This window comes from Candoia aspera, chromosome 8 (assembly GCF_035149785.1).
Source record: "Candoia aspera isolate rCanAsp1 chromosome 8, rCanAsp1.hap2, whole genome shotgun sequence".
Lineage (NCBI taxonomy): Eukaryota > Metazoa > Chordata > Lepidosauria > Squamata > Boidae > Candoia > Candoia aspera.
Genome location: NC_086160.1, coordinates 35553806 through 35669839, shown reverse-complemented (window position 1 = coordinate 35669839; position 116034 = coordinate 35553806). Strand labels below are relative to the sequence as shown.

Here is a 116034-nt window from a genome sequence, read left to right as displayed (position 1 = left end):
TTGTGTCTTTAGTCCCTTGACAGCTAGGATGTTTCCTGTCATTTTCATTTTCCCCAATACTCTAAAAAGCCCACCATAGCATTTCCTCAGAGAACGTAAATTGAAATGATGAGTAGCCTCTTTGTTCCAACAGTAAGAACATAGGAAGTACCTTGCTGGCTATCAGGCCATAATACCATCTAGTCCCAGAATCCCCCCTCCTCAAGAAGCCATTGCTGGACCTCACTATACAGGACAATTTTCGTCCAGTATCCAACCTCCCCTATTTGAGGAAGGTGGTTGAGAAGGTAGTTGCGCAACAGCTTCAGAGGACCTTGGATGAAGTGGATTATCTGGATTCCTTTCAATCAGGGTTCAGACTCAGGTATGGGATGGAAATGTCATTGGTTACGTTTTTGGGTTATCTGTGGTGAGGGCAGGATGTGGATTGTGCATCTATCCTTGCCCTACCTGACGTCTCGGCAGCTTTCAATACCATTGACCATGGTATCCTTCTGGATCAACTCAGAGGATTGGGGGTGGGTGGCAAGGTGTTGTGCTGGTTCGCCTCCTTTCTCTGGAGTCAATTCCAGTTGGTCATTGTGGGGGAGAGATCCCTCCTTCGGCCCCTACTGTGTGGGGTGCTGCAGGAGTAAGTGCTCTCTGCTCCTATTAAACATCTACATGAGGCCACTGGGTGAGGTATCATCAGTATGCTGATACCCAATCATATATCTCTGCCCCTGGTAAATTAAGCATTGCTGTGGACATCTTATCCCAGTGCCTGGAGGTTATGAGAGTCTGGATGGGGAACAACAGATTTCAACTGAACCCTGGCAAGATTGAGTGGCTTTGGGTTTTAGGGCCCACTGGTTCTAGCACTATGCCATCTTTGGTGCTGGATGAGGTTGCACTGCCCCAAACAGACCCTGTGTGCAATCTCGGGGTCCTCCTGGACTCATGACTCCTGCTCAAGGAGTGGGTGGCAGTCATGGATAGTAGGGCCTTTGCACAACTTTGTATTGTGCACTAGATGTGTTCATTCCTAGACTGAGGGGCTCTACTCACGGTCACTCATGTCCTAGACACCTCCCAGTTGGACTACTGTAATGAGCTCTACATGGGGCTGCCCTTGGAGAGTATCCAGAAGCTTCAGCTGATGCAAAATGCAGTGGTTTGGGCAGATATCTGTTTCTAGAACAACATACCTTACACCTTTGCTCTGCAAGTTGCATTGGTTACCAGTCTGTTTCAAGGTCCAATTCAAGGTGCTGGTTTTGACCTTTAAAGCCCTACATGGCATGGGGCAAGATTATTTGAGGGACTGCCTCTCCCTGATTACATCTGCCATCCCACCAGATCTGGCCGAAAGGGCATGCATACAGGGCCCATCGGCTAGGGAGCTACATTTGGCGGGTCCTAGGCAGTGGGCCTTCTCTGCCATGGTGCCTGCTTTATGGAACACCCCCCCTCCCCCGAAGTGAGGCTGGCTCCATCCCCGCTGATTTTCTGGAAGTCCCTCAAAACCTGGTTGTGCCATCAGGCCTGGGGACCCCGTGCTGCCTAGGAAATTCTGCTTGTTGAAGTCCGCTCATCTTAAAGCTGCCAAGGTTGAGAAACACTGTGCTAAACCAAAGACAAACTACACCATACATTAAAGGGACACATAAAATGCAGCCCAGGTGGGCATGGGACAGGGCTGAGTGGATGAACAAGAGGTGGGTGGACACCTCTGAGCAGGAGAATGCAGAAATGTAAACAAGAATCTGTCATTAATGGGCAGTGCTAGGGCTATATATCAGAGGAAATCCAAGTCTCCTGTCCTGAATGGATGGCCCTCTAAGACAACATTAAGTGTTTCAAAGCCAGTTGTGTACAGATTCTGAATCAACATTATGCGCATTCAGAAACCATCAGTTATCTATTATGCCAGCATCTCTTTTGGGGGCCCCAGATTAGATAGGCCAACTATTTTAATCTCTGTTTTGCATTTTTGGCAGTTTTGGGGGAAAGGTTTAATGGACAAAATGGGAACCACAAGGCTTACGCGTACTCAAGGGACACCTTTCAGTCTTTAAAACTTTTGAAGTTTGCTGTCAAAACAACTTTATACCCACTCATTTTAGGGAGCCCTTGAAATGCCATGCAAAATCTGGATTTGGCCTCAAACTGACAGAAATGGTGCACTTATCATGATATGACAACCCAGTTTATGATTGTGCAGTTGGTATTTGAGAGCAAGTAGTTATATATAGATTAGTCTTATTAAGAAGTCTTACAGCATTTGCCCACAGTTGCTGCCATGCAGAAACATTTCTTGACCAAATTTATAGTTGTACTAACTGATTAACGGAACTGTTTAGAAAGTTTTTGGAGTTCAGTCTTCTGCAAATATTAAACAACCTCGTTTTGTAAACTAACCTTTGGGTTTATGGCTTGTCTTTTTCATTTGTACATCACATGCCTGCCCTAATATTTGAAATGAGCTTTAGTATTGACTTTGGATTGGATTCACATATTACAAGGGCCATGGTTTATTTAAACACGATTTGTGAGAAAGCCACAATTGATGGGGATCCCACAATACCCTAAGCCCAAATAAAACGCAGCATAATTTAAGGACATGTGTGAAAATAGCTAATGGCTTGACTGGATGAAACCATTCCTGAAGATGGATGTCTTTGAACCGGAGAGCTAAATGGCAACTTTTCATAACAGCCAAGACTCCACAATATATTTTCATTTGTCCTAGGATTTTGTACTTGGGAGAAATGACCTTGAAAAGTTCATCCCCTCCATACGCCTATTCCTTGTTACTTTGGATTCAATCTGTACTACTGAGAAGGAAAAAGAAAGAAGGGAAGAGAAAAAGCAGAGCCAGAAGACTCCAATAGCAGGGGCTTGTCTTGATGCAGACCTCAACACGGCCTGGTGATTTGTGTTGCCTGTAATCCACCCAGTTCAGCCTGCCTGTATATTAAGGTCAACATCTGAGGCCTCATTCTGAGTCCCTTCTACATTAGATATTAATGGCCCCAAGAGATGGGGTTTCCCTCAGTTCAACCTGGATTCTGAAACACCCTCCAAGGGTTGACTAACTAGTTTTGTTGCTGTTTGTTCTTTATAGGGCAATCAGCCCATTAGTTTAAGTCAGCATTTTGCTGCCGTGTAGAATATCAATTCCTGATGACCACTATCAGTGGCTTTGAGTAGATGTTAAATAGAAGTGGCAAGAAAATAGTAAGCTGTGGTTCACAGCTGTGAGAGTGCAGAGGCATAGTGATCTGATACTATTCCATTTCTGCATATAAGAATAGAATCACAGAAAAACTGTGCCCCCAATCCCTGATTCGGGAAAATGGTAAATAATTCCAAAGCCACAGAGAGATGAAGTAGGATTAACAAAATCACACATTCTCTGTCTGTCTTCCATAGGAGGTGTGGCAGGGTGACTATGGCTGATTCTGTCCCAAATCCAGGCTAAAGGATTAAGATAATTAATCTTTTCCACAAACATCTGCAGCTACACAGAACCCCCATCTTAGAATATTGCCCTCCTAAAGAATGCTTGGGACTGAGCAGTATTGTTGGTGAAGGCTCCAGGAAATTATTTTTCAGGAGAGGGCAGTAGAGTAACAGGATCACTCCATCACCATTCTCCGGACCCATCCAGTCACCCTCTCTTAGCTAGCTCAAATAAGCCAAGGTGGACAAGGGTCAAGAAAGCATGGGATAGACGGAGCATCAATAAGTGGCTATGTTCTCAGGTTTCATAAGCGGGAAATGTTCCCATATAATTAGAGCAGACAGTGGATGATTGCCCACCACAGTAGAACTGCATTAAAAACAATGTTCCAAGTCACTATGAAGATGAGCAAAAAGGGCACATATCTTTCCCAATGGGTCTTTGAGGTCTCCTACATTGTTTCTTCTGGATCAGTGCTTGAACATCCTAAATAGGTCTCTTGAATAGCTATTTAAGAATATAATGGAAGTCATGAAGTTAATTTTTCAGTATTGAGGACTATTATATTGCACAATTCCCTCATTGTAGGTTTAACTATTACAGTTTGAGGTGGGGCAGGTTTCCTATGTGATTGTAAGTTTCCCTATAATATTGTTTCATTACACTGGTGGTAAAAAAATGTTCCAGTGGCACACTTCAAAATGTTGTGTTAATGATAATTCCTTTCTAAGAGGATTTTGCTTCTTTATTTTAGAAATCAGGAACTGACCCCACTTATGTAATAATAAAAGTACAGTTCTATTTCTTTCTTTCTACTTTTCCCCCAGTTTTCTGCCATATATTTAAATATAAGGATCGTTCTTTGCACTGCCAACATTTTTTCCGCTGGAATGATTTAAAAACTGGTTTCAATGTATTGCTTCACACAGTTCAAAATATATAGAGCCCTCCCCTTTTTTTATTTTGCAAAATAAGTTAAATACACCAGAAAAATTGATTAGAGTGAATCTGTTTATTTTGTTTAATAGTTAGGTATCACTCAGTTGCATTCAGAAACTTTGGTAAAAAAAACAAACACACACACATACACACATAATAAGTTTGAGATATATATTGTTTTGGAAGCTGGATTTAGATTTTAGGGCTGGTATCTAGTCTGTTTCTACTGGCCGAATTTTCATTTGCACAACTTTAAGAGAGTAATCTGATGGCCTGAAGGGTAACCAGATCACACCGTTTTCAATCTCATAAGGAACATTGTTCCTTGGATCATATTGGCCACCTGAGTAGTAAATCCCATTGAGATTAGCAGCTTGACAGTTGTTATACCACCAGCCACCTCCATATACCTCAGCACAATTCTCCTCCCACTGATCGCTGTCATGGTCAAAAGTACTAAATTTCATGTTAGTGTGAGCTGTATATTCACTGCCATCTTCCTCTGATCCTTTGATCAGGGCATCCCCTGCTGTCCCTTTATAGTTGGAGACTCTGAGCCTATAACCTTCTGATTCAGAACCTACATGTATATTATATTCCGCATGAGCTTTATTGCCCTCCCAGTCTTCTATTTCGACCCGAAGGACAGAGTCCTTTTGGGTTAGGATATGGAGAATTTCATTGCCCAACCAGAACTCTCCCCTCCCTTTGACATCCAAGCTGCCGAAGCCTTTCTTGTAGTCTTCCCAGGTCCGGTTAAAATTCAGTGACCCATCCGATCTCTGTTGGATCAGAAGCCATCCTCCCAAAGTAGTCTCTTGGTCGCAATAAACTGAAAAAACCTTAGCGGATCCTGCTGGCATGATTCTGAAAATGCCACTTTGGGCACCAGAAGTGTGTTTTTGGTGGATATCCTCACAGTCTAAAAAAACAAAGTTGATCAAGTTGACAGAAGTTTTCAGTTAAGTTTTATTACAAGCTCACAGGAATCCAACAGTAATATTGCTGAAGTCAACTGTCTACACTTAATGTTGTGCTACATGGAAAGACATTTTGTGTCCTCCCCCACCCACAGAGAACACTTAGGTTTAAATGTATTACCACTGGAACTGCCTTGCTAACCAATTACTCATGATAAAAACTCATTGTACCCCACCTTTCTTAAATGGCAACAAACAGACACGTGGCTTTTATTAACTGAACAATGTCATGGATTGCAGTATTTGTGTCAGTTTGGTTGCAAACTTCATTTTTGCTCCCTCCACTATTATTTTCCATGAACTGGATGGATACCTGTCCTGGTGTTGCCTTTCCCCAGCTTCTCTTCTGCATTCAAGCTGTGTTCTTGTAAATCAGGACTATGCTCTGCATTATCATGTTGCATCTCTTCTACATTATGATCTGATTCAATGATTCTTCTTGACTTGGTCTCATAGGTAGAACCCCCTTTGTTGAAGGTGCTACTGCTACTGCTACTGGATATCACTGTCTTGGAATGGGATGAAGTGCTACTTGTCTTAGAATGGTCTCCATGGGAGGAATGGTCAAATCTTGAGAAGTCATCGATTTCTCCCTCCCCTATTTCTGAGAAAGTGTCCCCTTCCTGTATTTTTGATGTGTGGCTGAAGGATATGCTTTCAGAATCTGCCTCTGAAGGTTGGGGGGCAAAGTCATGAGAGCCACTTCCCCCACCTCCACCACTGACATGGTAGGAACTTCCCACTTCTTTAATGAAACCCTGCAAATCAGAACAGTCTGAACCATCAGGAGTTTTAAATTCTTCAGCTATCTCTTCTCGAAAACCATCAGGCCCACGAATGACTTTTTTAGTGATGGTTTTGATACATGTACGGCTGGTATGAACACCAGTAGAAGGTATTATTATTGCCTTGCTTGTAGATGGTTTTCCAGATGTCTCTGCTCCGGGAACAACGTACTTGGTGTCCGATAAGGATCCTTTAGAATCTTCCAATACTACCTTGAACACCTTTATACTGTCAAGTATATTTGCTTCTTGTTCAGTCAGAGAACCAGATTTATAATGTCTGGGAACAGTAGAATCTTTCACTTCTGTTATTTTCAGTGCCTTCAGGGGAAGAACTTCTGCTTCCGATCCCAAGCTAATGGCAGTAACTTGTACAAGCTGCTTCTGTATGTTTCCATAACCCTCGGTGTCCAGATTGTAGTTGAAAAGGCGAGCACAAGATCCTTTGCAGGCACGTATCTTAATATCAGTGTCCACCTAGGCCGTGATGGTTTGGGGAAAAAAAAGTAGAGATTTGTAAGTGAACTTTGATTCCTAAATCTTTCAAACATTTTGCAACCCTAATTGTTACCCATCACTAATAGTAGCTCCATTGTTGCTTGAAGTAGGGCCAAATTCTGCCATAAATGTAGGGGGGCAATCTGCAGCCATAAAATTATATGTGGCCTTTGGCTTCATTTTGTATGACTCTTGATAAATTTGAAAAGGCCTCTGCAAACAAACTGTAGATGTTTAATATCTTTTCCCTGGCATTCTGCTACAGAAATTAAAAAGGGGAAGAGACATTGGGTAGCCCATCCATGTTGATGCTGATTCCACACGGAAATTGCTTCAGTCTTACCTACCAACTGATTATTTCTGGGGAATGGTCCTCAACAAAAGAAAAGGTTGCTGCTGTAAAACAGGAAGGAAGGAAGGGAGGGAGGGAGGGAGGGAGGGAGGGAAGGAGGGAAATCTATCATACAAAATAATATTTCCCTAATTCCACAGTGGTTACTGAAAACACCTCATTGATTGAAAACATATAGTTGAGAAAAAGGAGCATGGGTAGGTACAGTATATGCTCCAGCATTTTTAAAAAGGTATGTCTTAAAAGAAAATGGCACAACTCACTTCTAAACGTTTCAACTCTCCAATTTGATTCTGGATTGAATTCTGCAAGGTTTTAATCCTTTCTACTTTATCAGCAACTCTCTGTTTCAGTGCCACCAGCCTCCTTCTTAGATCATCAGATATTTGTCCATAGTTCTTATCTAATTCTGAAATAAAAGAAGTTAGTGTAGCCACAGCCTTCATACAGTATAAGTGATCTAAAAATATGGATTAACCAAAACTACACAGCCTTCCCAGCTTGGCGTCTTTAAGATTAGCCAGAACCACCTATACAATAGTTCAGTAGTATTGTATATGTGTTTATAAGACTGGATAGAGTCTTAGAGATAGAATACTATAATTGCAATTTCTTCCTAAACCTTTTCTCTCTCCCATCTACTACTTTTTACAAAGTACAGATGTGGATTCAGATCAGAATCTAATCTCTCTACTAGGAAGGAAAGAGTTCATTCCATTCTTTTGTGCTGTTTTTGTTATTCTAAATCATCCCATAGATTTTCTCTCACCCACTGTAGTCCCAATTTATATAGGGCTACATTGCTATTTGTAAGACTTGAGGGGGGAATCTTCTTATTTTTAGTTTTGGTTCTCAGAGAGCCATTCTATTAGGTTAGCATTTGGAACTGAAGGAACCACCTGCATCTCTTTATATATGGAAGATTCCCTCTTGTTTAGTCTTCCAAGCCACAGCTCCTTGTTCTGCATCAATACTCAGCACAGGCATCTCTGTTTCAGGCGCAGCTAACCAAGCAGAGCAGTGGGTGGCTTAGAAACAGCACATATTTGGCATGCATATTTTGGAATATGACTTCCTGCTTTTCTTACTAACCCTAACATTATGACATGAGTACTGATGGTGAGCAGGAGGGGGCCCACATCCAGGGGGAAAAACGCATGTATAGTTTAGAGGCTTTGAACTTTCCTTCGAAGAAACTCAGAGCAGAACTGCCTTGATTTTGGGGTTTATCTGTGAAGGTTTCCCATGGCCTTTCAGTTTGGCAGGATTTTCTGTCTAGTAGAGTAGGACAATAAACACTAGAGACTCAAGCTACTGTCTCAGTGTGGTTCTTCACTGTAAGTTAGGACACACTAAGTCATGTGTTCCAGAGATGGTACTGGAAAAAAATATATGGGTCTGAAACCATAGCAAGTAACTTTTGGAAGGGAAAGTGAAGAAAGAATGTACTGGAAGAAACACTTTTCTAAGATTTTGTTAAGTAATTGGTCAAGAGGACACAATTATTGTGATCTGGAAAGAACCTGAATTAGGCCAGAATTAGATAAGAACACTTATTATCAATTTATTTCAAATAGTTGTGATAACCCTGAGGTAAAAAGGGTTATTTTGAACAAGCATGTTCAAAAACCCAGCTGACAATATTTAAACTCAATTGATTTCACATGCCAGCCTTCCCTAATCTGCCTTCCAGATGCACTGGAAGAATTCAAAGAACTTCAGATACCTTTCAGTTTTATGGGAAATTTTTAACCTACATATAATTGAGATTAAACTCACCTTGTTCACTGGGCAGATATCTTTCCAGATAGTTAAAAATTTCTTGTTTCAAAATATTGGATGACTTATAGCTATTTTGGTTATCCAAGATCACTTTCTTAATTTTTTCTATTCTGTTTTGAAAATCATGATTTGTTTCATCTATGAGTCCCTGAATCCTGCAAGATGAGGGACATTTAGTGCCCTAAAATAACAGAAACAAAACAAAAGGGTACATAAAACAATTGTCAAATAATTGACCAATCTTCAGATGTTATAAAGTAGCTGAGATCAAACACCAGGCCAAGCCATAATCTTTGTTTGTTTTGAGTTAGACTGATAGACTCAATCATTGTGGTTTCCTATGACTAATCATATTGTGTGAACCCAAACCATGGTCAAAAACCTCTATGCTTTGTACAGATTTGCATAATTACCAAAGCACATTTACTCAAAAGTAAATCTTATTGTATTAATTGATCGTATTTGCACAACAGGAACGATTCCGTTATCCACTCTCCAATCCATAAACTCATATTTCTGTGGCAATGCACAGGTTGAGATGACTGTGTCTGTCATATGATGACTATTTTTGTAAGTTCTGCAAGTTCTCTACTTTCTGGCTATTTATTTTTTCCCCCCACTCTGGAGGAGAAAATTAGTTTAAAAAAATCCATGATGGGACAATCAGGAATGGATAGACTTATTAAATTCCATTCATTTCTGCTCTATTCTGATCCCTCTTCGTGTGGTAGCAGAAAACGAAAACTATCAAGGAGGTCTTATAGTTCTTCTGGGATAGTTGAATAGCTCATTTGCTTCTCTGCTAGTTCTTACAATACACTTATCCCCAGTGACCCAGTTGATTGTGTTGCAACAGGCTTTCTCTTAGGAAACTGAACAGAATTGTGGCCTGAACTGTTCTTGATCAAGACATTTCTAATAATTATTTATTTAATGCTTTGTTTTAATTAGTTCAGTAAACTTAGAAAAACATTTTCAAATCAGGAGCTCTCCACAGTAGCTGATAATCATTCCCAAAAGATATAGAAAATCAGTGAACTAGTTATTCAAAGTAATCTTTTTGTGGAAATTACTGAATTGTGAATGTGTTTCTCTACTGCATCTAGACCATGTATATCTAATACATTACAACAGGGGAAATGGTGGTTTTACATGAGAAACAGTGTGATTAGTCTGCTATTGGTGTTCTTATTATTTGTTGGCTTACCCAGTCCTCATCAGCACATACTGGCCAATCCTTATCATATTTGCAGTCAGTCTGAGTTTTATGCTCTACTATTCTGGGGCCACGCACTCCTCCTCCAAGTTCTTGAAAGGAAGATCCATCACTTGTTGCCTGTCATGAAATAAATAAAGGAGGGCAAGGAAGGCTGAATTAAGGCTGAAATTAAAGGCTGAAAACTCACACAGTAATAACTCCTTGAGTCATAAATAACTCATATGTCTTTAGTTGATAATCCTTGACATTTGTTAAAAATAATGTAAACTTCAATCACATTTAGATATTTTCTTGCAATTATTTGACTATTATATTTTTAATAAATAGGTAATAGTCATGCAAAGAACCACAGCCCATAAAGTCTAGAAGAGAGACTCCATCTCTGGCAATATCAATGTTGGTACCTACTTCCTAGTTTTATAAATATGGATTGAATGATTAATATCACTACTCTAATCCTCAAAGCAATCCCCCTTTCCCACAAATGGATGACATCACATTAGAACTGCTTGGTTAGGGCCCATGGAAGTACACATGAAGATGTAGCTGGGATTAATTTAAATCCCACTGATTTCAATAGGATTTCAATGTAGCTTGCTTGTTTAGTTTCAACCAATGGTGTTCTTAGTGCTAAATCAGCATGTTACAAAAAATATTAAACATTATGAATTAGAAAGTGTAATTAGCAATTGCACTACTAACAAGTATGTCAGATAGCCAACCTGACTATTCATCTAATTAGAATTTAGTTTTTGTCATGGGACTTTAAATTGTGAAGAGTATGGATTGACATATAGTAAAAGACTTCCTTAATATTTACCATTATAGTAAAATTAGAAGATTAAATGAATAACAGCATCTTTGTTTTGATGCTCACTATATTAAAATGTATATGAACTAATCAGAATTATTGAAATATTGCAAGTATATAGTTTATTTTAAATACAAAACTATCTCTAAATTCAAACCAAAGTATTTTAAAATAGTATTATAAAAATGGTTTATAATGCAAATCAAGGTGTCACAAATTACTTTGCACTGGGATTATTCCTAGAACTATGTTGTTTCTGATACAAATGAAGACCATGTCCTATGGATTACTCATCAGATTATTCATAACAAATGATTAAAGTCACCTAAAATAAATTATTAAAATGAGCAATACTCTATCAGTCGTGTTCAAAAGTTATCAGGAATTACAAAGTTATCAATGAATCAGTGAATAATGACAATGCTGTATCTCTAGGACTGCCTTTTTATAATCAGAGCTGGGCTTAAACGGCAACCAAGGAAGTAATATGCTGTATTCTTGAGTTCCATTGTCCCAGCTTTTTTGTTTAGAAAATAGCAGAAGACTTTGAAATCAATAGGATTCTAAATAGGCGTGTATAGTTTTACAATACTGTATCAGTTTTATTGTACTGCAGCGGTAATTAACTGCTGCTGTATGAGCCTGAGTCCTGGTGGCTGTATGAACAAATTTCAGCACATCTTAAAAGATTTTTCTTTAATAATATTATAAATATCATAACATGTTCAAACATGTCTTCTAGATTTTGTATGAAGAATATAAAGGAAATATATATGAATGTATTTTTAGTAAAAATTTATAAAGTAGTCACTGGTCCTAGTTAAGTAAGATGATGAATAGGCTTCAACTTAATGAGCCTTTAAAAATGCAAAGGCACAGCACAGTACAGTATGTGCTGCATCATAATGTTCTTTTGGGTACCAGTCAATGGTCCGAAGATTGAATTTTTATATGCAACTCGTTGAACATAAGTAAGAGCTAGATGTGGCACTGAGATTTTTGCACATGTGCAAAGCTAAATACAGATTTCATCAACAAACCTCCAAGTTGGCCCAAGAATTATACCACCCCTAAGAGAATATTTGAAGGGGAAAAGCTTGTTATTCAGGATCATATTACTGTTTATTTGATCGTAAGGGATGAAATATGTTGCTCCTTAAATAGGTAAGCAATAAAAGGAACACAAATCAATACAACCAGTAAAGAAACAAGAGAACTAGATAAAATATATTCATACCAAGGCATTGTTGAAGCACAGCAGTGCACAGAGAACTCTTAGCTGAAACATCTTCAGAAAGGTATGGATGTGGCACAAAGCAATACCCTTCACTTAGATATTTTTGGTTGTATTTCAATCTTTCTTTTGTCAGTCCCCCACCCCTTCCTTCATTAATGATTAGTTTCTTTCTGTTTGCAGAGGCCTATTGCAATCTCTGAGTTTGGTGACCCAGGAACCCTTGCACAAGCTCTTCAGTTTGTTTTCTTGCTGTCTGGTTGCCCAATGCTAGCAAACATGGCAGGCAAGTGAAGGTTGATCCAACCATATTCCAGGAACCGGGCTTGTCTGAAGGTTGAAATGAGTCATTTTGAGGTAAATTATAGAGAAAAAACCAACATGAAGTACAGGGCAAATGTAATGCTAAATAGATAGCATTTCTTGCATTATAAGAGTACATTACAAAAGACAGTTGCTGTCAATCTTTCATAGCTCATTGTAATACCTGAATCTAAGAGGTCTCTGCAAGGGAAAAATATTTGTATAAATTCTGGAGAATTTGCCTACTCCAAACCTTTCAGCTCCCCCCCAACCCCGCATCCCATGTGTCTGTGATGGAGGAGGTGAAAACTACCAAGGAGACAGAGACAGAAGTTTCTAAAGAGACCCAGGTTTTGAGGGGCATCTCTTGAATGCTGTCTCAGAAAAATGAGGGTCAACTACCTTAACAGTAAGTGGTTCGCAAGAAAGAGGATAAGTTAGATATCTGGGGAGGGGGAGTTAATTTATCCTTCCAAAAAGCTGGGTAAGATGGAGCCAAATCTAACTAGATCTGAAAAAGTTAAGTACATTATTTGTAAGAACCAGAAACTTCACATGATATGCTTCTCTATTCCCCATATGACCCAGTTAAGTTTGTTGCATAAATAGGATCATTTTGCATTTCTATTCATATCAATATATCTTCCTACCTGCAACACTTCTGTCTTATCTGGATTAAATTTCATTTGACCCCATCCATCCCAGAATTACTCCCAAACACCTGCTCAAGGTTTCCACAGCTTCCTTTGGATTAAATCATGGAAACAAAGGTAGAGCTGCATGATATCTGCAGACTGATGCCATTTGAGCTCAAACCTCATGTTAATTTCTTTCAGGAATGTTTTGTATGTATGTATATTAAAAGAATGAGAGACAAGATAGAATGTTGACATACTCCAAAGCTTTTGGCTGTGGGGTGAAACATGCAATGTAGTAACAGTGTTTTTAACACCTTCATTCTGAAATACCATAACAATGTCTTCATGTCACTTCCGGATACTATAATGAAAAATGTAAAAATGAGAGGTCCAAAAGAACCAACTCCATAGGATGGAATGAGGAATTCTGAGGGGATTTGAGATGGAACCCCAAGAATAACAACAATAATAATAAACTAGTCAAAAATGAGCTGGTTAAAATATTGTGGGATTTCCAAATACAAAGTGATAAAGTCTTCACGGATAACACACCAGGTTTAATTGTGGTTGAAAAGAAGGAAGTGTGGATAATTGATGTGGCAATATCAGTGGATAGTAGAATAGAAGACAAAGAATTGGAGAAGATCACAAAGTATCAAGATCTGAAAATTGAAATTGAAATATTACAGCATAAGCTGGCAGTGGTGGTCCCAGTGGTTATTGGCATACCCGGTGCTATATCAAAAAGCTTTGGATGGCACTTAGAAAATTTGTGCATTGACAAAATTTCCATCTATCAGTTACAAAGGGCCACACTGCTTGGATCTGCACATATATTATACTGATATATTACAACATCCTAGGTTCTTGGGAAGAACTCGATGTGAATGAAGGCCAATACCAGCTAAAGAACTGGCAGCTGTGATTTCACGTTGTTGTGAATAATAATAATAATAATAATAATAATAATAATAATAATAATAATAATATAAAAATTGAGCCAAAATCTAGAAAGAATTTAGCAGACCTGATTGTGCAGTCAACAAAGTCAGCAAGTGCCACACTTATAGTAACAAGGTGCTAACAAGATGAGCAAGTGTTAACTGTAAGAGGGCAAATCTGCTGCAGAATTTCATTACCAGTCTGAGAACCATAGTGACTAGCGCTGGGAACCAAGGCCTTTTAAATAGCAGTAAAACAAATGTATCAACTTAGGGATAGGCTTAAAGGCTCTTTGTTCTAAGCAAAGCTTCACTGTGTAAGACGAGTGCCATATATTATTATTATATTACTACGTTGAATCAGATCCAGTCGGTAATAGTATGTAGGTTGCTAAAGGGAAATGACCAATTAAATTGATCCTGATTCAATGTAACTATAATGTAACTAATCACATGAAAAGCTTGATTTGTATATGCCAGTAAAGAAGGTTTATAACTCATCCCTCTTTAGGTAACATTCACTGCCTCCAGTTAGTTGAAAGGTCAATAAATCAACTTACGCTTCAATGTAAGTGTGTCCTGGTCTCTGATTCATATAACCCTTTAAGGAATTATTTTATACAACCGGAGAAGAAAGCTAAATATAGAGCAACTGCATGGGACAAAAAGTTAAATTCCTCTTTCACACTTTTAGTACTCGCTACTTTTTCTAGGTTTTTTTTTCCATCTGATACTTTTTACATATTTACCTGTACATGAAATGAAAAGATGCATGGAATATTGTGTTTAATTTGGCCTTTAATTATGATTGTGTCTATAACTTTAAAAAAGTTGTATGTCTTCATCCTATATAAGTTTAAGCAGAAATGAATTCCAGAGTGTTCAAATAATTATACACAAGTACTTGCAACTAACTTATGAGAATGATTACATATGTTTATTTAGTTAATCAGGCAGTCAATTACTGCTTTTCATATCAGAAATTAAGAAGTACTTCAATAACATAGAAAGAAATAGAAATAACAACTGTTAAAGCATGTGAGCATTCTAAATACTCAAAAAACTATTTACTATAAATCCAAATTAAATAACTCACAAGTATTCACCTAGGGAAAGTAAAAATGAGACAAGTGATGCATTGCCTAAAGTAAATTGCAGCAGGCACCTCACAGTTAATGAGTGGAAATATTCCACAGAGTGGTCCCCACCCCTGCCCCAAGAAAAGGCCTGCTTTGATTAACTGTCAGATTACAGTCTGTGGAACTGTTTGGAAAACATTTTAGAAACATTGTCAAAAATTAGGCTAGGCCCATTCCAGTCAAATCTTGGCATTTTATCAGTAATAATGAGACATATTCTTAACTTTCTAGCATATGAATTAGTGGAACCCTAACTTTGGCTGGAGTGTCCTCATATATTTGGCAAGTGATTTAGTTTTAGAACTGTGCTTGTTTATGTTTTAAACCAAGATAAGCATTTCTGCTAAAATGTACAATAGTATACAAATATGGCTAGGTAAATTTCTGAAAGGACTGTTTCAACCCTCATTAAGTTAGTCTATCTGGCCCTGTAGAATCAATGCTGATACTGGCAGTGGCCGTCCAGGTGGTGATGGTATCATCCATGTTTGATGACCTTCTCTTCTGCTCCAAGCAGCTTTTGTTCATTTCTTTGATGGTAAAGATTATTCTGTATCAGAAACTTGATTTCTAAGGGACTTCAGAGTGCCATTGTTTGGATTTAATAAAGAAGATACTATTATCTCATGCCATTAATGATAGATACACAATACTGCTGAAAAGTGAGTCATTTAAAAGCAGGCTTGGAAAGACGGCAGCTCTCCAGATGTTGTTCCTACATACAAGCAATAGCAGTGGTCTAAGCTGATGGGAGCTGAAATCCAGCAGCATTTGGGATCCTGTAGATTAGCATTTGGGATCCTGTAGATTAGCTCTAACCCTGTTTTAAAAAAACGTTTATAATATGTTCCTTTCATTTCATATCAAGGACACTGTGGAGCAATAATTTAACATGTGTTGACTTTTCGATGGCCTATTAGTATAATATTCTTACTATTTCTAATTTTAGGAAACCTGATTCATTGTTCAAAATAATTTTGACGCTGTGGAAGCAAAATTAAATCAGTCTAATCCAGCATACTTCCTTTCCCATCATCACCTGAATGACTTTTGCATTGTGTGAAGAATTCTTTGATTTGTCCCAAATTTAATACATTTCATGTTCTATTAACATGGAACAGAGATGCATCAGTTCCTACCCATGATGATGCTAAAATGATGAAATGTGCAGTGATGTCACAACACAAGTAACACCCTTTCACATTTGCATTGCAATATTCCATGCAAATACATAATGGGTGGAGCATTCATCACAACATGTCAATGAATGTTTTGAAATTTGCCCTCTTTGCCCCTCTCCCACAAAAGCCTTTGAATGGAGTCTGTCCATGTCTGCTTTTATCTCACCATGCATAACTGTACAGCTCTCATGTTCCTTAGCTTAGTTGTTCTTGTGAACAAAGACTCCCAATACTACAGCTTTTCTTTTTAGGATAGATGGCCAGTGTCTATATAGGGCAACCAGAAAATTAGTTTTCAAAATGTATTTTACTTTCCTAACACAAGACCATGATTAGTAGCATTTTTATGTTCACAATCTTTCCTAATGATCTGTAGCCTAATATGGAGTTGCTTAGTGAGCTAACATTTCTATTTTTATGTTATCTATTCACTACAGCTCTGGAATCTATTTTCTGCTTAGACATAATTGATGTAGATGTTATTTCTGTATTGTATGTGAGTATAGCACATTGTGAAGTTAGGTGGTGGTTTATTTTCTTTTGATCTAGAGCACATTATTTTACACTTTCATAAATGGAATCTAATTTGCCATTTTATTTCCCATTCCCCTTGATATTTGTTCTCACTATCCTGAGTAATTTGGAGCCATCTTAATCACATCATTTATGAATAGTGAAATGTAGCATAAGTATGTCAATACTGAACCCCCCTCATTCTTCATTTGGCTGAGAGCATAAATATTAGTTATTAGTTGTTATTATCAACTACAACTACAACAACAACATATCTTTACCAAGATGTGGTTCAATTAAAAACAAAAACACTATAGTTACAAAATCCAGTAAAATTAATTCACAAATTAACATTAAAGATTCAAACCAGTATTTCCAACTAAAATAAATCAAACTCAATAATGTGTATTTAAAGGAATGCAGAATGCCTATGCATTTATAAGTAATATAAAACAAATCTGATCTAAAAACTACAAATCTTATGAGAACAGGGTAAATTACCTAATCACAAACTAACCCACTGGTCAAATTAAAAGGACTTAAACTCCTTTTAAAGGCCTTCAGACTTTCAAAGGATGAAAGAAAGGAGGGAGTTGATTCTAGAGTCACAGGGCCAGGTCCCTGAAAGCTGGAACTGGGAGACCACAGCCTGGAAAAGTGAACATAAAACAGATACTACCCAGAAAAATGTAAAGAATAAGTGAGTCTGTAGTGAGAAATGCAGGTAGACGTATACTGGTGTGAGTGAGTGTAAGACTAGAGAGTTCTAAAAAGCATCTGTAGTTTGAACTGGGCTCTGACTTAAATAGGGGCCCAATGAAGGTCCTATGATGTAACAAAACATGGGAATAACATGGAAAGACCAGAACAAGCCAAACAGAATCAGAGGAGAGAGAGGAGAGTTGTGAATACCTGTCAGGAGACAACTGCATGAAGTAACCCAATAAATCTGCCATCACTTCTGTCAAAGATTGTCAGCCCTTCAAGGAAACATGCTCCACGAGAATGCTTGAATTCTTCTTGATTGATTGATCGATTGATTGGCTATAGTAATAGAACCTTGAAAGGTTTCTGCATTTTCCCTTCCCTCTTTTATATCCCAGGGAATTAAGGTGGAGTCAGTTTGAGTTTCTAATGTTTTCTTTCTCTCCCAAGCTTAAAGCATGTTTTTGTAACTGTCACTGCTTCGCTTCTCTAAGGCTATCTCCGTCGCTCACTGTAAAGATTCCTGGATCCTGGAAATTTGCAACCCTTGCCGTGAAATCAATAAGCAAGCACAAAGACTGGTGATCACCGGTTAAGATCCTGGGAATGCAAGCAGACAAAACAGTTGCAGCCCTTTTTAGATCAGGAAGTCCTTTTGAAAGTGACTCCAAGGTGACTACCACTTCAAAGTTAGACTATTGCAATTTGCTCTACCTGGGGCTGTCTTTGAAGACTACCTGGAAACTACAGCTGGGACAGAATTCAGCTGCCCACTTGCTGGCTGATGGAAGCTGCATTAGCACTATAATCCCTGTTTTGAGGTCACATTGGTTGCCCGTAGGTTTCATTTCAAAGTGCTACTGGTAACCATAAAATCCTACATGGCTTGGCTCCATTTTCCTTTTGAGACTGTCTCCCTGTAATAGCATCTGCCCATTGGTGCAGTCTTTCTTGGAGGAGATATTTTGAGTTCCTTTTCTGCAAGGAGTGAGAATAGCAGAAGACCAAAAGTAGACCTGCTGTGTTGCTGTCCCATAATTATGGATGAGTTTGCCTCAGAAGATCCAATTGGTTCCCACCCTTCTAAGTTTTAGGAAGACAGTTAAAACAGTCTTGTTCTGCTGGCATCTGGAAAGTTAGCAGTTTGGGTTGCTTTATGTTGGCTTTTGATAACATTTTATATCTAATATGAGGATAGTTTTTAATCAGTATATTTTTATTTTTTAAGGGTTTGATTTTCTATATTGTATATTGGTATCAATATTGTATTTTAATATTACATGTTTTATGTGCTATAAATCACTGCAGTCTTGGAATAGAGGAGTACACAAAATTGATAATAAAATAAACCATGTTCATGGGGTCATAGGACATATTCAACCAAATCAAATAAACCACATGATGGCTTAGTACAAACATGTCAATCCAATCTATATTTCTGCAAGCAAATGCATTTTCAGGGAAAGCTTCATTTGTTTTATTTCTGTTAATTGTATCACTGTTCAAAGCCCTAAGCAAGGGAACCACAGCTGAGTATCGTCACTGAATTTTACCTTACATGGGAACAGGTTGGTTGTCTGAAACCGATACCAATGCTTCTGGAACAATGAGCTGCGGGGGTGGGGGGTTGCATGTCTCTGTCTGACATTCAATAAATTATATATGCTCATATGCATATATGCATTCTTTATTTGATTTATAACCTGACCTTAAATACAAAATAGAAGTAAGAATAAAAATAAAAATGAAGCAACAATTAAAAACCGAGTAAAGGGGATGCTAATACCCACTAATAATATAGTAAAATAGTTATTGAATGTAACCGATACTATGGTTTGTCTTTGATGACAATCCTAGCAGAAGTATCTTCTATACATGCATGAGCATGATAGACATGAGGAAGCTCTCAGCTCAGCCACACTGAGAGAGCTGCTTCAAACAGTGGGTTCCAGATGGTTTTGCACAAATTTCACCAGGGAGAAAAGTAGTCAAGAAATAATGTCAGGTTAGAAGCTGCTGTAAAATGTTTGGTGCAACTGTTTTATCTATCTATCTATCTATCTATCTATCTATCTATCTATCTATCTATCTATCTATCTATCTCTCTATCTCTCTATCTCTCTATCTATCTAATTTGTCCCCGCCCATCTCCTCCCATTGGGGGACTCTGGACGGTTTACAACAATCAATTAAAAACAACCACCATAAAATACACAGTATAAAAATACAATAATAAATAATATAAATAAAGGTAAAAATAAAGAATCCAGGTGGCAAAAGAATCTAAAACAGTCCAAGTGTGGGAGGAGTGGTCTATAGCAACCATCCCCATGTAGATCTATTCCCCTCGAGTAATTTTTAAAAATATGGTTCATATAGCAAAGTTTCTGTTCCAATACAAGACGTAGGAAGTATTTTTGAAAAACTAAAAAGGAAAAACTAACCTTATTTTCAGTGTGAATGTATGGGATGGGATATTTCTTGCCATGTAGATATTTTTAGTATGGTAAGAAAGCCAGTAAATGAGTTGATCAGATTAACATATTTGGAGTTGATCAGATTAACATATTTGGAGTTTTTATTCACATATCAGTTTGCATTTTACATTAAGTTGTCCATCTTTCATAAAGCAAATTTAATGAAAGGGCATGCCACAATTGTCAGATTTATGTGAGATATTTTGGGTGACATTCTTTCTTGATGGACAATGTGAGATAGTGTTGCATAAATGAGTATGTGCACACATTTTAAAACTAGTGTTGCCATGTTTTTGTATAGCAGCTGAGAAGCAGTTAGCAACACATTTAATTGATTCATGTAAGACACATTGCAAAGTAACTAGAAGTGATAGCACTATATAGAACAGTTTTGCCTGTGTAGATTTACTCACACATGGAAATTGCAACTTCATTGCATATACTGCAGAGAGACACAATGCAGAAAAAATCAGGATTCAGACTTTTGACATCTCAACTACGCTGAGCTATTCACTTTTCCAAAACCTAATGAAAGTCTGTGTGACTTTACACACACACATTTATGCAATGCATGCAAGAAATGGATGATGAATGTCTTTTATTCCAGTGATAGAGAAAATTACTGCCTGAACTGAGTTTAGTCTCACTACCATTTTATAAAAGTGTTGTGGCTTGTCTAGATAAATAATGGTTTTTTTAAAAAGCATTCTTTTAAACATCTCTAACCTGCAATAAAAGAGAAACAAACAATTGTATTTTTTTCTCCTGAGAAAAATCTGTATTTTTAATGTCTGTAAATAGGATTCCATGAACATTAAAACAGAAGAGCTATGTTCATTTAATCTGAAATCCTCAGTAGACTGTACCCACATTCCTAATTTAATTCTCTTTGTGGTTACTAGAAGTTTCAATTAATGAAGCCAGATAACCAGCAGATTTGATTGTCATTTTCCTCATGATTTGACTGGATTAAAACTGAGTTATTCTTAGAGGTGCAGTTGGCTGGGTGCAAACATTGCTCTTAGTCATAAACTAGTTTATTTGGCTTTGGCCACTGTGCACTTAGCTGTTCTAGTCTGTTATCCATGATGTATAGCCTAACATGATATATACATCCAGCCCATTGCTGCTGTATATGACTAAGTATGTTGTGGCTTAGCATATTGTGGGAACCCAGTCAATGATATCAGTGAGATTTAAATTAGTCATGATACATATATAGGCTGTTGATTTAAATTGATGTACTCTTAATATGACTAAGTTTTAAATCAATCACTATAATTTATAGCATCTGCTTTTAAAGTTAACCAGAGGTTATACTACCAGTTCCATTAATTAATTGTGATATATACATATCACAAAAATTAAGGTGATTTTTTTTAAAGCTCCTTTTGTGATAAAACTGCATTTTATTTTATAAATGAGATGTAAACAATATGCACAAAGTTCAATAGCTCTGACAACATTTTCCATAGGATACAAGAACAAATACTGTTCATGTTCAATGTTGCTTTTACATAGGCAGTTTTTATCTTTCTAAATGTCTCCACGGTTTCTGAGTTCAACATCTTTTATTCCTCCAGTTTGCTGTCCTGTTACAACTGTAAGTCTGCTGAATGGAATGATTTTCATAATTGTTTTCTTCATGGAATACCACCGAGAACGCCAGGTTACCCAGGTAATGCCATTGTCGTAGCCACTTGGACCAGCATCTTTCTCAGTGTAAACACCTCCTAAATGTGAAAAATAATGTAAAATGTAATTGAGCCATGAAATACTTCTGCATAGCTTTGAGATATCTATGTAGTAGTTTTAAGACCATGCTGGATAAGGATTACATGATTCTCATTTACTCTATAATCCAGTATAATGTGATTGGCATGAAACTGCTATAGCCACAGTGTTAACATTTCTGCATAAACTCTAATTCAAAGTTGGAATTTGCTACCATGAGATGTGCTGGCTACCAGCTTGGCTGGCTTCAAAACAGGGTTGAATCAGTTCATGAAAGTCATGGGGATCAAATGGCTATTAACTTTGATGACAGTGTGACTACCTCTGAAGGCCATATACTCAGAGACTAGTGGGCTTCCTTGTACAATTGGCTGGCCATTGTGAGAATAGATTGCTAAACTAGATAGGCCAAGGGTCCAATCCAGCAGACATCTGCTGGATCTTCTGCTTACCTTTTTATGCTTATTTAGAAGTTCTGTGGAATTTAGTAAGGTTGATCTCTTAACAGGAATGTTTAATTTGGATCTGATAACCAAGAAATCTATGTTGCAGACATTTAGCTCTTTTTTCAAAAAGGGAAGGGGGACTTGGAGCAAAGCCTCCTTAAAATACTTGAGATGGAAGCTATCAAAAGACATTGTTCAACTAACCTCATCTTCCTCTTTAATGATATTTTGTGAGTTTTAAAAAAGAAAAAAAATGGTATGATAGAAAGAGTACAAGTTAGTGTTGTCTGGACCTCCTCAGTAAAAACTACTAGGAAAGAGATAAGGCAATTACATGAAAAAATGTTTCATCACGAGGTCTGGGGAAGTTCCAACTATTTATTACCTTGATAATATTTGCCATTCAGATGAGCAGCATGACATTTGTTCATCCACCATCCAGATCCATCTTGTTCAGCACAGTTGCCTTCATATTTATCATTATCATTGTCATGTGTGCTAAATTGCATGCCATTGTGAGAAGTAAAAAATTTGTCACTTGGATCATCTCCAAAATCAAAACCATCAAAGGCATCCCCAGCTTCACCCCCAGCAAAGTAGGCATAGATCAAACGGTACTTATCAGCTTCATTTCCTATTTTGAAATGGGCATAATCTGCATAGCTGTGAAAAGAAAAAGAAATAAAATAGCCATTAACTTGTGGCCTTTCATTCCTTGGACATTCAGTTGGATGACCTAATGGAAGTATTCAAGGGCATGGGTTTGCACTTGTCCCCTGAAAGATTATTAAAGTACTTAATTTCAGGAGTTATACAAATGCACAGGATCTGCGTGGGCAAGCAAATAATAGAGAAAATATGCTCTTTCTTGCTGCAGATACTGCTGAAACAAACAACTGTTTATTTGAAAGAGCTTAAGCAAACTAACCCTAGGTGATATTATAATTCTTCATATTTTGTCCCACTAAAACTAATGGATAAATTGGCTAAAAGCAATTTAGGTTCCAGTGATTTCAATGGGTTTAAAGTGTGTAAGGTATGTTTAGTATGTTTAGTATGTCGCAGTATTACCACCAGCTGCAGTGATCTTACTGTGCCACTTATGTGTATGCACATGTAAAGTGCATGTAGCTAAAATAGCAATTTCTGTCCATCACCATTATGTTAACTATGAACCTCGAACTGTATTGTTAAAGAAATCTATACCTTTTTTTCCAACAACCTAAGAGATGGCTTTATACATGGACTTCACCAGATGGACAACACCAAAATCAGATTGACTACATCCTTTGCAGCCAAAGATGGCGGACATCTATACAGTCAGAAAAAAAAAGACCTGGAGCTGACTGTAGTTCAGATCACGAACTTCTTCTTGCACAATTTAGGATCAGACTAAAGAGATTAGGGAAGACCCACAGATCAGCTGGATATGAGCTCACTAATATTCCTAAGGAATATGCAGTGGAGGCGAAGAATAGATTAAAGGGACTGGACTTAGTAGATAGGGTCCCAGAAGAACTATGGACAGAAGTTGGCAACAAAATACATCTCAAAGAAAGAGAGGCAGCAACAAAATACATCTCAAAGAAAGAGAAAACCAAGAAGGCAAAATGGCTGTCTGCTGACATACTAGAAGTAGCCCAAGAAAGAAGGAAAGCAAAAGGCAACAGTGATAGGGGGAGATATGCCCAATTAAATGCAAAATTCCAGAGCTTAGCCAGAAGAGATAAGGAATTATTTTTAAACAAGCAATGCATGGAAGCGGAAGAAGACAATAGAATAGGAAGGACAAGAGACCTCTTCCAGAAAATTAGAAACATCGGAGGTAAATTCCAGGCAAAAATGGGTATGACCAAAAACAAAGATGGCAAGGACCTAACAGAAGAAGAAGAGATCAAGAAAAGGTGGCAAGAATATACAGAAGACCTGTATAGGAAGGATAACAATATCAGGGATAGCTTTGACAGTGTGGTCAGGGAGCTAGAGCCAGACATCCTGAAGAGTGAGGTTGAATGGGCCTTAAGAAGCATTGCTAATAACAGGGCAGCAGGAGACCACGGCATCCCAGCTGAACTGTTCAAAATCTTGCAAGATGATGCTGTCAAGGTAATGCATGCTATATGCCAGAAAATTTGGAAAACACAAGAATGGCCATCAGATTGGAAAAAATCAACTTATATCCCCATACCAAAAAAGGGAAACACTAACGAATGTTCAAACTATCGAACAGTGGCACTCATTTCACATGCCAGTAAGGTAATGCTCAAGATCCTGCAAGGTAGACTTCAGCAATTCATGGAGCGAGAATTGCTAGATGTACAAGCTGGATTTAGAAAAGGCAGAGGAACTAGGGAACAAATTGCCAATATCCGCTGGATAATGGAAAAAGCCAGGGAGTTTCAGAAAAACATCTCTTTCTGTTTTATTGACTATTCTAAAGCCTTTGACTGTGTGGACCATAAAAAACTGTGGCAAGTTCTTAGTGGTATGGGGATCCCAAGTCATCTTGTATGCCTCCTGAAGAATCTGTATAACGACCAAGTAGCAACAGTAAGAACAGACCACGGAACAACGGACTGGTTTAAGATTGGGAAAGGAGTACGGCAGGGCTGTATACTCTCACCCTACCTATTCAACTTGTACTCAGAACACATCATGCGACATGCTGGGCTTGAGGAACCCAAGGCTGGAGCTAAAATCGCTGGAAGAAACATTAACAATCTCAGATATGCAGATGATACCACTTTGATGGCTGAAAGCGAAGAAGAACTGAGAAGGTGAAAGAAGAAAGTGCAAAAGCTGGCTTGCAGCTAAACCTCAAAAAAACCAAGATTATGGCAACCAGCTTGATTGATAACTGGCAAATAGAGGGAGAAAATGTAGAAGCAGTCAAAGACTTTGTATTTCTAGGTGCGAAGAGTACTGCAGATGCTGACTGCAGTCAGGAAATCAGAAGACGCTTAATCCTTGGGGGAAGAGCAATGACAAATCTCGATAAAATAGTTAAGAGCAGAGACATCACATTGACAACAAAGGTCCGCATAGTTAAAGCAATGGTGTTCCCCATAGTAACATATGGCTGCGAGAGCTGGACCATAAGGAAGGCTGAGCGAAGGAAGATCGATGCTTTTGAACTGTGGTGTTGGAGGAAAATTCTGAGAGTGCCTGGACTGCAAGAAGATCAAACCAGTCCATCCTCCAGGAAATAAAGCCAGACTGCTCACTTGAGGGAATGATATTAAAGGCAAAACTGAAATACTTTGGCCACATAATGAGAAGACAGGACACCCTGGAGAAGATGCTGATGCTAGGGAGAGTGGAGGGCAAAAGGAAGAGGGGCCGACCAAGGGCAAGATGGATAGATGATATTCTAGAGGTGACGGACTCGTCCCTGGGGGAGCTGGGGGTGTTGACAACCGACAGGAAGCTCTGGCGTGGCCTGGTCCATGAAGTCACAAAGAGTCGGAAGTGACTAAATGAATAAACAACAACATACCTTTTTTGGTTATTCCAGTCATCCATCTCCATTCTCAAGGCATATGGAACAGTGGTCTGAGTGGTTATTAAATGAATCTTTTCATTTCCCAACCAGAATTCTGTATTGTCGTTTGGTGACAGATGTCCAAATCCTTCCTTATACTGAATCCAGTTTTTGTTGAAATCTTCACTGCCATCAAGCCTCTGATAATAAAATAGCAGAAGAAGGAGAGAGTTTGTATTTACTGGGACTAGCACTCCTTTGTTGTAATTCACTTTTCTGTGATATGCTTACCCTCTGCAAAACTGTCCACCCATTGCCCAGAGTGTCAATTTCACAGTAGACCAGGAACTGCTCCTTGGCTTTCAAGGGCTTTATGAAGTACAGCCCACTCTGCCGTGCACCTTTATTTGCAATGTCTTGACAATCTATTATTAATACGTAAGAAAGAAATAGTCAGTATTTAACTGCAATCCACTATATTCATTTTTAATTAATCCTAAACAAACTCTTTATCTTAACTGGTTGTTCATTATATTCTCATTCTCCCTTTTGCTGAAAGAACTCACAACAAAATACATTTTTAAAAAATCTCCCTTTAATCTTACAACAATCCTGTGAGGAAGAAGAGACTAGAATTCAAGCATCCCTAGTCCAATGGAAAGTTACTCTATGAGGTATCCTCAAACTACACAGACTAGACTTCACTGAATTGCTTTGGAATAAATGATTTCAAGACCACATAATATAAAACTTACAGGTGCTCATACCCTAACAAAAGCCAAATTGTTGTTATTGGTATTGGATTTTATTTGGTACTGAACATGATTTTTCTGCTGGAAATTGAAACATATAATCAAGCTTCTAAGCATTTGGACTGCGTGGCCACAAAGGTTCACATCAGTTCAAACGAAACTAATGTGACAGCCTAAGACAATGGCTAGGGTTCAACCAATACAGTACATTAGCCTAAAACAAGGTTTGATAGTTTGTGTTTCAGCAAGTTATGGGAACCACTCCTTTGTCTTAGCATATTGAATGAATAAAGAAGCTATAATTTGGTTTATTTCTGCACCGTAGTATGTTATGGAAACATCTACTCTATTTTGCTGAACAGCACATTATGTGAAATATCTAGAGCAATAAGGCCAAGTGGCTAATATGTTTAGCAAATGTCTGCAAATGTTTCCATTATTCCTGTTGGCCTAGATAAGTCTACAGGAAACCCATTCAAGAAGGTGGTCCTGCACAAAAGCAGATATGAGGAATAAGTAAAGGAGCATGAGCAGAGTTATGAAATGCATTTTTTGTTTGAAAGTTTGCTGTTATAAAGTTAGTTTCCTATTATGTTCCAACAGATATGAATGTAGATCTGTTTCTGATCTATGTTTCAGTCTGAAGGTGGCATCTCATTGACTTCCAAATCGAACTTACAAAACTAGAGTTGGAGAAAAGTGTCCTAGCCTAGCCACATAAAACTTAAAAAAAGAAAGGTACTTAAAAAAGCATTAACATATAGTTCCCTATCTTTAGCCTTAAGGGTTACAACTTCTTTTGGCCATACTCAGCCTTTGAGTGGCATGCTGGAAGGCCACACTTCCAGAAATAGGTACTTCCAGGACCAGGAAGTGAGTAATTCAAAGGCAATAACCTGTGCTTTTATTTAATTTACATGTAATTAAAATGAGATTAAATTAACTAAGTACAATTAATATGATTTCTCTTCTTTACAACTTCCTACAACTTAGAGGCAATCTTCCATGGGACATAATGTTGTATGCATGCAGTCATAATAAACCACAATCTGTATAGAATATTTGTGTATTATCCTATACCAACATGCTTTTCACAACATTTGAAGCCACAGTTAAAATGCTTTTAGCATATGTACTTTCTTTTTAGTGGCTTATTTGTGGATTGCTTGCAATAATTTTAAATGGCATTAAGTATAAACATAATGCATCAGACCATAATATCCAAGTTTCTAGTTCTAAGGATACTTGGCTATTAGAACTAATAATGTAACTAATATCAAATGAATTTATCTATAAATAAGTGTGCTTAGAACTGAGGTCAAAATAAAATTACAGCAGTAACATCTACAGATTAAGTCTGTTAATATCCACTGAAATCAACATATTTGTCAGTTTAAAAAGAGCACATTTCAAAATTGTTTTGTTTAGTCTTTGCATCTATGTCTAATTATTATTAATTTAATAATATGTTCTCAAATAATAAGTTTAAGCTAAACAGAGCTAATTATAAATGAACAAATTATTTCATATAGAACTGTTGGTTTATAGTATGTTAAATATAAGAAATGCTTTTTAATCTATTGCAGATTAGATTATAATGTATTTTGGATTTGGTAAACAGTTCTTTAGAGTAGAAATTACAGGATAGAAACTGAGTGTTAGTAAATTAATATAACACCTTGTTACGCTTACCTTTTCCAGTTAATTCTTGTATCTGGACAGAGTCTTTACATGGCTGCTGGCACTGTGCCTCGAGTTGAGCAATTTTCTGCTTTAATAGCTGAATCTTGTTATTGTTTAATATCAGTATGTCTGTCAATTGCCTGGAGTTAAAAAAAAGTACAATATAGATTTATTGTAACAACACCTGAAATGACATGTATGATTCCCTTCCCTTCCACGAAAGGAGGCAGGGAGGAATGGAATATGTGGGAGAATATGATTGTGCATTGCCCTATACAATACCATCTTTCTACTGAATTTACAGATTGGGATGGGACTCTAAAATATCCCTGCCTCTTCATGTATTCAGTGTTTAACAAACAGAATGCCTGAATAGGGCTATCAATTGGCAGATCAACTTCTGTATGTATGTTTATATGGGGCACTCTATTATTATAGTACTCTTTTATTTGTGTACTATTTTTCTTCCCACATTACAGAAGAAAGGCCCAGTAGTTATAACAAAAAAATGCAAATATAAACACATAGTTCAAACCAAGGAAACCAGAAAGGCACTAAAAATGGATAAATTATTATCTCTTAATCTGGTATGGGGAACCTAAAATCTATTAAAAATTGCTAACTATAACTAAGCAGTCCCAGACATTGTAGCCAACAGAGGGGAAACCTGGGAGCTAAAATTCAGCAATATCTGGAGAACACCAAGTCTGTTCCTGCTCTACCCCAAAGGACTGCTATACGGATAAAATGAGCTAGATAAGTAAACCTTATATATGGAGAGATAACAAACAAACAATCATTCTCTGAGCATTTCTGTTATTCCTTATCCTTTGTAGAATTTAAAGGTTCTTTTAAAAATAAATAATTCTGCTTTAGTAAAAATACATGCAATTTATTTAATAGACTACAAAACCTGTGCTTCTTTCAATGAACAAGAACTGTCTGATGCAGTCTGGCTCTATTCATATTTACCTCTCCCATAGACTGCATAGTGTAAACTACATGGTGAACAGTTTAACTTTCCTCTCTTGATGACTGATTTTAAATGAAGCAACTAATTTGACATGGACAACATGAAAGAAAGCAGACTTTGCCTTTTATACATCTGCAGAAATTCTGTTGGAATAAAATAGATGGAAATCCTGCAGTTAAATAAACAAAGTATTTTTGCATTTGAAAAATTAAAGTAATAAACAAAAAAAACCTACTGTATTGTATTTTCATGCCCCACAACCATGTTTTCATATCTGACAATTTCATCAATGATTTGTCTGGACTTCTGTGTATAACCTGGAATCACATCTGTAGAAGAAATGCAGAGGGTGCATAAAACATTAAGGATCCCAAACTAAATAATTGGGATAGTAAAACCATTTATGGTAGACTTTGGTTCTCACTTGACTGAGCTGCTGGCTGTGTGGCATGCAATTGTCGGATCTCACGTATCAAATTGTCAGTTACTCCTGAAGAGTTAGAGATATCCACCAACATTTGTTCAAGGATCTGGAGATCTCGATCAACCTCTGAATGATATTTAGTCATGAAATCTGCAACGCCGCATGTTGTAGGACAAAAGCTGCCCTAAAGGAAAAGAGAATTTTTAATCATATGAACCAAAAAGAAATGTTTAACAGCCTGACAGTAGAGCTTTTTTGCTCTACACGTAGAGATGATGTGGTACATTAAAGTGTTTACAATAGACAGAACTCTAAACAGTAGGAGAAATGAAAACAAGATGACTAATAATCCGATATTGGATTGCCAATAGTCTAAAAAGAAGCATGTACTTTAGCAAGAACGTCATGTTTACAGGTAACAGTTTACAATAATAACCTGATTATAAAGGAATACAAAAATAACACAGATGTTGACTTACGAATCGTTCATCCAAGATACAGCAGTTGTCACGTGTGGCAAAATACTGAATAAAAGAATAAAAACATGGCATTTTCAGTGATTATGATATTTTGGTGACTACATTTTTTAGACAGGTCCATACCCTGCCCAGCTAAACTTACTGCAGCACAAGTTGAAAAGAAGAAAGATAGAAGAGGTAGCCACTTGTTAAAGTTTGGTTGCATTGTGTCTGTCGCTTCCAGAACCACCAACACAGGAGAGGCAGTGCTTAATCAAAGCGGGTTTGTGGACTTCAGAGAACTGATCTTGTTCTCTAAACTGTGCTGGGACAGCTTAAGAGATCATGTGGCAATGAGTGGGTGAAAGTAGGTGGGGTTGACACATCCAGAGGGCAGCCTCTTCCGGGCCAGAGGGGGAATGTTTCCAGAATTTGCTGGCACCCATTCATTGCATTTTTAGCACTAGATGTTTCTCACTCCCATTCACCTCTGCCAGAAAAAGCTGTGGAAGGGTAACTTGCCCTATGAAGCAATCCCTTCCAGTAATCATATGCAGTAAAGCTGATTTGCTTTTCTGAAGGACCTGAATGCAAAAGATAACAAGAATTTCAACAGCAACTGCTCTCACAATTTCTCCCCTGCCCTTAGGGGGAAAAGGCTAAATTTTGGTAAACACGAATCACGTGAAGAAAATCTCCAAGCCATAGCAGCATTAGAAGTGTTTCTGAGAGCAATATGTGACATCATTATTGTTCCATTTCAACTGCGGTTGAAGGGAAGACAAAGCTCCCTTCTTTCTCTACTTTGCTTCTAATTTCTTCTACCTCACCTCCCCCCATCTCGTACTGACTATCAGTTTAAACATATGAGTCATGTTGGGTTAAGCCATGGGACAAACACTGCTTCTGCATCTTTCCAAAAATACCCCCTGGTGATCAGGGTACAAAGAAAGCTCAAATAGGTAGGGTTTTTAAAAAAAAAATTTCATCCAGTCTTTATTATTTTTATAAATAACTCAAGGTAGCAAGAATACCTAATACTCCTTCCTCCTCCTATTTTCTCCACAACAACTCTGTGAGGTGGGTTGGGCTGAGAGTCAGTGACTGGCCCCAAGTCACCCAGCTGGCTGTCATGCCTAAAACGGGACATCCTGGTTTCAAGCTCAGTGCCTTAACCATTACACCAAACTGGCTAACCCAATTTACCCATAATTTTATAATCTCCCAGCAGAATTGTGTTAGTACTTTCCCCTGAAACTTCTCTTGAATGACTTCCAATCAGGGCTAAATCAAGCAGTTCATGAAGGTTATAGAGGCTCTCACATAATCCACATGCAAAAATTAACGGCACTAGAAGATTAATCTTATTTCGGCAATGAAAATGGGAGAGTTTCCTAAATCACATGTGAAGTAGCAGATTAGTTCGAAGTATGTGGCACAGAGAACTCTGTTCTCCAACATCCCATCAATTGTACTTTTCTCCAGGCCCTGCTGCTTGAATAGTTACCCTGGCTTCAAAAATCTGCCTCTGAGCAAATATGGCTACAATGTTTTAAAAACTTGAGAGTAATCTACATTTAAAATAATGAGGCTACTTTTGAGTAAACATGTATAGAATCATACTGCATAAACTATTCTTGGGCAAACAATACAAACCAAGGAGCACTTTTTTCATTAGTATAGATAAGAATTGTTAAATTTATCCCAGGCCAATGAGCAAGACTATGTATTTATTTACATTATTTATAATGTGCACAGAAAATTGCCAAGGAACTTTTGTAGTTGACAGTATATCAACTTAGTAATAAACGAACAAAGAAATGTTGTTTGGACAGATTACCAGCTGGAAGAATAAAAGCACAGTAAAATGATTACTTTTCAATAATAATTAGCACAAGAAAAGAATACCTGTTCATATATATCAGAAAGGTAAAGGAGATAAGATATTCTCCCCTATTTGTTTTTGCTTTTGCTCATGTGTCTTTAGAAATGTTTTTCCAGAAATGAAACAGTAATAATATGCAATTCTTTTTTAGAGGCCAAAGTGAATCCCAGTGTATGCCCAATTGAGCAATTTTGACCTTTCCTGTAGTTTCCTTACTGATTTCTCAAGAAATTCTAAATGATTATACACATGGAGATACAAGGAAGATTAGGTCCAGATTACTGTGTCCCTTTCAAGCTGATAAGAAAGGTGAAATTGGTATTTGGTTTGTTCAAACTTTCTAAATTATATTTGTTATGCAAATACCTGTTTGACTCAATTCTTGTTAATTTTCTTCTTCAAAAGAACATAGTTATCCAAAATGTTCTCAGGGAGGTGAATTTTTGTTGCCTTTAGGTTAACAAGAACAGTGAGATGTTAGCTGTCTGTTTACAACACATATCCAAAGAAACTTGGGTAATAGTTCAGGATATTTGTAGAATATTTAAATACATGTTGACTATCAGTTTTTTTTAGGTCACAGCCATTACGGGATTTGGATTTGGAATGGAATCCAAGGTTGACTTGGGTAGCCAAGGCAGGATGTTGTGAGGAAATGTGCAAATGCACAGAGCTGCAAGCATTTATTATACAAGTTAAATTTATTATTATTATTATTATTATTATTATTATTCCCGTTATCTGTTAGATTTTTTTCTAGTGATGGTGCAAAGCTCTTGAGATTCAGCAAACCTAGGTAAAGGTAAAGTCTTTTCTAGCATTACCTGGAGATGATACACGAATACAAGAACTTTTACATTGAAGTAAAAGTCTTTTCTAGCATTACCTGGAGATGATACACGAATACAAGAACTTTAATATACAATGCATCTCTTCTGTAATTGGGCTAGAATTCTTCATAGTTGCTTTGATCTGGCTTGAGGTTGATAATAATGAAGATGGTGGTATCATATATAGACATATTAATCATTCTGTTAATCAAAGCTGTAACTGCTTCATTTATGTGTCATGATTAAAATAAGCTATACCATTATCCATAGGGATTTCACAAGAAAATAAACAAAAAACCAACCACTGCAGGTTTACTACTTCTTAGGAAAGAAATCTTGAATATCAATGTTCTAGTCTAGCCCGTTCTAGAACTAAATAAAAAAAAATACATAAATTTCAGCAGGGAACACCGAGATGGAAAAACAAAGGAATCGTTTCTGAAAGATGCAGGATATTTGTCAGGGTTTTATTTATATTGATTTGTATAATATATGGGACATGCATGGAGTGAATGAAATGAAATAGTGTATGTAGTATTATATTTAAAGTATTTTTTCAAGCATGATATAAGGATAGAAATTTCAAAGGGAGAACCTGAACTCTCCCTATGCACTATTTCAAAGATATAGAAAAATATTTTTGAAAATTGACATTTTTCCAGTGTATTTTTTAAATTTCAGATATAAATCTGATCTCTTTGCCTATGTACTGTAGTCAGATCATCTTCAGTGGCCCTTTCTTTCTATTGAAATAAGTGCCTAATAGGAAATAGGTCAATTGGGAAATGGTATAGGAAAATATTTAGGAAAGCTTCTTTTAAGGAGAATCATTTGATGCGTACTCTTGTGGCCTTTCAGTACCCTGCTTTGCACATCACTAAACCATGGTTGATTTAACCATGGTTTAATGAACAAATAATTGCTGGCTTTGCACAGTAAGTTACAATTTACAAATCACAGTAGCTGAATCCACATATCACAACATACTAAGGCAAACTGCGTATGTGTGAATCCAACCATCTGCAGAAAAGGTTTTTCCCAAGTTTTAAAAAATCTTTGATGATAACAGTACTGTACTATTTAAGCTGTCCTTTAATCATGTTTTATTGGTTTTGCTTTAGATTACTGGTTTATTGTTTGTTTGCCATTTTCTAAGTCATCCTGGATAGGCTGGACATCATGAATAAAAAAATCTATTTTAGTTATAATGAAAACCTGAGGGTGTGGAGGCAGAAGAAATGTCAAATATCTGAAAGACAGAGGTGATGAGTTTATTTACTCTAGCAGGTGAGTGTGAACTACATCTACTTGGGGTGGGTAATCTGCAGACCGGGAAACCATTTTTGCAATTCCTATTGCCTTTCTACTCTGAAATTAACTTGAGGCCAATGAAATTTACTTCCTGGTAAATTTGTACCACATTGCAGTCATGCAGTTATTGGAGGGACTTTGGTATATTTATAAAAGGTTATTTTTAAAAAGTTTTTTATTCAAAAGAGATTGCAGTGTATACTTTACCTTGAGCAGAAGAACAGTGAACTCCATTTGTTAAACAAAGAGCTGATGTGCTAATGTGCAAGGAGAAGATAAATAATCAGCTCAAATATTTGTAGAATATATTGCAAGTAGGTGAAGATAGGATCTAGAACAAATTCAATTGTTTGTGGATAATTATTGATGCAGTAGAGGCAAACAGGGACAGGCCACATAAATAAATAATACAAAATTTCTTGGATGTGAAATGGGGATAGTAAGAACATTGTATTAAACAAGGACACTGGGAACCAAAAATAGAGGTGAAAAGAATTGCCAAAAATGGCTCATTTCCAAATGTCTCATTTTGCCACAATAATATTCTATTGCTGTTATATGTTCAGTCATAATTGGGGCTAATGCCATCCCCCCCCCCCCACAAACAGCAACACATTATACCACATGCAGCAAGAGAGGCCCATTCCCAAGCTAGATGAATCAAAGCCCTATTTCTATTTACACAAGAATTTATAATTTTTTTCCCCTTCAGATACACAAAATGTTTTTGTGGGTGTGAAGCCCTTGTGGGTCTACAAAGTCAATAGGGAGCAGAGCAGTTTGTACAGTGTGCTTATATTATTCTTGCATTACTGTACCTGTATGCATTAAAGGGGAGCTGCAAGAAAAACCCTCCAAGCAATGCTGTCTTTCTGGCCCATGTTAAGACTAACTTCTGAAGTGGGGAGTTGTATTCATAATTTATATGAAATTTAGAAGTCTAATATTAAGGGAAATACAGATTAAATCCTACAAGGGCCTGTCATTTGTATAGGAAGCCTCCTACTTCAGATGTTATGTGGTACATGTAGTCCTCACAACCTCTTTGACCATATTAAACCTTTTAATACTGTTACAGTGCCCAATTTTGGATAGTCTGCAGGAAATAGGTATGGTAATTTACATTCAGTGAAAAACTTCATTTATTTTTACAGAAGTGTTTGTTAAAAGTATAAGAATAGGCATATACACACTTACAGATGCTCTATAAACTAAAAAATGTCACTATATTTTTGAAGCTTACTAAAAGAAAAAGCAACCCATCTGCACCTCCATAGAAAATGGATCTTGGGATATGTAAAGATTAGTTAATGACACAGCTGATCAGGAACTAGATTTACCCTATGGAAAATTACAAGTTTCACTCCTCAGCTAGTTAACTGTGACAATCAACAACTCTTTAGATTTCCCATGCATAATACTGTCCCCCGCCCCCCCATGTTAGAAGGCAAATTTGTACAGGAAAAAATAAATTTGGAGGAGCAAGAAAAGCGATATTGAACTAGAGAATACTAATGCATTGCTGTAACATAAAGACACAAAAAGTTGAATGCAAAGGTAATGGGTTACTTAAGGTTTATGGTAGAGTAAGAAGATATATGATTAAGAATGAATGAGTGAATGAATGTGGATTCAATGACTGTAACATAAAGACACAAAAAGTTGAATGCAAAGGTAATGGGTTACTTAAGGTTTATGGTAGAGTAAGAAGATATATGATTAAGAATGAATGAGTGAATGAATGTGGATTCAATGACCAGTACCAAAGAAGTAGAGTTGATTTGCTAATAGAGAAAATGAATGAGGACCTAATGACAAAAAATATATATGGAGGAAGAGTGAATGGACTGAGAAAAAGAGGAAGACCAAGTGAGAGGATAGAGCTGAGATCTTTAAAAAGAAAGATGAGAAGTTTAAGCAACAAAAAATAAGGATGTTGTATATGGACATGATGGAAGCAATGATTATTTGTTAGGATGGAAAAGTATGTAGATGTATAGTGAATGGTGTTGGGGTAAACTTGTTTTAACTCTTTCCTTTCCTTATCTTATACCTTTCTTTCTTACTCCTTTTCTGTGCTCTGCACAATGTTTACCTTGAAAGAGAAAAGCATGATGTGTATGTATGTGTTTTAGGAAGTGCAACAGAGCCTCCTGCTGGCCAGATAATCTGTGAGAAATGACACTTCAAGTAGATATGTCTATTATAAAATGCTTGGCAAACAAAACATTTCCCTTCAATTTGCTGATCAGCTTATTTTTAGTTTCAATAATCAAAAGCTAAGCACAGGTGCAGTGATGCTGAGAAGTAATTTTAGGCATTGGATGCAATTATCTTACACAGCCAGAAAGAATGTTTTAAGTACAAGCAACCTGAGTGGTCAATGCTAGGCTCTTGCAAGCCTGTGTGTAGCATTCAGGTCTGTTTGCCATTGCTCATATTTTCAAATCTTTGGATGGTCATTTGGGGCCCTCTTGAAAATGGGCCTAGCTTACTGCTATACAAGTAGAAGCAAAATAAAACTCTTCCTTTGGACAATGGACTTGCACATTTTTTTTTCATTTCTCCCCAAATATTCACCATATATGACATCTCAATCAAGGGACGTTTCCTTCTAATAATGGCCTAAACCTTTTTCAAAGATGACATTACATTCTATTTTATTTAGAAAATATGTAAGGTAACTTTAACTTCCTTTACCAGATGGTAAACATGCAGATGGACTTAATTACAGGGGTGATGGATACACCATTGGAAGATCTGAACAACCAGGCCGGGGGCAAATCATCCTGGAGAGAATCTATCTGTGTGGTCACTAATAGTCAACACCAACTTAATGGCATATTATCAATTAAGGGAAGCAAGAGACAGTAATTTGAATTTGCATTCACCTTCTGTTTTGCTGTGTTTTGGGGCAAGTCCTATGGTAACTGCCTCAAGAAAGAGGATGGTGACCACTGAGCAGAGATATGGATTGAGCAATGACTTAGGCTGCTGGACCAGCTGAATCTACTTAACCAACCTCTGCCCATAGCCCAAAGCAGTATTCTCAACCTTAGCAATTTTAAGATGTGTGGACTTCAACTCCCAGAATTCCCCAGCCAGCCAGCCAGGCAACTGTGGCTGGCATCTTTAGAGGCAGGGAACTGAGCAGGGATTGACTTGGTTCCTGTCAGGAGACCTGGCTATAAAGACAGGAGCCCAGTCAATCTGTGCTCAGTTGCCTGTGGTCTGCATAGCATAGCAGACCACCTTGCCCCTAAAGATGCCAGCAGCTACCAGTGATATGTGATGAGATCTGTTGTCTAGACCAGTCACTAAGCCTTCAAGCCCCACACTGCTCAAAAACTGCTCACTTCCTCTTGTTCTCCAACGGAATAGAGGGGAAAAAGACAATGAAGAAGTTCAGCTTCGATACAGAGACTAGGTTTAGCTTATATATCTTTAACAGCTGCAGTAAGGATTCCTAAGATGCAGGAGTTCCCATTATTACATTTCCATGTTAGGAAAACTCTCTCCCCGGCGTCGAGCGAGAACTCTATATGGATGCCATTTACAGCGATGCAAGAGCAGGCAGAATTCCGAGAAAATGTGGCAGCCTGTTTTTATCATCTGCTTTCGACCTCTCGTCCGTTAAGACAAGCAGGAGCCCTTTCTGAAGATCTGCGCCGAAAAGCAGTAACCATCCAATGGCAAAAGAAAAGGCCGGGAGAGGACTTCTGCGCCAGGACCGGCAGCGGTCGCGGGCGGGCCTTTGCCGCCCAACTTCCCGCGGAGGAGCCCGCCCAGGCCGCGCCTATTGAGAAGACACCATGAACCGTCGCGCGTTCGTACGGCTTCGGGCCGCCACCGCCGCCGCCCCCCGGCTGTGGGGAGGAAGCATCAGTAGCCGCAGCCGCCGTTGCAGCAGCGAGCCGGGCACTCCTCAGCCGCGCTTGGTGCGGATCGGCTGCGCCTCAGGCTTCTGGGGAGACACGGCGGCCGCAGGTACTTCCGAGGAAGCCGCGCTAGGGACAGGCTCGGCCGCAAAGCGCAGGCCCTTTTCTTTACGCCGGTCGGCAGGCAGCTCCTAGGGCTGCCTGTATGGCGAGACCTTCGCAAACTGAGTCTGCTTCGAAAAAGCGGGGGACAGAAAACGCCCGCTACTCCACTCTCACGCACGCAGGCTGGCAAGACAACTCGCCAAGGCTACTGAGTGGCCTGGCTGTCGAATACACACCTACACGCATGCGCCGTAAGATCTTTCGCTTGCGTCCCCTCGACGATTACGCCTCGTGACATAACCGCCTGCAATTATGCCATCATCGATCTGCCTGGTCTTACGGTGCTAGATATCCGTAAGGAAGCACTTTTGTATTCTTCTGTATCACGCGCACTTCCACCATGGGCCCTTCGATTGGTCCCCTCTCCCCAAAATTCCATTGCACTTCATTATGCCACTCTCAAAATGACTCGCACCCTAAGCCGAGCAAAAGAACTGGAGTGTTGAACTTCGGAGAAGTCAGAACCCAAATCTTTCCACAGCCCAGAACTTTCAATCTAACTTTCTTCACAGGCGTGATCTGAAAATAAACTGGAGTAATACCTGCTCCCTTTCATCTCTTGGAGCAGTTTGGGAGAGTCGTTGAAGGATTAATCATTTGCCTTGTATAATTCCTAAGACTGTGAAAGACCGAATGTTCACTTTCAACGGGATGATTTTCAGAGGGTGGAAAACAGTTGGAACCCAGAAAGGGGGGGGGGGGGTCTGCAAGAAGGGAGTGATAAGACACCGTGAGTACACAAGAAGCAAAGTTGAAAGCTCCTTCCTTATCCTCTTTAAATAATATGCTGGTGAATTCAGGAAACAAAGTGGGAGAGGGCAGTACTGTAATGCTGGAACATTACAGTATAAGCAAGTCAAATGACATACACAATATAAGAATGAAAGGTGAAGTTCATAATAATTTCTCAGGTTAGCATGCACAATATCTGTGAAACCTATTGTTATAGGCAAGACTCTTTAAGCCAGTGTTTTTCAAACTTGGCCAACTCTAAGGTGTGTAAACTTCAACTCCCAGAATGGAGCTTTCAATTCAATTCAGTGGGAATTCAGTGAATGAGAATTCAATGGGAATTCTGGGAGTTGAAGTCCACACATCTTAAAGTTGCCAAGTTTGAAAAACACTGCTTTAAGCAATGAGGCTTACACCCAAAGAAGTGGGTAAGATTGCAAGTAAAAGCACCTTTGATGGGGAAGGTATAAGCCTTGTTAAATTCCGTCACATGTACTAATAAAATTCACAGGGCTAGGCTGTAAATTTGAGACAAAAGTACGGGCATGTATCTTAATAAAAAGCCTCATGAATATGTGGGAAATGTATTGCTATTGCTACATTCACCCTGGAATTAAAAGCTAGGGTTTACAAACCAGTCAAGCCTTGAGCTTTGGCATTTGGGTTTTAAATATTAATCCTCTTATGTGGGAAGGGGCATATGTACATTTATCCTGAATTACATTTTTATAATCATCCTATATAACGCAGCGATGAGCAACTTTCGGCCTTTAGGTATTGAGAATTCAACAAGTTCTTATGGATGGTAGAAGTTCTTTTCCATCATGTGGAGGAACACAAGTGATCAACTGTTGTGTAAGGGTAATGTCTAGATCTTTATATGTCCACATTAAGGTCAGTTTTCAGCACAGTGTTCTTATTGTTTGATGAAAGGCTACATTCCTGAATTGTTTTCTATTTGTAACCTTTTTCTCTTGATTTTCTTTTATTAGTTCCTCAGCTACTCTATGGGGGGAAACTGGATTTCCTGGTTTTCGATTACCTTTCTGAAATTACGATGTCTTTACTAGCTAGTGCCAAAGCCAAATCTCCAGTAAGTAAATTTGCAGTTTTTGGAAAATAAAAGCTAAAAAGAATATCCGGTCTATTGAACTATGAACTATCAGAGTTGTTTGTATAACATATCTGTAATTGACCTGCTTTGTTTAGAATTTTGAAATGCCGGAACACTAAAATTTGAAAGAAATATATCAGTTATCTGAACAGTTATTCTGTATCTTAATTACTTCAATCTAAGATGCACTTTCTCTGCAGCTCTAACTAGTATACATTATGGTCTGTATTCGTAAATATCTCTTTACTTCTTTCATTTCTTTGGAACAGCATTTGCATAATTTTCTCCCTCAACTGATCAATTCAGAAATATTATTTGAGGAATCAAAATGCAAAAATCTATGCCCAAGTGGAAAATCTACTTAGGGTTTTAAGAAAGAAGAGTTAGACTGAACTCTAATAATTTCCAGGAAATTATTCCAACATATTTTTATTACAGGAAATGTTATGTTAGAAACCAGATCTCAACTGCAGTTAATTTCACTGAGCAGAAGTAATTAGCTGGCAGAAGTCTTTGGTTTTCTATTCAGAAGTGCCAGCCATAAAATGTTCTCTGAGTTTTGGAATGAATTTCTTTGAGGTGAATTATAGTGTTCCTTGCAAAAAGGGAATACCTAGAAATAGAGCAAGATCTTTGCTGGTGGTTTGGTATGTGACCTTTCCAGTCTAATTTCAACCATTTCACTACTAGTGACTTGCAGCACTTTTTAGAATCATCCAGTCCTTCTGCTGATATAGCAGTAATGAGTCCAGGCTTTATGTTGTCTTAACGATGATGGGTAACATTATAAGAAGCTGTAAGTCACTAAAGGAAAAATGGCTTTAGAAAGTACTAGAACTGCTAAAAAAATGTGTGGAGGTTGCAATGATACTTTAGAATGAGAGTTATCAGCCTAGAATATTGATCTTTAAATGACTTCATGCATGCATAGGCCTGTGGAAATCAATACACAACCATTCATTTAACTCTGTTGGATTATCTACCATTGAAAGAAGTATTTTGCTACATCCTTCAGGTGCAGTAATGGACTTAAGTTTGCAGAACAAGGTTCTGCTTTCTTATGCATCCCCTAAAACCTCCCTGGAGCAAAGATGTTCAAGATGGACTGATTGTAAGGAGGGTGAACTTATTCTGCTGGGAGATGACTTTTTTAATTAATGGAATGATGCGATTTTATGAAATCTGCAGGACACTGGTACTGTTAAGGTTTAATTTCAGCTGTCAATTGCAGAACAAATTTGTGTGAAATACAGTAAAGCTTTTCTTTTTTAAAAATGGAGATTTTGTTTTGGGAAAAAGTGGAAACTATAGCTGCTTCAACTGAGAGGAGTTTTATGGCAATATAATGAACAACATGAAATTATATATTCTCTGATAAAAATGCTTGGATTTTTTTTTTAAGGATTTGGGATACATTCTTGATTTTGTATCAACTGCAATGGCTCCTTTTATAAAGGACATACGCAGGAAAGGTATGATGGGGACATTTTTGTATTTTAAGCAGAAGTCATAATTTTAGATTATATTGATAATGAACTAAGAAATCACAATTACTCTTTTTCTCCCAATTTACAGTTCTGTAATATTGTATTTATCTGGAGTCTTGTTTCATTGGCTGTTAAGTTACAGCTGTTGAAATAGTGATACCTTTTGTTGCTTCTTCAAATGTTAGCTCACTAGGTAGTCCCTGCCTTTTGTGGTCACTTAGCCTGCAGGTTCAGGGTAGTCCAGAATTGTCCAGAATTTCTGCCAAGTTGTTCCAGATTGGCCCCAATTTGGCAGAACCAAAACCTAGAACAAGGCCTATGTGAACATCTCTCCCTCTCTCCTGCTCCACATGGCCAATGTGCCAACCCACTGCTTGATACCCCTTTTCATTTCTTACCTCATATCCAGTCTGTCTGCCCACCCACCAATCTTCCATCAGCTGCCTTACCTCCTTGCTACCAAACACTGGATATTCAAGCCACCATCCTACCCCTCCATCTTTCTTTTCCTACCACCCCAAAACCACCGCTACCCAAGCATGGCACATCTAAGCTTACCCCTCCCCCCATCTTTGCAGGAATTTATTTTCTTACCTCTTTATTGCTGCTCAAGCACAGCATACCCAAACTGCTGATCCGCCATCTCACCTTCCCAGCAGCTTCTTTTTTGTACCTTCCTATACCACCATCACCCAAAGGTGGCATGTCTAAGCCACTTATCCACTTTCTATTCTTCCATTGCCCCACTTCCTCCTGATGTCATCATTGGTTTTTCCCAGAACCAGCTAAACATTTCCTCCTGGAACATGTGTTTTGTGGGTCCATGTCTGGTTGAAACACACATCTCTCAGTTTGGATGCATACCTCCCAAAACTAGATATTCCATGCACAGGACAGCTTGTATATGGGAAATTTTGCATATCTGTGATGTGCCTGGTTGCTACCTTCTTTTTTCATAGAGTAGTCTGATTTATTCTCTGACTTGTTAATTCAGAATTTTCCAGTTCAAATACAAAAAAGGAATTCTAACTTAATATAAGCTGGAATCTTTGTGTCAAATCTAGTTTCTGATGGAAAGAAGGCGGTGTGACCAAAGACCTCAGTCCTAACAATTGTTTCTAAAATTCTCTTCCAATGTATAAAGAAATGTTCTAAGTGCAATCATCAGGTATATAAGTGACTTTTTTTAGTCCAAACAGAACAACCTGTTACAACAATTTATAGTAATTGATAGGTAATTACACATATAACAATCTGAGCAGCTTAACGAGAGAAACCAATTTACAGTAAACCTTTGAGCTGATACATCTCTATCTAGCAGACTCTGAATTTAATAGATAAAATGCACTGGGTACAGAGTTGTTGTCTGGTGAATCAGGTTGGACAATCTTCACTACTTCTCAGAATGGATAATCACTGTTAACAGGAAAATAGGTTTTCTCATGGATAAGAATGTTTTGGGGCTCAAAAAATACAGTTTGCTATTTAATGGCCAATTGGCTTTAACAGACACCTGTTCTCATTAGTCCCTTAAGGGTTTGGCGGGGTGTTTTAGGTATATGTCCGCTGTCATGAAGCTTTAATCTTGTTTAGGTGTTCGTGTTATCAGTAATGCTGGTGGAATGAATCCACTTGGATGTGCTGCTGCTCTTCACCAAGTTGCCAGAAATGCTGATGTTGACTTGAAGATAGCTGTTATTACTGGTGATGATTTGATGGGAGAGGTATTCCAATATATTTGTAAAATGCTGATTGTCTACAGTTGGGAATTTCACTAAGTTTAGTACAATAAAAAACAGTTATAATTGTCATACACGTCTGAATCCTGGTCAGAGTCATAGTATTTTCATTAAACACTCATTCCCCAACTTGCTACCTTTTAGATGAGTTGTTACCACGATCACTGAAATTCCCCAGTACAGTATATCAGAAGATTGGGGAAGCTACATTAAATAATTTTTCATCAGTTATGCACAAGCTCAGTGGATGAAATGGTCCTAAATTCTGTTTATTTTTTTAATAAAGCTAGATATACCATTAAGAAAGGGATTATAACTGATAATGGTAGAGTCTTCTGCATCTGTACTTAGATGAGATTTACTGATAAGTCTGCATATCCCTGCAACTTAGCTTTTTCTTGCAATGAACTTTATTCAGTTGTGGACTCAAGAAATAGCAGCATCTCTGATCTCTTACAGCAGCATTTCTCAATCTTTTGACCCCGGAGGAACCCTTGAAGTATTTTTCAGGCCTTGTGGAACCCCTGCACATTCAGGCTCAAATATAGGCCAGAAGTTACAAAATTAATTATATTTGTTTCATGTATAGACCTGTATAGGGACGTGGTGGCACTGCGGGTTAAACCGCTGAGCTGCCGATCAGAAGGTCGGCGGTTCGAAACCGCGCGGCGGGGTGAGCTCCCCTTGCTAGTCCCAGCTCCTGCTCACCTAGCAGTTCGAAAACATGCAAATATGAGTAGATCAATAGGTACCGCTTCGGCGGGAAGGTAACGGCGTTCCGTGTCGTCATGCTGGCCACATGACCTGGAAAATGTCTACGGACAACGCCGGCTCTAAGGCTTAGAAACGGAGATGAGCACCGCCCCCTAGAGTCGGACACGACTGGACTTTACGTCAAGGGAAACCTTTACCTTTACTATAGACCTGTATATATGCATTAACAGTGTTCTTAAACTAAAAATAAAGAATGAAACTTATCTCTTTAATTAAAGTTGTCTGAATTTGAAATAATTTTTTAAATAAATTGTGATCTCCCAGGGAATCTCTAGTGACCTCTCATGGAACCCTAGGGTTCCACGGTACCCTGGTTGAGAAACCCTGTCTTAAAGCTTGCAGCCAAAATCCTTAATACCTATAGATGAAACCTGCCCTATTCTCTGGCTGCCTTTACAAATACTGTCTGAAACACCACTATACCTTTGGGTCGAACTCCATTCCTTATCATCCTCCACCTTTGTGAATATGAATGCAAGTTACTGGTTTGAAAGGGCCAATTGCAAACAATCTCACATGATTCAATATAATTTCTGCAATTTCTTCCAAAATAAATTCTGTACGTGCTGCAGATGTATTGATATATTTGTCAATAGCAACTGCTCTGCAAGCAAGATCAAATACAGTAGGGTTGTTTCCAGCTACTCACTTGCCTAAATACAGTGTTAAGTTCAGATAAGTGGATAGTTCTCAATAACTCTTTCTGTGTCTCAGTCTGTGGCTTGTTACCATGGTTGAAAAGGATTGCTCAGATTACAGTTTAGCAGCCCTTCAGACTTCATGGCACACTGGGGAAACAGGAAAGAATGTTGTGAAAATATGTGATAGAAAGAAGTTTGTCATTTCTTTGTGATTCTTTAAATTATGTCGTTTCTGTAGTTTGTTAGTTGAATGCTTTTCAAAAAATGTAGAATTGTCCTGGATAGTGTTTCATGACTGAGGAAGTTTTGTTTTTATTAATATTTAAAATGTTTACATAACATGTATTAAGCTCTATAAATCTGGGCAGTATAGAGTTGATATTTTCATATTAAATGCATAGGTTGTTTTGTTTTGTTTTGTTTTACAGTTAAACAACATAAAAGAGACCATCATAAAAGGGGAGAATGGAAAACTGTTTCCAGAAAATGTTCAGAGCATGAATGTATATTTGGGGTAAGATCTTCAAATATTTATTTTGTAAAATGTTATCTGAGAAGGTGCTGTATAGTATCCACTTTTTATCTGCACTGGATAGAGTCTTTTAATTTTTGAGCCAAACTCAAAAATATATTCCATACTGTTTTAATTTGTGAGATGGGTAGCTTAATGAAATGCATGCAGTCTCTAGCGTAAAGGTCAAAGAGCTATGATAAAGCCACTGCAAACTTTGCACAGACACTAAGTAGTGATGCTATAATAATCAAACTGAAAAGAAGGAATACATTCTCTGATTCACATTTTGAGAAAACTAGAGATGCTTGTTTGGGTTATCACCCGTGAAGTCGTTCTTTCTAAAGAATTTTAAAATACTCACTTTAGGTATCTATTCCTGTTGGTGCTGAGATTTGCAATGTCTTTAAACATAACATGTGTCTTCAACTTCAAAGGTACTCTAAAAGCTTCACAGTCAACAGGACAAAAAGAACATAAACATAACACACACTTAGTTAAGCTCAGCAAGCCAACCACATAGTGTCTTTTTTCCCAAAAATCTCTATGCTGGTTTAGTTTAATTGACTGGTTGATCAGTGGCTCTTTCAAACTTCTGAGTGCATTTTTTTAGAAAAAAGGGGTAATTCAGTACTTTATGATGTGCTTGGTCAGCTTGTGAGCTTTGTGTGTTTATTGTAGTCTGGGTTGTCATGTATACTACTGTTTTTGGAGCCATCAGAGTTTGTTTGAAACACAAAGATGCTATGATAGTTGGGCTGATTATTGAACTCTAGTGTGTCTGCCTGCTCCATTCACGGTCGTGAATATTTTTGTTGCAGTCCCTAGTGCCATTTGTTGCAAAGAACAAATCTGAACTTGTTGGTTTGGCTTGTTTTCTTCAGTTCTTCGATCCCTTTGGCATTTCAACTTTAAAAATAAGACATTTTTTCCTGAGAAGGAGTATGTACATGACTCCAATTGTTCCTTTTTTGTCCTGTACAGGGCTGAATGTTTGACACTGTCAATGAAGATAGCCAGGCAGGGAAAGCTTTTGTATTTTCCTGCAGAGCTCTCTCCTGGGGAGGAGCACTTTACTGTCTTTGTTTTGCTAACATTCTCACTTTATAATCTGCCAGGCTTCCTAAGATTTTGATGAGTAATGTATTGTTTCTTCAGTGCAAGACCAATCAGCAGAGCTCTTGATCTAGGAGCAGATGTTGTGGTGATTGGAAGATGTGTTGATAGCAGCCTTGTGTTGGGGCCACTAATTCATTCTGTAAGTGCGGATCAATATTTTTAAAATATTTTTTTTTTACTAGTCATCTTAGTAATTTATTTAAATACCAGTCATCTTTATGAATTTTTACACAATTCCAGCCATTTTCTCTATACTCCTTGAAACCAAACACTATTTGGTTTGAAGAACTAGTATGTTTTCATTATAATGTGGCTTTTGTTCTTCCTTCATTGCCTTCTTGATGCCTCTTGGCTTGTCTCTCCTTCCAGCAAAGTCACACACTTGCATTCACATAGCCATCACCTATCCCAGCAATAACAATCCCCAATAATATCTGCAACAACAAAGCTACAACATCCACCACATAGGATGCAAGTTTCCCTCCCCTCCCCTCTCCTCCCTCTTTCCGGCTCACACTTACCAGCCCCCTCCATATACATACTGACATATTTCTTTCTCTTTCTTCCCATAGCCATCTGGCAACAAACACGTTTGGCTTTTAATTCCTGTCACAAGGCAGAAATGAACATTCTCCTCTTGGTGTGATTTCCTTTTCTTGGTGCAATTTCTTCCCAGCGCAATTCTTAAAGAATTTCAGGGCCAGGCATTTTGATGGGATATATGCTTCTGCGGGTGCTGTATTGCCAGTACCCATATTATTTGCTAACTGCACAACAAGGAATTGTTACCCACATTTCAAGTCATCTTTCCTATATTTAAAAGAGTTGTTCCTAGTATTTGGTAAATGAAACACAACTCAAGTCCCATAGTATTATATACGGTGATATTTGCATACAGTATATAGGTAGCTTTATGTAGTAACTTTACGCTAAATAAACCTCTATTAAGAAATACTTATGCATATGATAAACTTAAATTTGATTAATTTAGGTTCCTTACATGGATGCAAATGTTAATTCAATTTCTGAAATATGCAGAACTTTTAAGTTTGGGATTGGGACATGATTCGTATAGTTTAAAAAAACCCCGATATGCATATTCTTTTTCTTTTTACCAATAAAATCTAGTTAATTTCAAAGAGAGAAATGTGTTTGTGTTAATGCTATTTCCCCATTCTGCATTTTAAAAAATATCTACTGCTTTTCAAAATAATATAATTACTTAGCTTTTCTTTCATTTGGATTACTTTAACTACAACTTGCAAATAATTTAGCTTACCACAAGGTGGCAGAAATGGTCAACTTAAGAAAAAACAACCAAAGAACATTTTTGAATTGAATATTTGGTTAATTAACATCCAGAGCACTGAAGTATTCTTTAAGATGAGACCAGTACTTTGATATAGTTAATTTGCAAAATGAACAGTTCTAAAAAATCTGTTCGTGGAGGGGTGTTTTTTTTGCCTTGGTAACCACAAGTTGTTTATTTTATTTGATATTAACAGTCAGATTTGAAACAGTTTTGCACTGGTCCTGTTTTAAAGATACCTTGGAAGTCCATTGTGTGTGTGTGTGTGTGAAATATTGCATATATGTAATACAGGTAGTCCTTGATTTATGACCATTTGTTCAGTGACCATTTGAAGTTATGACAGTGCTGTATGAAGGGACTTATGACCAATCCCCAAAGTTACAGTCATTGCCGCAGCCCCATGGCCATGTGATCGTGATATGGGTGCTTGGCAACCCGTTTGCACTTACGACTGGTTGCCAAGCACCCCACAATCATGTGACTGCCATTTGCAAACTTCTCTGCTGGCTTCCCCAGAAACACAATGGGGAAGCCGGCAGGGAAGGTCACAAGTTGCTGGAGTAAGTCTCCCCCCCCCCCCATCCCCAGCCCCTCTGTGTTTGTGCTGTGCCGGCCACTTGCGCACCCCTGTGCACCCTTCCCAACCCAACCCACACCACACCCCCTCACTCCCTTCCTGACCTGCACAGCACCTCTTGTGCACCCCTGTGCACCCTTTCCAACCCACATGGCACCTCTTGTGCACCCCCACACCCCCACATGCACCCTCCCTGCACCACCGCACACACCTTCATTCCCTCCCCCACCTGGCAGCAGCCCCTTACCTGCCTGCTGGCCTGGGACTTGCAACTTCCTGCTGGCTTCCCCACTGACTTTGGTTGTGGGAAGCTGGCAGGAAGTTACCTTGCTTAATGATTCTGGGATTCAGTTAATGATGGCAACAGGGACTGCAGGGGTTGCTGTTGCTAGGCGATGCAGTTGAGCTTTACAATCCCATTGCTTAGCGATGGAAATTCTGTTACTTTCCTCTTTTACCTTTCCAGTCTAATTGTGAAATGTACAATCTAAATCACAGACAAGACAATTATGCCCAATGGATTGTGGGTCACTAGACCATTTCCTCTGCTTACTGTATGAAGTCACACAGGCAATTTATACAAACGGGAAAAAGAAAATTGGATGGATTATGAAAGGGGTCCATGGGCAACGTATTCCCATAATGTCTCTTTATGTACTGTCTACAGGTGAGCATGCATGAGAGGGGGAACTGGGAAACACCTGAGCTTTCATGAGCTTTGGGGAATTTGTTGCAGACTCTGCTTTTGTGATTTTCTGTGATTTAACATTCACCTCACTATTTAATTCTTTTTCACTAAATATTTTAAACTATTATTTTTCTAGTTTGGATGGACTGGAGATGAATTCAGCCTATTAGCATCTGGAAGGTAAATGTCATCTTTGTTTCAAAAAATACCAAATACTGTTAAAACAATACAAGGGTCAAAATCCCTGAAACTAATTAATGAATTAATTGATGATATTTCAAGGTCTGTTTCAACAGGATATCGGGTTAGATTGTAGAAAATACTTCTTTGTCTACACATTAAAGATTATACAGTAGAAACTCTCAGTAGATGTTAAGTTTTTAAAACTCAGTTCATTAAGATCATTCAAATGTTAAATGTGATTTTTCAGTCTTGCAGGTCATCTGATTGAATGTGGTGCTCAATGCACAGGTGGAATATTCACTGATTGGCATACTGTGCCAAATTGGTATGTTTATTCTTCTTTACGATATGTGATGGTGAACTGAAATTACATAACAGTAATAGCAGTTTAGGAGATTTAATTTTTTTTTGCTGCTTTGGGTTCCATAACACCAATAACAATAATAATAATTACCCAAGAGTTGGTCTCAGTATATAAATAGTTAAAAGATGCTTTTCATAAATTTTAGTGGAAGAGTTTCTTTGTAATATATTTTAATACTGTAGATTGCTGAGTGATAACGTTATAAAATACACTATTCAGCCTATGGACTTATTAATAGGAATCTCTGCAGTATTTCTATCATGGGATGTGATTTTTCTATTTATCATACTTCTATAATTCTGTGCATACATACAGTTTATGCATACATAGTCATCATGATATGATGGTATCCCTGTGGAGGTAAATATTATTCAGAATCCAGAAAAGAAGTAAAAAACAGAAAGCAAAAGATGTAAAAGCGTAATAAAAGAAACAAGAAAATGAAGCTTAGCTAAAACTAGTTTAAAACTTCTGTTGGTTGGGTAGTAGTGGGTTGAAAAGCAAGGAAAGGGTAAAACTGCCATACATCAGAAACATCTCAGAAACCACCAACGGACTGTTACAACTGCATGGCATCACTGTAGCACATAAACCAACTAAAACTCTTCAAAACATCTTAGGTAACCCAAAAGACCCAGTGGCCCGAGAAGAAAAAACAGGAATTATTTACAACATATGGTGCAAGGACTGTAACAGCCACTATGTAGGACAGACAGGCAGAAGACTAGCAGAGCACATCCACAAACACCAACTAGCAGTCAGAAGACATGATGAATACTCCTTAATCTCACAGCACATGGACAGACTTAACCATAGTTTCAACTGGGAAACTGTGAGCATCCTAAACCAAGCCAAATTGAAAAACGCTAGAGAATTCCTGGAAGCTTGGCACTCAGACCAAGCAGCCATCAACAGACACATAGAGGTAAACAACATTTACATACCATTCAGAAGAGACAATAGAAAAGCCAAAAGACCAGAACACCTCCTCACCAGCAATCAACTAGATATGCACTAGGATTAACACCAGATGAACAATCAAACAGCACAATATACCCTAATCAAAGAACTATTAACTCAGTCAACCAACCAAGCAGCAAACAACAGCCCAATCAAGGAATTCCCAAGGAGAGGACAACATCTCCACCAACACAAGCTGGACAAACCACGGTATATAAACAGAGAGCAAGGCCTACTCCCTGTTCGCACTGAAGATGTTGCCTAGTCTGGCAATGAAATGTCTGCAAGAAAACAAGGCTCAGAGAGCACCAGGGACTCCACAGTTCAACCCTGAGCTACAAATTTTCGCTTTGATTGGTACTAAAATAAAGTTATGTTGTCATGGAGTAAGCTTATTTCAATCTCCTTTTAGAAATTCTGCTAGACTTTCTGTTGGAATGCTTCCTGCTTAAAAATAATCTAGAAAATAAGACCAGTTTAGTCCTTTAAGTAGAATTTTAATTTGACTTCACTTGAAGTATACTACCGTACTCTCATAATAACAGAGTTCCAACATGCCCTAGATAGCTGTTCTGTAGCTATAGACCTAGAATTCAGGCTCTTCATAATGGAAGATATGTTGAAAGTGAGGACTTTTTGTGGAATGAGATTTATTCACCATTTCAAGAGCTGACAGCCACTGAGTGTTTAAAAAATATTCAGTAGTACTGCTCAACTGTGGCATGGCCAAGATAATGGAGAGCTTGTTTAATTATGCCATCTCCAGGGAAACTAATGCTAATAAGATTTTTATGGAACTTTGACTAGAAGTTAAAACTTAAATACTCTGCTAGGTCCTGGGAGAGTGCAGTGGTAGAAGTTATGTTTATTCCCCCTGAGAATTAATGTCTTGTGATGAGGATACCTCTTGCCAATTGGCACTTGTTTATGTGATCCATTTCTCTTGAAGACCTAAATAGAAGTAACTGACAATGCTGAAGAAGCAATTGTGCCATTATAGTAGTCAGCTTGTGAATTGGTGCCGCATCATAATGTGTCAGTGTGCTTCATTAGAGTATAGCATTGTTTTATCTCTGCGTGTTTCATACTTTGACTTTTAATAAGCTGTTCACGTTGAATGGATATCCATGAAGTTGTGGCTGCAGTTTCTTAAAGCTGCTACAGACAGTATGCCTCAACATCCCTCTTTCTGTCCTTTCCTTGTTCTTTTTTTCTGGCAAGAAAAAAGGTGCCAGTGTTTCCCCTATATGAAATGCAGTGTTTTTGCAATCTGTACTGTATTATGGTTGCAACATGACTGACACTGATTGTCTGAATTAGTTGGACAGAATGAAAACTGTGCAACATAATAAGGGTAGGTAATGTGTGCATTTAGCTAGCACTGAACCTCATATAGATTGGCTAGGAAGTGGTCCTGAGGAATAGGCAATTGACTTAAGGGCAAAGAAGGTTAAAGGAAGATGGCAGGGTAGATAACTTGGGGAAATTTTTTTTTTCCCATAATGCATTTGCTTGAACTAAACCTTACCCAACTGCAGTGTAAAAGTGAGATGTAGCAAAAGCAGTATCATATCCAGTCGTTTTGTTTTGATTCTTTTGCTGCAACATGAAATACATTCATTTCTTTTCTTGGACTGTTGCTGCTCACATACTGATAGTTCTTTTTTAAACTTCTTTGATATTTTGTTTGTCTCTTTTCTATATCTAATTGGTTTATTCAGTTGATCATGTGGTGTCTCTCAGAATATTTTAAGAAGCTGAAAGGATTTTTCTTGGATTTTTTAAACCAACTGGTATATATCTTGATAGTTTGTGATATATTGTTTTTTAATCACATAATTGCATATTATTTGCATACCTTTTATATCATTAAATTTTAATATTTTCAACTTTTAGGCATAACATCGGTTTCCCCATAGTAGAATCTTCTTCTGATGGAAGTTTTATTGTATCCAAAGCACCCAACACAGGGGGCCTGGTGACTTTTGGCACTGTGGCAGAACAGTTGGTATATGAAATTGATAATCCTAAGGAATATCTCTTACCAGATGTTACATGTGATTTCTCTCAAGTCTCTCTTACTGAAATTGCAGGTCAGTGTCTGCTGATATTGGATTATTCTTATTCTAGGGAAATAAGGGTGGGGTTTTTTTTGCATAGTTTTATTGTTGTTTGAAAAAAAGGATGCTTTTAAGTGTCTGTGAATGCAATAACGGGAATCAGACTTCCCTGAAAAGCTCATTCAGTCATAGTTTTCCCATTGTCTGGAGCAGTGTTTTTCAACCTTAGCAAATTTAAAATGTGTGGACTACAACTCCCAGAATTCCCCAGCCAGTCGCTAAAGTCGAGAAACACTGGTCTGAGTAACTACTTTCTGCAAGTTTTGATGCAGAAGAAAATGCACAGTGCTGATTGGTGGAGTGAGTGACTGTGACACTCTTGCATCTTGGAGCTTTTTTCTTTTCAACAGAACCATGTAAATGTGTGTGTGTTAAATCAGGTATTATAAATAGGACTTTAAGCAAACAATGTGAAAAGTGGGCCAGAAAAGGAGTGATGGGAAAACTTGTGTTTGCTGTGAGGGATGGTTCATGTAACATTTGAAGAACAAAAGAAGAGAACTTGGGCATGGACATCCATGGGGTGGGAGGTGGACAAAGGAGGTTAAATGATGTTATTTACATAGTTGTGTCAGACATCATGACCTAATTTTGCTATTTGCACACAATGATGTCATGATGCACATATTGTTATTTTGACATCGTTATGACTTGCTAAGGACACTTCGGAAATCAGCCTTAAATCATAGGTACCTTGTTCTCCTTGGCTCCTGGTTTATTTTTTAAACCTTTCCTTGAAATTTTTCTATTTGCATTTTTTATATTATTGGTAAAAGCTAGATCTTGCAAGTATGTATTTAATCTGAATAATGCAATGCAAATGGAAAAGGGAATGGAAGGAGGAGAAAAAACCATGTTAATGTTAAATAAAAACTTAAATAAAGCCCCCCCCCCCCAATTGACCTGAATTCTTGGTGACTATGAACTGTGTTATATTATTTGGGAACAATATAGAAATCGTTTGCTATTCCTTCTTCTGGGACATTTTATCTATTCCCTAGCATAGCCCTGGGATTTCCTGGTCTTCCACCAAAGTGCTTACCAGCTACATTTCTGCTTAGCTTTCTGAAAGCAGCCAAGGTCAGCAAAATGCTGTTACCTTCTGAACATCAAATAAACAGACATGCAATACATTCATAACTATGTATCAGAAATATGCAGCATCTGAATTATACCAATATTGTTTGTGTATTTTAAATGAAGTATCATGACTTCTAATGTACAGTAACTTAATACATGGGAATGGAGAGAGATGATAATGGCTTCTGCAGGATCAGGAGGATAAGATCTAGAAAAAGCAGGTCTCCAGTGCCGGCTGAGCGACACCAAGCAGTATATATTCGAAATGACAGCGGGGATGGAGTTTCATAAAAGGAAATAAACCAGAGCTGTATTACTTCCTGACATAGATAGAAATTGATATAAAAAATCTGTCAACCTAGTAACTATTGCTAATTATTTATTTGCATTCTGTACTGCGTTAGGATTACAAAGTCACTAACTTTTGCCTACATTTCTGAATTAAAAAACCTGACACATAATTTTGCCAAACCTTTAATTATTAATAGATTTAAGTTTTTAATCTTTTGTATGCTGTTTTAAAACTTGTTACCTCCATCATGTGCTCATCAGGGCAGAGAGGCAAGATATACACAGAATAACTGAATAAACTTAAGGTTTTGCTGGGATGTACTCTGCCCTCAGCTGGTAAAGCATCAAGGATGTTAAGTAGGCCAATTTCAATATGCTCCTTGCGAGATACCAGTCCGGTTGGGCAAGGATTCAAAGAACATAAAACTGACCTAAAAGGGTTCTCAGAATGTGCTTTGCTTGCTCAAAATTGCCTCATTAAGTAGTAGCTGAATTTAAACAGTGTATTTTAAAAAATAATTAAAATATTTTAACCTTCAAGTGAACTTCTAGCTTGTAAGTGGCCCAGTATGACACATTTGAACTCCAGATGAACTTTCACATGAACTTTCAGTTAGTTATTCTGCTAGAAATTTAACAGATGGGGAATAGACAGATTTCTGAAATATCTTTAGATATAAGTGTTGTGACATGAACACCAGAAAAAGGACTGCAGGCCTTTCTACTTTAATTGTTTACTTTACTAAATAGTTCATATGGCAGGATTAGATAAAGCATTTGAGTGACTTTAGTGAGGTTCTTTTTAGTATTTCAGGAGCAATTCATTTTATAATATAACTGGAACCAAAATTCTATTAACTTGTTTGTTTTTAAAGGCATATTTGAGCTATATAGAAGGCTAAGAGTACAATTGCACTGCAAATGTATCTACTGTACTTAAAACTAAATTTCAGTAAGTTCATGTGACTAAATGGAAGTGTGAATTTATATTCTATTATATTCTTTATATTCTATTCAGAGTAGATACTGGCATTAAAATGATGCATGCCCAAGTGTAAAATATTTTCAAAATGTTAAATAATTTTAATGACATTAAAAATACTGTTCAAAATAGTGTAAGGACCAACTGGAATACTGTGTTCTCTTAGTTTAGTAAATACAGGTTTACCCGATCTATGATTTGTATTTTATAGTTTTAATCTTATTATAAAGTACTTTGATATTTGTAGTAATGGGAAATGGTATATAAATATATTAAACAATAAATAAATAAGAAGACATGGTGATATCTGTATATAGGAACTCACTTTCTTAGCCATAAGTAATATTGGACTAACTTGCTTCCATCAATCCATTTTTCCTGTAAATGAACCACTTCTTTTTGTTTTTAGTGTTTGAGAAGTGTGTATTTTTATACACTTCCAATTCATATTAACCATACAATTATTCCTAAGTACCTTTCTAAAATGCAGCTGATCCATGTGAACAGAACTGATTTTTTAATCCTGCTCTTTAAAATGAGCACTCCATCTACCAAAACTGTCGGTGATAATAAATGACAGCTCAACTCCACCGTGATAATCAACCAGGATTGTTTTGATATTCAGTACTCAGGATAGTTCTCTCAGACTACTGTCACCAGATGATGTTGAATCATGTAAAATACTATGGTCAGGCTATTATACAGGAAATCTAATGTCAAGTGCTGCTTCAGCACAATTATCATTCCTGCTTTAGTACCTTATTCTTCCATTTCTTTTGCCCGTTTCCATTTAAATCAGAAACCATGAAAAAGAAACATATCTTGGCAATAACTTTAAAGTTCACCTTAAATTTTAATTTTTTCCAGAACTCAGAAAAGTTTTCAAGATAGTATCACTCAAAACCCATCAAATATACATAACATAAATAACACAGCTTACCATGTACCTTCGTAGTTTCTGAAGTAGAGCAAAAATGCTATTATATCAATTAACCAAAGACACAAAAACTCAATTATCAGGGTCTTTGAAAGCAGATATAGGAATAGGTTTGTATTTTTAACAGCTTTGGTTGATACGAAATCTAAGGCATCCCAAACAATCCCTACAAAATCAGCCTCAGGCAATGACAACAATACCAATCAGAAAATAATCATACTAGGACATCTTATCTGGTAAGACTAGCTAGCTTTCAAGTAAGGCATGATAAAAAGTAGGCATCTACAAGAATATGAATCATTTCAGTATATTTATCACCTATTTACATTAACCAGCACTAGGAAAAGAATGGATTGATAAATCTGAAGAAGCAAAACCAACAGTTTATAAGTTTATTTATCATTTTATTTATTTATTTATTTTCTATCCTGACTTTATTATTTTTATAAATAACTCAAGGCAGCGAACATACCTAATGCTCCTTCCTCCTCCTATTTTCCCCACAACAGCAACCCTGTGAGGTGAGTTGGGCTGAGAGAGTGTGACTGGCCCAAGGTCACCCAGCCAGCTTACATGCCTAAGGTGGGACTAGAACTCTCAGTCTCCTGGTTTCTAGCCCATTGTCTTAACCACTAGACCAAACTGGCTCTCAAAGTTATTTTTAAGATTGCTCTACACAGAGCGCATTGTGATAGTCTAGTCTGGAAATAACTAGAACATCAAAAGCTGATGCCAAGTCTGCCTTTTTAAGACTTCAAGATGCCATTGGCCTTGAAAGAGGCAGGAATGCATCCTTTCCTGAGGAAGTCATCTCTGAGTTTGGCCATTTGAGACAATTTCTGCTCTGTCTCCAGCTTTCCCTTTTTGGAGATGGTGGTAGAGAATTGGGTACAACGTATTCTTGATTAAGTGGATTATTTAGGACCCTTTGGTCCTAAATTGGGACCCTTAGGACCCAAATTGGATTCAGGCTTGAGTATAGAATGAAAATAGCACTGATCATTCTGGTGGATAGTCCTCGTTGTTTAGCATTTATATGAAGCAGCTGTGTGAAGTTATCTGCTGATTTGGGGTAAGGTGTCATCAGTAGCCTGATGATACCCAGCTATGCATCAACCCTGGTTATCAGGCTGGTAAAGATTCAAATAATACTTAGGTAAATACCAGCTGTAGACTTTCCTGTTAGTAGTGAAGACTGCTGTTCTCTTCAGGTGCACCATATGGCTGAGAGAAAGGGACCCTGAGTTTCTGCCTTAATGTACACTGATATATATTGGTTCTATATTGAAAGTTCACTTGCTGGTATTGGTGTACTACTACCTCTTTTATCTCAAAAAATCTTGTTAAAAAGGACTGTGTGAATATTGTGTTTGGAAGAGAATCCTTTCTGAGTCCAATCACTATAAGAAGTCAAAGGGACATGGAGCTGAGGCAGTCCTTCTTTATGATGGCCTCCACACTGGAAATCTTGCCATGGAGGTATGCCTGATGCCCTCTTCACTGAACTTCTGCAGGGCCATGAAGACTATTTTGTTTGAATATGTGTTTGGTGTTTGATTTTACAGTTATGTGATTTTATGGTGACTAGACTACTCTTTATCTGAGCTGCTATTTGCTTTGCCTAGGTTTGGATTTGTTTATTTTGGTTGCTGTTTATTTATTCCTTTAATTGTACTATTGTATGCTGCCCAATTGGGTATAGAAGTATATGTACAAGAATAAACAAACTTTGATTTAATGTTGTAATTCCATGGGTGTCTGGTGTTCTTGTGAATGATATTGCTCACAGCTGCTATGTTTATGACCAGTGGCTTATGTGGTGGTCTCAAAAGCTTTCATTCATGATGAAGTGGGCTGCATAAAGGAAAAGATGGAGAACTGTTGGCACATACAGTATCTACAAGAGACCTGACATTTTCAGAAGGATAACTTTAGGGGCTAACATCTGGCACAGCACTTTCTGATAATTTATAGATTGGATCAAAATTCTGGAAGAGTAGAGGTTCGATTCATGACTAAACCCCACATATAGAACTATCCCTCATACATATGTCAAGTCTCATTTGTTCTTATTATCTGTGAATATTATGGATACATAAAACATATTTGTAATTTATTTAATTTCATTATTGTCAGCACCAAGCAGTTAGAGTGCATAACTTGTTCATATTAATTTAATGGTTTGATGTTAGTTGTTGCCTCATTATTGCTGCAACAATAAATTTGGCTACTGTGTAGGTGGTTTCACAGTCTGAGTTAGAAAGTAAAAGGTGGGTATGAAAACCATTCCCCCAGGAGAACTTAGTAAAGAGGTTATGATGTTCTTTCAAAGTTCCTTATAAAAGTTACAATAAGGAAGGACATGTTGAATTGTCTCGATTTCCTCCAAGTCACAAGAGCAAGTGCGCTGATCTAGAGGAATGTTTGCATACCTGCCCGATAATAGTAGGGATGGAAAAATGTTGTGCCTGGCCCTGAGGGTGAATAAATAGCTTGCAAGTTCCTCGAAGCCTATGTCTAGCATACTTCTGGATCTCTAAGAAAGTGAGCTGACTTCAGACTGGTATTTGAAGTCATCCAATCCTCTCTCTTTCCTTCTCTTTTCACTATGTTATTTTATCTGGTTATATCTATTGCTGATCTCTGATTGTAAATAAAGAATTTGATTTGATTTTTTTTTCATTTAATTATAAATAATCCTGAATTCTTAAACATTATTTTTAGGCATTGACGGTGGTACAGTGAAAGTTCAGGGAGCTAAAGGATTGCCTCCTTCACCATTTTACAAGGTTCTTTTTCATTGCTTTACAGTTATATAAAATAGAATTCGTTTGAAGATAATATTATAATGATACGAAACTTTCAAGTGTAATTTTAATCACATAAAAACAATTGTACTTCTCACTTCAAAGTCAAGAAAGATATTGTCATATAGAATATAAAATAACTTTTCATTAACAGAGCAATGCAATCTGTATTGAACTCTTATGAGAATAAATGAAATATTTGTGAAGTAGCAGAATCCTTTGTGAATGTCAGTATATGTGTGGGGCCATTGGCAGAGTGTGTGTTTGCAATCAAAGCCCTGTTCCTAAACATTAAAAATGGGCGGAGCTTCAGTCACATGACCACAGTTACTCCTTTGACCCTCCCCTGTGGTTGCCCCTGCATTTGTGGTTATTGAACATAAAGGGCTTAGCTCTTGAATTCTATGAAGGTTCGTTTTACATGAATAATAAGCTCTTTATTCAGTTCCTTAAATAAGCATAGGTTTTGTTTTTAACCATCTGGAATACTGACAACATAATTTGCAATGATTCTATTAATAATACTTAATTGTTACTACTGTAACAAGGCAGACTATTACTATTTGAATCTGAATTCTATTAACACTATATGTAATATTTCACTATGAAAACTATATCACATTCTAAAATTAGGCTACACATTGGTACTACATTTACTCCTGTCTATATGGAGATTTTAACCTAGATTATTTAATAGTTTAATTTTTTTTCAAGTTCTACCACAGTGACTCTTTTTCTGGATATTATACGCACATTTAAATCTATGCATGTTACATTGTTTTGATAGTTCTTTAACAGAGATACACTGTCCATTTTTACATCATTTTAAGTACTTTTTAATGTCTGCATTGACACATTCTGCTAAACCATGATATGCTTTAGCCAAGGACTGTTGAACAATTTATGCAAAATATTAAGTCCAAACCAAACAAATCATATTATCGCAGTCTTTCATAAGCTTTTTACCCTGGAGAAATCCTTGAAGTAATTTTTCAGGTCTCAGGGAATGCCTGTGTAAAAATGGTTGTATCTATAGATCATGTACTTTAATGTAATCAGTAACTTCTGGATATAATAATCCCAGTAATAATTGTCAGTGCACTTTTGAGTAGAGAGTGATATTCTTTTATGGATCTGTTTATTTTGGCCAACTTAATTAACCTACTCTTTCTGTGGATATCAGCTCTAATGCAAGTCAGTAGTGTAGGTAGAAGAAACCAGTTTTTCCTGTTTTAAAAAAATTCCTACTTGATTGTATTTTCTTACCTTACCAAGTAGGCCTAAAAGTTTCATCACAAAGTTCTACTCTACAAGATGCTAATGAGGTATTTTATGTGCAATAGTGTTTTTTTTCCTTATTTAAAACTAAAAATGACTTTTTAGCCCCCACTTGTTGAAAAAAAAGGTGGTTGTGCTTGGCTTCACTTTCTTGAAATTAATTTCTTTAAGTTTTTAAAATTTAACTTACAAGGCAAACATAATAGATTGCTGTTAAATAACTAACTTAGACCAAAATGGCATTTTAATTTTTCTAAAGGTAGGCCTTGTGATTTTTAAAGAAAAGTTTGTAAATTTATTTTAATTAATGCTCTTTATACCAAGAAAATGTATTGACATATTGAATAATAAAGTTATTAAAAACTATAAGCCTAAGCAATATGAGTAAAAATATAGCCTATGACCCAACTTTATTCAAGACTTTGAAAAAACGTTATTTATTTATTTATCTATCTATCTATCTATCTATCTATCAAATTTATGACCACCCATCTACCCCCGAGTGACATGATTCGGTTCAAATATAGACATGGCAGTTACAATAATATTATACACATTATGATACAAGAACAAGAAAGTAGCAGACTTCTAATCATGATCTCTTGTAGAACCCCTGGTCATGTCTTGCAGAACCCAAGAGTTCTCTGGAACCGCAGCTGAGAAAGACTGTATGAGTAGTTGGCTTTCTCAGTTCAAGAAAAAAATAGCCTATTTTCCTCACTGGGCTTTTCCAATTTCCCTTCCCCCCTGTATTTTTCTAGTTTGCCTATAATTGAGAAGGAGCAATGATTTTGCTCTTGTTTTAATTAGCTGTAATTTTAAACAATAGATGAAATCAGTGACAGTTTAATCTTAAACTTAAAAACCTCTGATATTCCTCACCCTCATGGTAGAGGTGAGAACACACAATGCTGAGGATGGTGATAGTCTTATTTTTGTCGTGATAAACCAGGCTTATCAACTTTTGCCATGTTCTACTTGAGTTGAATCCTTTATTTCAGTTGTTTAACTAGTCTGGATAGAACCAAATAATGGGGAATTATTTTAAAAATTAAATATGTGATTAAACTTTACTATAGCTGATAAAACTGGTTATGGTATTCTTACCAAATTTAAACAAAGTTTGATTAACTCTGATCACTACTTTTTATTTTTAATATATAGATGAAATCCATTTTTAACATTAGAGATTAAAACATGAATTATATTTTTAATATTTTTATTTATTTATTCAATTATGCTTCTGGCTGACTCCAGGTGACTCTGGGCAGCTCCCCTGTTTGTGATGCTCAAAGCGACCATCTCTGAATGCACTTTACTTGATAAACTTTTGAACAACTAAAAAAAAAAGCAGAATAAATTTCATAACTACAGAATTGAATTTTTATATTTCTAATCAGAGATTGTTTAATTATTGGTAAATCCTTTGCAACTGTTTCCACAGGTAAATGCCACTTACTTTGATGGATTCAGAGCTACAGCTTGCTGCCCAGTGGGAGGACCAAGGGCAATAGAAAAAGGAAGAAGAACTGCTGAAAGTATTTTGGAAAGGTTAAAATCTAATGCATAGTACATTTCCTAATTGATTAGTTATAATACAATAGTAGTTATTATTTGGATTCTAAAATGTAACTATTTTAAATGATAAACTATCATATACACTTAGTGTTTCAAGTAATGTATTACCAACAGGTTATTTTGTGTATAAATTATACATTGTTGCCCATCACCATCGATAAATGTTGTTGAAAGAGAGAGTGGTTTCAGAAATTGATGGTATTCAAATCCTGAATAAATGGGTGCCTGGATTTCCTGTGAACAATGCCAACTCTTCCCTGCAATTAGGGCAAGAAGGTAAAAATCTGATTTGGATTGGATTCCAACATTTTTCATCTCATTTTTTTCAAACCATGGTTAATAAAAGGTCGAATTGTGAGGAATTGCTTTGACCCCAAAAATTAACACAGTAACACTTAAAAAAACTTGACAGTGAAGGACAAACACAGCCAAATTTGGTCACTCTTTAATTATTTATTTATCTCCACTGATAGTTTACAATAAAAATGAAATCTGAAATCAAGACTTTAAAAACACTTAAAATAGTAATTAAAACATAAAATGTATAAATAAAATTAACAATTAAAATTAGCTGTAAAAGCTTAGATAAAAAGAGTATTTTAAGGGTCTTTTAAAAATCTAAGGAGTTAGGCCCCTCAGCTCTGCCATTTAAAGAGCAGAGTCAGCAACAGAAAAGGCTTTATCCCATACCACCACTAGATGAGTTTGCAACAACTGTAGGTGAAGCTCCTTAGATGATATCTACATGGAGGTATTCTCTCAGGTAGACTGATCATAAGCTATGTAGGCCTTTAATGAATTAGCAGCCAATGCAGTGCCTAAGTATAGGTGTAATGTAGTCTCTTTGTATTGTTCCCACAATCAGCCTGGTTGCCGAGTTTGTACCAGCTGAAGTTTCCAGACTAGGTACAAAGGCAGCCTCAAATAGAGCATATTGCTATTATTGTCGATGTTACCAGTTCATGCACCATAATTTTATGGTAATTTTCTTCCAGAAGGGATGCATTTGGCATATTAACCAAAGGTTATAGAAGGTACTCCTGATCTGGAAAATCAGAGAGAGACTGCCAATCTGTAATCCTATTCAGAACAGGCAGATCTACCACCTCTCTAGAATTATAGCCCCTCACAGTAAGCACCTCCATCTTGTCCAGATTCTATTTCAATTCTCTTATACCTCATCCAGCACATTACTGGCTGCAGGTAAGCATCCAGGAGCCACGCCATACCAGTTTAGATATTCTGATATCTCCCCCAGCAGTTTCATGTAGATACGGCATCATGCATTGGCCATGTGACCAGTTAGGATAGGCCCATAGTTCTCTTGGCTGCTGTGAACTCCTAAGCCATTCCAAATAAATCAGTTTTCTTACAGGTATTCAGTTCTTATGGAGACTGTTCCTATGGGCAATGGCCACACCACACCTCTTCCCATCTCTCCTTGCTTGTTCTACTGTAGAATATTGGGCTGAGAGAAACTGGCCCCATATTGTTCACCTGCATCCACCAGCTACTGTAGGTCTCTGCTATGAGTCAAGCTGCATGATCTTTGAGTGATCTTGAGTAATCTTTGTTTTATATTATACCATCCTGGCATTATAACACAGCACAGGTGGCAAGAAACCTGGGAAGAAGCATTTTAGATCATTTAAAAAGACTCTGTTTTAATTAACTCACTATAAATAAGGAAATGAGAGGAAAATTTTTGTTATAGTTTGCAGGATTCTGATTTATCCCCAAATTGCATTAAAGATACTTTACTGGAACATGTATACAGTAATTCTTGCTTCCCTGCATGGGGCTTAGCACTGACCAAGGCCAAACAAGTTGTGTAGTCCAAATGGTAGAGGAGCAGAGCATGGATGTAAAGTACTAGAAGAATTTATCTCACCTACTCTTCTGGGATTTCCTGCTGCAGCTCCTACTTTCTTCTGCTCACTTAATTTTTTTTGTTTTTAAGAAGTTATCTTTGCCCATACAAATGCTGATTTGGATATAAGGATAATTAAATGTTTAAATTTCTCCTCTAGTTAAAAAAAAATGAGTGTAGCAATGAGTGGAATAAAATGGGGCAAATATTAATTTAAAAAAAAAATCAAAATATTTTAGATCTACTCAATTATGAATATTTAGCTTTTTTCTTGATTCTTTTGCATTTTTCTTAACAAATTCTTATGATAACCTCTTTTGGGGATCAGACATATACGAATACTTGCCCATGAAGAATTTAATTAATTAATTAATTTAATTTAATTTTCTTTCACAAAGTATACATGAAGATGGCTAATCTGCATTTTGAAAAAAATAAGCTGAGATACAGTTTAAAGGACTGAAGATATTCATGTATAGCGGGATGCTTGACATGTTCCAATCACTTGGGTTCACTCAAGTGAGAAGAAAACAATGGAGCTGAAGGGGATAAGCTGTAAATTATGTGTAGGCTGTGCTCCAGTTGTTCCATCCATCTTCCCCTTTAAATCTCACTTTCCTACTGCCTAATCCACAAAGATGGCAAACTTATTTAAAGAAAAAATCTGCTGATATGCTGTGTCATTTATACCTCAGAAAACGACGCATTGATATTTAGCTGATTCAAAAATCTTTTTCAGAAACAGTTCATTAATTACAATTCATTGGTTACTTGATGGTTCCTCTCAGGCAGGTTGGTTTGTTTTTTACTGATATTTTTATTGGAGATTGATTGATTTATGATCCCTTCAAGTCGATTTTGACTCCTGCAGTTTTCCTGGCAAGTTTTTAGGATGTGGTTTGCCACTGCCACCTTCCTAGGGCTGAAAGAGAGTGACTGGCCCAATCACCCAGCTAACTTCATGCCTGAGGCGGGACTGGACATCACAGTCCTCTAGTTTTTAGCCTGGTGCCTTTAATCAGTACACTATAGTGGTTCTTGCTGATATTTTTACTTACAATTTTATTATATGTGTTCCAGTTTTATGGTATAAGATGAGGTGGGATACAAATACTGTAAATGCAAATAAAATAGAATAAAACAAACAAATAAAGATTGTATAATTGTTTCAGGACACGGATTATGTTTCGTCAGCTGGGATACGAGGACTACAGTGCAGTTAACCTACAGATTTTAGGTTCTGAAGAAACATATGGACCACATGCAAAGCCGAACAAAGAGGGTGTAAGTATTAAATGGAGGGACTTCATAGGTTAAGAGGAAATCAAGAGGATTCCATCCTTTGAGTTTTTCCACTTCCTTTGACTCTCCTCCATAATTTCAACTCCTCCATGAAAAAAGATAGGAAGGGTGAATGGAGACAAAGATAAATATTTGCAGAGAATCCTCCTTTTGTTTGTGGGCTCTGATCTGCCATTCCCAGGTAGGAAGCTGAACAGAAATACAAGTTGGAGGCTAAGCATTAATAAGTATAAGGTCATTTTCATTAATGATAATTTATTTTTGTTTATATGTCACAGGTTTTCAGAGTACATTGTTTTTGGAGAAAGGTTTAAACTGCCTAATGTTGTAGGAGAATTGGGATAGAAATATTTTAAACAAGAGCTGTTGCCATGAGTTGTCGATGCTGAATTGGGTGTTTGTTTTTATTGTTTATGTTTTATAATTATTTATGTATTATTTTTATATTACAAACTGCTGGGACTAGTATATAAAGATTGTTGATAAATAAATAAAATACCTGGTTGAATATCATAATGGGTTTTATGCAGAATGAAAGTATGTGAGTAGCATCATAATTTATCTTTATTGTTATCTTCACAATTTTCTTTTAATTCAATTCAATTCAATTGGTAAAATTCTTTATGAAATCACATAACATTAAAAATATAATACTGTTTCCTTGTAGTGTGCTTTCCATTTCAAAATATAATGCAATCAAATTTAACAGAATTCAAGCCAGAATGGTTCCAATTTATTATGCAGCATGGCAAATATAAACATTTACAGTATGGCTTCTAAGGGGGCTTAAATGTTTATAAACACTGCAAATTGGTAGAGGCACAAAAAGGGGGAAGTTAGAAACCAAATAGCATTTTTAAATTATTTTTTAAAACATTTTCTTTTTCTTGTTTATTTTGTTTCTTCTTTTTTATTTAATATGTATAAATAATAATAAGTAACAATACAGTGGAGACCTTAGTACTAAGTATTAAGCTTAAGAGAGAAACCTTTATTGTATATTGCACAATATACAGTAAAGTTTTTTGTATATTGTGCAATTGTTTTTTGCAATTGTATTTTGCAATTGTTCATTATTGCTATGTTTAGCTTTGGATGTAAAATTTAAACAACTTTATGTTTATCAGCATTGACATCTTAGAAATCATAGTTAATATTTATATAAACCATACAAGCCATACTTTTTGATTGGCAGTCTAAAGGTCATTTGGTACACAAGTGGTCCTTGCTTAATGACCACTTAGTGACTGCTTGTTCAGCAACTGTATAAACTTGCGACAGCACTGAACAAGTGGTACTTATGACCGGTTCTCGAAGTTCTGGCCGTTGCAGCATCCCTATGGTCACATGGTCGTCAACAGCTGCTTGGCACACAGCTCGTGATTATGACGTAGCAGCTTCCCACGGTCACATGATCGTGATTTGTGACCTTCTTTGCTGGCTTCCTACAAGCAAAGTCAATGGGGAAGCTGGCAGGAGGTCCCAATGGCAACCACATGGCATCTTTGCTTAACAACCCACAGTGATTCACTTAATGACGGCAGCTGGAAGTGCCAGAATTTCTGTTGCTAACCAGCACAGTCATGTAACATCGCACTTTATGACTGTGCCACTTAGTAACAGAAATTCTGGTCCCAGCTGCCTTCATTAACTGAGGACTACTTCTATATGCTATTTCTATTGCTAGGTCATTACTTTTAATATCTTTATTTAACATAAAGTTCAGTAATAGCAATCAATTTTACAAATTAATGACAATTTCTTATTAAGGTTTCAGGAAGTACTGTATGGTATATAGCTTAAGTTACTGCGGCTTATGATTTCTGATTCACGTTTTAGATTCTGCTTTTCAGTCTTAAAAGAATTGCATAGTAAACAAATTACTGTTGTTTGTTCTATTATCCTGTATTTTTTCTCTTCTAATATTTGAAAACAGGGTCCCCGAGAAGGTGTTATTTGGCTTGCTGTATTTCATAAGCAGAAAGAAGCAGTAGAAATCTTTTCCAGAGAGATTGCTGCAGCTGGAACAGGAATGGGTACATCTTTAATTTCTTACTCTTCCTACTTGACAACTCAAATTCATCAAATTTGCTTTTTTCTTTTGCTATTGTACTTTATAACTGACTTCTAATTAAGCTGAGAAAATGTGTGGGCCTTTGATTAAAAAAATAAAGGGGAGTTTTTATAGATGGGCATAAAATTTTCAGAAGATTTTAAAAAAATTCTTATGTGATGTTTCCCTGGCAGATTTATGCACTGTTAATTTCATTAATGAAAACGATGTCTAACTCTCAAATGGGATTTCATATCTGTATTCAAAACTCAGAAACAATTTAGGGAATTGTTAGCTAAACAAATGCTTGCACTTATAAATAATTTAGAAGAATTTGTTCTGAAAAATATCAAAGTTAAAAAGATTAATGGAAAACATGGTTTTGGTTAGTGTGCCCCACACTTTACAGGTGGATCAGAATGGTGACTCTGTGTTTTGGCTTAGCTTGCATGTAAATCCAAACATGTGCAAGGACAGCTGCAGGGTGATGAAAAGTGTTGCACCCTTCCTCTCACCTGAACCATTTAAGGGCCCCATCCTACTGAAGAAAAGGAGCCAGTCCCTTTAAAAAAGAGACATGGCTGTCTCAGTAAAGGTTGATTGGTGTTTTTATTTGGTGGTGTGGCAGCAGAGAAGAGCGTGTGTGAGAGTGTGTGTGCCAGGAGGATGCTGATGAGCTCCAGACTGTGAAAGGGAACCTGGGGAGGAAATGATGACACCATCACTACCAGCCCCCCTGCTCTGCAATGATAGCAATAGCTGTGACCAGGACTGCAGAGAATCAGTAAGCAGTAGAACACAGGCTAAAAATCCTGGGTGACTTGAGCCAGGAGAAGAAGGAGATGTACAAGGAGGTAGACAGTCTTCCCTCCCCTCCTCCCCTCACAGAGTTACCTAGCACTAATGCCAGCAGTTGCAGAGTTGTCACAGAGGAGGTCCTGGAGTCCTCAGTGGTGGTAGTGGAACTTTCAGCCTGGAAGAGCCAAGAAGCTGGTAGTGATTTGGACCAGGAGCACAGTGGGGGCAGACAAGAGAAGCTAAGTGGGAAGATGTGCATGTATGGGGACAAAGTATAAGAAGCTGAACAACTTCTGAGTGATTGGTAGAAGCAGTGGAGGCCAACAAGGGATCCAGCACCAGCCAGGTGTAGCAATAGCTGGTAGAAGGGTAAGCAGGAACTCCAAACCTCTTCAACCTGACCACAGCAGCACCAATTATATCAATAGGCAGAAGAAGCCACCTTGGAGCAGCGGCAGTCAAGAAAAATAGTGGTTGAAAGTGCCTGAGAATGGACAAGAAATTAGGTTCCTCCCCACCCTGTACTGGACAGGACCAATGAAAACCCTAGTAATTCAACTGGCAGATGTTATTATAAAAGGCTAGCTGCATGAGAAAGGATGTCATGCACTGCCTACCGCCGAGTAAAGCACAGACACTGGTTCAGTTGAAGCAGGCTCTGTTTTATTCATCGCGTAGTGCCAGTTGTAGAAAAAAGCTGAGAGTGACAGGAGCGCGCCGGTGCGGGGTTTAAATACCCCGCGCCGGTCAGCGCCCCCTCACTCAGGGTTACGTCATCCCCCCTTTGTCCAACATGCTGTCTTGCCGGTAGGTGAGGGGTTGCGAGGCCCCGCTGGTGCTCCGGGATCGCCCATCATCGGTTTCCTTATTCATCCGGTGATTGCTGTCAGCTGGGCGATCTCCGTTGCGCTAGTGCTAACAGCTTGGGTGTGCCTCGCGATCCGCTTAGCCTTTGTATCTTCTTCTTTCTTCTTTGTGAGCTGATGGCTGCTTATCTTGAGCCCCTTCCCCTGCTTCCTCGTTATTGTCATGTGTGCCATTGCACTGATGTCTTCAGCTCAACGGCACTCATGACAAAGGAGAAGGGAAAGGGTTAGTACTTGGGAGAATAATAAATTCTAGGGCTATAGGCTAAACTGGAATCAGAAGAAGCTTCTGTATTTTCAACAAGACAACTACATGATTTTGTCCATAAAGACTCCAGGAGTTGAACTTGAGAAGTTTTTGATTGACTGATTGATTGATTATGTTCCATCAAGTCAGTGTTACTTTTAGCGATCACATAGATTGATTTTCTCCAGAGCAATCTGTCTCCAACCTGGTCTTTCAGGTCTTCCAAGGGTGCATCCATTGCCAATGTAATTGAATCCATCTACCTTGCTGTTGGTTGTCCTCTTTCCTTCCACCTTTCCCAGCATTATGGACTTCTCCAGAGAGCTAGATCTTCCCACAATGTGTCCAAAGTATGATAATTTGAGCCTGGTCATTTGTGTCTTGAGTAAGACCTCTGGACTAATTTGTTTTATAATCTATTTCTTTGTTTTCTTAACTATCCATAGTATTTTTCAGGAGTCTCCTGAACACCAAAATTTAAAAGCAATAGTCTTTCTATTATGTTTCTTCAAAGTCCAACTATCACTTCCTAGAGTGTCACAGGGAAAATATTGCCTACCTGATTCTAATCACTGTAGATATACTGTAAACATATCATGGCATCTGAATATCTTTTCCAAGGTCTTCACTGCTACTGTACCAAGTGCTAATTTGTGGTTTGTTTGTTTTTACTGCTGATTTCTTTACTGTCAATCCTAAAAGGCAGTAGCGATCCAGCCCTTCACTGTCAATTCTAAGGCTGGTTGCTTTACCTGTTGTCATTAGCTGGTCATTTTTGTCTTCTTTCCATTTAATCTTAGTCTTATTTTTTTTTCATTATGCTCCTTGACTTTCATTACTAGAGCTTGCAGATCATTTGCATTTTCAACTATCAGAGTACTGTTATCAGCGTAGCACAGGATATTGATGCTTCTTCCTCTAAAATGATGCTCATCTTCTAGTCCATCTTCCCTCAGTATATATTCAGCATATTATTTGAGTAAATAAGGGAATAAAATACAGCTTTGTCTCACTCCTTTGTCACCCTGCTGCCAATCATTTCACTATGTTAGGACTGTACTCTTGACTGTGGCTCTCAAGACCTGTGTATAGGTCAGTGAGATGTTCTGGGATTCCCATTTTTCTAAGCACATTATATAGCTTGACATGATCGACACAAAGGCCTTTCTATGATGTGAAGCATATATTGATTTCTTTTTTATATTCTTTGGCTTTCTCAGTTACCCAGTGTGCATCAGCAAAAATGTCTCATGTTTCTCAGTCTTCTCTAAAACCAGCTTGTACATGTGGTATGTCCCTTTCCATATAGGGCTTTAGAAGCAGTCTTTACTTTTACCCATAACTTATTATATAGCATGATTCTTCCTTGTGCATATCTATCTGTCCTCTGTTTTTTCAATTAACCAAAAGCATGATTTATGAAGATATTGTATGTGCATGTGATCTATTGAGGTAGTATGTCTCATAGGCCTTGGGGTATAAGAGGAAAATTAACTGAGTTGTTTGAGGATTCATTCAATCACTATTCACACAGTTACGAAGGAAACTTTCTTTACACATTTGATCCAATTACATCAAATTGCATGAGACTGCATTCAATGTTCATAGTGATGGTTTATTTTAAAGTTTATTATAATATTTAGTTACCCACATTTATTGTATACACTCAGATATGACACAGTACCTCATAGACTTTCAGACTTGATAGTATACTTTCTCATTGGTCTGATCACTGTACTATCTCTTTTTAATTACTATTTATAGGAATTACTATTATACTTCAGAGATATTGCAATAAAGCAAATATCACAATAAAGCAAGTCACATGAAGTTTTTGGTTTCTCAGTGCATATAAAAGTTAGGTTTACACTATACTGTAGTGTATTAAGTGTGCAATAGCATTATGTCTAAAAAAAACCAACGTACATAGCTTGATTAAAAAATACCTTATTGTTAAAAAATGCTAATCTGTTGGAAAAATGGCACTGATAGATTTGCTCGACGCAGGGTTGCCACAGATCTTCAATTAGTAAAATAAAATGCAATATCTGAGAAGCACAATAAAGCAAAGCGCAATAAAATGAGGTATGCCTCTATATTACAGTTTTTTTCAAACAATGTTGTATAGAGCTATAAAATCCTACTCATTTTATTACTAGTTATGTTGCCTGCCTGCCTGCCTGCCTGCCTGCCTGCCTGCCTGCCTGCCTGCCTGCCTGCCTGCCTGCCTTCCTTCCTTCCTTCCTTCCTTCCTTCCTTCCTTCCTTCCTTCCTTCCTTCTTATGGCTTCTGTCAAGTTGTTGCCTCATGTTTTTCTACTGTCAACCATCTTTGCTCTGTCTTAGGTTCATGCCTCTGGGAAGGTTTCTTTTGGGTGGGACAGTAATCGAAGTTGTACTTTTCATGCTGTCCCTCTTTTTATGCCATATAAATGTCTGTAGTAGTCTGGGATCTGAATAAAAGTTACTAAGGATTTTAATGTAATAAATGTAATAATGTAACAAGTAAAATATTTATGGACCTATCAGAAAGTCAAGATACATAATATAATATGATATGATATGATATGATAATTTGATCAGTCCATCTTCATTTCCTTAGCATATGAATTCATTTTATTGTTGGAACTACTAGAAATTTAGAACATTAAGTCCATCCTCTTGGACTCACGACTCCTGCTTGAAGAGCAGGTGGCAGTCATGGCCAGAAGGGCCTTTGCACAACTTCATGTTGTGCGCCAGTTACGCCCCTTCCTGGAGCGAGAGGCCCTTCGAATGATCACTCATGCCCTGGTCATCTCCCATATAGACTACTGCAATGTGCTCTGCATGGGGCTACCCTTGAGGAGTATCCAGAAGCTTCAGTTGGTTCAAAAGGTGGCTGCGCGAACAATGATGAATGCTCCAAGATCAGCACACGTAACACCTTTACTGCGCGAGTTGCATTGGTTGCCAGTTTGCTTCCGGGTCCAATTCGAGGTGTTGGTTATCACCTTTAAGGCCCTACATGGCATGAGTCCAGGTTACCTATGGGACCGTCTCACCCCCATTACATCAGCCCATTCCACCCAATCTTGCAGAGAGGGCATGTCGCAGACCCCATCTGTAAGAGAATTCCATCTGGCGGGGTCCAGGAGGCGGCCCTTTCTGCAACAGCTCCCGCCCTTTGGAACATGCTTCCCCCAAAACTGAGGTTAGCCCCCTCCCTCCTGGACGTCAGAAAACAGCTGAAGACCTGGTTTTGTTGCCTTGCCTGGAATAGGGAAGGGAAGAGCCATTCTTGGGGCTGGTTGATTCCCTAGTTCTGCAGGAACTGGTTTTATTCCCTTATGGTTTGAATTAGATTTGCCACGGCTTGGATTTTATTGCATTTTATGCTGACTGATTATTGGTTGTATTTATGATTTTATTGAAATTTTAATTGTTTTTATTGTGAACCGCCCACAGTCTCCCATGTGGGGGAGATGGGTAGTGATAAAAATTCGATAAATAAATAAATAAATAAGTTAAACATTTCTCAGTTAAGGAAAAGAGAGACTGAGTAAAAAATGAGTAGTATTAGAAACTTAATTTGGTTAAAAGGGAATTTTTTATTTTAAATCTCATGTTTTAGAAAGCATATACACTTTCAATATTTCTTTTGAAAATCTGCATTGTGTAAAGCAGTCAGTTAAAATTCAGGAACCTTATATTTTGAAAGCAAAATGGTTTTTGGAAATCCTGTTGCATTATTTGTTTTGACTGAACCTTGTCATAAATAGCAGTATCTACTGACCATTTACAATTGTGGAAATTATGATAATCAGACAGGAAAAATTAAACACTTTTGGAATGCAGATCTTAATTTGCATTACATTTACTTCCAGTTAACTAATTATACTGCTTAGAAACGCACAGAATACAGTAGCTAATGTAGGCATATAAATAAATTAGTCAGTCATTGCGTCTACAGAGGATGAATACATCGTTGATTTTAACTTGTGTTTACAGAAGAAAGGTCAGTGTGTGGTCATAGTGTCTAATTGACAATTTATTTTCTACTAAACAGCAAATTAAAGGGATTTTTTTATCTATATGATTTTAACTATTACTAAGATAAGACAGCTGTACCCTCTTGACATTTGTTACTGATAGTATTTGCTTTTAGGAGCTTTTTTTATATTTAAAATATATTTCCTTATGCTGCATATCTGCAAAAATATTGTTTACTAAATTCCATTCCTAGACCATGCGTACGTATAATTAAAGGTTTTTAAAAGTATTAACTGAAAGCCAAAAGCATGGTTACACTATAAACATGAGAAATCAGCTAGCCATGTTATTTTTTTGGTGGCCAAAAGGAGAACCATCTTATTTTATGGTAGCCAAAAATCAGGAGTTGTCTGGTAGCCCCTTTAGAGACTAACAAATGTTATTAAAAGTAATAAGCTTTCATGGGCTACAGCCCTTTTTTTAAACAGATACCAAACAATCAGCATTCTCATTTTTTCTTAGGTCTCCAAATGACCTACAGTAGCTGGTTTTTCTGTCTTTCATCTTGTTTCAACCCATCCGTTCATGGCAGTTCAGTTTAACTTAATGTTGCACAATTTCTCCCAAACTCATTATTTCATGCTTTCCTGTTTAGTCATGGTGTGGCAAAAGTCAACTTCTTATAGTCAGGAATGTCTAGAGAAGCAGCCCAGAGATCAAGAAAAGAAGGCAACCATAAGAAAAGATGATTCAGCTTTCATTTGTGTTTGAATCAGCTAGGCATTTTTAAAACTGTAGCTGCAGACGTAGGTAAGGAACACACGCATTCAAAAATAAATGTCTGGCCTTTTCGATGCTGGAAGGAGTCTGACCCTCAAACATTACTTAGTACCGGCCATCTGGCTGAGACTCAAGGGACTTGTTAGGTCAGCAGCATCTGGATGGCCAAAAATTCCCACTTCCTGCTTTAAATGTAGAAGCCTGAAAGTTAAAAGTGAGCTGCAACTTTAGCTGAACCTTGTAAAAAGCACATAAGAAACTTAGATGGCATTTTATTAATATGGCCATAGGCCAGCACATGAGAAAAAATGAGACATTAAAAGTACGGAAACTACCTACTTAAGATGAACAAACTATTTTGCAAACAATAATAGGTACAGGCCACAAAATTAGCTAGCAAGCTAATTGGGTTAATTCAATCACTTTTGGGCAAACTGTAAAATAAATAAACCAAAATTTGGCCATTTTTTTTTCTGAGATTGCTGCAATTTGGTCTGGTAAAAGATCAGATTTTGGCTTATTTATTCATTAGAATCGGACCAATTAAACAACAGCAAATATTTCTGTAATAGTATGCACTACCATCTATATCTTATCTGATCTATGTGAGAAATGCAACTCACAGAATAAATTTGACAAGGTCTTGAGAAGCAGCAGAAGCAAACTTTATTGATACGTTCTTGCAAGGACAGGTAGCTAGCAAAGTAGGCACACACCTTTACACAAAGCATGCAGTTTTATTCCCTATCCCAGCCGTTAGAAGCCCTCCTCCTGTTCCCCATTGGATAGGTACTTAGGAGTTAACAGCCTATCCGAAACGCCTAAAATACTGTAGGAAGTCCCGCCTCTGTTTATATCTCCCATTCCTCACTTTCTACCTCCCCCAGTCCCTTATTTACTTTTTCCCTTATAAGGCAGCTAACCCCCTTGGAGCAAGTAGGTCAGGGTCTTGTCTGACCACAAAGTTCGCTAGAACTGGTTTTGAGCATATTTTCATCATTGGTTAAGCATCTTATTTCCTTTACACGTGTCAAGGTAGGGAAACAGTCTCCTGTTCACCCAACCACATCCCACATCCTCTGCACTACATGTCTTAGTTTTACAAAACTATTTACTGAAAAAGCAAGCTTAGTTTTACAATTTACTGGGAAAGCAAGCTTTCTTCCATTGCAAAAACAACATTCCATCATTCCTCACATCTAGAAGGGTCAAGTTAACAGAATACTTCAATAACTTCTTCAATCTAAAATTGGTCAATGTAAAGGAATTTCATTGATTAAGAAATAAAGGGTTAACAAGTTAATACGCATGTACAAAACTCTTCCTAGATATCTCAGCCTAAGATAATGTCATGGCTCTGGCTGTTAGACTTTGGGGATTTTAATTTGCCACCAGGCAACACTGACTTCAGGGTTGCTCAGGAGTTTGGGGGTCTCCATGGCTCTGGGTTCCTTCAGTTAAACAATGCCATCTATTGGGACCTCAGAAACCTTCTTTGTAGCAGCACCTGCCCTCTGGAATAAGATTCCCTTGAGATCCAGTCAGCCCCCACCTTGCTGGTGTTGAAGACCTGGCTCTTTGCTCAGGCCTTTGCAAGGGTGAGTGAAGCCCTCTTTGGGTTATGTGGGTTCAGGTTTTTTTGTTCCTGTCTAGTTTTTTGTAATACTTGCCATATTTTATTCTTCATTTTTGTATGTTTTTTCTTGTTTTTAATGTTTTTATTTGTGAATTGCCCACTTGGAGTTTGGCGGCATATAAATTTAAATGAAAAACCAACCAACCATGGACTTGTCTCAAGTCATCAAAGGTCCAATGCATACCAGGGGTCACTTGTTAGATGCAGGCCAATACTACTTTTATTATAAAGTTATGGAAACAGAATCTTGCAAGTCTGAATGCGCTTCCCTCCTTTCTCCCTTTATCTTTGTGAGAACTTAGTGGGGGGTCTTGTCTGAGACATTTTCTCAAGTTACAGTTCTGCCCCGGAATCAGGTTTCTTTTATGTGACTGTTGGTTAGGTAGTGGCTCTTCCTATTGTTCCTCAAGGGTATTCCTTTTTCCTGATCATGTTATGCATTGTTATTGTCATGAGTAAGGAGTCAGGACAGTTATCATTATTTCATTTTAGTTGAAGGATTGTCCTCAGGACATTGACCTGAACAGAAAAAGAAAACCAACAGTTCTCCAAACTATAATATATTGTACTTTATCATGTTGTAAGATTAAAAAAAAAGTTTTTTAAAGTTTTATTTCTTGTAAATATTCTTGAATATCTCTTTAGAGACAACAAAGAATATAAATGTTCCAATTTTAATTTAAATAAAGTTCTGAATTAATATTTTTATCAAGAAACAGAAAATTGTAATAATCAGCTGCTTCTGTGCCTCAAGAAACTCCATATTGGTTACTTATTTGACATACCCTAATCATCTTTTCTAGTTTTCTATATTTGTACTCCACTAGGAATGACTGAATAGTTTATATTAAATTGACTAAAAAAGCTCAGTCTCCTCCTATTATTAATTAATACTTTCCTTGTCATTTCTTTTTCATATTGAAAATAATCAGATCTGATGGTTAAAATTTCTACACCATAAACAAAGAACATTTTAATAACTATTCTATCCAGTAGTTATTTCTAAAGCAAAACTAATGTGCTAACCCTTATTTGACATCTAATTGACCGGAGGTTGACACTATGATGACAGCTGGTTAAGACAGTTTGAGATTTTAAAGTCCTGAGTATATGTAAATATTATGAATGATGACAAGTGTGTTGGATGTTTCTTCAACAGATGTCCTAAGTTTAATAGACAGATCAGTCCTCATTCATGTTTGAGTACATAATCCTAAAAGATTTCTTATCTCTCAGTTGGGCAGAAATGGCTAAAGCAATTATAACTGACCTCTGCAAGTAAAGTGTTTTGTATATAATGCACAAAATTGTAATGGATGTAGAACATTTGATTTTAAATGCTTGTCAACTAAAAATTCAGATTGTAATAACTTCAACGGCTGGAGCTTTGTCAAGAAACAAGGAATATTTTCCGACATACACTTTTATCTTCTGGACCTCTTATCCCATTATCTTGGCGTTAGTTCTAAATACCATCCTCATTTTTGTAATCAAGTAATTCTCATTACCCACATTCCTATATCAAAAAAGGCATTTCCTGCTCATTAGCCCATCTTTCCCTCATCTCTATCAGTCTTTTAACTTTTCCTGGTACATTGAAATACCCTACAATAGATTTGCTGGAAATAAGAGGAAGTGGTAGTTCCTAGGGCTCTCTTGCTCAAATTGCCTACCTTCTTATTTCTAGGAATCAATTGTTGCTTTTTAACCCACTTTTATTTTTTGTGTTTTTAAGTAAAGGCTCCTTAGACAATCTTTTGGCTGTTATTAGTGCTTTTGTGTTTTGTGGAACTGGGAAATAGTCTCTGTCACATAAAGTTTTCATTTTTTAAAAAAAGTGGCAGAACAAAGCTTGCAAAATGAACGTGTGGCTAAAAATGCCATTCCCACCTCCAAAAAGTCCTCTGATACTGCTGAAAAGCATGACTGTAACCCAGCTTTGCCTCTGTGATTTTCAACAGTTATTAGGGAGAAGCCTTTTGGGAATTGTGGGGAGGAGTTGATGGGGAAGATGTTATATCGACATTGCTCTGGCTTGTATTTTTTCACATATATTGTAATAGATATCAGCTATCTTGAGATTTTTCCGTTTGAAAGGGGTTCATTTTATACCCGCAGCTTGAAAGATCTTCATAGCCAAAGCCATTTCTCAGCTTCTCTACAGTGTCTAAATCTGTACTTTGAAGCTGTTTGGTCTAAGTTTATTAGAGCTATCCTTGCAGTTCCAAGATATATTAAGAATGCTGTTTTACATTTAGAGACTGGCTTGGTCTACATGGATAGTAGAATTTGGTACTATCTTTTTAACCCTTGGTTAAAGTGTTTTTTTTTCCCCTCAGTGGGTCTGCCCCAGTGCGCTTAGAGACCACTTTAAGTGAACCTGTCAAAAAAATGTTGTTGGCAAACTTGACTCCCTAGAACTGGAGAGCTTTGTAAATGCCAGAAGTATCCTCAGGCAGTTTATCTGGGACACACAGCTCTTCAAATAAATATAAGTCTGGTTTCAGCTTCACAGTTCTTGGGGTCTTTTCAAATGAGTACATTCCAGCAATTTTGAAATGTTGCTGGGCCTTTCCTTTGGCCAGCCTGGATGCCTTCTCCTCTGCTGTTTTGCTGGGGCATTACAAAACTATTCCCTTATAGCAGCACATATGTCCTTGTGGGGATGGCTTGGTAGAATCCTTCAGCCATATGCTTCCAAATTGCTCTCGCCAGCCAGCCAGCCAGCCACACATACACATATATAGTGGGGCTTAAAAGTTTGTGAACCATTTTGAATTTACAATATTTCTGCATAAATATGACCTCAAATGTGATATGTTGTCCATGCAAGGCCTAAAACTAGATAAAGAGAACCCAGTTAAATGAGTCAAAAATATTATACTTTTTCATTTATTCTTTGAGAAAAATGATCCAAAGCTACATATTTGTGTGTAGCAAAAGTATGTGAACCTCTAGGATTATCAGTTCATTTGAAGGGGAAATTAGAGTCAGGTGTTTCAATCAATGGGATGATAATCAGGTGTGAGTGTGGAAGGTCCTGCCTTATTTAAAGAACAGAATTCTGGGTATTCACTATCAAAGTCTGATCTTCATGATACAAGTATGTGGAAGTGTATCATGGCTCAAACAAAGGAGATTTCTGAGGACTCCAAAAAACAGTTGTTGATACTTACCAGGCTGGAAAAGGTTACAAAACTATTTCCAAAGTGTTGGGACTCCACTAGTCCGTTATCAGGCAGATCATGTACAAATGGAGGCAATTCAACACCGTTGCTACCCTCCCCAGGAGTGGTCAGCCAACCAAGATCATACCAAGATTATGGTGTGTAATACTCTAGGAAGTCTCAAAGAAGCCCAGGGTAATGTCTGAGGAACTAAAGACCTCTCTTGCATTGGTGAATCTCCATGTTCAGGAGACCACCATCAGGAGAACATTGCGTAACAATGATGTGAATGTCAGGGTTGCAAGGAGAAAGCTACTACTCTCCAAAATGAATATTGCTGTCCATCTACGGTTTGCAAAAGACCATGTGGATGTGGATAAGTCAGAAGGCTATTGGAAAATGTTCTGTGGATGGATGAGACCAAAATAGAACAGTTTGGCTTGAATGAAAAATATTGTTTGGTGAAAGGCAAACATTGCATTCCAGCATAAGGATGTTATTCCAACTACGAATTATTTATTTATTTATTCATCAGATTTGTCACTGCCCATCTCCTCCCACCAGAGGAAAGTTTTCCTGCTCTTATTTTTATTGAATGAATAGTTAGTTCTCTTCTACTACCATTTGTCCTAGATGTTCTTAAATTGTTAACATTTGATTAAATGGCATTATTGTTTTAGAATTCAATTTTAGCTCTTTACAAAAGTATAAAATGGCTTTGGGGTATATTTCCACCTGAGCACAGGAAATTACATAGTCATTCTTTGTGAACTGTCTTTGGCTTTTATGTTCATTTGCTTGCTTTTTCATTTTATTTGTTTTTAGCACCTGGACTCACTGGAATTATTGGAGGACGTCCAAAAGTGTAAGTATTTTTAAAGGAGAATTATAGTAATTACTACTCTGTTCTGATGTTCTAATTTTTGCATCTCTTTACAGAGATATCTAAATTCCAGATTTCTGGCTAGGGAGGTTGATGATGAATGCAACCCATGATTTGTAATTCTGTCTGGGGAGGCTTATTGCAATAACTGAGTTTTCAATATATGAAGCTTAGATGAAAAGTAATGCCTCCAATGTTATAAATTGCCAATATATGGCAGTACTGATATGATAGAAGCTCTGACATGTGCTTCAGCATCTGTTTTTTCACCTAGGTTGGTGGGAAGTTGCTTTGAGAAAAGGTATTGCTATTGTTCATGTAATGGATGCCTGCAGTTTGTACTGGTCAGTGTGCTTTAAGCAATTCACTGAAGGAATTCTTCCAATTGACTGCCAAATATAGGTTGTTTATGGTATTTACTGTGTTGATGTGAGTACTGTGCATTGCTAGGACAAAAAAAATAAAGCTGGTGAACCAGGAAGAGCTGATTTGTGTGACTGAGTACAAATTGGACAACCTGTGCAGCAACCTAAGAGTTTCCCATGAGAAAGGCTGATTATCTGATTAAGAAGACTCAGTGGATCACTCAGAGGGAAATTGCTGACAGGCTTGGTATTTCCCAAGAATGTGTGAGTCACATTACTGATTTTCTTCAATATTGGAAGATGTGCAAGATGGGTTTCATGACAGATGAAAGCTCCAAGAAATGAAATTTGCCAGCAAATGTTGTCACACCAAGAGAATGAAGCTGAGGAATTTCTTCACAGCACAAAACATGGGCTTTTCATTATAACCCAGAAATGAAGTGTAAATGTGTAAACGTGGAGTCCTTGGTGCTCTCTGAATTTGGTTGTTTGCTTGCAGATATTTCGTTGCCCGACTAAGCAACATCTTCAGTGCTGGAAGGGAGTGGGGTCTGCTCTCTGTTTATATACAGTTGCTTGCCCTGACAGTGTTGGTGGGGGTGTTGTTCTTTCCTTGGTAGTTCCTTTATTAGACTGTTGTTTACTGCTTGATTGCTGTTAATCCCAGTGTTAATCTTTGCTTATCTGGGTGTCGATTGCTGGTAAGGAGGTGTTCTGGTCTTTTTGTTTCCTTCTTAGCTTTTTTATTGTCTCTTTTGAATGGTATGTATATGTTGTTTGCCTCTATGTGCCTGTTGATGGCTGACTTGTCTGAGTGCCAAGCTTCCAGGAATTTCCCTAGGGTTTTGGGATTTAGCTTGGTCTAGGATGCTCATAGGTCCACATAATTAAAGCAATGGTGTTCCCTGTAGTAACATATGGCTGTGAGAGCTGGACCATAAGGAAGGCTGAGAGAAGGAAGATAGATGCTTTTGAACTGTGGTGTTGGAGGAAAATTCTGAGAGTGCCTTGGACTGCAAGAATATCAAACCAGTCCATCCTCCAGGAAATAAAGTCAGACTGCTCACTTGAGGGAATGATATTCAAGGCAAAACTGAAATACTTTGGCCACATAATGAGAAGACAGGACACCCTGGAGAAGATGCTGATGCTAGGGAGAGTGGAGGGCAAAAGGAAGAGGGGCCGACCAAGGGCAAGGTGGATGGATGATATTCTAGAGATGACGGACTCGTCCCTGGGGGAGCTGGGGGTGTTGACAAGTCCGTCACCTCTACAATATCATCCATCCATCTTGCCAGGTATAATACAGTTGCTCAAAAACAGATTTCTACTAATTCTGCATAGTTTCAGTATTTATCTGTTTATTAGAGTTTTTACACACCATAATTCCAAGACTCTTGTGGTTTAAAACAAAACAAAAATAAAATGTTTATGGTACAAAATAAAAATAAATAACCATAACATACAATTACAATCATCTTAGGCACTGTCAATAACCAAAGGCTTTCCAAAGCAATTCCATTTTCAGTAGTTTCCCAAAGGCTAGCATTTTGGGGGCCAACATCAATAATCATGTTACATTGTCAATATTTAAACTGATGCCCCAAGCATTGTAACTGGATTTAAGGGGCTACAAGGACTGTATAAAATCCAGCTGAAAAGTATTTCTCTTCACATTTATTCTTAATTCTCACCTTTTTTCCCCTAGATCTCCGGTTCTGAAACCATTTTTCTTCCTTTATCCAAAGAAGAATGTCAAGGTAGATGCTGCTGCTTAGCACCAATGCTAGAAACAGTGGCAAATCTGATACATGAAACTAAAAAATGTAGAGGGAGAATCTTTGGGAAATAACATTGTAGGAGGAAAACCCAAGTTGCCTAGGTTATCTGTTCCTTAGAACGTGCATGGTGTTTTCTCTTTCCCCAGAGAGAAAGAGCAAAGAAGAATGTGGAGATGGAGAAGCAGGAACTGGAAATGATGATTGATCTGACAATATCAATCTAATAGGTTTAGGAAGTGCAGAAAACTGATGCAGTCAATATTCTATCTTGCAACAATGTAAACTTTACATGATTTGTTACATTTTAATATGAAACTTAACAACATGTACATTCTTACTTTGATCTCCCCCACCCTATGTTCATTTGGAAGTGGTAGAGACAATACCATTTCCTTTGCTTAATATATAAATTGGCTTTCAGTGATACCATAAATATGTATTTCATGATCTGATAAAAAATGAAATCTATTGCATAAAATTTTTTCCCCAAGGACTTTTTGATTCGCAGTACAGTTTTGTTCTTTATGTTGTATTAATAAGGATCATTGTGGCTTTTCTTCAGCCTTGATATATTTATGCAAACTTTAGAACAGAATGTGTGTTGTTCTTCGCTACAGATGTAAAAATGCTTTCAGAATGCATATCATTAATTTTTTTATAAGTTAGGGGAAATAAAAAACAATTCCACCAATATTTCTTTTGAACAAAGTATTTTAACATCTGCTAAATAAGAATAATATTGTCTTACTGTTTGTCATTTAGCTGTTACCCAATTAACTGGATTACTGGGTACACGTAAAGAACTGTTTTAAGCTTTTTACTCTCCGAGTTAGACTTTCATTTTGAACCTCTCTTCATAATTATTTCAGCACCCATTTGCTAATAAAACATCTTAATAGTTGGCTTTTTAAGAAGAAGGTGGCAAAGACCTTAATATGGTTTGCTTTTAAGCGCAGCAACTGAAATGTTTGCTTTATGTGCTTTCTTTTAAGCACAAGCCTTTATAATCTAATCACCCAGTGCTCACTATGGAAGGTTTGTATCAACACACTTTTCACAAAAAAGAGTGTAAGCCAGATGTTCATTGGGTGACTGTACAGATTTACAAATTGCATTTGACTCCTACTCAGCCTTCCATCCTTCCGAGGTTGGTAAAATGAGTACCCAGCTTGCTGGGGAAGGTGACGACTGGGGAAGACAATGGCAAACCACCCCGCTATAGTCTGCCAAGAAAACGTCGCGAAAGCGCCGTTCCCCGAAAGGGTCGGACATGACTCGGTGCTTGCACAGGGGACCTTTCACATCATAGATTTTTTTCAGTATGGCATTAGAGTAAGGTGCATCTCCCAGTTTAATGTATACAGTATTTTCTACAGCAATATATTTTTGTATATTTTTCCAGATCAATATATTTATGAATGGACAACATGTTGAAACATTTCAGGAAGATATTTCATTCACTTCAGATCTAACTGCTTCACATGAGGAGCCTCAGATGAAAGAAGAGTTCAAAGGTACTATTGTTTATTTATTTATGTATTTATTATAGCATTTATTATTGATCTTTCTTCTTGAGAGATCAAGGTATCATACATGGGGACTCCCCTCATTTTATTCCCATAACTGTATGAGATAGATTGAGTTGATAGTAATAGCCATCCATTGTACTTTGTTGTTAAGTGGAAATTTGCATCTGGGTCTATTGGGCCCAGTTCTAATACCACCACACTATACTGACCTAGAAAGTACTGCTGTTTAACCCTGAAATTACCCCATAATTAATATTTTTGTGTATAGGCATTCCTTTATACAGAATATGTTGCACAGTTCACTTTTTCTAATTTATATATTCACGTTTGGTATAAGAAAATCAAGTAAAGTACAGCAGTTGCTGAAATCTGAGAGTTTCTTATTTGTCAGGAAGAAATCTATTTTTCATCAATTCCCTGATTCAGTCAGCTTTTTTAGGAGGTATATTTCAAAACCATAAATTCAAAGTAATCAAATGATCCTCAATGAAACACTGAACAATGTTAAAAAATTTTGTTTAGAGTTTTACTTGGGATGGGACATTGGGGAATGATTTAACATAAGCACATGCTGGAAATAATGGAATTATTCTTTTTAATAGGATATCTAAGCTGCCATTCCAAACCACAGTGATGCTACAGTGAAATCCAATATAAACGCTCCAGCAATATTCAGTTTTGTTTTTGGAACCTCTGGCATGTAGGCATAAGACAATCAGGCAATATTCAGGGACTCTATGGAGCAGTTATATATAGATGATATTTTAGGTTATTTTAATCATTATCAAGAATCTTTGTCTAAATTATGGAATTTATATAGCAACACAGTACATATTAATGGTATACAATATATTGGAATTACTAACAATTCCTACCAATAACTTAGGATTTCTATTCTGTGCTGACTCTCTTAAATATCTAGGGATATGTATCCCTTTCAGTTGAAATGAGTATTTCAAGTTCATACAGAGAGAGAGATGGAAGAAAATAAATGTGGTGAAAAAGAGTATGATATACACTTTGAGAACTATAGCTATGTTGGTTCTACTTCAATATATTTTTAAAGGACTTCTTCCATTTTTTGCATTCAAAGTGGTCTAACACATCTAAATGTGTTTACATAGTTTAATTATATTAGGATGTGGTTACTGAGAATGGGTTTATGCATACTGGTCTTCATTCCCAGATTTGTATTTTGTATCCTAATAACAAGGCATTTTTCTTTGTTGAATTTATCATCTACAATACATATTATTTCCATTTTTGCTTTTCTAAGAATGGAATGTTGGAAAGGAATTATATAAAGGGGTTTAGGACTTCGTTTTTATTTCTGTCCACCATGAGAATAACTCTGATAACAGAAAGGGACCATATTTGGTGTGGTGGGAGAAGCTGGCAAAAGCAAAATCAAGTTTGAAAATGAGCCAAATACAGCCAGGGGCTGTATTCCTGAAAACATTCTTGAAAAAAATGTATTATAAAAATGTAATATATTTCCAAGGCGTGAAAACATATTCAAGAATAAAATTCTATCAGAATAACCATATACTAATATTTTTTATTTATTTATTTTATTTATTTATTATTCAAATTTAATTACCACCCATCTCCCCCAAAAGAGGAACTCTGGGTGGTTTACAATAAAATCAAACTATAATCATAAACGTTAAAATCTCATAAAACCAGACAGATTACAATTATTATAAAATACAATAAACACATATAAAATACGAGAGGGTATAAAATTCCAAGCTGGTGGGAGGGCCTCTAGGGTGCGAGCCACCCCCAAGAATGGTTACCCACTTTCCCACCCCAGGCAAGACAGCAGAACCAAGTCTTCAGGGCCTTCCGGAAGGTCAGGAGTGAAGGGGCCTGCCTCACCTCCGGGGGCAAGATGTTCCAAAGAGCGGTGCCACTGTAGAGAAGGCGCGTTTCCTGGATCCTGCCAGATGAAATTCCCTTATGGACGGGGTCCGTAACATGCCTTCTCTGGATGACCGGGTGGGACGGGCCGATATAATAGGGATGAGATGGTCCCTCAGGTAACCTGGCCCCATGCCATGTAGGGCTTTAAAGGTGATAACCAACACCTTGAATTGGACTCAGAAGCAAACTGGCACCCAGTGCAGCTCGCGCAGCAAAGGTGTTATATGTGCCAACCTAGGGGCACCAAAAATGGCCCACGTGGCTGCATTCTGGACCAGCTGAAGCTTCTGGATACTCTTCAAGGGTAGCCCCATGTAGAACACATTACAGTAGTCTATATGGGAGATGACCAGGGCGTGAGTGACTGTTGGGAGGGCTTCTCGTTCCAGGAACGGTCATAACTGGCGCACAACCCGAAGTTGTGCAAAGGCCCTCCTGGCCACGACTGCCACCTGTTTGAGCAGGAGTCATGAGTCCAGGAGAACCTCCAGATTACTGAGTCTGTCTGGGGCAGTGCAACCCCATCCAGAACTAAAGATGACAATTTCTTGGAAGGCGAGGCGCCGTCAATCCACAGCCACTCCGTCTTGCCAGGGTTCAGCTGAAGCCTGTAGTTCCCCATCCAGACCTCCACAGCCCCCAGGCACTGAGAAAGGGCAGTCACTGCATTACTTACCTCACCCGGGATGGAGATATATAATTGGGTATCATCGGCATACTGATGATACCTCATCCCGTGGTGACGGATGATCTCACCCAGTGGATTCATGTAGATGTTAAATAAGAAAGGAGAGAGAACCGAACCCTGCGGCACCCCACAATGGAGGGGTCGAGGGTCAGATCTCTTCTCTCCTATCACCACCAATTGGGATCGGCCCTGGAGGAAGGGGGTGAACCAGCGCAGGACTACGCCGCCCACTCCCAACTCCCTGAGCCATCCCAAAAGGATACCATGGTCGATGGTATCGAAAGCCGCTGAGAGGTCAAGGAAAGCAAGGATGGATGCGCTGCCTCCATCCCACTCCCACCAGAGATCATCCATAAGCGTGACCAATGCAGTTTCTGTCCCATATCCTGGCCTGAAACCTGACTGAAAGGGGTCCAGATAATCCATTTCATCCAGAATCCTCTGGAGTTGCAACGCCACCACCTTCTCAACCACCTTCCCCAAAAAGGGGAGGTGGGAGACTGGACGAAAATTGTCCAGCACAGTTGGGTCCAGCAATGACTTCTTGAGGAGGGGGTGTACCAGTGCCTCCTTAAAGGCCGCCAGGAACACCCCCTCACTCAAGGATGTATATTTACCTAATTTTTCATTTTGCCTTTAAATTATAAATGAATTTGTACATTTACTTTTTTTCCCCAAGAGTTAGACTAATGTCCCAAAGGTCTCTAATTAAACTTATTAGCTTTTTGAAACTTATTTTCATATTAAGAAGACGTAAGTTACAAGACTGCACTAGTTTGCTGTTCCACCACACCTTAATCTTAAATCATCTGAAACCTGGAGGAGGAAGTGAGTTTACCTTTATAATACTGTACTGTAAAACTAGTTATCTGCTAAGGAAGCAGTCTTAAGACCAGACAATAGACATGATGGGGAAAAGTGCTGCTCTGCTGATTGATTGATTGATTGTTACATAAAGTTGTACACCACCAAATTATCAGACTCACAGCAGTTTACAGTTGGTGGAGAGGAAGTTTGCCAATAGATAGTTTATCTTCCTGGCAACCATGGAAAGGCTGTAGATATAAATGTATCCTGGTGCTGTTTCTGCTGGCAGTAGGCCCTGAAATACATGTTTCAGAGAAAGGGATGAATGTGCATCCCAAGTTATCCAAAGCCCTATCACTCTTCTGGCACATCACTGGAATGGTGCCCAAAGCTTTGCTAACTTTTAGCTGAAATAGGTATTTTTCTTCTGATTGACTTTAGTGAAAGGAGATAATGTAACTTTCCTTCTTGTGGCTGGAAAACAGAAGCACACAACATATTACATCTTCTGAACTGTAGGAAGAAAAAGTATTAACTCAGATTCCATCTTAAAATCTACTGGTGTCTGAGCGTTCTTTTGAGCTTAGTCTTTAGATGTGTTTTTCTGGACTGTGGATTGAAAATAAGAGATTTCCTGCCTGGCAAGGACAAGTGGGGACTGGGGAAGACACTCATGGACTGGATTGGAACTTCCATGAACAATGAATTGCCACAAATGTGATACGGTTAGAGAAAGTGTATCTCCCGTGCACATTTTCCCATATAGACGAGATCTGGAAAAATGGGAGTAGGAAGCATAAATTATCCATACTCCTTGCCTCTGCATCTGTAGAATATTTAAGGGGAATCTGAAAGGAAAATATTTCCTGCAAAACTAAAAATGTATGTATGAGGGTTGAACATACTTAAATATTATTTTTCTAAAAACCTAACTTTACTGTTGCAGATGAGGAAGCAGTAATCTGTTTCATTTTATATAGATCTACCAAGTGGTCCACATGCATATCGTCTGGAAGATCTTGCTTATACGAGAAGTGGAGACAAAGGCAACACAGCAAATATAGGTATTTGTCAATCCTATTTTGAAACAGAACTTCTAAATAAAAAAAATACAAGAACAGTTATGCCATAACTGTTTAACCTTCTGCGGTTATAACTGTGACCCCAAAGGGATGTAAGAAAATGATAAAAGATTTTTAAAAATGTACCGCCTCATCTTTCTGTTATTTTTCATAATAAAAGGATTGATAGTTAGGTTTTGGGTTGTCCCCTTGATCCCACTTTTTGTTTCTCTGTTTTAAATTTTTTAAATTTAAAGGATCAAGGTCTCAAAGTAGTTAAAATATTACCTCACTCAGCATAACTCACTACTCATAAAACACTACTCATCTCTTCCAAGTCATGCTAACTCATGGGTAACTCATGCAGTTTTCTTGGCAACTGCATGAATTTAATTGGTCATTGCCTTCTTCCAGAGTGCTTTTGACTTCCCAATCAGTCAGGTGCTGTCACCAACTGAGACGATATAACCCAACACACGTAGTAAAATGATCTCATTCCTGTTTGTGATCATATCAGTGGATTTAGTTCAGTAGCCAGAAATAGGACCTTCTTGGTGGCAGTGTCTCGTTATGAAACAGTCTTTCAAGAGAACTATAGTTGGCCTTTATGCTGATTATTTTAAATGACAGTTAAAGTCACACCAGTTCATCCAGATAATTGTAGGGCAACAACTATTCTAAGACCAGGCTGTTTTTTATACAGTCCTTTCAAATTCAAGATTTTTGTCTTGTTGTTACAGAATGTGTTTTTCTTATTGTTTCATTAGATTATTTTTAGTAGATCAACTGTTCCTTTTGTATACTGCTTTGGTCTCTTTCATTGTACATACATACAATAATAACAAAGAATTGAGGAAAATGAAATACTTACATGATTCTTCACCATAAAATCTTATTTAACAATTCAAAATTTATTTTCTGTTGTTGTGGAAATTAATAAAATTGTTTGTAAAATGCTTTACATCTGTTTGCATTTTAGTTTTAATATAGGTGACATTACTGCTGCATGGGAGATTTTAACTCTTCTCATTTTTCCATTGTTGAGTCTTTCTCTTCTAAGGTAAAGAGAAGGCTGCCTTTCCACTCTAGGAGAGCATTTACACTCAGTTTGTTTGTATATGCATTTGCTCCTAACTCCAGGACTGAAAAGCTTACCCACTAGGGTTAGGGTTGAAGCCAAATTCAGTGGCCTGCTAGAATCACTGAAATGGAGCAGAGCTTAACACAGCTTAGAAGCTGGGACAGAAAAAGAAAATTTTCTTAGATAGCTTCAGTGAGCATGCCAGAGAAATACAGGTTATTGCTCTTACACATTCAGCCCTCCCAAGCATAAAGAATTACACGCTTAGACACATTAGGTTAAGAAATAAAAAGAAGCTTACTGACTTTATTCGTTGTTGCTTCTGCTACATCCATCTTGGTGGAAAAAGATGAAGTTCCTTTGTTCTTCTTTTCTCACTAATTACATTGTTTGCCCTAAACTCTCAATCCTACAGCTGCCAAGAGGTGTGTGAAAGAAAGGGGCAGAATCCCTCATCAAGGCCCAAGCACATGGCCCTGATGAAGAGAGCAGCATCCATGCTGCCTCCCCCTGGGTGGAGAAGTGAGAGAGGAAGTGGGAGTGGCAAACAAACAGCTTCCTCAGAATTGCAACTTATATGTTAATGAGGCATGCTGGATTTGCCAAAACTTCCAACAAGGGTTAGAGGACATGGCAAAGTATACTGCAGGTGAGCGTGCACTACAAAATGTGGGCAGGTGGGGGCTACAGAGTATGAGATCCTTGGGATCTCGTACTCTGTAGTAGGGATCCTTGGGAGAAAAAGTGGCGGAACTTGCAACCTTCCCTGCCAGCTTCCCCATTGACTTTGCTTGTGGGAAGCTGGCAGGGAAGGTCGCAAATTGCAGTCATGGGACTGTAGATGCTGCAACCATCATAAGTGCAAGCTGGTTGCCAAGTGCCCAAATTGTGATCACGTGACCACTGGGGTGCTGCAATGGCTGGAACTTTGAGGACTGGTGGTAAGTACCATTTGTTCTGTGCCATCATAACTTCGAATGGTCACTGAACAAGTGGTCACTAAGCAAGGACTACCTGTAGTGATACATGAATTGCTAAGGTACATTATTCTTAGGTTGTAGTACCAGCTTTAAACTGATCCTCAATCATGCATCTTCAACCTGAACATCCAAGAAATATGCAGGCTGTTATGGCCAGAATTCCCTGCCAGCATGGTCATCTCTGAGAATTTTGAAAGTTAGTTACCTATCTGGAGGGTTAGGGTTATTATCTAGATTGAGGCAAGCTAATCCATAGGATTGCAATAGCAAGAATCAAAGAATTCTGAAGTATGTCAAGACAATCTATTTCACATATTAAATATTAGTTTAATTAGAAAACTACTTTGCTTTTTCCCATAAGATGGCTATATTTGAGGTACTTAGATGTTTTCAGTTATTTCATACAATTAACTCTAAAATGATAGAATTTTGTTTTGTGTTCAGCAAATCTGTTTGAAATGAGGGTATTAGAATACATATAGACCTACGTAACAGACTTATACGTGATAAATCAAATCACATATATGTAATAAGATTTGCTATGAATTCACTCATCTGTGTACTGTAGAACCTTCTGAGATAATTAAGCTAAGCTTTAGTTTTTATTATCAGCTAAGTTCAACTAGTTTGGTTGTGACTAGGACAAGCAAGATCTTCCTTTGAGCTGCATTTAAAAAAAGAAAAATGGATTAGTCTAAATTTTTAACCCAATAAATATGCTTTAATAATCCCAAATCTGCCTGGATCTGTGCTAGTATATGAGTGATTGCTGGAGCAAAAGTGGAGGGAAACAGCTCTCTCTACACCAGAAAAAAAAATTGGTACTGGCTATTGTAATTATATGTATCCTTATTTTCAGCACAAGTCAAACAATGAGAACCTTCTTTTAGGTTTGTTTACTAATTCAGCATAATCCTTCTGAACTCTTTTGATGCATCTCTATTTGGAAAGAAGAAATAATGTGGTTTTCTAAACATGTAGTGTTTGTATATTATTGTTTCTTGCTCTAATTGGTTCTGAAAGCGCTTGGCAAAATATGATACCTAAATATTTTAAATAAATAAAATATCTTTTCAAAACTAAAAAAATGTAGAAGATGTATGACTCTATTTTAACATTTTTAACATTAATAATATATTTTGGCATTTTGTTGAATTTTTGGTTTGTTAGTTTTCTGCTAGTTTTATTGTTTTAACATGTTTTAACATGTCACCAACATTCACTTGGACAATTGAGGCAGATTATAAATTTAACAAACAAATAAATACGATAAAATCTAGGGCAGAAAAGATTGGTTGATACTACGAAGATATGTAGGTTTAGTCTTAAGCAGCTGGAGTTTAAAATAATGTGGACTGAATTATTTTTTTAAAGATAGTAACATGGTTGTGTGATGGTCCATGTAGAATAACAAATGGTTGTGTTCTGTTTCTTTGTGAACAGGTGTCATAGCACGCCACCCCCTCTACTACCCATATCTCAAAAAAACATTAACTGCTCTGGCTGTAGAAGATTATTTCCGGCACCTTTTAGAAAGAGAACGGCCTGAAGATATCTTGGTAACACGGTAAGTACTCATTTACATTAATCTATTCATGTAGTATGCTTTGATTATATTTTAAAAAATTAGATTACAGGAAAATAGCCATGTAAGGCAAGGGCTTAATGGTTTGGCAAACAGTATATTGATCACGCATGTACCTAAAAAGGTGTTGATTCAATCCCACAGTAGAAGCAGTGTGAGGCCTCACTGAGGAGTTCAAGAAACTTGCAGTAACCTACTGTTTGCTTAGCTCAAATATGAAATGGATCCACTACTGTACTTTTTAAGTATGATAATATAGAATAGGTATTTGTACAGCAGTGACAAGATAAACAGCTCCAACTACAGTGCGGTGGACCATTCCGCCCCAGCTCTCTCCTTCAAACCCTGAAGAGGCTGCATCATGGTCCTGTTATCATGGCTTCTACCTTTGTGTTTGTCTTTAAGTCCATTTCCCAACTGTCCTTCTGAAAATGCAGTTCTTCACTTGCTCTTTTCCTGGACTTTTTACTTCTATATATCTTGGAGTTCACTCTCCATATTTCTTATTATAAAGATAAACATTGTATATTAAGAAGAGAACAAGAAAATTGTTGAAGATAGCGAATACTGCAGGAGAAATAGAATCGTAAGACTGAAGTCCGATGGTCACAAACAGGAAAAATATTGAAAAACATTTCCTAGAAATATGCCTTGTTACTATGAATATTTAATATAAAAATATGTGTGCCAGTGTCAGTCCCAGCCACAGCATATATATGTAAGTACCTATAATCTGGAAGCAAAATGGGCCATCCACAAGAGCAGAGAAGTGGGTATATATTTGAGAACTGATGTAGATTTACACACACACACACTTGAAATAAATATTTTTTTAAAAAAATCAAAATTCATATTAGAAGCCCATGAGTTTTCGAAAGGTTTATGATAATGGAACAAACAGAGAAAGTCAGGGAGGCAGGATCTGAAACATGGAATAGTTGTTTCATCTGAAAATCCACAAGTCTTTTTCCAAACAAAAGATATGCAGAGAGAAAGGGAAAATAGATGAAATAGCATGTTAGACTGGGGTGTACGTGGTTGTTTTTTTTTAATGAATGGACTTTCTCAAGTCCCAGATACACTTACTACAGTATATCTTGAGAAAAGAATTAGAAATGAGGAAACACAGTTCCCATCTCCAAACTCCGTGTTAAACCCTGGCTTAGGGCAGAGAGTGTTCTGTTATTTAGCAGTCAGAGAAGAGCTTCTGATGGGCTGATAGAAAAGGGAACTGTCCTTTTTCTTCTCCAATCCTGGAACATATATATTGGCCTAAATGTACAGGTAATGCTAAGCCACAATACATTTTGTTTTTGCCATAGGAATGCATTCAGATTAGACCATTTATTATAATAATCCACAGACAGTAATCTAAAATTCTGCCTTCATGTTATGCAATTATCACGTGCCTAGAGTCACTAATAGAAACACAACTCTTAGGAGATATGATATTCACTTCAAAATTTGGTGACACATGCTCTTTATCTTTCTCTCATACACTCAAACATATGCTCTCATACGCACAAACATATGCTGGCTGGGATTTCTGGGAGTCTCAAAAGATCTGGAAGAAACCAGATTGGAGAAGGCATAATAATAGCAGTAGCAATTCAATTGTAATTCTACAATATAACTGTAATAAGAAATTCAGCTTTATTCCCTGCATTAAGTTCATTTCTATATCAACTGTATGGACTACAAGTAGTCCTTCTTTAGCTACCATAGTTGGGACCAGCAATTCAGTCATTAACCGAAGTGGCCACTAAGTGAAATTGTCTCTGTGCTTATGATCTTACTTCAGCTTTCCTTTGCTTTACAAACCTGCAAATTGTAGATTGGAAATCTGAAAGCAGCCACATTTATTTAGATAACCGCTGAATCACAGAGGAACAGTGATTTTATGTTTTATTTTCAGAGGGCTGTGTCTGCTTGATTATTTCTCCTGTCTCTAGTAACTTTTTAATCTGAAATTCTATGTTTAATATTACTTTTGCCAAAAACTACTACTTTAGTTTTACTGTAATTTATCTTCAGTTTTTCCATTTCACAATAAGCAGCTAGTCTGGTCAATAATCTTCTAAAGCCAATCTCAGTATAGGAAATAAGAGCCATGTCATCAGTGTACAATAACATTGAGATTTTCTGTCCATTAAGCGAAGGGGAGAAAAAACTTTGTGACTTCATGGCCTCTATGACATCATGAATATAGAAGTTAAATAAAAAGGGAGCAAGTAGACAGCCCCTCTCTCCAATAAAATGGGATCTGACAAAGACCCTTGTGGGCCCGTTTTTACCCTAGCTATAATGTCAGTATATAGTTCTATAATTAGTATAAGAAGGTGCTTATCAGTATCTGTCCTAACTAATTTCTCCCATAGTTGAGACCTGTCAATGGAATCAAAGGCAGAGGTAAGATTAATAAAAGCGACATAGAGATGTTTTATATGCTCATTGGTATATTTCTGAATAAGGGCCTTCAGATGGACAATTAATGCCCAACTAATAGAGCAATGTCCTTCCTTTAAATACCTGGGCATCACCTTTCAAAAGTCCCTTTTGTGGAAAGTACACTTATCTAATGTCTTGGCAACTGCTCAGTGTATAGTAGGTGCCATTCTGACATTTTTCTATTCTAAAGGAGGGCAATTGGTAGCCCCCGTACTTAAAATATTCCAAGGCAAGGTGATAGCCCAGATGCTGTATGGGGCTGAGATTTGGGGGTGGGATGAGAAGGTCATTGCCCAATTGGAAGTAGTCCAAAACAACTTTATAAGGAAGATTTTGGGCCTCCCCCAGGGCTCCCCTGCTGCCTATTTAAGGATGAAGGTAGAGCTACCTTCCATCACTGTTTGCATACACCTTGCATTGTTGGGCCACTATAAGAAAATAGAAAGCCTTCAAGAATCCTATCTTGCAAATTCTGTTTTCTCCATTACACAGCTGGAAATCAGTGGACTAAACTTTTGTCACACATTTTACAATGTATTGGTAGGTATTCCCTACCATCTTTGGGAGAACTCAGATCTTGGAATAGAGAAAATATTAGGGATTGGCTTTTTGAAAGGGATGCTAATAAAGATGCAACTGCCGTACAATCATCCAAATTTTAATCCTGGTACCATTATTATAAAAAACATAGAAGCCTCTCCCAGTAACTGGTTAACATAACCAGTGCATCACTGAGAAGGGCTTTAACATCCCTTCACCTGCAGACGATGCCCTCCGCATATCTCAAAGGGAGGTTTTGTAAGCTCCAAGTCAACCAACGCCTCTGTCCTTGGGGTGTTGATCAAGTGGAGGATGTTATCCATTATGTCCTTCATTGCCCCATTTACAATGAATCAGGGCCAAATTATTAATGGCAGATGAACTCAAGGGCTCTGACCTTGAAAACTGATTTATCTTCTTGCAGACGTGTTTCCAACTGTTAGCAACCAAGTTGCTACTTTTGCTCTGCTCTCACTTAAACTTAGGAAGAAATATTTAAGTTCTTAGTTGTAGCTCTGGCTCTATTTTGTTGTAAACTTTTTATATTTAATGTTTCTTTTATTATTTTATTTTATAATTTCATCATTTTATTGTTTTATTGTTATTATATTTCATTGTATTTTATTGCATTCTTATGTTATGACCTGTGGATACAACAATAAACTTTACTTACTTACTTAATCTGAAATTCATTATGCTTGTGCAAAACAAACTCAGTTCTTGCTTTTTTATTCCATCTTAAGCCTTAAGATTCAGTTCCCACCCACAGTGAATTCAAGACCATTCTCCTGTGGCATTTATAGGAGACTGATGTTTAAGATGCTATTTGTGATCTTGCTGTAGTCATTATTTCATCCACCTATATGTAGTTCGTGCCTGTGATTACCTAAAGTTATAAGGACATTTTTCCTATTTCCTTTTCTTTTTTAATAAAATTGATTTTTAAACTATACTTTCTGCTTTTGTTTGTAGCTCCTCAAAAACAGAGGGCATGCTATTCTCTGGCCACCAATCTCAAAGCGACAGGGGCTAGGAGATGACGCTACAGAATTCAATTTTTCATCATCATTATCAAAATTATCGTTTTCATTGTGGTTATTATTCCAATTACTGACAAATAAGTATTCAAGCTATGAGATGCCCCGTATCTCTCACAAGCCAGGGAAAGAATCCAGTTAGGGGAGATTAAGATAGATGTTGGTAGCAATAAGTTACTTAGAAGCTGCATCAAGGCAAAAAAGAAAGTAGGTCAGAGTGTATGAAGTGGGGGCAGGGGGCGGAGGGCTGAGACCTTCCAATACCTTTAACTTTATGGGCCTGGCCCTCTGTTACTACAATATTCCTAAGCTCCATCAGAAGCAGGATAATTAATTATTTTCAATAAATTGGCAGCCTTCTTGTACTCAGTGCCAGTTCGCTGATTTGCAAAGATGAATCTGGCTGAAAATTGGTTCACTGAAGCAGACAAGTGAGTATAAAAGTAGTCATCTGAGTACTAAAATTCAGAAATGGACAATAGTGAAAAGGTCTCAAGTGCAGTTACTATGAAACCAAATGTATTGTGGTCTTGCAAAACTAACCCCCAGAACTACCAGGTCTAGTGGTGAAGGCAACGGGCTAGAAACCAGGAGATTGAGAATTCTAGTCCCGCCTTAGGCATGAAAGCCGGCTGGGTGACCTTGGGCCAGTCACTCCCTCTCAGCCCAACTCACCTCACAGGGTTGTTGTTGTGGGGGAAAGAGGAGTATTAGGTATGTTCGCCGCCTTGAGTTAGTTATAAAAAAATAATAAAGGCGGGATAGAAAATAAATAAATAAAACAGTATAAATAAATACGACAATATCTAAACATGAAATTTAGTTGTGTCGGAGTTCTACTTGTCCCTAGCCACTTTGCACTCAGATTTCTACTGAAGATCATTCCTGACCAGCAAGTTTGTGCTAAATTTGTTGTTATTATGTTGTACATAAAATGATTCACATGTGAATAAGTACATAATTTGGGGTTTAAATTTTTGGTGCAAAATTTAGTTTCGAAAGGGAATTTAAGTTTACATTTAGTTTAAAATGTAGAGAATAGGAAGGCACACAAAATAGAAACTATGATTATCATCTTATGCTATATATTGAAAAATGTGAAGTTCCATGTTTGTAAAGACAAAATTATGGAGAGGAGAATGTTTATTTGATTTGATGGTCCATGCACTTTCTGAAGTTTATATAGTGGTCCAGAAGTGTGAGAAACACTGCATCAGAGCTCTATGTATTTATGTATATTATATATTTGCATGCTCATATTATTATTTATTGACATTGAAGTATATGCGAAAAAAATATTCTGCTTCCAAACTAATATTATCTAACAAATCCAAAATATGATCTCTCACAAATAGTCAAAAATGTTTTTAGGAAACTGAATATAAGGAGAGAAGTGGGTATTTATTTATTTATTTAATTTCTATTTCAAATTTCTATCACCGCCCACCTCTCCCGAAAAGTGGACTCTGGGCAGTTTACAATCAGAATTAAAACACATAAATTACAATATAAATAACTCTATAAAAATAAAATAAATATAAAATCCACCAGCACAGATCTTGTTTGTTAGGGAAAGATCTATAATAGCCACCCCTAAGATGAACTGGTGCCCCTCCCACCCCAAGCGAGGCAGCAGAACCAGGTTTTCAGGTTCTTTCAGAAGTCTGGGAGTGAATGGGCCTGTCTCACCTCCGGGGGCAGAATATTCCAGAGGGCAGGTGCCACTGCAGAGAAGGCCCACCTCCTGGTATGTCCTTGGATCTAAATTATGAAGGATTTCAATTATTAAGCTTATGTGTATTCTAATAAACCTGAGAATACAGGTAGTCCTTGATTAACAACCAACATTGGGACCAGAATCTTGGTTGTTGAACGAATTGGTTGTTGAGTGAGATGCCCACATGATTGCTTTGCTCACTGACTGAAATGCCAGCAATCTCCCAGGTCATTAAGTAGGTAGAGCGAAAGAGCTGCCTGCTGAAGGGTTTCCCCTCCTCTCCATGCATGGAGAGAAAATCTTTCATGGGGCTGAAGGAATGAAGCAGAAATATTCCGAATATGAGCTCTGTTCCTGCAGCCTCACAAAGGGTTTCCCCTCCCCTACATCCCCCTGCTTGAAACCTTCCCTGCCGGCTTCCCCGTTGACTTTCTGGGGAAGCCGGCAGAGAAGATTGCAAATGGAAATCACATGATCATTGGGTGCTTGGCAACTGGTCGTAAATGCAAGCCGGTTGCCAAGCACCCAAAATGTGATCATGTGACCACGGGGGGCCGCGGCACGACCCTTCACAACAGCTGGAAGTGCTTTATGGGCTGTGAAGCACCCTTTCCAATCCTCCTATAGCTATTCTTCATATTGGTAGGTTATGGACAATAATGATCAGTGATGCTTTTTCAACCAGACAATTCAGAAGTCTGAAAAAAAAGTAAAATCTTTCACTGCTGTTATGAAAACTATTCAAGTAAAATTGAAATGTTTGATCAAAATTTTATTTTAGTAATCAAACCGTGGGCTTTTTGTTCTTTTAATGATGTGATGATAGAGTAATGTGAATAGAATTAAAAGAAACTAGCAAAAGAAAGAACACTTTTGTGTACGTCTTAAGAATTAGAAGGAATTATATTCACATGTTTTAAGCTCTCTGAAGCTTCTTACTGAACTGTGACAAACACTGTGTTCCTAAAGGAACAAGAACAAATGCAAACAAACTTTCTATTGAACAAAACATTACATAAAAATATTACTTGTAAAATGAAAACCTAGGTATCATACTATTAATACAATTTTTGTGTTTTTCATATAGCCAACAATATTAGATAACTTTTTAAATATAAAAATGCAAACCCTACTGTCTAAAGCTATTTTGAAAAACATTAGAACAGGGAGATGCACTCTGCTGTCTGTTCCACATTCAGCCAGTCTGTTTATGGGGAAGATCTTGAAATAATCCATAGCACATTTCACCTGAATTCATTTGCAATACTTCATATGACCATAGTTTCCATATAGAAAACAACATGGGTGAAACAGGCATCTTCTTTTCCACATATTCTTTTACAGGATGCCTGAAGATTTGCTTTAGGAACTGCTTCAATAATGTAAGGCTGCAGTTTTCTATCCATTATCAGTTAATAAGTCCCAAACGAGTTCATGGTATTTTTTTCTAAGTTGATACATAAAGATTGCGCTGTCAACATTTGGTGAGGTAACGTATTAAAAAATCTAGCTAAATTAAATTTATCTTCCGATTTAAGTAAGATTTAAGTGAAGGCTTAATTCATTTGAAAAAAAAAAGTATTGACTTTTAAAATGGGACTTAAGATACTATGAGAAGTAATTGAATCTTTCATATTATATATAAATATCTGTTAAACTGTGTGGGTGGTTTGTGTGTGTGAAAGTGAACAGATGAGGTGTTTTATTTTACAGATATTTGATTTTAATCAGTACTTGTTGATTTAATTTACTTTATTTGTACTGGACCTCCTTTTCTGGAGTCTAGCTTCTGGGAAGTGTATATACATTCATACCTACGTGCGCAAATATACATACATACATATCTATACTCATATGATGGAGACCAATATTTATCAGTATGGGAAGCAGAAATCTCCAGGATCGGGACAGGGTAAATGAACATTGCCTGAATTGTTTTGTCTTATATTCATATCATCTTCCTTTGAATAGATACAGTATGGTATTTTTTATCTTTACAGATATGATTTGCCAGGAATATGTGGATTAAATTTTGTTCTAAAAAACTCTCTTGGTGGTGGTGGTATAGCATCTCTGAGAAGCGACCCACAAGTAGGTATCTAGTTATAAAGAGTTGCTCCGTTGGTCTGTTTAGCAAAGCAAAGATTTCATAAACTGGCACCAATTTCAAGTACATGACTTGACATACATAGTGGGATATAGAGAAATATACAATCTCTGTATTTATCCAAAAATTGGTTCTAGTTAATTGCATTTCACAAAATAAATCCATTTATCTTTAAGATGCAGCTGGACAGCTTATTGTTTCTTAGCAACACACTTGAAAGGGGAACCTAGCTATTTATAATTTTCATGTTACATTGTTCCTTTTGTCAGTCAAGGTTATATTATAATATCAGCTGAGATGTCAGTCTCATTCATTCATTCATTCATTCATTCATTTATCCAATTTGTCCCCGCCCATCTCCTCCCATCTGGGGACTCTGGGCGGTTTACAGTAATCAATTAATATACTGTAATTAATTCCAGTTCTAAAATTCAGAGTTTCTCATAGCCAACTTTCAAAGTGCCTTTTCTCCTGGCTCTTCCCCTTTCCATATTGGCTTTCTGCAAATGAGTAATAAATGCAAGAGCAATCTAGGGTCAGTATTTTAGCCATAGTGGGCAATGTGCTGAAATTTTAAACACTTTGCTTGATTACATCTTCCCTGAATTTTTTTTACTTTAGCTTCCTTTTCTCTGTATTGGTACAGTTGAAGTCCATGCATGTTATATGTATTGTACAAACCCATGCATGTTATGGTGAAAGGTGAAAGGTCCCTGTGCAAGCACCAAGTCATATCTGACCCTTTTGGGAGACACAGCTTTCGCGACGTTTTCTTGGCAGACTATAGTGGGGTGGTTTGCCATTGCCTTCCCCAGTCGTCACCTTCCCCAGCAAGCTGGGTGCTCATTTTACCAACCTTGGAAGGGATGGAAAGCTGAGTCAACTTGAGCTGACTACCCGAGAATCCAGCTTCCACTAGGATCGAACCTGGGTCATGGGGAGAGATGCATGTTATACTTGGGGGTAAATCCCAGGTTTATGATCCAGGTATCGAAAGTAGAAATAAAAACCAGTGGGAAAGCTAACCTCTTCAAAACTAGATTGCACTATACTACAGGGGGTTGGTGCTCAAAGAGGAGACACATTATTTGAGACAATTTTGCCTTTTTCTTGGCTGAGTGAGAACTACAGTTTTTCCTTTCTCTTTTACAGGGCAAGGCATTTGGACAAATGCTACTGGACTTCAAGATTAAAAATGTTCCAGATTTAAAGTCTTTGACAGAATAATGTCATTTTCATTCAGTTTTGAAATTACAGTATTTTAAATAATTTTAAAAAACAAAAGGCCCTGGTGGCATTTATCGGTTAAGGATTTAACTAACTCCTAATGTTCAGATAAGAGAATGTTCTGAGTAATGCCAGATCTGTTGCTTTGTAAGTCACTGGTATTTCCTGTCTGCTGCATTGGATGATGATCCTATTTATTCCCTGTGAATATAATTAAGCAATAAATTATAGAATATTTTTCCAAGAGATAACCACTGTCCCCAAGTAAAAACTGCCTCTCTTTCTCTGCTGCTTGCTAGTACAGATGTAAAACTAGCAATACTATGTGTAATTATAATTATTCATTCAATTTGTATGGCTGCCCATCTCATCTAAGCAAGATGAACAACAGCTGCCAACAATAATAATGGAATATTACTGGATTTGCCATAATTAAATCTTACTACCATGGGATCAAGAAACTGTTATTGTCTTTATCTGGAATATTTTCTAATAACAACTTCCTCATGATAAACAAAGGCAACTTTTGCTGTGTTTGCAAGCAGACATAAACAACTGTTTCTTGTTCAATATTTTTAAGTGAAGCTTAGCTATTGGATTTAACTGAAGACCTATGGTATACAGCATATAGTATTTTAAAAATTAAATTATGATAAACTATATAACCTTATGGCTATGGGAAAATTATTACATCTGTAGCCTCAAATTATTTCATATACAGCAATTTGGGTTTGATGTACAGTAGCTTATATGTATTTGTTTCTGCTTGTATATAGACGTAGATATATAGAATGTACAAGCTATTGCTTAACATCCTTAAATTCACATGCAAGCAAAATAATAATTAGGATTATCCAATGCAGATTAGAATCCTACATGGAAAGGGAGATGTCAGATGTTCAAGTTAGTTTTTAAAAAGGCCGAGGAACAAGTGACAATATTGCTAATATACACTGGATAATGGCTTTCTCCAAGCCAAAGAATACCAAAAAGTCAATATGTGCTTTGTTGATAATAGAAAGGACTTCAATTGTGTTGACCATGTCAAGCTGTAGAATATCATTAGGAAAATGAGAATCCCAAAACATCTGTCTTCATAAGAAACCTGTACGTAGGACAGGTATCTATAGTCTTAACAGAACATGGTGAAATAGACAGGCTCCAGATCAGCAAAGGAGTGAGACAAGGCTGTATACTCTCTTTATTTATTCAAGCTATATGCTGAATATGTCTCAAGGGAGGTTGGAATGGAAATAGAGTGTGATTTTAAAATTGGGAGAAGAAATATCAGTAACCTGATGTAAACTGATAATGCTACTTTGATAGCTGAAAATGCAAATGATTCAGAAGCTCTGATAATGAAAATCAAGGAGCACGATGAAAAAAATGGGTCTAAATTTAAATTTAAAGATCAAACAAATGATAACAGGTACAGAAAGCAACCTTAGCATTCACAATACTTTCAAGATTTTCAAGTGGTGGATAGCTTTTGCCTTTTAGATTTGACCATCAAATAGTAAATGAACCAGCAGTCAGAAATACACTATAGTCTAGCACTTGGTAGGATAGCAGTGAAGGCCTTGGAAAAGTTATTCAGATGCCATGATGAATCTATACCTACAAAGATCAGAATTGTACAGGCAATTATTTTCCCTGTGACACTGTGTGGAAGCAAAAGTTGGACCCTGAAGAAGCAGAATAGAAGTAGTATTTATGTCTTTGAACTTTAGTGTTGATTCCTGTGAAGATTCCTGCAAATATCACAGATAGCCAAGAAAACAAACAAATGGATAATAGAACAAATCAATCCAGGGTTCTCACTCAAGGCACAAATGACCAGGCTCAAATTATTATATTTTGGGCACATCATGTGAAGACCCAACCCCCTTTAAAAATCCATAATGCTGGGAAAAGTGGAAGGAAAGGAAAGAGCATGACCAGTAGTAAAGTGGATGGATTTGATTAAAGTGATGATGAGTACACTGTTGGAAGATCTGAAGGCCCAAGTTGAAGACAAACCACACTGGAGAAGTCTGTCTATGTGGTCACCAAGAGTCAACACCAACTTGATGCACATAAATAGATAGATATAGATACAGAGATACACAGTATAATAAATGTTCAGCAAGATTGATCATATAAGGGTATATAGCCAGTGAAAAATCTCTTTTATTTTCTCTAGATTGTGTTCTGCTATTCTATATTCTTGGATCACTTTGCCAGTACAAAATGGAATATTCCATTAGCTTTCACTGTGGATTGAAAAACTGAGGAAGTTTAGAAGCTAATAGGAGGAAGCTGTACAGCAGGTGATTACACTGTGTGAACTATTTGAAATTTTAGTACACATATATTCTACTGGAAATTAAAAGCCATACGTATGAAACACTGAAGTACTTTAAACTTTAAACACAGTTAATGATAAGGTCTGACAGGTGCTGATGCTCCTGACTTGTCTAGACCACCCTGAAGGGCTAACAATATCTTAAGTGCTCTTTCATGTTTGTACTATAAATAACAGACCAACATGTTATGTAACAACTGATTCTGCATTGTAGTCAATGAAGATTCATGCTCACAAGCAATATGCCTGCACCAAGCCCAGCTTGGAATCTTCTAGAGCTTGCAGAAACATTTGGTGGCTGAGTGCCCACTGCCCCCCCATCCTCCACAAACTACGTGGCTAAGCACCACTTCCCCTGAATCCTTTCTCTTGTTTTCAACCAATAGAGCAACAGTACATTCATCCTTGAGCTTCTAATTTTGTCCAGATTCTTATTTTCTTCTATTACCTTTTTCTTATTTGTTATTTTACTGTTATTTATCCTCTCAATGCTTCAGGATCAGCACAGAGTTGTACTTTTTTGTACTCCATTATGAGTATTTGGATTTGACCTTAGGGCCCAATTGTGCAAGTGCCAGCCCTGTAGATCCCCTTTCAGATAAAAGACTCTTGAAGTCCCCCTTTTATTTATTTATATATGTATTTAATGGATGTATAGGGCCAACCAACTTAAACAATGTGACTCTGGCTGGCCTACAACAACAAACAAACAAACAATAACCCCCCTCCAAAAAACCCCCAACCAAACTACATAACATTTAAAAATCTATCCAAAATAGTGACCAAACACAATAATTAAACAATATACAGTAGTTTTGCCTCAGTTAATTCTGGTTGTTTGTCAGGCTTCACACCTGGACTCCATATAAATCACAGATCTGACATTTTACTATCAGTTCAACTTCTTGGCTTGACTTAGCACTTTAAATTTTTTAGATGGAAATGACTCATTTTGCCAAGCAGAAACTAAACATGCAGCTGACATGGCAGCCACGATTATGGTAACTTCCAGTGATTTGTGTCATAATACCTGGCTCTATTCCACTGGTCTCATTGGAGGCTAAGGCTAAAAGTGAATACCTTCCATTTGACAAGGACAGTCTATTCAGCAATAAAACTGATGATACTCTGGATAGGCTCCAAAAGCTTCATTTAACAGTCCTCAAGTAGAGTCTATTTCTTCTTGTTACCGTCCCTGGGTCCACTCAAGCTATGACCACAAACAATGGGTTTTTAGATGGCCCACCCCCTAGACTTCTTGCTAGACATAGCACTTCTTTCACATCCAGCTCAATAAAGTTTTAGATGTCAGCCTCAAAAGATCCAAGTAGCATCTTTGATCTTCATGTTTTCCCCATACTGGTTATCAAGTACTGGTTCATTTTCAAAATATGTAGGCCTCCAACTCTTGTGAATTCTTTGGTTTAACCTCATAAGTTGTTCTCTAGATTACAAGGCATCTTCCATGCTTCTCAGAAAGTTTTTCTCCCTCTGCAAAAAGGAGCAATTAAAAACATCCCTCCAGAAAATCATGCTTTTTCCCTTCTTTTCCAAATATTTTTCAGTCCCTATGAAGGGTAATGGGTGGAAATCCCTATTGGACTTCTGTAGTTACAAATTTCTGAAACGCTCCTGTTTCAAGAAGGTAAAAAATGTCTTCCATCCTCCCTCTCCTACAGAATGGGACGTTCCATCACCATTAGGATACTGTACATCTTGCATTGTTGGGGCACTATAAGTAACTAGAACATCTTCAGTAATCTCACCTTGCCAAATTCTGTTTTATCCATTACACAACTGGAAATCAATAGACCAAACTCTTGTCACCCATCCTACAAATGTATTCCTTACAACCTTTGGGAGAACTTAACTCTTGGAACAGAGAAAATATTAGAGATAGGCTTTTTGAAAAGGGTGCCAATAAAGATGCCACTTCAGTACAATCATCCAAATTTTCATCTTGGTACTATCATTATAAAAAACATAGAAGCGATAGAGATTTCAACCAATACTAGTGATTTATTCCAAAATAATTATGTTAAAATATGGAAGGAAATTAAACAAGATTTATTGAGGTGGGAAAAATTAAATTTATCACTTATGGGACGAATCTCTTCAATTAAGATGAATATTCTGCCGAAGATGCTATTTTTATTTCAAACTATTCCAATATTTATAACTGATAAAATTTTTAAATTATGGCAAAAAGATCTTTTAAAATTTATTTGGCAAGGGAAAAGACCAAGAATTAAATTTAAATTACTACAAGAAGATAAGGAAAGAGGAGGCTTGGGTCTTCCCGATTTCAGGCTATATTATGAAGCATGTGGTCTATTATGGTTAAAAGAATGGATCACCCTACAAGATCATAAATTACTAAATTTAGAAGGGCATGATTTAAAATTTGGATGGCACGGCTTCTTATGGTATATGTCATGTTCATCGTTCCAAGGGTTTGAATACATCGTAACGTTTCACATGTCACTCTCCTGTTCCGTGTCTGTCATTTGCGGGGAGGGGAATTTCAGCCGTGCCAGGCTGTAATCTCCTTGCTGTTCTGCAGGAATGTATGTTTGGGTTATGACATGTCTTCAAGGTTACTTTCCCAGGCCGATGTGTGACGGTTGCCAACACCTGGGAGGGGGTGGTTGCTATGGTGGGGCGAGGGGCGGGATTGGGTTTGAAGCGAGGGTATTTAGTTTGTATTTGGCGCGCTTTTGCTCATTCTCAGCTTTCTCTGTATTTGCATACTATTCCTTTAATAAATCAGTTATCTTTAAGCCCGAGCTTGTGAGACTGAGTATTTGGGTTTAGGCAATCGTTACATAAAGCTGAGAATCATAATGAAATTTTCCGCTAGCCCCCATCCAAGGCTTTGGTGAAGGGGAGAGCTAGCGATGACTTTAACAATGGATGGACGAATCGGGGCGCAACAGCGCTCCAGCGGGGACGGCATGGCGGAAGCTCGGTCGGGGCTAGCTCATGCCACCTGGAGACCCCAATACCCCACGTTTCCGGAGGTGGAATTCGCTGATCGGCGGGTCAGGCCGCAACGGGCAGAGTCGCGGGGGAGCGACCTCAGCGCGGTGGCCGGTAGCGATGTTCCGGAGTCGGGGATGGGTTTGGAGGTGGAGAGCGGCGCCCCGGTGTGGTCCCCGGAGTGGCTGGCATCCTTGATGGCCCAGGCTGGGACGCGGCGTGGCTGCATGGTTCCGGCGAAGGAGGGCGGCACATCGGCATTTTTGTTGGAGTGGTGGGTGTTCCTGCTGACCGAAGCCGAGCTGCGGTGCGAGCGCTCGGAGGCGCAGCGGGACTGGATGAGGAACTTCCTGTGGCTGGAGATGGCGCTGCTCCACGGGATGCAAGCGCGGCAGGAGAGAGCCATCGTTCCTGCCTGTGTCAGCGCCAAGAAGGGTGCGGCCTCGAGGGGCCTGGGCTGCGTGGAGAGCGGCGGCGGTCGGGCGGGATGCAGCGGAGAGGCCGAGGTGAGACAGCCCGCCTTGGGGCCTGAGGAAGAAGGCGACGCATTCATCGCACTGAGGGCGGAGGAGGTGGACCCACCGAGCGAGGCTGGCGATCAGCGAGAAATCCTGGATTTCGGGCGAGATAGGGGTGGGTTTCAGGGCTTTGTTTGCTGGAAGCATGTCCCTCCGGACTGAGTGGAGGGGCGGGGCTCTGTGGTTTGCTTTAGCATTCTCATGCTGTTTAGCCTTTTGCATTTATATGCTGTTTAACCACTGTAACCTGTTCCTTGCGTTTTGTCATGATCGCAATGTTCAATGCTAATATCTGCATCGTGAAAATTTTCATGCCAATGCTTAGATCTTGTGTAGAGATGAATGGGAGCGTTTCACATGTGGATTCTTTGATGCGTGTCTTCCTATGTATAGGTGCTGATGCGTGTCCCACACTGTAAAATCACTTAGCCCGTCTTTATTCTGCCTAGCCGCATGAACTTGCTGCTTAGTTTAGTTTCTTTAAGGGGGGCGATATGTCATGTTCATCGTTCCAAGGGTTTGAATACATCGTAACGTTTCACATGTCACTCTCCTGTTCCGTGTCTGTCATTTGCGGGGAGGGGAATTTCAGCCGTGCCAGGCTGTAATCTCCTTGCTGTTCTGCAGGAATGTATGTTTGGGTTATGACATGTCTTCAAGGTTACTTTCCCAGGCCGATGTGTGACGGTTGCCAACACCTGGGAGGGGGTGGTTGCTATGGTGGGGCGAGGGGCGGGATTGGGTTTGAAGCGAGGGTATTTAGTTTGTATTTGGCGCGCTTTTGCTCATTCTCAGCTTTCTCTGTATTTGCATACTATTCCTTTAATAAATCAGTTATCTTTAAGCCCGAGCTTGTGAGACTGAGTATTTGGGTTTAGGCAATCGTTACAGTATAACAAATTGAAAGTAAATAAAACATTTAACAATCATTGTATTAGATCGTCTATTCTTAAAATTTGGGAAAAATATAAATCTATTCTAACATCGACAATACCACTATGGATTTCCCCACAAGAAGCTTTTGTAAGGTGAGAAACAATAGGAAACCATAAGTGGCTAAAATATTCGGATTTAATAACATTTGAAGGGACCAAATTTACAATGAAAAGAAGAGAAGAACTGGAAAATGAAGGAAATTTATGTCGATGGTTTACATATATTCAATTAAAAGAACAATTTAAAATAGATGCCAAAAGTTACAAATTTACAAAAAAACTATCTTGGTGGGATGAACAAATCTATGCTAATAATGACCACATGATCTCTAAAATATATAAAATGTTATTACAAATGAGAATACTAAATGTACAAATTAAGCAATGTATGAATAAATGGGAGAAAAATTTTGGATACCATATTGAATACGATGTTTGGGAAAGAATGTGGACTAAGGGATTAAAATTTACATTAAATTATAATTTAAAAGAAATTTTTTATAAAATGATGTACATGTGGTATACTACCCCTGAAAAATTATCAAAAATGTTTCGAAATACGTCAAATGTTTGTTGGAAATGTAAAAAAGAAATTGGAACTTTATACCATACATGGTGGACCTGTAAAAAAGCGAATAAATTTTGGTCATCTATACATAATATAATTTGTAAAATGTTGGCAGTTAATATTAATAAATTACCAGAACTCTATTTAGTGGGTTTTATGAACAAAGATTTGGAAAAAAAACCATGGAAAACTTCTACTGTATTTGATTACTTCGGCCCGAATTCTCTATGCTGCAAAGTGGAAAGAAGAATTAATCCCATCTGTGGAAGAATGGATACTTAAATCCCTAAACTTGGCACAAATGGCAAAACTAACAGACCAACTAAACGATAAAAATATGGAAGATTTTCAAAAGGACTGGACACCTTTTTTTAAATATGTGGAATGGACTCAAAAAGTTAATATGAATATATAGTATGTAAATAGCAAATTACTTATTGTTTAATCTCTTATTAGAATTAATGAAGGCAATTTAGAGAATTAAGGAAAAAAAATAACATGCTAGGATACTAAGCTGTACCGTCTAGAAAGTTGGAAACCCTAATCTTTCTATTTATTTATTTATTTTTCATTTTACCCCCCTGTTTTTTGTTTTATTTTATATATATATATATATATATACACACACACACACACACACACACACACACATACACATACATATATTCTTTTTTTTCTTCTTTTCCTCTCTCCTCTTTTTTTCTTTTTCTTCTCTTTTCTCTTTTTTGTATTGCAAGATATTATTGTTTGTATGTAATTTTATGTTTATTTAAATAAATTAATAAAGATTCTGGAAAAAAATAATAATAAATATGATTAATAAATAAATAAAACCTGTGAAGAGTAAAAAAAAAACCAGAAGCCTCTCCTAGTACCTGGTTAATATAACCAGTCCTTCACTGAGAAGGGCTTTTACATACCTTCATCTGCAGACCTTGCCCTGCGCATATCTCAAAGGGAGATTTTTTAAGTGCCAATCCATTCAAATAATGTCCTAGAACTTGATTTGTTTTCATGTTTTCTTTGTTCCTTCTCACAAAATTCTTCAGACCTTTAACAAGTCTCTTTTATAAATCAAATATAGGAAAGTGATCCAAGTCCCTCTTTTGGTTTGTTATTTGTATATCCCTTATAATTATTAAGACATCAGCTGATTTCATTTGTATATCCAGTATAGCATCTTTTCCATATCATTTGTGTACTCAGTCATTTTAAAATCCACTTTCAGATCAGTCTGTCTTGCCCACTATAGCTTGTTCCTCTTCCATAACATCTTTTAAACACAGTCTGTCTATAATGGCAGACACTCTTAAGATTAACTTCCGGGTCCATTGTTCAGAAATATCCTTCAGTATGTCCAATGTTAAAGTATTTTGCTCCATTCTGTATTAGTAGGTCAAATTTAAATGTTCTGCTCCTTTAATTGTGTTCTTTAGTTCTTTCTGGTTCCCTCTAGTGTCCAACCTTCAAAGTCCTATCCTAGCATGTTTTTTTTTTTTTAAGAATTCAATACAAAAGCACTTTCCCATGGGAAGGATTAATTAATAAATAATTAATTCCAAACTTATTTCAAATCCATCTGCACCCTTAGTCCATTTGTACCTTTCCAAAATCAGTGTTCTAATCACGCTTTTGCTGTTTATTCATATATATAAGATACCAACAGAGCCCTCGCAACAATCCCTACTACTACTATAATGTTCTGGTTAGACTATGAGACGACCAGAGGAGAGTAGAATCGAATTCTTTATTTACAATACAACTATATACAAATGGCGATTGTCTTTTTAATAATAGTCCAGTGCAATTCAAACCCAACTGGGCAATGGCAGAGTTTTTGGCAAGACAGCGAAGCGAAGTTCAGCTGTAGGACACGGTGAGGCAGCTGGACTGGACTCAACTAGGAAATGCAGCAAGGCGGCCAGGCAGGGCTCAACTGCAAGCTGTGGAACGGCGACTGGACCAGACTCGACAGGAGGCCATGGTAAGGCGGCAAGACAGGACTCAGCAGGAGCTGGCAGCAAGGTGGCTGGGCTAGGTGCGACTGAAATTCACAGCCAGGCAGCACAACGGGACTCAGTGGGAGATGGCCAACTGGACCAGCCTTGGTTGGAGAACGCAGCAAGACTGCAAGGCAAAATTTGGCTATGTATCTCAATGAGGCGACAAGGCTAGACTCGACTGGACTCCATGGCAAGGTGGCAAGACTTGACTCAGCTGTGCTTTGTGGCAGGGTGGAAGGGCTCAACTCAACTGGGCTGGGTGACAAGACAGCAAGGCAGAACTGGATTTCATGGTGAGGCAACAAGGCAAGGCTTGGCTGAGGCTCGCTGCAAGGTAGCAAGGCAAGGATCAGGAGGCTGGGAAGGCTCTCTTTCCGTAGTGGCTACAGGGCAGAGCTCCAAGAATGGTTCTAGCTTTCCTTCTCAACGAGAAGCTGTTACCTCAGTAGAACGTTTGTTTCCGGCAGTCCGGTCCTTGTGCTGGCTCCTTTTTAAGCTGTACCCTTCGCGCCATTTTTCCTCCCAAGCCAATTGAGCTTCCTTTTGCTTGGCACACTTTTCGGCTTGCCTTTCCTTTGCGCTGATTGGCGGCTTTGAATCCAGCTCCTGATTTCGCCCAATCAGCTGCTCAAGACTTTCCCACTCTGCTGAGTCACTCTTAGTTTTGATTTCCCCTTTTTGCCTAGCATGGGTTTCAATTTCCCTTTCCTCAGCCTCAGAGTCAGACTCAACCCTTACATATAACTCAAACCAATGAACTAGTATATGCTACAGCCACTGTAATCCTGGAGATGCTTGGCTACATGATCAAGAAGAACAGGAATACATACCCCTCTTGTGGTTGGAGTCTAAGATCAAGGCAACTTGGAGAGAAGTTAGTCAGCTGGTGGAACTACAGAAGGGTATGGAGATTAAGGATAAGACTCAGCTACTGAAAAAATACAAGGGCCTGACTCCATCTGAAGCCCTAGAGACTGCTAAACAAAGGCTCACAGCACTGGCTACCAGGCTAAGGAGATACACTAGAGAAGCAGAGGCCAAGAAGATAAGTGCCCTGTTCACCAAAGAACCATCCAAGGTGAACTCCCAACTGCAGTGCAACAACACAGTGACAGCAGAGCCACCAACAGCAGAAACTGAACAGTACTGGAAGAACATATGGGAGAAAGAGAAGACACATAACACCAGTGCAAAGTGGCTACAGGACCTGAGAACAGACCACAGAAATCTCCCAGAGCAGGAACCAGTCACCATCACAGTAGAAGACATCCAACAGCAGATCAAGAACATGAAGAGCTGGACAGCACTTTGCCTGGACATGATCCATACCTACTGGCTAAAGAAACTAACAGCAGTGCATGAATGCTAGCAGCACAGATGAATCAACTGCTAGCAGCAGGCTCCCACCCAGACTGACTAACACAAGATAGGACAGTGCTGATCATGAAAGACCCCAACAAGGGAACAGCACCGCCCAACTACTGGCCAATAACCTGCCTCCCCACAACATGGAAAGTCCTATCAGGAATCATAGCTGCCAAGCTGCAGGACCATATGGGCCAGTACATGAGCACAGCTCAGAAGGGCATTGGGAACACCACCAGAGGCTCCAAACACCAGTTGTTCATAGATAGAGCAGTCACCCAAAACTCAAGGTCTAGACAGACCAATCTGAGCACAGCCTGGACTGACTACAAGAAAGCCTATGACTCAATGCCACATACATGGATCTGTGAATGCCTGGCACTATACAAAGTCAACAGGACACTCAGGACCTTCCTCAAGAATTCAATGGGACTGTGGAAGACAACACTGGAAGTCAACTCCAGACAGCTTGCGCAAGTGGCCATCAAGTGCAGCATATACCAAGCTGATGCACTGTCCCCACTGCTGTTCTGCATGGGCTTGAACTCCTCAGCAAGATTATCACAAGAACTGGATACGGATACAAGTTCAAGAATGGAACTACCACCAGCCACCTCCTCTACATGGATGACATCAAGCTGTAAGCTAAGAGTGAATGAGACATAGACTCACTGATCCACCTGACACGGATCTGCAGCGTGGACACTGGGTTGTCATTCGGGCGAGAGAAGTGTGGCCGGATGATAGTAAAGAGAGGGAAGGTAGTTAAGACTGATGGGGTGGAACTACCAGCAGCCACATAGCAGACATACAGACCAGCTACAAGTACCTTGGTATCCCAGAGTCACATGGGAATCATGATGAGGAGGCAAGGAAGACAGCAACATCCAAGTACCACCAAAGGATAAGACAGGTCCTAAAGAGCCAGCTCAATGGGAAGAACAAGATCCACACCATCAACATGTATGCCCTGCCAGTCATCAGATACCTTGTTGGTATAGTCAGCTGGCCAAAGGACATGGAGGCTGCTGATGTGAAGACCCAGAAGCTCCTCACAATGTACGGAGGCTTCCACTCCAAGTCCAACACCCAGACTGTACACCAGGCAGAAAGAGGGTGGGCAGGGTCTTGTGAGTGTCCAGGCCACTGTCCTGGATGAGACCCAGAGCATCCAGGAGTACATCAGTAAGATGGCACCTAAAGATGAGCTGTTGAGAGAATGCCTGAGGCAGCAGCAGACATGGATAAAAGATCAAGCAGAGGAAGTGCCATGGCAAGAAAAGACCCTGCATGGGATGTACCATCGACAGATAGCTGAGGTGGCTGACATTGGGAAATCCTACCAGTGGCTGGAAAGGGCTGGACTAAAAGACAGCACTGAGATCATAGCAGCACAAGAACAGGCACTAAGCACCAGATCCACAGAAGCAGGGGTCTACCAAACTAGACAGGACCCGAGGTGCAGACTGTGCAGAGAGGCCTCAGAGACAGTCCAACACCTAGTGGCAGGATGTAAGATGCAGGCAGGAACAGCATACACTGAACAGCACAACCAAGTAGCTGGCACTGTGTACAGGAACATCTGCACAGCGTATGGGCTAGACCCTCCCAAGTCCAGATGGGAGATTCCACAGAAGGTTGTGGAGAATGACAGGGCTAAGATTCTGTAGGACTTCCAGATCCAGACAGAGGCAGGTACTGGCCAATCAACCGGACATTGTGGTAATAGACAAGGACCAGAAGACAGTGGTGGTGATAGATGTAGCAGTGCCAAGTGACAGTAACATCAGGAAGGAGTATGAGAAGCTGGAGAAGTACCAGGGCCTGAAGGAGGAACTGGAGAGGATGTGGAAAGGGAAGGCCAAAGTGGTCCCAGTGATGGTAGGACCACTTGGGGCTGTGACCCCCAAGCTGGGAGAATGGCTCCAACAGATCCCAGGAGCAACATCAGAGCTCTCTGTCCAGAAGAGTGCAGTGCTAGGAACAGCTAAGATACTTTGCAGAACCCCTAAACTCCCAGGCCTCTGGTAGAGGACTCGAGGTTGAGGGAGACACATACCACCCATAGGGGTGAGAAGGGAATTTATTTATATACTGTATATATCCTTAAACTTGTATTTAAAACTCCTTTTGTTAAGAATTGAAGATGCTGTAAAACTTCCTAGTAGCTGAAAAGCAGTTAACAAGCAATTTCCAAAAGTGATTAGAAAAGGAACTATGTGAACCCAGTGTCCTTTTAAAGGTGCACAAGGATGAAGCTGTAGTTTGAACTAAGCTGGCTTTCCTTCATCTCTCAGAGCTCTAAACCCACTGAAGACCACTGTCTTGTGGTCTCCTCACAAGAAGCAGCTGCCTGGAGCACTTGTGGGTGATCCCAAGTCCTCTCCTTGTCCAGAGAAGAATTACAAAGAGCCAGTCTACTCACTGGCTCTTTATTCTACCACGGTTGTTGCCACTACTTTTAGCGGAGCCGTCTTCAGTTTGCCATTTCTTCCCCTGAAGTCTCAAGCTCTGGAAGGTTCCTAATGGGGGCTGTATGCAGGCTTGTGACCCATATGTTAAATGTCTATTATAGCAGGAGAAAACAAAATGGTAAGTGAATGCCTTAATTGTTTTTAAATGTTTTTAGAGAGAATGCTTAGATACAATTATTTCTGAAAATGTATTTATTTTGGATTATTTTAGCTGTTATTGAGTAGTGCTTGTAAACATTAAATTTGGAAAAATAATGGCGTTGTGTTTTGCCAGAAATTTGCAAGCACACATCATTTTTAATCTACTGCTCATAATCAGTGTATAAATACATTGTTTACTGAATTTGTCTCTACTTTTTGACTTCTATATCCTTTTTAAATAAGGAGAACTAACAGCAAAGTTTATTTGGGAAGATGCCCCTGGTGTTTGTTACCAGTGATGTGTTCTGGCCATCTGTATTCAGACCCAGGTCCTGGACAGCAGACCCATGGAGACCCTGGCTTTCAGCTGCTGCTTCTTAATGGCAGGTCAGTTAACAACAAGGCTCCCCTTATATGTGATTTGATCACTGAGGTGGGGGCAGACCTGGCATGTATCTCTGAGACCTGGCTGGGCCCTGAAGTGGGGGGGGGGTGCCCATTTTGGAAATGTGCCTGGCTGGATTTATGGTATGGCACCAGCCAAGACTCCAGGGCAGGGGAGGAAGGGTAGCTGTTGTCATCTGGGAATCTCTGTTGGCCTTCAGGGGTGCTGCTCCACAAGTGGCTGGCTGTGAGACCCTGTTCCTGAAGTTGGGCTCCTGAGAACAGTTGGGATTGTTCCTGCTGAACTGCTGGAGGCCATCTCAGGGTTGGTGGTGGAGTTTCCCAAACCTATGGTTCTGGGGGACTTCAATCTGCTGTCCCTGGGACATGTCTCAGAGTTTATGGCCACTGTGACAGCCATGAGTGTGTCCCAGATTATTCATGACCCAACTCAGGATACTGGCCTCACACAGGACTTGGTTTTCTTGTCAGAGCAGTGGCAGCGTAAACTGAAGGGGAAGTTACATCTGTCCCCTTTGTCATGGTCAGGTCATGCTCTGGTGGCCTTAAGATTCCCCTATGTTACTCCCCTCTGCAGGGAGGTGGGACCCATTTGATTGGTCCACCTCTGGTAACTGATGGACCCAACAGGGTTCCAAAGGGAGTTGGGTGTTATACTTGAGGATCTGCTGCATGGTCCAGTGGAGGCCCTGGATGCCACCTGGAATAGGGAGGCGGCCAGGCCTTGGACAAGATTGCACATGTGTGACCTCTCTTGTCCCACTGAGCCCAACACTCACTGTGGTTCATGGAGGAGTTGAGGATTCTGAAAAGGATCAAGAGACATCTAGAGTGCCAGTGGAGGAAGACAACGACCATACTCACTGAACACAAGCTAGAGCCACTATTAAGGCCTATCTTGTGGCAGTAAGAGTGGTGAAATGTCAATATTTCTCTTATTGCATCCGCAGAATGCCACCCAGTGGCCCTGTTTTGGGAACAGTGGGCCCAATGACCCCCCTGTAGGGCTGTGCAGAGGAGTTTTCTGGGCAACTGGAGGATAAAATCGCTCTGATCCATTCCAAGTTGGATTCCAAGCATGTGGCATGGCCTGTGGAGATGCCTGGGGAACATACTTTCCTTATTATCTGGGAACAGTTTGATCCTGTTGGGCCCAAGGATATGGACAGGTTCTCCAGACTGAAAATGCCACCACTTGTCAATTAGATCCATGCCCATCCTGGCTGGTGAAGGCAGCTCAGGAGGTGACGTGTAGGTGGACCAAGGCAATGGTAAATTTATCCTTGAGGGAGGAAGTGTTTTCAGCTGCCTTTAAAGAGGTGCTGATGCACCCCCTCCTCAAGAAACCATTGCTGGATCCCACCGTACTAGACAACTTTCATCCAGTCTCCTACCTCCCCTTTATAGGGAAGGTGGTTGAGAAAGTGGTGGCGTTGCAGCTTCAGAGGATCCTGGATGAAATGGATTATCTGGACCCTTTTCAGTCAGGTTTCAGGCCTGGATATGGGATGGAAACAGCACTGTTCACACTTTTGGATGATCTCTGGTGGGAGTAGGATGGGGGCAGTGCATCCATCCTTCCTCTTCTTGACCTCTCAGTGGCTTTTGATACCGTTGACCATGGTATCATTTTGGCTCAGCTTAGGGTGTTGGGGGTGGGTGGCACAGTTCTGTGCTAGTTCAACTTCTTCCTCCAAGGCCGGTCCCAATTGGTGTTGATAAGAAATGAGATATCTGGCCCATGGCCCCTCCTTTGTGGGGTGCCACAGGATTTGGTACTCTCTCCGCTTCTTTTTAACATATACATGAAACCACTGGGTGAGACCATCCACCACCATTGGATGAGATATCATCAATATGCAGATGATATCCAATTATACCTCTCCATCCCAGGTGATTTAAATGATGCTGTGACCACCCTTTCTTGGTGCCTGGAGGCTGTAAGGGTCTGGATGGGGAACAACAGGGTTCAGCTGAACCCTGGTAAGACAGAGTAGCTGAGGGTTTGGGGCTCCTCTATATTCAGCAGTTTACCACCTTTGGTTCTGGATGGGGTTGCATTGCCCCAGACAGACCCAGTGTAGAATCTGGGGGTCCTCCTGGTCTCACGACTCCTGCTTGAGAGCAGGTAGCAGTTGTAGCCAGGAGGGCCTTTGCTCAACTTTGTGTTGTGCACCAGTTATGCTCCTTCCTGGATCAGGAGGCCCTATGATCAGTCACCCACGTCCTAGTCATCTCCTGTATAGACTATTGCAATGCGCTCTACATGGGGCTACCCTTGAAGAGTATCCGGAAGCTACAGCTGGTTCAAAATGCAGCCACATGAACAATTTTGGGTGCCCCAAGGATGGCACATGTAACAGGAGCTGCATCTGGGTCCAATTCAAGGTGTTTGTTATTACCTTTAAAGTCGTACATGGCATGGGTCCAGATTACCTGAGGGGCCATCTCACCCCCATTATATTGACCCATCCCACCCAGTCAGGCAGAGAAGACACGTCACAGACCCCATCCATGAAAGAATGTTGATTGGCAGGGCCCAGGAAGACAGCTTTCTCTGCCATTGCCCCCACTCTATGGAACACTCCTCCCCCAGAGGTGAGGTCGGCCCCCA

The 116034-nt window shown here is 38.3% G+C and overlaps 3 protein-coding genes across 3 annotated transcripts; 1 reads left to right on the top strand and 2 right to left on the bottom strand.

Annotated features, from left to right (window-relative positions):
• Window positions 1–4438: 4438 nt before the first annotated feature.
• FGA (fibrinogen alpha chain) lies at window positions 4439–12160 on the bottom strand. The gene is made up of 6 exons (XM_063310151.1): window positions 12049–12160; window positions 9989–10117; window positions 8779–8962; window positions 7263–7408; window positions 5678–6626; window positions 4439–5306 (listed from the first exon to the last, which is right to left on the bottom strand). The coding sequence occupies exons 1-6, from the start codon at window positions 12097–12099 to the stop codon at window positions 4597–4599; spliced, it is 2169 nt and encodes a 722-aa protein (XP_063166221.1). The 5' UTR covers window positions 12100–12160; the 3' UTR covers window positions 4439–4596.
• Window positions 12161–20020: 7860 nt separating this feature from the next.
• Window positions 20021–30229, bottom strand: FGG (fibrinogen gamma chain). The gene is made up of 9 exons (XM_063310010.1): window positions 30057–30229; window positions 29915–29959; window positions 29436–29619; window positions 29247–29340; window positions 28048–28178; window positions 25895–26028; window positions 25619–25803; window positions 22508–22785; window positions 20021–21675 (listed from the first exon to the last, which is right to left on the bottom strand). Exons 1-9 carry the CDS (start codon window positions 30117–30119, stop codon window positions 21479–21481), a joined length of 1311 nt encoding a protein of 436 aa, XP_063166080.1. The 5' UTR covers window positions 30120–30229; the 3' UTR covers window positions 20021–21478.
• A 7356-nt stretch (window positions 30230–37585) lies between these two features.
• LOC134501707 (uncharacterized) lies at window positions 37586–100141 on the top strand. Its single transcript, XM_063309595.1, has 20 exons — window positions 37586–37906; window positions 39687–39787; window positions 41211–41280; window positions 42889–43019; window positions 44878–44963; window positions 46119–46218; window positions 48793–48836; window positions 49087–49164; window positions 52060–52256; window positions 58298–58362; window positions 61103–61209; window positions 64279–64390; window positions 66345–66444; window positions 78752–78791; window positions 80883–80934; window positions 82358–82469; window positions 86886–86969; window positions 90471–90594; window positions 98355–98445; window positions 99614–100141. Exons 1-20 carry the CDS (start codon window positions 37732–37734, stop codon window positions 99686–99688), a joined length of 1944 nt encoding a protein of 647 aa, XP_063165665.1. The 5' UTR covers window positions 37586–37731; the 3' UTR covers window positions 99689–100141.
• The last annotated feature ends 15893 nt before the right edge of the window (window positions 100142–116034 follow it).

Bases quoted from the DNA above. Each gene is read 5' to 3' on its own strand.
- FGG (XM_063310010.1), bottom strand. From the start codon at position 30,119: ATGCAACCAAACTTTAACAAGTGGCTACCTCTTCTATCTTTCTTCTTT. The intron at 29,341-29,435 runs GTGAGAACCAAA...TTTCTTCTACAG, and splicing joins ACAGCCAGCAGCTCAGTCAA to ATGTGATTCCAGGTTATACA. The intron at 22,786-25,618 runs GTATGTTGTTGT...TTCTTTTCACAG, and splicing joins GACTGGAATAACCAAAAAAG to CTATGCAGATTATGCCCATT.
- LOC134501707 (XM_063309595.1), top strand. From the start codon at position 37,732: ATGAACCGTCGCGCGTTCGTACGGCTTCGGGCCGCCACCGCCGCCGCC. The intron at 46,219-48,792 runs GTAAGTGCGGAT...TTATTTTTCTAG, and splicing joins TGGGGCCACTAATTCATTCT to TTTGGATGGACTGGAGATGA. The intron at 49,165-52,059 runs GTATGTTTATTC...TTCAACTTTTAG, and splicing joins TGGCATACTGTGCCAAATTG to GCATAACATCGGTTTCCCCA.
- FGA (XM_063310151.1), bottom strand. From the start codon at position 12,099: ATGTTTCAGCTAAGAGTTCTCTGTGCACTGCTGTGCTTCAACAATGCC. The intron at 10,118-12,048 runs GTATGAATATAT...ATTTCATGACAG, and splicing joins TGTGCTTCAACAATGCCTTG to GCAACAAGTGATGGATCTTC. The intron at 5,307-5,677 runs GTATCCATCCAG...TTGTTTTTTTAG, and splicing joins GAAAGGCAACACCAGGACAG to ACTGTGAGGATATCCACCAA.